General features: G+C 37.7%; 1 protein-coding gene across 5 annotated transcripts; it reads right to left on the bottom strand.

Moving 5' to 3' along the window:
* Window positions 1–24,808: 24,808 nt before the first annotated feature.
* Window positions 24,809–109,231, bottom strand: PPP2R2A (protein phosphatase 2 regulatory subunit Balpha). Of its 5 annotated transcripts, none has more exons than XM_027088040.1 (11): window positions 108,397–108,519; window positions 106,987–107,061; window positions 70,114–70,252; window positions 54,224–54,321; window positions 41,163–41,328; window positions 35,101–35,213; window positions 34,196–34,373; window positions 32,030–32,194; window positions 30,934–31,103; window positions 28,330–28,421; window positions 24,809–25,807 (listed from the first exon to the last, which is right to left on the bottom strand). In XM_027088040.1, the coding sequence occupies exons 3-11, from the start codon at window positions 70,127–70,129 to the stop codon at window positions 25,528–25,530; spliced, it is 1,278 nt and encodes a 425-aa protein (XP_026943841.1). In that variant the 5' UTR covers window positions 70,130–70,252; window positions 106,987–107,061; window positions 108,397–108,519; the 3' UTR covers window positions 24,809–25,527. The 5 variants fall into 5 exon arrangements, with proteins under 5 accessions (XP_026943841.1, XP_026943842.1, XP_026943840.1 ...); XM_027088041.1 differs by lacking the exon at window positions 108,397–108,519 and adding an exon at window positions 108,269–108,286; XM_027088039.1 differs by lacking the exons at window positions 70,114–70,252; window positions 108,397–108,519 and adding an exon at window positions 108,904–109,231.
* Between the last annotated feature and the right edge of the window lie 6,879 nt (window positions 109,232–116,110).

Genomic DNA, 116,110 nt, shown 5'->3' with positions numbered 1-116,110 from the left:
TACCTTTATTTCTTATGTTGTGTTATTTGGACTTTATTTTCTCATGATTATATTACCTAATGGTTAATCTATTTTATTGGCTCTTTTAAACCCAGTTCCTTCTTCCTAATTGTATGATTCTTAAATCCTTTTTTATCAGCTTGAGATATAATTCACATACTATACAGTTAATCCATTTAAAGTTCACAGTTCACTGTTTTTTGTTATATTCAGAGTTGTGCAGCCATCACTACAGTCTAATTTTGGACTTTTGTCGCCCCCAAAAGAAACCCTATGCTTATTAGTTATGTCTCATTTTTCCTAACTTCTTACATTTGATGCTTATTTCATTCCTTCTTTCTTTATTTGGGTATTTAAGAATTTTTCCCTGGTCAGAGTATGTTTTTGTACTATTTTTAGTTTGGAGATTTTTCTTAGGTTTTCTTTGAAGCGTAATACATCGTTCCTTTTGGGGAATGTTCCATGAGTATTTGAAAAGAAGGTATGGTTTCTGTGTTCAGGGCAGCAGGTCTGATGTATCTGTTGTACTACCTTAGTAATAATGTCATTTAAGCTTTTTATATTTCCTCCCTCTCTATGTCTTATGGATTTCAAGAGGTCAATTAATATTTCCCACTCCTGATATATTTCTATTTCTTCTATCTCTTTTGTCGTTGAGGCTTCATTATTTGATGCATAGATGCTCATAACTGTGTCTTTATCATTATGAATTGGTCGTAATTGTGTCCTCAGGCCAACCTTGTCTGTTATTGAAATCATAATTCTGGTTTTTATTATTGTTATTATTGTTGTTTTTGTTCAGTTGCAACATTTTGATGTACTTCTACCCACTCTTTTAATTTCCTACTTTTCTGAATCACTTTCTATTAGGTGTGTCACCTGTTAACTGCAGAAAAGCAGTCTTTGCATTAGGATGTAATCAGAATTTCTTTTTCTTTTAATAGGGCAGTTTAACACATTTACATTTATTGATAGTTTACATGTAATTGGATTTAATATTGTTATTTTACATCGTGCTTTCCAGTTAATATCTTAAAATATCTTTCACTATGGCCCTATTTGTTTTCCAATGTATTTCATCATATAACCTAGAAATTTTAATTTTTGTTCAATTAGTAGCCTTTATAACTGCATATTTATATAATTCGGTCATTTCTTTATATGGTTTCATTTAATGCTCAGAAAGGAACAATAGTGAAATTAGTATAATGCCCCTTCTTCCTCCTTTCCCTCTCCTACCCACTTTTTTAGAAGATCATGTTCTCTCTTAATATTTACCTGCATGTCCATAGCCTAACTTTATGAGTTAAGGAACTGAAAAATGACCAAACTAAACCAAAGGCTAGCAGAAGGAAATAAATAATAAATATTATAGCAGAGATAAACATAATAGGCAAATAGTAAAACGACAGAGAGAATCAACAAAACCAAAAGTTGGCTCTTTGAAAATATCAACAGAATTGACCAGCCTTTAGCTAGACTGACAAGAAAAAGAGAAGAAGCAAATAGCTAGAATCAAAAGTGAAAGTGGGGACCTTACTACCAACTTGACAGAACTATGAATAAGAGAATACTGTGAAGAATTATGTGGCAACAAATTATAATTTCTCAGTGGTTACCATGAAGTTTACATTTAGCATCCTAAGTTTATAGCAATGTACAGTTGACCCTTGAATAACATGGGATTGAACTGCATGGGTCCATTTGTATGTGTTTTTTTTTTTTTCAATAAGCACGACTATAATAATACACGATCCGTGGTTGGTTGAATCCGCAGGTGTGGAACCTCAGATACAGAGGGCCCACTGTAAAGTTATACATGGATTTTCAACTGTGCCCATAACCCCCATGTTGTTGAAGGGTCAAGTGAAGTTGGAATTGTTACCAATATAGCTTCACTGACATAGAAAAACTCTGTTCCTGTATAGCTTCGCTCCCTTTTATGTTGTTATTGCTGCAAATTATGTCTTGATACATTGTATGCCCTTTAACCTAGACTTATAATTACTATTTTATGCATTATTCTTTTAAATCATATAGGAAACAAAAAGAGGAGTTAACAGACCAGAACCACGGTAACAGTGGTTTTATGTTTACCTATGTACTTACCTTTACTGGGGTTCATAAGTCTTTGAGTTACCTTTCATTTCAGCCTGAGGATTTATTTATTTATTTTTAAGCATTTCATGTACTGAAAGTCTACTAGTGATGAACTCCCTCATTCCTTAGCTGGGAATATCTTAATTCCATCTTCATTTTTGAAGGATAGTTTTGCCAGATATAGAATTCTTGGTTGGTAGTTCTTTCTTTCAGCACTTTTTTCAGTATTTTCCTACTATCTTCTTACCTCTGTAGTTTCTGATGAGAAATCAGCTCTTCAGAAATTCATTTGTTTTATCTTTTAGATTCCACATATAAGTGATAACATACAGTAACATAACATACAGTATTTGTCTTTCTCTGTCTGACTTATTTCACTAAGCATAAATACTCTCTAGGTCTATCCACACTGTTGCGAATGGCAGAATTTCATTCTTTTTTATGGCTGAGTAATATATGTGTGTACATTACATATTCTTTATCCATTCATCTATTGATGAACACTTAGGATGCTTCCATATCTTGGCTATTGTAAGTAATTCTACTGTGAACATTGGGGTCATGTATCTTTGCAAATTAGTGTTTTCGTTTTCTTCAGATACATACCCAGGAGTAGAATTACCGGATCATATGGTATTTCTATTTTCTGTTTTTTGAGGAACCTTCATATTGTTTTCAGTAGTGGCTGCACCAATTTACAATCCCACTGACAGTGTACTAGGGTTCCCTTTTCTCTACATCCTTGCCAACATTTGTTCTTTGTAGACTTTTTGATGACAGCCATTTTGATAGGTGTGAGGTGATATCTCACTGTGGTTTTGATTTGCACTTCTCTGATGATTAGCAATGTTGAACATTTTTTCACGTGCCTGTTGGCCGTCTGTATATCTTCTTTGGAAAAAATGTCTATTCAGGTCTTCTGCCCATTTTTTAATTAGGTTGTTTGGTTTTTTGCTTGTTTTCTGATGCTAAGTTGTATGAGCTGTTTATGTATTTTGGATATTAACCCCTTATTGGTCATATCATTTGCAAATATTTTCTCCCATTCAGGAGGTTGTCTTTTTGTTTTGTCTATGATTTCCTTTGCTGTGAAAAAGCTTTTAAGCTTAATTAGGTACCATTTGTTTAATTTGCTTTGTTTCTTTTGCCTTAGGAGACAGGTCCAAAACAATATTGCTACCATTTATGTCAAATAGTGTTCTGCCTGTGTTTTCTTCTAGGAGTTGTATGATTTCTAGTCTTACATCTAGGTCTTTAATCCATTTGGGGTTTTTTTTTGAATTTTATTTATTTTTTTATACAGCAGGTTCTTATCAGTCATCCATTTTATACACATCAGTGTATACATGTCAATCCCAATCTCCCAATTCATCACACCACCCCCACCCCCCTGCCGCTTTCCCCCCTTGGTGTCCATACGTTTGTTCTCTACATCTGTGTCTCAATTTCTGCCCTGCAAACTGGTTCATCTGTACCATTTTTCTAGGTTCCACATATATGCATTAATATGTGATATTTGTTTTTCTCTTTCTGACTTACTTCACTCTGTATGACAATCTCTAGATTCATCCATGTTTCTACAAATGACCCAATTTCATTTCTTTTTATGGCTGAGTAATATTCCATTGTATATATGTACCACATCTTCTTTATCCATTCGTCTGTCTATGGGCATTTAGGTTGCTTCCATGACCTGGCTATTGTAAATAGTGCTGCAATGAACATTGGGGTGCATGTGTCTTTTTTTTTTTTTTTTTTTTTTCTGTACGCGGGCCTCTCACTGTTGTGGCCTCTCCCGTTGCGGAGCACAGGCTCCAGACGCGCAGGCTCAGCAGCCATGGCTCACGGGCCCAGCCGCTCCGTGGCATGTGGGATCTTCCTGGACCGGGGCACGAACCCATGTCCACTGCATCGGCAGGCGGACTCTCAACTGCTGCACCACCAGGGAAGCCCCCTCATGTCTCTTTTTGAATTACGGTTTTCTCTGGGTATATGCCCAGTAGTGGGATTGCTGGGTCATATGGTAATTCTATTTTTAGTTTTTAAGGAACCTCCATACTGTTCTCCATAGTGGCTGTATCAATTTACATTCCCACCAACAGTGCATGAGGGTTCCCTTTTCTCCACACCCTTGCCAGCATTTGTTGTTTGTAGATTTTCTGATGAGGTCTATTCTAACTGGCATGAGGTGATACCTCATTGTAGTTTTGATTTGCATTTCTCTAATAATTAGTGACGTTGAGCAGCTTTTCATGTGCTTCTTGGCCACCTGTATGTCTTCTTTGGAGAAATGTCTATTTAGGTCTTCTGCCCATTTTTTGATTGGGTTGTTTGTTTTTTTAATATCGAGCTGCATGAGCTGTTTATATATTTTGGAGGTTAATCCTTTGTCCATAGCTTCATTTGCAAATATTTTCTCCCATTCTGAGGGTTGTCTTTTCGTCTTGTTTGTAGTTTCCTTTGCTTTGCAAAAGCTCTTAAGCTTCATTAGGTCCCATTTGTTTATTTTTGTTTTTATTTCCATTACTCTAGGAGGTGGATCAAAAAATATCTTGCTGTGATTTATATCATAGAGTGTTCTTCCTATGTTTTCCTCTAAGAGTTTTATAGTGTCTGGTCTTACATTTAGGTCTCTAATCCATTTTGAGTTTATTTTTGTGTATGGTGTTAGGGAGTGTCCTAATTTCATTCTTTTGCATGTAGCTGTCCAGTTTTCCCAGCACCACTTATTGAAGAGACTGTCTTTTCTGCATTGTATATCCTTGCCTCCTCTGTCATAGATTAGTTGACCATAGGTGCATGGGTTTATCTCTGGGCTTTCTGTCCTGTTTCATTGATCTATATTTATGTTTTTGTGCCAGTACCATATTGTCTTGATTAAGGTACCTTTGTAGTATAATCTGAAGTCAGGGAATCTGATTCCTCTAGCTCCGTTTTTTCCCCTCAAGACTGCTTTGGCTATTTGGAGTCTTTTGTGTCTCCATACAAATTTTAAGATTTTTTGTTTTAGTTCTGTAGAAAATGCCATTGGTAATCTGATAGGGATTGCATTGAATCTGTAGATTACTTTGGGTAGTATAGTCATTTTCACAATATTGATTTTCCAATCCAAGAACATGGTATATCTCTACATCTGTTGATATCATCTTTAATTTCTTCTAATTTCTTATAATTAAGTGTCTTATAGTTTTCTGCATACAGGTCTTTTGTCTGCTTAGGTAGGTCTTATAGTTTTCTGCATACAGGTCTTTTGTCTGCTTAGGTAGGTTTATTCCTAGGTATTTTGTTCTTTTTGTTGCAATGGTAAATGGGAGTGTTTCCTTAATTTCTCTTTCAGATTTTTCATCATTACTATATAGATATGCAGGAGATTTCTGTGCCTTAATTTTGTGTCCTGCAACTTTACCAAATTCATTGATTACCTCTAGTAGTTTTCTGGTGGCATCTTTAGGATTCTCTATGCATAGTATCATGTCATCTGCAAACAATGACAGTTTTACTTCTTCTTTTACAATTTTTATTCCTTTTATTTCTTTTTCTTCTCTGATTGCTGTGGCTAGGACTTCCAAAACTATGTTGAATAATAGTGGTGAGAGTGGACATCCTTGTCTTGCTCCTGATCTTAGAGGAAATGCTTTCAGTTTTTCACCATTGAGAATGATGTTGGCTGTGGGTTTGTCATATATGGCCTTTATTATGTTGAGGTAGTTTCCCTCTATGCCCACTTTCTGGAGAGTTTTTATCATAAACGGTGTTGAATTTTGTCAAAAGCTTTTTCTGCATCTATTGAGATGATCATATGGTTTTTATTCCTTAATTTGTTAATGTGTTGTATCACATTGATTGATTTGCATATACTGAAGAATCCTTGCATTTCTGGGGTAAATACCACTTGATCATGGTGTATGATCCTTTTAATGTGCTGTTGGATTCTGTTTGCTAGTATTTTGTTCAGGATTTTTGCATCTATGTTCATCAGTGATATTGGTCTGTAATTTTCTTTTTTTATAGTATCTTTGTCTGGTTTTGGTATCAGGATGATGGTGGCCTCATAGAATGAGTTTGGGAGTGTTCCTCATCTGCAATTTTTTGGAACAGTTTGAGAAGAATGGGTGTTAGCTCTTCTCTAAATGTTTGATAGAATTCACCTGTGAAGCCATCTGGTCCTGGACTTTTGTTTGTTAGAAGATGTTTAATCACAGTTTCAATTTCATTACTTGTGATTGGTCTGTTCATATTTTCTGTTTCATCGTGGTTCAGTCTTGGAAGGTTATACCTTCTAAGAATTTGTCCATTTCTTCCAGGTTGTCCATTTTATTGGCATAGAGTTGCTTGTAGTAGTCTCTTAGGATGCTTTGTATTTCTGTGGTGTCTGTTGTAACTTCTTCTTTTTCATTTCTAATTTTATTGATTTGAGTCTTCTCCCTCTTTTTCTTGATGAGTCTGGCTAATGGTTTATCAATTTTGTTTATCTTCTCAAAGAACCAGATTTTAGTTTTATTGATCTTTGCTATTGTTTTCTTTGTTTCTATTTCATTTATTTCTGCTCGATCTTTATGATTTGTTTCCTTCTGCTAACTTTGGGTTTTGTTTGTTCTTCTTTCTCTAGTTCCTTTAGGTGTAAGGTTAGATTGTTTATTTGAGATTTTTCTTGTTTCTTGAGGTAGGCTTGTATAGCTATAAACTTCCCTCTTAGAACTGTTTTGGCTGCATCCCATAGGTTTTGGATCATCATGTTTTCATTATTATTTGTCTCTAGGTATTTTTTGATTTCCTCTTTGATTTCTTCAGTGATCTCTTGGTTATTTAGTAACGTATTGTTTAGCCTCCATGTGTTCGTGTTTTTTACGATTTTTTCCCTGTAATTCATTTCTAATCTCATAGCATTGTGGTCAGAGAAGATGCTTGATATGATTCCAATTTTCTTAAATTTACTGAGGCTTGATTTGTGTCCCAAGATGTGATCTGTCTTGGAGAATGTTTCGTGCACACTTGAGAAGAAAGTGTAATCTGCTGTTTTTGGATGGAATGTCCTATAAATATCAATTAAATCTATCTGGTCTATTGTGTCATTTAAAGCTTGTGTTTCCTTATTTATTTTCATTTTGGACAATCTGTCCATTGGTGTAAGTGAGGTGTTAAAGTCCCCCACTATTATTGTGTTACTGTCGATTTCCTCTTTTATAGGTGTTAGCAGTTGCCTTATGTATTGAGGTGCTCCTATGTTGCGTGCATATATATTTATAATTGTTATATCTTCTTCTTGGATTGATCCCTTGATCATTATGTAGTGTCCTTCTTTGTCTCTTGTAACATTCTTTATTTTAAAGTCTATTTTATGTGATATGAGTATTGCTACTCCAGCTTTCTTCTGATTTCCATTTGTATGGAACATCTTTTTCCATCCCCTCACTTTCAGTCTGAATGTGTCCCTAGGTCTGAAGTGGGTCTCTTGTAGACAGCATGTATATGGGTCTTGTTTTTGGATCCATTCAGCAAGCCTGTGTCTTTTGGTTGGAGGATTTATTCCATTCATGTTTAAGGTAATTATCGATATGTATGTTCCTATTACCATTTTTTTAACTGTTTTGGGTTTGTTTTTGTAGGTCCTTTTCTTCTCTTGTGTTTCGCACTTAGAGGAGTTCCTTTAGCATTTGTTGTAGAGCTGGTTTGATGGTGCTGAATTCTCTTAGCTTTTGCTTGTCTGTAAAGCTTTTGATTTCTCCATCGAATCTGAATGAGATCCTTGCGGGGTAGAGTAATCTTGGTTGTAGGTTCTTCCCTTTCATCACTTTAAGTATACCATGCCACTCCCTTCTGGCTTGTAGAGTTTCTGCTGAGAAATCAGCTGTTAACCTTACGGGAGTTCCCTTGTATGTTATTTGTCGTTTTTCTTTTGCTGCTTTCAATAATTTTTCTTTGTCTTTAAGTTTTGCCAGTTTGATTACTATGTGTCTAGGTGTGTTTGTTCTTGGGTTTATCCTGTATGGGACTTTCTGCACTTCCTGGACTTGGGTGGCTCTTTCCTTTCCCATGTTAGGGAAGTTTTCGACTATAATACTTCAAATATTTTCTCAGGTCCTTTCTCTCTCTCTTCTCCTTTTGGGACCCCTATAATGCAAACGTTGTTGCATTTAATGTTGTCCCAGAGGTCTCTTAGGCTGTCTTCATTTCTTTTCATTCTTTTTTCTTTATTCTGTTCTGCAGCAGTGAATTCCAGCATTCTGTCTTCCAGGTCACTTATCTGTTCTTCTGCCTCAGTTATTCTGCTATTGATTCCTTCTAGTGTAGTTTTCATTTCAGTTATTGTGTTGTTCATCTGTGTTTGTTCTTTAATTCTTCTAGATCTTTGTTAAACATTTCTTGAGTCTTCTTGATCTTTACCTCCATTCTTTTTCCAAGGTCCTGGATCATCTTCACTATCATTCTTCTGAATTCTTTTTCTGGAAGGTTTCCTATCTCCACTTCATTTAGTTGTTTTTCTGGGGTTTTATCGTGTTCCTTCATCTGGTGCATAGCCCTCTGCCTTTTCATCTTGTCTATCTTTCTGTGAATGTGGTTTTTGTTCCACAGGCTGCAGGATTGTAGTTCTTCCTGCTTCTGCTGTCTGCCTTCTGGTGGATGAGGCTGTCTAAGAGGCTTGTGCAAGTTTCCTGATGGGAGGCACTGGTGGTGAGTAGAGCTGGTTGTTGCTTTCTTGGGCAGAGCTCAGTAAAACTTTAATCCACTTGTCTGCTGATGGGTGGGGCTGGGTTCCCTCCCTGTTGGTTGTTTGGCCTGCCTCGACCCAACACTGGAGCCTACCTGGGCTCTTTGGTGGGGCTAATGGCGGTCTCTGGGAGGGCTCACACCAAGGAGTACTTCCCAGAACTTCTGCTGCCAGTGTCCTTGTCTTCACAGTGAGACACAGCCACCCCCTGCCTTTGCAGGAGACCCTCCAACACTAGCAGGCAGATGTGGTTCAGTCTCCTATGGCGTCACTGCTCCTTCCCCTGGGTCCCAGTGCACACACTACTTTGTGTGTGCCCTCCAAGAGTGGAGTCTCTGTTTCCCTGAGTTCTGTCGAAGTCCTGCAATCAAACCCCGCTAGCCTTCAAGTCTGATTCTTTAGGAATTCTTCTTCCCGTTGCCAGACCCCCAGATTGGGGAACCTGATGTGGGGCTCAGAACCTTCACTCCAGTGGGTGGACTTCTGTGGTATAAGCGTTCTCCAGTTTGTGTGTCACCCACCTACCAGTTATGGGATTTGATTTTATTGTGTTTGTGCCCCTCCTACCATCTCATTGTGGCTTCTCCTTTGTCTTTGGGTGTGGGGTATCTTTTTTGATGAGTTCCAGTTTCTTCCTGTCGATGATTGTTCAGCAGTTAGTTGTGATTCTGGTGTTCTTGCAGGAGGGAGTGAGAGCATGTCCTTCTACTCCGCCATCTTGAACCAATCCCCTCCAGTTTTTTTGTTTTTTATATATGATGTGAGGAAATGTACTAATTCCATTCTTTTACATATAGCTGTCCTGTTTTCCTGGCACCACTTATTGAAGATACTGTGTTTTCTCAATTTTATATTCTTGCCTTCTTTGTCGTAGATTAATTGAGCATAAGTATGTGGGTTTATTTCTGGGCTCTCTGTTCTGTTCCTTTCATCTATGTGTCTCTTTTTATGCCAGTACCATGATGGTTTGATTACTGTAGCTTTGTAGTATAGTCTGAAGTCAGGGAGCATGATAACTCCAGCTTTGTTCTTTTCTTCTTAAGATTGTTTTGGCAATTTAGGGTCTTTCGTGGTTCCATATAAATTTTAGGATTAGTTGTTCTAGGTCTGTGAAAAATGTCATGGGTATTTTGATAGGGATTGCATTAAATCTGCAGATTGCTTTAGGTAGTATGGACATTTAAAAAATATTAATTATTTTAATCCGAGAACACAGGATATCTTTCCATCTTTGTACCATCTTCAGTTTCCTTCATCAGTATTTTATGGTTTTCTGAGTATAGCTCCTTCACCTCCATAGTTAAGTTTATTCCTAGTTATTTTATTTTTTATGAGATTTAAATAGGATTATTTTCTTGCTTTCTCTTTCTGATAGTTATTAGTGTACAAAAAAGCAACAGATTTCTGTATATTAAGCTTGTATCCTGCAACTTTGTGAATTCATTTATTACTTCTCCAATAGCTTTTTGGTGGAGATTTTAGCTTTTTCTCCGTGCAATGTCTGTCATTTGCAAATAGTGACAGTTTACTTCTTTTTATAAGTTCTTTGGGAAGGTATCTGTTAAGGTCTTTGGCCCATTTTTAAAAAATTAGATCATTTGTTTTCTTTGTTGAATTTTAAAAGTTCTTTGTATATTTTGCAGAACAGTCCTTTATGAGATATGTCTTTTACAAATATCTTTTCCCAGTCTGTAAATTGTCTTTTCTTTCTCTTGTCAGTGTCTTTCAAAGAGCTGAAGTTTTTTATTTTAATGAAATTCAGCTTATCAATTATTTCTTTCACAGATCGTGCCCTTGGTGTTGCAATGAAAAGGTCATTGCCAAAAGCAAGGTCTTCTAGATTTTTTTCCTATGTCATCTAACAGTTTTATAGTTTTATGTTTTACATTTAGATCTGTGATCTGTTTTGAGCTAATTTTTGTGAAGGATGTAAAGTCTGTGTCTAGATTCATTTTTCTTCTTTAGCCTATTGATGTGATGGTTTACATTAATTGATTTTCTATTAATGTAATGGCCTTGTAATGAACTGGCCTTGCATACCTGGGATAAGTCCCACTTATTTGTGGTATATACTTTTTTTAATACATTGTTGGATTTGATTTGCTAATAACTTTTGAGGATTTTTAAGTTTATGTTCATGGGAGATATTGGTTTGCAGTTTTCTTACAATGTCTTAGTCTGGTTTTGGTATTTGATACCCCAAGTTTGGTATTTGGTATTATGGTATGCTGGCCTCATGGAATGCATTAAGAAGAATCCTCTCTGCTTCTATCCTCTGAAACAGATTCTAGAGAATTAATATGATTTCTTTATTAAATGGTTGTTATAATTCACCAGTGAACCCATCGTGGCCTAGTGCTTTATGTTTTGGAAGATTTTTAATTATTAATTCAATTTCATTAATAGATATAGGCCTATTTAAATGGCCTGTCTCTTCTCGTGTGAATTTTTGCACATCTTTTTTTTTTTTTTTTTGCGGTACGCGGGCCTCTCACCGTTGTGGCCTCTCCCGCTGCGGAGCACAGGCTCCGGACGCGCAGGCCTAGCGGCCATGGCTCACGGGCCCAGCCGCTCCGCGGCATGTGGGATCCTCCTGGACCAGGGCATGAACCCGTGTCCCCTGCGTCGGCAGGAGGACTCCCAACCACTGCGCCACCAGGGAAGCCCCTGCACATCTTATCTTTCAAGAAATTCATCCGTTTCGTGTAGACTGTCAAATTTGTAAGTAGAGAGTTATTCATAGCATTCCTTTATTTTCCTTTTAATGTTCATGGGATCTGTATTGATGTTCCCCGTTCATTTCTTATATTAATAATTTGTGTCCTTTCTCTTTTATTCTTAATTAGCCTAATGAGTGGTTGATTGATTTCATTGATCTTTGAAAAGAACTAGCTATTTGTTTCTTTTATTTTTCTATCAATTTTCTGTTTTCTATTTCATTGATTTTTCTTTTAGTTTTTATTAATTTTCTTCTGTGTAGTTTTGACTTAATTTGTTCTTCTTTTTCTAGTTTCCTAAGATGGGACCTTACATTATTTATTTTAGATCTTTCTTCTTATTTTAATACATGCATTCAATAGTATAAATGTCTCTAAAGCACTGCTTTCACTGCCTTCCACCGATTGTGATTACTTATGCTTTAATTTTCATTTAGGTCAAATATTTTTATATTTCTCTTGAAATTTATTTGTTGACCCGTGTGTTATTTAGAAGTTTGTTGTTTAATCTCTGAGTCTTTTGTGATTTTCCGGCTTCTTTCTGTTATTGAATGCTATTTAATTCCACTGTGGACTGAGAGCAGTTATTATATGACTTCTATTCTTTTAAATTTGTAAAGGTATGTTTTAGGGCCAGAATGTAATCTAGCTTCGTGAATGTTTCATGTGAATTTGAGAAAAATGTGTATTCTGTGGTTTTGCATGAAGCAGTTTATATCCAGTTGAACAATGGTGCTGTTGATTTCCACTATGTCTTTAATGGTTTTCTGCCAGTCTAATCTGTCCATTTCTTACAGAGGTGTGTTGACATCTCTGACCATAATAATAGATTCATCTATTTCTCCTTGCAGTTCTAGCTGTAAAGTAAAAAGCTTTTTTTAAAATTAATTAATTAATTTATTTTTTATTTTTGGCTGTGTTGGGTCTTTGTTGCTGCACACGGGCTTTCTTTAGTTGCAACGAGCGGGGGCTACTCTTCATTGCAGTGAACAGGTTTCTCATTGCGGTGGCTTCTCCTGTTGCGGAACATGGGCTCTAGGAGAGTGGGCTCAGTAGTTGTGGCGCACGGGCTTAGTTGCTGCACGGCATGTGGGATCTTCCTGGACCAGGGCTCGAACCCACGTCCCCTGCATTGGCAGGCAGATTCTTAGCCTCTGTGCCACCAGGGAAGTCACCATTCCTTTACTTTTAATCTATGTTTGTTTTTCTGTTTAAAATAAACTTTTTTGTAGGTAACATGTAGGTGGGTACTGTTTTTTGATTCACTCTGACAATCTCTGTCTTTTATTTGGCACATTTAGGCCATTTGTGTTCAAAGTGATTATTAACATAGTTGGATTAATATTTACCACATTTATCACCATTTTCTTTTCTTTTTATTCAGTTTATTTAAACTAAAGAAATAAAAACAGTTTACCCATTTCTCCTACCCCTGTATTGTGCCTCTGGTGACCACCAGTCTCTTCTCTGTATCTATGAGCTTGGTTTTATTTATTTATTTATTTATTTGATTCTACATAAAAGAGAGATCATATGGTAATTGTCTTTCTCTGTCTGACTTATTTCAGTTAGCATAATGCCTTCAAGATACATCCATATTGTGGCAAATGGCATGATTTCATTCTTTATTATTGCTGTTGCTTGTTACTGTTTTCTGTTTTTTGCCCAGGTTCTTCCTATTTTTGTCTTCCACTCTTTTCCTGTCTTATGTAATTTTTTTTTTTTAAGTAATGTGTAAATACCTGAATAACTCTTTTTCCAAATGTATTTATTTATTTATTTATTTATGGCTGTGTTGGGTCTTCGTTTCTGTGCATGGGCTTTCTCTAGTTGTGGCAAGCAGGGGTCACTCTTCATCGCGGTGCACAGGCCTGTCACTATCGCGGCCTCTGTTGTTGCGGAGCACAGGCTCCAGACGCGCAGGCTCCCAGACCAGGGCTCAAACCCGTTTCCCCTGCATTGGCAGGCAGATTCTCAACCACTGCGCCACCAGGGAAGCCCTGTCTTATGTAATTTTATTGGACAGTTTATATGATTCCATTTTGTCTTCTTTCTTAGCATATCATTTATACCTTTTTCCCTCTTTTTTCAGTGGTTGCCCTAGAGTTTGCAATATACATTTACAATTAATTCAGATCTACTTTCAAATAACACTGTACTGCTTCCCAGGTAGTATGAGCAACTTATAATAACAAAATAATCCTAATTCCTCCATCCCTTCTCTAGTATTATTTATTTATTTATCTATCTATTTATTTATTTAGGGCTGTGTCGGGTCTTTGTTGCTGCACGTGGGCTTTCTCTAGTTATAGCGAATGGGGGCTGCTCTTTGTTGCAGTGCATGAGCTTCTCATTGCGGTGGCTTCTTTTGTTGCAGAGCACGGGCTCTAGAGTGCAGGCTCAGTAGTTGTGGCGCACGGGCCTAGTTGCTCTGCGGCATGTGGGATCTACCCGGAACAGGGCTCGAACCCATGTCCCCTGCATTGGCAGGCGGATTCTTAACCACTGTGCAACCAGGGAAGTCCCTTCTCTAGTATTATTGTTGTCATTTATTTCACTTACACATGAGCATATATACATCGTTGATATTATTATTATTTTGAACAAACTGTTATCTGTTAAGTCAGTTAAGAATAAGAAAAATACCTTTTTATTTCACCTTCAGTTATTCCTTCTCCAATGCTTTTCCTGTCTTTCTGTAGATCTGAGTTTCTGACCTATATCATTTTCTTTCTCAAGAAAAACCCTTCTTGCAAGGCAGGTCTACTGGAACAAATTTCCTCAATTTTTGTTTGAGAAAATCTTTATTTCTCTTTCATTTTTGAAGAATAATTTCACAGTATACAGAATTCTAGATTTTTTTTCCTCTCAACATTTTAAATATTTTACTCTCTTCTTGCTTTCATGATTTCAGAGGAGAGGTCACTTGTAATTCTTATCTTTGTTCCTCTATAGATAAGGTGTTTTTTTCTTTAGCTTAAGAATTTTTTTCTTTATCTTTGATTTTCTGTACTTTGAAAACAATATGCCTTGGTGTCATTTTATTTTGTTTTGTTTTGCTTTTTAAATTTTATTCAATTTTATTTATTTTTGGCTGCATTGGGTCTTTGTTGTGGCAAGGATCTTTCGTTGTGGCCTGCGAGCTTCTCTCTAGTTGCGGCGCGCAGGCTCCAGAGTGCGTGGTCTTTGTAGTTGCAGCACGCGGGCTTAGTTGCACCGTGGCATGTGGGATCTTAGTTCCCTGACCAGGGATCAAACCCCTGTCCCCTGCATTGGAAGGCAGATTCTTACCACTAGACTACCAGGGAAGTCCCTGTTTTGTTTTGCTTTTTTTTTGCGGTACGCGGGCCTCTCACTGCTGTGGCCTCTCCCGTTGCGGAGCACAGGCTCCGGACACGCAGGCTCAGCGGCCATGGCTCACGGGCCCAGCCGCCCCGCAGCACGTGGGATCTTCCCAGACCAGGGCACGAACCCGCGTCCCCTGCATCGGCAGACGGACTCTCAACCACTGCGCCACCAGGGAAGCCCTTGTTTTGCTTTTATCCTGCTTGGTGTTCTGCGTTTTTTGTATCAGTGATTTGGTATTTGACGTTAATTTAGGGGAAAACTCTTCGTCATTATTTTTTTCAAATATCTTCTTTCCTTTTTCTCCTTTTTTCTCCTTCTGTTATAAACTGTGTATGTTACACCTTTTGTAGTTGTCCTACAGTTCTTTTGTAGGTTCCCTAAACGGGAAAACGATGAAGGAAATCATAGCAAGGCACATCCTAATTATGTGGCCAAAAAAAAAAAGTGATAAAGAGAAAATCTTAAAAGTGATAGCTAAGAAATGACACACGACTTACAGAGAGACAAAGATAAGAAAACAGCAAACTCCTCATTGAAAACTATGGAAGGCAGAAAGTATTGGAATTTCTTAAAAGTGCTGAAAGCAAAAAGTCTACCTAGAATCTATATCCAATGAAAATTTCCTTTAATAAATACATTACAAGATATCACATCATCATTAAATATGCCAACATCATAATAGCTACTGTTTAAACGCCAGGAAGTTTGCCACGTAAATTACTTCAGTTGATCCTCACCACACCCTGTGAGTTTAAGTATCGTTATCAGTATCATTTTACCAGTGAGGAATCTGAAGCTTAGACACATTGAGTAGCTTCAGCAAGGTTATAGAGGACTAATCAAAAAGCCAGGATGTATTCACTCAATCATTCAATAAAATATTCTTTGAGCACTTCTCAAGTGCCAGGCATGTTTTGGCATCCCGATCACTGCAGTTAAGAAGGCCTCTTTATTGTAGCTTCCTATCTCAGTAGCGAGACAGGTAATTATCAAGTGTGTGATTGAAATAACTTCAGATAGTAACAAGCACCAAGACGTAAATAGAAGGTCAGCGGTTGGTGATTAAGACTAACTGAAGGATGTGGACTAGATTTAGTCTGCAGAAAACTTTCTGAGGAGTAGACATTTGAACGAAGACATAAAGGAGCAGCCTTGTGATGACCAGAAACTTGGCATGCTCAGAGCACAGGCAGGAGGCCTGAGAATGGCAGCAGAAGGCCCAGACGGGAGCCCTAGAAGAGGAAAAGGGGGCTAGAGACAACGGCCTGTTCTTTAGCACTTGGTAAACTGCATTAGGGTTTCCTTGATGTTGGGAAGCAGATTTCAGTGAAGGCAAAGTACATTACTGAGGAAAGCCTGAATCACTCCCAACTGCCCTGGTAAATGTCCCTTTCCCATATTTATTATGATGAGAAAAGCCACATGCAAGTGAGTTCCTAGTTAGGGGGGCAGGACATGTGGTCTAGCCGGGGCCACTTTGGGGGAAGGCCTGAAGATGAGTCTGTACCATAAAACGTTATTTACCATGAGGGGACATTTGTGAATTACGTGTGAGTTAAGCTGGGTCTAGATGCCAAAGAGTTTGTAGATACAAATGTGGATGTATACACATTGCCTTCATCCAAACCCAGTTAGCTAATACATCAGGTAGAAGGTGGTGTCACACATTTACAATAGCAGCTAAAGTTATTGTGTACTTAATATGAGCCAGGCTTTATAGGTACCTCATATAGATAATTTTCTATTTAGTTCTCTCAACAATCTTACAAGTTAGGTATTATTACTATTTTACAAATGAGAAAACTGAGACACTTGCGAAGTACCATACACAAGATGACAGTGATAGAACTAGTACTCGAACCCAGAACCATTTGACTGCAAAGTACAAACTCACCGCTACTATGCTCCCTTTTCATTTTCACACATATGTGAATGAAGTGGCCAGTGTATTCTGGTTGTTATCTAGTTTCTTGGCCTCCAAGGCACTGTCTAGAAAAATGGCTCCAGTTGGGCCAGATTCTTCTTTCCCCGGATTTACAGAGATCCCACCTGGACACACCAGCTGCACTGCCAGGCATCCTTTCTTCAGAACTTTTTACTAATCACAGAGTTCCTACTTATTAGTTATGGGGTTATGCGAAGTTTAGTCTATGAGGTGTAATTATTTAGCATTTGACTTGTAGGAAAGGATTGGTTTCCTTTCAAATGCTCAAAAAAAAAAAAAAAAAAAAAAAAGCTGGCTGCCCGTGCATTCATCCGGGGAATGATTTCTCTGAAATTATAGTTTTACTTTCCTGTCAAGAGAAAGAGCCACAGTTGTTATCATGCAGAAAATATTTTGCCTTGATCCCTGAAGTTTCATCGAGTTTGAGAACTCTGCAGTGTTATTGCTTTTGGAAAAATAAGGACCAAATGATATAAATCAGTCAGGAAATGGACGTACTGATCCACAATTTTGGGAACTGCTTTGGCACCTGTAATATTGATATCTAAATTAGGATCTTAAGGGAATTCCCTGGAGGTCCAGTGGTTAAGAATCCGAGCTTTCACTGCTAAGGGCCTGGGTTCGATCCCTGGTGGGGGAACTAAGATCCCACAAGCCATGTGGTGCAGGGCCAAAAGAAACAAACAAAAATAAATTAGGATCTTAAGCTTGTGGCACTAACAAAGCTTTGTCTACACCCTTTCTGGTGGATACTGTGTATTCAAATTTTAAATGTAGTCTATTGATCTAGAACTTTCACTTTCAGGAAATTGGCCTAACAAAATAATCAAAGAGTCTGTACATGGATAGTCATTGCAGCATTATTAGCAACAAAAAATTTAGAAAAAAAAAACTAGATGCGGCCAATAAAGTCAGTTTAATATGCGATGGTAGATCCTTGTAATACAGTCATTAAAGATGAAAATGTGTATCAGTGATGGGAAAATGGGGGCCATAATGTGAAAATAGTTTACAGAACAGTATGAATAGCGCTCCATGTTTTGTATATGTGAAAGCAAAACAAATGATCTCTGAGAGGTAGAACTGTGGATGGACTTTTTTTTCTCTTTACTGGCAGTCTAAAGTAGTGGTAAGACTGTGGGCTCTGGAGATGACCAACTGGGCAGTATTTACTAGCTGTGTAGCTCTAGGCAGGTTACTTTGAGAAAATTAATTTATGTAAAATCCTTAGTACAGTGCAATTATCATCATCGTCATTACCATTATAAAATGGAAATTAAGTAAAAATACAGATGTCTTTAACCTCAGAGAGGCATTGTGTGTAATGTAGCGCAAAAAACCATGGGACCTGGAGTAAGAAAAACTGGGTCCCATGTCCAGGCTTACCTGTGGTGAGACACTGGGCGAGTTACATCCTCTCTGAGCCTAATCAAGGGTCGAACAGGGATAGTAACCCTCTCTCACTATCTCAGGGATATAGTAGGGATCAAATGGAATGTTTCTAAGAGCGCTACATAAACCATGATGTACTCTGCAAACTATTTGATAATTATTAATTATATTGAGTATGAATTCCATATCATACCCAATTACAAATAATTTTGCCTTGTTTTGGCCCTAAGTCTAAAGCAGAGGTGTAAACTTAGTAGTTTCAGAAGGAAGAGAAGTAAGTAAACATGGTAGAATAAATTGAAGAATGAGCTGTTGAGAGGCCTTCTCATCCAGTGACCAAATCAACTTTTCTGCAAGATCGGTCATCATTTGCTGCCAGTTGAGAGTGAAGGGAGGCTAAGAGGAGGAAAGAACTTTATAATATTTTCTTAGACTGGCAGGGTTCCAGGTGTGGCATTACACCACATCCTAACCACCTTGTTCTTTGCCACTTAAGGTAACAACTACATAACCTGATCAGTGGATTCTTTCAGGCGTTACTAAGTAAACTGTGGGCAGCAAGAGTTTGATCTAGGTTGGGGCTAATAAATTAACATTTTCAAAGATACTGTGAGGAAGCAAAATGTCACTTGGAAAACTTCAAATTATGGTGCTTCATTCCGCGGACTCTGCTGAGAGATTCAGAGAATAATAAAATAATACATTTCAGTTCTCAAAAGGGACATATATTACAGTTCTCTTTGTAGAGTGACTCACAGCTAATGTGACCCTTGACAGAACAATTTTATATTGTGTCATCTTTCAAATGAGGAGTTTGGTTTAATGACATTTGAGTTCCCTTTAAGCAATAATTATTGATGTATATAGATCAAGATTAATTAATGCTAATGGGGCACATTATTTGATATTTTGGACTGAATACTTCACCTATAACAATTTTTCCCTCTTATAACCTTAATGGAGTTCAGAATTAGAACACCACTAATAGAAATGAGAATGCAATGAAGGAATAAAATGATTCATAATAAAACCATCAAACATAAAAATGAACATAAAATAAGTTTTTCTCATTTTAAGTTGGAGAAGGACTTTCTAACTATAAATAACTCTTTGGTTTGACTATGAAATAATAAATGAAAACCCAGTTTATGGTATTTTGTTAAAGTAGTCTGAGCAGACTAAGACAAAAGATAAGAGAATGTTATGAATAACTGTGCTCATAAATGTGACAGCTTAGGTGAAATGGACAATTTCCTTGAAGGGCAAACTGCCAAAACTCATTTAAGAAATGATAGATAATTTGTGTAATTTTATGTCTTCAAAACAATTGACTTCAGATAACAACCTTTCAATAAGGAGGCCCAAGTGGCATCACTGGTGAATTCTACCCAACATTTAAGGAAGAAATTATATGAATTCTATCTACAATCTTCAATAATATAGGTGAGGAGAGAAACATTTTATGAGGCATTACACTGACCAATGACATTAAAAAGTAAGGAAACTAGAGATCAATATCTCTCATGAAACTTGAAGCAAAAATACTGGTTCCACAATTAAAAATCAGTGTAATTCACCATGTCAACCTTACGAAGAATGATCATTTTAATAGATGCAGAAAAAACATCTGACAAAATCCAACATCCATTCATAATTAAGAACTCTCAGAAAACTAGGAGTAAAAGGGAATTTCCTCAACCTGATAAAGACCATCTACAAAAATCTACACCTGATACACTTAATGGTAAAAGACTGCATGCTTGCCCCCTAATACTGGTGACAAGGCAAGGATGTGTCTGATATCACCACTCCTTTCACCATCATACTGGAAGGTCTAACCAGTGCAGCAAGACAAGAAAAAGAAATAAAAGGCGTTGGAAAGGAAAACTGGAAAGACTGGAAAAAAATAAAACATTTATTATAAATAATAATCTGCAGACATGACTACGTAGAAAACTTTTAAAAAATCTACATAAGTGAATCTGGCAAGGTGTCAGGATACAAGGTCAAAATACAAAAATCAATCGTATATCTAGATATTAGCAATGAACATTTTGGAAATTGAAAATTTTTAAAGTACCATTTACAAAAGCACACACAAAAAAACCGATAAAGTACTAACAATATATGTGCAAGATCTGTATGCTAAAATCTAAAAACACTGATAAAAGAAATCAAAGACCTATATAAATGGAGCAACATGCTGCATTCATGGATTGGAGGACGAATATTAAGAGGTTCACTCTCCCTGAACTGGTCTATGGATTCAATGCAATCATTATCAAAATCCAAGCAGGTGGTTTTGTTCTTGTCAGCAGGCTGATTCTAAAATGTACATAGCAAGGCAAAGGAACTAAAATTAGCAAAGCAGTTTTCAAAAAGAACATAGTTGCATTACTTATGCAAAGCTACAGTGATCACGCAGTGTAGTATGGGTGAAAGCTCAGACGTATAAACTAATGGAATAGTTCAGAAATAGGCTAATGCTGTGTCAACTGATTTTCAACAAAGGTGCAAAGAAAAATGAACCTCAATCTATATATGGTACATATATAATTTTTATATGTAAACATATACAAAAACCAACTCAAATCAATCAGACGTAAATATAAAAACTGAAAACTATTAAACTTCTAAAAATATTAAAAATTTTGTCACCTTAAGTTAGGCAGATTTCTTAGATATGACACCAAAAGCATAACCCATTAAAGAAAAAGTTGAAAAAGTGGACTTCTGTGAAAATTAAGAATTTCTGCTCTTCAAAAAGCTCTGTGCAAAGACAAACCTCATACTGGGAGAAAATATTTATAAAGCATATGTGATAAAGTCTGGTATCCAGATTATAGAAAATAATATCTGACTAGAAACATGTAAACACAAATTGGGTTACCATTTTTGACTTTTTCTGATTGACCAAGATAAAACACGAGGTTTTTGTCCATTATTGAGAGTGTGAAGATAGGGGTGTATTTGTGATGGAACTTCCATTTTTGGAACAGAAATTTGACAATATGTACCAAATCTTAAATACACCCATATCCTTTAATACAGTAATTACAGTTCTAGGAGTGTATCCTAAAAATCTTACACACCAAGGCTGGTATGTATGGTCACTATTCCAATATTTCCACTTGCGAAAATGAAAATAAACATCAATCTTGGTAACAGGCACTAGTTAAATAAATAAAGGATCAGCCACAGATTATGAGGCTATTCAGAGGGGAAATCTGGCTTAAAGTATGCCCAGAAGAGAGAGAACAAAAGAATTCATACAAATGTGAATGGGAGTTTTCTCTGCATGATTAACTGCTGGGGTATTTTTTCTTTTTTTGGTCTATCTGAAGAACATGTATTCAGAAGGCAGAAGTTACTTTTTTTTTTAAAGGAATTTAGACATTCCAGAGTTAAATCAGCATAAGCGTGCAACATGAAAGTCCTGGTCTCCTTGTTAAGGAGAAAGTGAACATGGTACATAAGGATCTGATTTTGCAAGGGGAAGGGGGCAGACTGAGTTATCTATGACTGAAAGGGCAGTTCATAATTCTCTTCCAGTTTCATTTTTGCTACTTCTCCCGTAAGGTATGACCATGACAGCATAGTTGATATTTGGGTTCCCCCTCCATCACTCACTCCAGGATCATGTTGAATAGCGGTTTTATTTGGGCATAAATACACTTCGGACTTTCCCTTTATCTGGTTCCCAAATTTGGTTTTTAATAATGAAGCTCTTTCAATATAGAAACAGAATCTCATTTATGCATTCTCAAAAATACAAAAATTGTGTTGGTCAAGGCTTAACTGGTGTCCCCTAGTGGGAAAGTCCTCAAATAACTGGCTGCTGTTCATGTAAGTGCAGAACATTTTTAAAAGGTAAATAAATACTAGCTTTCTCCCTTTAGGCCAGTTTAATTATTTTTGTTTGCCAAATTGCTCCTTTTGCAGGAAACTAAATTTTGTAGTGCCTTCCTTTTTATAGGTAGGTGCTAAGGTGGGCCTTTTCATACGTATTATTAACTTTAAGCCTGCAAGGTGGGCGTTCATTTCTTACACAGTAGGTCACAAAGTTCAATACCATTATGCAATAACATGTCAAGGAGACAAAACTCAATTTATCATTACACTTAAAACCAGCATCTGAGAACCTCAAGACTTTGTAAATTCTCTAAGCTTTTGATTAACACCAAAGAGTGAGACATAATGTCTTGACCTTATATGCAGTTACAAGATGAAGCGGAACAAGTTTCCAAGGCTTTCTGGAGAGGAGGGGTGTGTAAAAAACCTCTTTTAACCATGGTGTCTCTCTCACACACACACAAAGCTTTAATTATCAACCGTCTGAACAGATAAGTATCTAAAATAGTAATGCTCTCAAATACTACAGTAAAATTGACTCGATTCTTTATTACCTAGCATAAACCTGTCTTTTCTTTCTTTTTTAGGGGTAGGGGTTGGGCTTGGCTTTGTTCTTCCAGAAGTGCACATTACTATCCCCCCTTGAATTTTTATGCGGTAGAAAGAAGATGCTGAAGCAGTGTTCCCCAACAAGGTAATGGTTTAAATTTCACTAAAATACTTCTATCAGTAACTGTTTAGCTTTCACAAATAATTTTCCAAGAACCAACATGTTACTTGTATAAATACTGTTACAAACTAAAAGAACCTCAGTTTTATTATTTTTAGTTTTCCTTAGGAATGTCTGTGAACAGAATAATCCTCACATTGAAGGTTGTTTTTTAAATCCTCACTTAATTTGAAAGGAAAAAGAGTGTGTGCATGTACTTTTCTATTCCAAAGTCTCAGGGCTTCACAGAAGAAAGCTTAATATCCAGTAGTTAAGTTATATAAACATGAATTTATACAGATACAGATTTATATAACTATTGCCCAGCCACTAAATCAAGATCAAGAGATTAACAGAATGAAAGGTTTTTTTCCTACCATAACTTTTCAAAAAGGTTAAGACAGAGGGATAGAATATGTATATATTTGTAGGTGTCAAGAGAATAGGAGAATACAAGCAACTTGACAAGACTAAGTGTATTCTATAAAAGATTAACCACGACCATGAGTGGCTGGGCTTATAGTTTGCTACACCAAAGAAATTAAAAATTGATACTTGAGAATATTGTTATAATAATTTATAATAGCATTCCTTTATAGAGGCATTTTAATTTAAGCAATGTTTCTCTCTTAAATATATAAAACTAACCCTTAGTGTCATGGATGAGAATCGTCATAGCTACTGCTAAATGAAAGAACAATTCCCAAGAGCTGTTTGATGGTGTTATTTTAATACCTACACCCAAACTTTAGGGAAGCAATCTCCCAAGAAGATCTTCTGGAAAACTGCCTGATCTGCTCATGGCAGGGGAATAGCCCACTTCCAAGTCAAGCATGAAGAAAAACACAAGTTATGAATGTACCCAAGATCCCCAAATAAATTAGTAAAAGTGCCATTATTTTAAGAATTATCAGACATATAATCAAAGTGTTTAAACACAAATTCAAATTTGTTCAGTCCAAAAGATACAGTAATTTTATTACATATAATTTCTCCTGTGTGCTAAAAATGTTGACTTACAAGACATAGTATCTGTATAAGTGTAGAGGGAATTACGGTGGAATTCTTTAATCATTTTTCATTGGTGAGAAGAGAACAATAAGGTAGTGGACAAATAATAAGAAGCACTCAGAGTCCTCTAAAATTCAAGGTTGTATATTACTGCTCAACCAAAACATACTACCATTCTCTAATATAAATGCCTACTCATTTATCTTTGAAAAATAAAGGTCATTCTTTCTCCATTAAAGCTTCTGCAAGATTGACACAAAGGTTCATTCTACCTATTAAAAATAGGGGTACTCTTCATCTTTGGATAAGGTATCACCATTTAGGGAAAATGTAGTCATATACATATTACTAAATTTTTATTTGAGGCAGCTGTTGGAATCCATTAAGCACTTTTGGAACACTGTACCTTTAAAGTTTGTCTTTAACATTAATAGCTTTGGAAAACCAAAAATAAAAGAAAAACATCTATGACAAAGTACATTTCATTCAGATTTGATAGCAGTAAAATACAAAAAGAAAAATTTAGTGCAGTGTCCATTTTATCTATGTAAATCACTTGAGGATAGTTTTATGTTATAGTTTTATGACTGACTGATAAAAAAAGTTTTAACTTGTTTAAAAACTTTAAGACTTTGACTTAGTATTTAGTAACACAAAAATGAAATTAAGCACTGTAAAGTCTTTAAAAATGAAGTTCTACAAATTTGGTTCCCATTTACAACAGTTTCATTAACAGATAATGAATTAAGTGTAGATACAATGTATCCAATACCCTTATAACTACAGTAAAAAAAAAAAAATCTAGTAGCATGTATAGATCATGATATCCTTAGTAATATCAATATATAGTCAAAACATGTTCATACAGAACCAATACCTCTCCTCCATGTAAAAGAACACTTGTTAAAAATAATTAACAAAAATACCCATAAAACAATGGAACCTCATTTCATTTCACTGCACCCAAAGCTATGACACAAAATATTGGCTTAAAGGGGTAGATTAAAAAGAAAAAGAAAACCAGATTCTCCATTCTTTGTCACGTTTATTCAGTAGTAGTTTTTTTTTTTCCTTATTTTCAGTGCCAGACATGGCAAGGAGTGATTACAGCCAACTGTTATTAAAACATTTGTTCGCAACATATACCCCCTTTACCACTGACCCCAAACTGACTCGTTTTGTGTGCTTTCGTTCTTTCCTTTTTTATACCACCACCAAGACTGGGTGGAGGGGCAAGGGTAAGAGAGATGAAGGGGAAGAGTCCAGGAGGCCAGAAGAGGAGGAATGCTACAAGCCACAGTAAGAATGAGCTGTATTTAATTTAAAAAAGGGGGGAGGGGTGTACCCCACAAATGATACAGTAATGAGGATACACAATTAAATCCCATAAGCATGACTGAAGGCTTTCACTTGTGTTTGACGTCATCACAATGGAAGGCATAAAAAGTGGAGTAAATCAATGTTGATACAGTCCAATCTAGTCCATTAGGCAAGATGGTGCAAGAAGTCATTTAAATTAAAAGTGCCCTACCCTTACCTAAATGGCTAGCAGACATGGAGAACACCACAGTGAGGAATCCACAGAGCTTTCTCCATGTAGCTATTAAAAATGTGTTGTCGAATGGCACATTGTCAAACACTGGAAAAGGGGCGCCACAATGGACCTCTCTTTTTTAAGTATGAATGCTAGATTCAACTATCTCAACTAAGCAGGAAGTGGGCTCTTCTGCTAGGAATGCCAACCCTAATTCACTTTGTCTTGAAATATATACAGATTGTTTGTAGTAGCTACAGCAATGATATTTTCCTTGGGGTGCCAGGCTGTATGAAGTATTTTCTTGTTGAAGTCTAGGCTGTCAACGCTTATTTCATCTTTCTTTCGCTTGCCACTTGCACACACTTTGCGTGGCTTCAGAACTGTGCGAGGTTTATTGTTTTCCCGTGATGCTTCTAGGGTTATGTCTCGCTTTGTGTTCCGGTCAAACATTCTGAAGAAATTATTGTAAGATCCAGTCATGACAACACTGTAAAAGTAGACAGAGCACTCAGTCAAATAATGAACATTAGTTTTCAATGGTGAAACCTTGCCTAGTACTCCAAAGAAAGAGCTACTTCAAGCAGATTTGGATTTAAGGAGGGGGCGGCTGACACCAACCCAGGGAACAATCACTGGAATAAACTAGGAATATAGTATTAGTAAACTTGATTTTCTATTAATGACTCCTTTTCATGACTACCAAAACTGTCAGCAAAGTTGAAAGCATCCTCAAGTAAAGCTTGTTAGTAGTACTGAATTATCAGTTGAATATTTTTGCAACTTCAGTCTATGCAACCAACTAGACCAGCCAGCTTCTACCAACCAACAACAAAAAAACCAAAACAATGGTATACAGCTTTCTGTAAGAAACCAATGCTTTATTTTATGATTTACATTATAAGCTATTTATGTCCCCAGGACACTGTCTGGTTCAGACAATAACATCTTATGTATGCTTATAAGAAATCTGCTTCAGAGTATATAAAGAAAGTAGCATATACAACTATTATTAACAGAAAATCGTTTAACCTGTAACACTAAATATATTTTAAGCATTTTTTGACAAATATTTTTAATAGTATCATTTTACAGGGGCACCACATTCTTGCCTATTAACCCTAAGACGATTTCTCTGTCAGTCCTACTCGCCATCCATCACGGCTCAACATCTGCTAAGCAGCCCAATGAGCAAAACTTCACATGTTTGAAACCATTAATAAATTACTTACATCCTTCCCACATGGTTTAAATTATTATTGTAAATAAGATTATAGGACACCGGGAACTGTTTAAGGTAATGCTTGAAAACATCTCTGAATACTTACAAATATTATATATTATACAGGGTCACATATTAAATACAAATGATCATGACCTATTCATTAATGTCAATTCTCCCGAAGGACACTTCACAACATTTTAACCAAACTCAGGTCGGTGCATATTCCTGAAGGTAATAAAACTGTATTTCTTTTAAAATAATTTCTGTAGTTTAGACTGGCATCCCCATGTTAGCTGAACTTGTGAGGTTTTAATGGATTAGGGCACCTAGTCTATGCTATTTTAAAAGGTGTTGTTAGCCAGCATTTCTGTGGTATTCTTGCCAAAAATGTGTAACTGGAATCTAAACACGAGAGAATATTAGACAACACTCAAATTAAGGAAAATTCTACAAAATAAATTGCCTGTGGTTTTCAAAAAAGCAAGGTCATGAAAGACAAGGGAAGAATGAAGAACTTTTCCAGATTAAAGGAGACTAATGAGATGTGAAAATTAAATGAAACATATACTTTTGGACTGGATACCAGATTTTTTTTCTCTGCTAGAAAGGACATCATTGAGAGAACTCGTGTTATTTATGGGGATCTGTGGATTAGACAGCAGTACTGCATCAATGCAAATTTTTCTGCTTTAGATGCCTATACTGTCATTATATAGGAGAGTCTTTCAAAAAAAATTTTTTTATGTTAAGGGAAATAAACAATTTTTCCTGACAATGGAACACGACATTTAAACACTATGAGGACGAGCTGGCCGTAGCACTGCGCCATATCCTGCTCCACCAGTGTCGCCTTCCCTTTCCTGTCTCCTTGACGCCTCGGGTGAGCAGTGGCATTCAGATTCGAAGCCTGCTTGCTCCTACTCCAGGTGTGCTGTGGCCAGCCTACAGGGCCTCATATTATAATCAGATAAAAACAATTTTAAAAATCAGACAAAAGATAAATTATCCAAGTTCTATTATATTCAAAAGCACCATGAAACCTGACTCTTATTAAGCTTCGGCAATAAAACCATTGTTGAATACTCATTAATGAGTACCTTGAAAGCAAGTTAATAATTCCAGAATTATGTTTTCTTTTACTATTGTCTGTTCTATTGGAACATAATAAATAAATACTGACATTTAAAAACGGAATGATTAAGACTTATTTATCCTTCGAAATAATGGTACACATTTTGATGAAGTTGTGGATTATAAAAAGCTTAATTACTCATGGTAATATGGTTAAAATAATACATGGTAATTACCTCTTCTCTTCTATGAGGTATTAATGTAGTACCTGGAAAAACCAGTGTGTAACGCTGCAAATGAAGTATCTACTGCCTAAATATTTCTAAAAACAATTTAATAGCAAAGTAACAACCAAACTGAAATTTCACCATTTTAACCACTGGCATGTCAAAAATGTGATTGATCTGGTTCATAAAAGGTAAAGTTTAAAATTTATATCGTAATATATTATATCTAGAATTTTTTGGGATACTTTCACATTTACTAGTGAAACATAATGTTTAATTTTTATCTGCCAATACTGCTGTAAGATTACTAAATTTATTTCAAGGAAACCCTAGGGAAAATGAAGTTGGTAAATGTAATTTATGTCAGTTTAAAGACAGGTTGGCCGTTAGTAAATGTAGCAACCATACTAGGAGTGAAATAGTAAATTTCTCTCCTCTAATGAAATTCAATTTGAATAAGGGGTTCAGTTCAAATTAAAATCAATTTACCTGTCAGATCCATTCCAACAACATTCAAATTTGTCAAATATGCAGTCATTTTCATATAGTGAACAAAGTTTACTTCTGAGGTATTCATGCACCTGGGGAAAAAATAAATATATATGTATACTTAGCTTACACCTTAAGATCTGCTGCTCTTGAAATTAGAAAATGGTTTAACAAATCTATATATTTTTAAGGCATATACAAACATGTATACATACCTTTTAGTCTCATTAAAACTCAATTCTCAAAACAAACAAACAAAAAAACTCAGTTCTCTGAGAAACAGTAAAGGTATTTTATCCTTTCACAGACATCTGATCCGCCTTCCATGAACACACATTTTCCTCTCATACAATAGAGAAAAATACCCTTCTGGGCATAGCACATGTACTCTTTACAAGCTCGACTGAAATATTTAGGCCAGAAAACATTTAAAACTGGCACAGATAAGAGACTAATTAAAGAATATTATAGCAATATTTGAATTTGCTAACACTTGATTTTCAGCCCATTAATTGTTGATAAAAAACATGCAATACTGTGGCTTTACTTCCTTTTTCACTACCATTTTTGGGGCATAAATAACTGAAGCCTACAATACCTTATTAAGTGCATACGTTATGCATTGCATGACCCTGCCCTAGTTTGGTGATAAATTATATGGTTATTCCAGGTATGTGTTATGGAAATATTTGATATACTTGTTATTACTTATACAATATCCAAAGATAATGAAAATGTAGCTCTGTTTTTTGAAGTATAATTCTATGTTTACTCACTAGTATTTCACAAAGGGATCAACTAGAAAATAAATTAGTTACATAAAAAGTATTCTGAGAAATGATACAATTCTATATTAATATTACTAAATTACAAAGGACAGTTCCAAAGTATTTGTTGTGATCATAAGGAAAAAGAACAAGTTTCTGTCTCACTATTCTTTTTTACTTAAAGGGAACCTTAAAAAGAAGTAATGATAGAAAAGAGTAGGTACCTTGGGACTTCCCTGATGGCACAGTGGTTAAGAATCCGCCTGCCAATGCAGGGGACACGGGTTCAAGCCCTGGTCCAGGAAGATCCCACATGCCGCGGAGCAACTAAGCCCATGAGCCACAACTACGGAGCCTGCACTCTAGAGCCCACAAGCCACAACTACTGAGCCCACGTGCCACAACTACTGAAGCCCGCACGCCTAGAGCCCATGCTCCGCAACAAGAGAAGCCACCGCAATGAGAAGCCCACGCACCGCAACAAAGAGTAGCCCCCTCTCGCCGCAACTATAGAAAACCCACGTGCAGCAACGAAGACCCAATGCAGCCATAAATAAATAAATAAATAAATAAATAAATTTTTTAAAGAGTAGGTACCTTCTCAATGCTTAGAATTCTCTATGAAACAACCTAAAGTCATTTTAACTGTCCATTTCAATTACACATATTCAATAATAGCTGAATCTGCATATGCTACATTTGAGCATGATGTGACTCTACTCCCAATCACTAATCTAGTACAGCATAGGTAGAAAACTGCAAATCAGGTAAAACAGGTAAATCATGATAATTCAGCCAAGTTTTAGAGTGCACATACAGGGTTTCTCACCAAACAATGTAAGAGAATGAAGTTAAGGTTCAGACCAATTATTCTCAGTGGGAATGGGGTGGTGGTGGTGACAGTGATGGTGGTGCGGATCACTAGGAGATAGATCAGAATCTCGGCAGTTACACAAATGTAATTTAAAAACAAAGCAGTATTGTATCCCTTTGTTGTTTCAATGTAGCATTTATTTTGAAATTTCAAATACCATTAAGGAGACTCTTAAGTGGTTCATGTTTGTCAAAGAGGATTAAAAAGTTTGAGAAACATCCTTCTAATTTTACTGAGAACATACAATGTAAAGAAGGTACCATTTATAAATTCTGTGTTCCTAAAGCAGTGTTAAATGTTTTCTACACTGCAGCTTAGGGCATAACACAGGTTTCTACTGGCCCCCCAACCCTGTTCCCAGCTGTGCACATCTTCATTCTCTTCTCCAGAAGAAAGGGATCCACGGTAGTGGCTTGGCTGACAAGAAGAGAATCCAAACTGACATCCTACAACAGAAAGGCAGCTCCTAAAGCTGTCTGCTGGGTTCTCACAAGTCCTTCTCCTTTAGGTTAAGACAACAGTTATTAGCCAAAAGGAGAATGCCAGTTCACTTGACTGGGCACACCAAAGCTAAGCTCTAGTTCAACTAGCACGATCCAGACTCCATCCAGGACACCTCGACTAGGACTGACCATTCTCCCCAATCCTCTTCCCCCAGACCTTGATAGAGACCGTAATTCCATCCTCACTTTAAATGTAGATAACAGGGGAAAAAAGTTATTACCGAACCAAATTGGTAGCTTTACACTTTAAAACTGAATACACAAACACAACCTATAAAAATATATATAAATTTAACATAAGCAAAGGCAGTGTACTCATGGATCTCTGAAGGAAAAAGCCTAATGGTGAACACGCACTGCACTGTACTGGGATTAACACATAGTACAAAATCCTTCTCTATGAACACTTAAAAGTAAGTAAACAGGTTATATACTCACTGAAAGAAAAAATTGCAAATACCTGGTATGTTTCCACAGGCCTGTTTTCCATATTTAAGTCCCAAATTTTGACTGACAAATAGTCTCTAGTCATCATATATCGACCACTATGGCTGAATTTTACATCAGAAATTGAAGAGATGATTTCAGAAAAAAAAGACCTGTTACTCGGATCTTCAGGTTCTTCAAACACTAAAAACAAGCAAAATAGGAGGGCTGAGGGCAATTTGTAAATATTCTGGCTTGGACAAAGCATTTACTCAAAACACCATTCATCAACTTCCTAAGAGTGAGCTAAAAATGGCAGAGTAAATAAAGAACCGAAAAACATCTCTCTGGCTGTAAGAACATACCCTCCCTGAGAGTTTCTTAAGAGAATGAGAGTGACTTAGTACTGAAGTTGAAGATGCAAAAGGACGTATGTAGCACAGCACCTTCCAGAGTCATTTGGCTAATTCAGCAGAACCAGACCCACTCAAGATGTCTGACTTCAGTGCACCAATCTGAGGTCCTGCATATACCTCACTGACTTTGCCTGTACTGTCACCATGAGAAACACACCATCCTCACCATTCCAACTCATACCCGCATTTTATTTTTTTAGTGGCCTGGTAAAATTATTTTGATAAGCAGCATGTACCAATCTTCATGAGTTTTTAAAATCTTCAACAACTTGAAGATAAGAATAATGCAATCCTTTAATTTTTTTAACCTGGTACTTTTCAAACTTGTTTAAGCCAAAGAAACCTCATCTCAGAAGAAATCTTCCTAGGAAGCTCAAAACATAAAGGAAGAAAGGAAGGGAGAGAACAAAAGAGAGAAGGGAGGCAGGGAAGAAAGGAACTGCTCTACTTGAATACACGACTGGAGAACCCAACTCAAGTTCCCAAGGAATAGCATTCCATTAAAAATACATCCACTGGGACTCAACAGACATGCCCCCAAGACAGCCTTCTATGCTCTTCCAGTAGAATAACCTATAATCCCTCATGTTGAGTCAGACAGCTTACCAAAGGGAACAGGAGGTTTAAGACTTGTAAACCTATGTAAATGTAGTTACCATGTCTGAAGACAAACAGAAAATGTTATCATTTGAAAACAAGATGCAATAAACTTACGTTTAGAATGCCTATCACAGAGGGCGGATGCCCTCATGTCACATAACCGAATAGTTCCTTTACTGCTGCTGTATACAAATGTGTTACAACTGTTTGGATGGAATTCTGCTGCTGTAATCACCTCTGTCAGCTCCTCCATATTGGCAGGCTTGATATCCACAATATCTGGACAGCATTTTATTAAGGAATTTCCACTTAGAAAAAAGGTCAAGCATAATTTTATGTTTTTCAAATCTAAAATTCATTCATAGACTTAAGCACAACTATTAATTCTAAACTGCATATTACTACTTACATGGGTATAAATCCCAGAGGGATCAAAACTCTTAATGCTTGAAAAAAAGTCTGAGACGAAAACACGGGCGAATTTTAAATCACCTTAGCATGTAGAGGTCTTTTTTTTCTGAGTATGATAAGCCATAAGAAAAAGACTGACACACCATCTTCCTAAATATTAAGAACTTAGTGTACACTCCAAACAAAACAAAAGGAAAAATCTGTACGGCGGCAAAAAAGGGAAACTGTTCACACACAAACAATGGAGCTGATTTACTTGATGTCGAAAAGGTGCTTTAAAAACAAAGAAATTCCAATAAGAATATAGGCAAATCCAACGAAAAAATATGGAAAAGAACAAAAGAAATATAAATGGTTGATAAATACGAAAACATGCTCAAATCTACTCAGGATGAAAGAAGCGAATCAAAACGAGAAGTTTTCACTAACTAGACTGCTAAAGGTATAGGAAAACAGGCTCTTTTATACACTATAAACATACCTCATTTCATTGTGCTTCGCTTTTATTGAGCTTCACAGATACTGCATTTTTTTATAAATTGAAGTTTTGTAGCAACCCTGCATCTAGCAAGTCTATCAGCGCCGTTTTTCCAACTGCATTTGCTCACTTTGTGTCTGTCACATTTTGGTTATTATCACAATATTTCAAACTTTTACATTATTATTACATTTGTTATGGTGATCTGTGATCTTTGATGTCACTATTGTAATTGTTTTGGGGTGCCATGAACTGTGCCCACAAGATGGTGAATTTAGTCAATTGTGGAAAGGACAACCAAGGGCTTAGAACATTACATAAACTTAGTTGATAAAGCAGCGGCAAGGTTTGAGGGTACTGACTCCAGTTCTGAAGGGAAGTTCTACTGTGGGTGAAATGCTGTCAAACAGCACTGCAGACTACAGAGAAATCATTCATGAAAGGAAGAGTCAAAACTGACGTGGCAAACTTCGCTGTTGTCTTATTTCAAAGAAGTTGCCACAGCTCCTCCACCCTTCAGCAGCCACCACTACAGGTATGCCTGTATTGGTAGAGTATGAATAATAGTAGTGTGTTAATTTTTCAAATGATACCTATTTGGAAAGACATACATTAATACCAGTTATAATAACTAACATTTATCAAGAAATTAAAAACATATATACGTTTCTATATTTATATGTATATAGTATATGTGTGTGTATATATCTGATATATCACACACTTGTATATGCACAGAAAAATTTCAGGAGGATAACATAAACAATGAAAATGAGGTTTGGGAAAGTATTTATACTGCCATGCATCATGACTTGTATGAATTTCTTTTTCCAATCTTATTTTTATAATTAAAAACATTTTTTAAGAATAATACTCCAGGGCTTCCCTGGTGGCGCAGTGGTTGAGAGTCTGCCTGCCGATGCAGGGGACACGGGTTTGTGCCCCGGTCCGGGAAGATCCCACATGCCACGGAGCGGCTGGGCCCATGAGCCATGGCCGCTGAGCCTGCGCGTCCGGAGCCTGTGCTCCGCAACGGGAGAGGCCACAACAGTGAGAGGCCCACGTACTGCAAAAAAAAAAAAAAAGAATATACTCCACATATTTGTTTCTGTTACAAGAAACAGCTATTTAAAAAATTTTCTATTTTCATAGGTACAAACAGATGAATTCCTTAAAATTCTAAGAATCTAATTTTTAAATTGATACGTTATGCTTTTTATCAAATAACTTCAGCCAGTGTTTAATCACTTAAACACAAAGAAAAAATGGTATAAAATAAGAAGCTACTGTAAAAAGAATCAAAACACACTAAGGAGAGATGAAAATAAATCCAGTATGGGCACAACATGCGTTCTTTACCAAACACCAAAAAAAAGAAACCAAATGGATACTAAAACTCCTGTCTGTAATTTCCAGGTGCCAAAGATTAATCCGCAAATCATCTGCAGATAAATACGTTTCGTAATCACTATTAATAGAAATTGAGTTGATGTGATATGTATGAGCATTGGCAAATATTCGTCGTGGACTGGCCTCAACCATTAGATCCATGGGCCTAAAGACCGGCACCTGTCAACAAGACACATGAAAAACCGTTGATTACAAAATGTTTATTGTTTACAAAAGCACTGAAGGTCCAGAATACTTCATTACTCCAGTTTTTGAGGGAACATAAAACAGTATAATATTACACAGATTTAGTTTTATAAAGCAACTGATGTTTGACTGCTTATTTAAAGTGTTAAAATGGGAAGAAAAATGAAAAATCTGGAAAATTTACCTTCTTTTACAGAGAGCAGTACTATGAGAATTTGCAGTTTCTCCCAGTTTCAATCTTTTGCTTGAAAGACTTGCAAAGCTAATAAATGTTTATAATTTAAAGTGGCTAAAAAGGAAATTAGCCCAAAGCATCTAATTCTTGGTATTTTTTTAATTGCAACTAAAAGATTTAGTCCATTTCTACTTTTTTTGATCTCCAAAGAAAGTTAACCTTGAAACTTAACCTTCTAACAGCTGACAATCAAACCATGAGAGCAAAAGAGAGTATGGTGGCACAGTATAAAACACAGGCTTGTGCTGAGTCCTGGTTCAGCCCCTGACCACAGTGAAACCTCTCTGTAGATCAGGGTCTGTTTAATATTTGAGTTATTAATGTTCTATCTGGTTACCGAATCTTGGGAAAGAGCAGACTGTAATTATTCCTACTGATGTTCTGCTGACTATCTATAATATATAACAGGAATACAAAATGTAATTCATCAGAATTAGAACCTTTTTTTTTTTTTAATGTACTTACACGTAGTGTAGTGACTGTAGTAGGATCTCTATACCTTCCATCTTCCTCTTTCAAGTTATACCCTTCTGGTCTTTTGTCCCTTTCACTGATTTTCCATAATTTTATTGTTTTATCTGGGGAGAAAATAAAGAAAGTCCTCAAAAAAAAGATTAAAACTGATAGAAGAAGAACACTTTAAGATATATTTAAACACACCATTTCGTATCCCAAGAATAAAATCCGTGATCTGACTTAATAGAAAACAAATTTCCTACTACCAGATGAATAAAAACATCCATACACAGAAAAACAGTACAGAAATCGCATATTTATGTTACTGGCACTTGTAAAATTCCATTTGATATTAAAATCAAGTCACAGCCAGGTCCTTATCCTTCAAAAATAATTAAACCTAAAGGGAAAAAATTGTATATTTATGTACATATAAACACATATATGTCTATACATATATACAAACATATACATATATAATGCTTAATATTTAATTTTGCCAGGAGATGGAAATAACCTAAGTGTCCATCATCGGATGAATGGATAAAGAAGATGTGGCACATATATACAATGGAATATTACTCAGCCATAAACAAACGAAATTGAGCTATTTGTAATGAAGTGGATGGACCTAGAGTCTGTCATACAGAGTGAAGTAAGTCATAAAGAGAAAGACAGGGGCCTCCCTGGTGGCGCAGTGGTTGAGAGTCTGCCTGCTGATGCAGGCTCAGTGGCCATGGCTCACGGGCCCAGCTGCTCCGCGGCATGTGGGATCTTCCCAGACCAGGGCACGAACCTGTGTCCCCTGCATCGGCAGGTGGACTCTTAACCACTGTGCCACCAGGGAAGCCCAATAAGCTTTAATTCTGAAGTAAGTTTAGAGTTACAGAGAAGTTGCAGAGTGTTTCCATATACCCTTCACCCAGTTTTTTCTAATGTCAGCATCTTATGCAACCTCAGTACATTTGTTAAAACTAAGAAATTAACATTCTACATTACGATTAACTAAACTCCAGACTTGACTCTGATTTCACCAGGTTTTCCACTAATGCCTCTTTTCTGTTCCAGGATCCAAGTAACACTGTATTAGCTGTCAAGCTTCCTTAGTCTCTCTGACTTTACCAATTTCTCAGACTTTCCTTAGTTTTCTTCACCCTGACAGTTCTGAGAAGCAGTGGCGAGGTATTGTGTAGAATGTCCCTGAACTGGGTATGTCTGCTCTTTCCTCATGATCAGACTGGGATCATGGGTTTTTAGGAGCCCAGAGGCGAAGCGAGTGTATACATAGCACCAACGTGACTTTTCCACTGGTGATGTTAGATTTGATCACTTGGTTAAGGCAGTAACTGCCAGGTTTCACTACTTCCCCATTGCCATACTCTATTCTTTGGAAGTGAGTCACTAAGTCCAGTCTACACTTAAAAGGACAATTAAGTTACAGTCCCTGCACGGAGGAATATCTGTCCACATATTATTTGTAATTCTCCTTTGTAACAAGCGTTCCTTCTCCCCACTTATTTATTTATTCAATCAACCATTTATATCACTATGGACTCAAGCACGTTTATTTAATATTATACTTTGTGTTACAATCCTGAAACTACACTTATAAAGGTATCACATTCTTAATGGCCCTTCATAAGCAAATGGGTATAACACAATTTGAAAAAGCAGTGCATAAAGGTACCGTAGAACTCTGTCATAGAGAGGTAGCAGGGACTCCTCCAGCCTGGCCACCCCGCTCTGCCTGGTGCAGAAGAGCATGCTATGCTGCCCCTGTGGGTGCCCTTGGCAGAGATGAAGTGTACACAGAGAAAAACTGCTAAGTTTACTAACTTGTAACCTAGTATTTCATCTGAACCCTCTGTGATCTTGTTTTTCAGTTATATTGCAGTTAAGTTATATGTGTTTTCTGTGTGCTATTTAGTTTATATATATTTATATAATTTAGGTAAAGAATGATATATTTTAGAATATTTAACCTGTCCCCAAATCTGTAATATAAATGAGCCAAGGCCTGAATTCTACATTTTGGGAGAAATTATCACCTAAATATGATAAGGATGACACACACACACCCCCGGGCACATACACGTCCCCATGATTATCTTATGGCCTGTTCAAATTCTTCATCCTTACTAAAGATCCAAATAAATCACGATATACTTATCAAACATTTGAAATAAGACATAATTAGTGTTTGTGGTTCCTAGTAGTGTTATAAGAAGAAAATTCTAAAAAAAAAAAAAAGAAAAATGAAAGAACTTGGGTAAACAGATTTTTAAAGCAAATTAAACTTCAAAACAAAAATTTTAAAGTGATAAAATTTGTAACTTAAGAGACTTTTTACAACCTTTAATGGCATAAACAAAGGATCCAGAAGTACTACACAATTTTAGTGCAGTGCCTGGGAACAAGGCAGGTCCGGAATTTAAAAGAAATCAAAATTCTTATGCTCTACAGTAGTGACCTTTTTATCTGGAGTTTTTGGTCCACAGTTAGAGGTACATGAGAATAATCAAACTCCATAAAACTGCGTGCAAGATTATGTGAATATACTCATTTTCTGAAGGGGATTATTAGATTCCTCAAAGAGAACTGTTGCTTCCAAAAAGTTAAGAACCACTGCTCTGCAGTGTTTCCCTGCACTGTGAACACTGATAACTAAAGAAGTCCACAACCCCAGCACCCCCCTCACCAGAGGGTCAGACCAGGGAGAACCATGCCACCAACTCTCCTCTGTGGGTGTGCAGCTTTTACATAAAATCCAAAAAGCTTCTTAATAATAAGCTGTTAAAACACAACCTGTTTATGAGTGAACTTTGTATTATTCATATATTCAAGGACCCGGGTCAACAGATTAGAGCTGGATGTTTTTGCAATGTAGAGAAACTGAAGAGAATTCAGAGAAAGGCAAAAGAAGGCGAAAGAGAAAGAGACCACTTGAAGAAACATTGTGAATAAGTTATAAGAAGGTGACTATTAAGTTATTTAAGTAAAAACAATCTGGGAGGGCTTCCCTGGTGGTGCAGTGGTTGAGAGTCCGCCTGCCGAGGCAGGGGACACGAGTTCGTGCCCCGGTCTGGGAAGATCCCACATGCCATGGAGTAGCTGGGCACGTGCGCCATGGCCACTGAGCCTGCGCGTGCGGAGCCTGTGCTCCACAACGGGAGAGGCCCGCATACCAAAAAAAAAAAAAAAAAAAGAAAAAAAGAAAGAAAACAATCTGGGAAACACTGAACAGTTTGTGATGATCATGGAAAGCCAATACAAAGATGAAAGTAAGATTAATTTGGGTTATTCAAAGCTGGAACGTTTGGTCCTATTTTCCACTGCTCTCCCCAGTGGTTTCTAATCTTTTTGTGAGTATAAGACCCACTACCTGTGGGGGGAAAAGGTACTATTATGCTATATCTCACAGAGAAAACTATACGAAATAACAGAAAGATACTGCTCAGATTTAACAGAAGTTGACATTTTTCCATATTTGCTTTCTCTCTTTTCAAAGAATAAAGCTTTTCAGATACAGATTTTTAAGTCCTACTCCTCTCATCCTTTTTCCTCTCACCATACCCAGACACAGCAGTTTGTAAAATGTCCATACTTGTTCTAGCCTTCCACAATGGACTCTACTTTTAGCACAAAAAATACAGCCCCCACCCCCAAATTTGTATTTTACTTAGTATTCATTAACAACAAAAAGACAAAAACCTACAATGCATTGTGTAGTGTCCTTTAAAATAATTTGTATTATTAATCAATGATTTTTCAAATTTACACAGGAATCCTATTTGGGAAACACTGTTGATTCTGTCCACAGAAAAATATTACATAGATTCACATAACCCGACCCAACCACTGCAATTTCCAATGGTTTCTCCTTCCACTGAGCTTTTGTAGGGTTTAGTGTCTAGAAAGGCTCGCCTGGTTAAATGATGCCTTATCTCAAATCACAGAGGAGCACATGGAAACCTGCATGGAAGACACGTGTGGATATAAATAAGAACTGAAAGAGATTTAAGATTTAATCCATAAGTGAACTGAAGTGGGATTTGCTTCCAAATAATACTGAGAAGGAGGGGGAGGAGAAGTACCTGAGAAACAGCTGGTGATGAACTGAGAACTACTGAAGCTGGGTGTTGGGTATATGGGGCTTCATTATTCTGCTTCAGCTTGTACTTTAAAAATTCCCCTCTAGGGCTTCCCTGGTGGCGCAGTGGTTGAGAGTCCGCCTGCTGATGCAGGGGACACGGGTTCGTGCCCTGGTCTGGGAAGATCCCACATGCCACGGAGCAATTAAGCCCGTGCGCCACAACTACTGAGCCTGTGAGCCACAACTACTGAGTCCGCGTGTCTACAGCCCGTGCTCTGCAACAAGAGAAGCCACCGCAATGAGAAGCCCGCACACTGCAACGAAGAGTAGCCCCTGCTTGCCGCAACTAGAGAAAGCCCACATACAGCAACGAAGACCCTACGCGGCCAAAAATTAATTAATCAGTTCATTTTTTTAAAAAAGTGAACCGCCAAAATTACTAAGAGCAAACACACTTCCTGGAACATTTACTTCCAAAGAAGAAACTACGTAAATGGTATAATTACATATTATTTGTGTCAAAGAGCAGTATCTGAAGTGCTATTTGAAATAACTTAGTTACCTATGTAAATTAAAACTGAACCAAGATTAGAAGCCAACATGCGACATGAGTAAACATATAACCTCCATCTAGGATGCTCTAAGTTACAAGCTTTAAATCATTATTTCTATTTATTTTTCTTTTAGTAAGAAGAGAGGGGAATGCAATTTATGTGAAAAGAGAGGGGGTAGATGGTACAGATTTCAATGGACTTGTTAGGGAGAGCTTTGACAATCAGAAAAATTGGCATCTAAGAGGAAGCGAACATTTATGTTGTCAGCTAGTGGCATCATTCTGGGGAATGCATTTCCAATAATTGGATACAATGGGTGATAAGGACTAAGGTGGATGAGGGCAGCACTTAATGCTGTCTACCGGGTCACCCCCGAAGTCACTTGAGTTTACATTCTGCAAGTGCTAAAGAATGGTGAGGTCTAGGTGCTAAAATCTGATTTTATTAACACCGAGGGGATGAGAAAATGAGAGGTTTTCCCCAATCCTTGTGCCAGCCTCAAAAAACTTTTAATCTAAATTTTTACAGACTATAGCTACCCAGAACACCTGGACGTAACCCTCAATCACTCTAATGCTTCTCTTTAGACTCAAATCCACAGGGATAAACCAGGTCACAACAACTCATATGAAAAAAATTTAGAAGAACAAAAGAAATGACCCACTTCTTAACCTGTCATAAAGGACTTTAAATCCTGGTAGAGTCATTATATAATTCTAACCCTCACTTAATAACGTTTCCTGAACAAACAAAACAGTATTAAGAAGCATCTTCTTACAGCCATAAGGCTCGCTGGGAAGAAGGCAATGAGTCAACTCCGGTTTGTGTCCTTCTTGGATGGGGATCAAGTAAGAAGAGCGTTCTCCTAGAGAGTATCCTGGAATGGGGGCCGTCCTTTGACAGAGTGTTTTGTATTTACAGTTTGAAATACTCTTTGGAGAGTTAGGCACACTTAAAAAGGAAGAGGAAACGCAATTAATATTTACTGAGCACTCACTATGGACACTAGGAGTCACCACATCTGCTCCTCACAGCCGTACTGTAACACAGATATTACCATCTCCAGTTTGCAGATGAGAGAAACTTGATTCAGTGTTAGTAACCTGCCCAAGGCGACTAAGCCAAGAAGTGGCAGAAACAGGATCTGACCCAAACCAAATGGTAAAGCTCATTCTTCTCACTACAAACTGTGTGGACTAAAAGAAGTGGACGCCTGAGGATCTCTTTCATAGAATTTAAAAACTAAAAGACAATAAAAAAGGGAAGACAAAAAAGAAGAGTTTACATTCTATATAGGGAAAAAATATTTCCAAATGTCTATTTGCGGAGATCTCTTAACAACTACTCCTCTTTGAAAAGGGGAAAGCATCCTACAGGCTTATGTGTACATACTGGGCATATGAAAAGAAAAAATTTACACTTACCATTGGTAGACAATAAAAACTGAGCAGCATTTTTCTGGGGTAACCACCTAATTTTGTTGATCTTTTCTTCTATTTCTAAACTTTTCAAGTAGTCAAACTCTGGTTCATGGCTCTGAAAGGTGCTGTAAACATTATATTCTCCTCTGCTATGAGACTGGATTTTGTTCTAAAATGGAAACAAAAATATTTGGACCAGTTGAGAAATATTTCAAATTAATCAAACATATATATCAATTCCAACAGACCCTGAATCTTATATACATTATATTGTTTTTTATATTTAAAGGCTTTCAAGGAATAAATACAAATGCTTAAAAGAAAAAAAAGGAAAAGCTAAATAAAGCCTAATAATTAGGCCCAATTCATGAGGAAAAGTGTTATTAAAATACAGATCATTTTGCTGATTACTTTACCTTTGTATATGACATAGTACAGAGGACTACTGAGCATACATGACAAAAAGTAAAGATTAAATAAGAAAAGCTCATCAGGAACAGCTGGCTGAGGCACACCTTCTTTCTCTGCCCACTGTTTTAAGGATCAATTCTCTATCTGTTACTTAACATGATGTATTGTCCTCTTCCTTTCCCTTTCTCATGCCTGCCTTTAGGTCAATTCACTGCTGAAAAACTCTTTAAGAGAAGAGCTCTCATAAATGCAACAGCACATCTGACCCCAACCCCCCCACACCCAAGACCAGAGTTACAGGGCTCTATTACCCACTGAGCCCACATTCAGCAATACCCAGCAGGCCTCACCCCATCAACAACTGCGTACCCTCCTTGAATTATCTTTCTTATATTATGAGCCTAGCACGCACCAACGATTTATTTCACTTAGTATCAGTGTGAGTGAATATAATTTAAGCTATTGGATAAAGAGACTACCTGTGAACTTCTTCAGTTAACACTACCTTAGCAAAAATGAGAATTATAACCATGTTCAGAATTTTACCTTTTAATCCATCATCACATAATCAAAAACCTTTCCACCAAAAACATTAAATGTCTAGTTCAAAAAACCAATGGAAAAATAGTTTAAAAGATATTATTTATAATGAACTGTTTTAAGTAAAAGTGAATTAGCAAATGAAACGTTTAAGATTACTTGATAATAAGAATGACCTGTTAGTCACTATTATTATTTCTCCTTATAAAAAGAAAACTTTATTGAATCATCATCTTGTAAGTGTATGTTTTGGGTTGTTTTTTTCCAGTAGCTTGATTAATCTGGATCGATCATTCATGGTTACAGTTGTATGTGGGTCCTCTGACAGTAGTATCAATTATTACTGAGTGGGTTTGCCAATACTGAGAATGCAGAGCATACCACAGAACATAATCCACACTGGGGATATGGAAAGGGTAAAAATCAAACTCAGAACCTTGGTCTCATTACCATACTCTTACACCAAATCTGATAACCTGATCCATTTAATATGTACATGCTAATATCTCACCAGAAGAAATTCTGTAAGTCTTCCATTGAAAGTTACTCAGTCTCTAAACGTTTGTCATGTTACTCTCCAAAAAAAGCTACAATATAATGCAGTGTTTTTAACTTAAGCTAGAGACTACAGTACTATGTACACTAGGGCCCAGAGGTACAGAGAAATTTAATAACAGAATCTCTAATTTCTTGTAACTTGTGTGTGTGAAACTTTAGTCAAAAGTAGAAACTAAGGTCCATATAATTCAGGTAAGCAAAACAAAGAGCCAAGGTAAGCAAGGCCAAGGTATATGCAGAAACTAGGTTTATCAGGGTCTGTATTTGATGATAAGGAAAAGAAAAGCACAACCATATAAAAATATTTTCTACAACAGAAAAATAACATCATCCTTAAGACTCAGGAATAACCAAATGGGTCTAAACATGATCTATTACATGATTCAGAAACAAAATCATTGGAGGTGTTTGGCCGTCTCAATGGATTGCAAGAAGCACTGTTTCTTTCCGACAGGAAAAAAAAAAAAAAAAAAAAATATATATATATATACACACACGTATATATATATACACACACACACCACACAAGGAGAAAGTTACAGCTGACAAGTTAAAGATACATGACGCATGTGCACTCTCTCCTGAAACTATGCTAAAATTACAGTGAATTTTTAAAGACAATGGATAAGAACAAAAAATAACAGGAGAGATGACAGCAGCAGTAACAAATGAAAGATGTCATAAAACAGATGCCATAAAACAATGACTGACTTAACGAACTGCAGAGCCAGACCCTAGCAGACAGTGGGATTTTCCCTAAAACGTGGGGAGGGATGTTTACATTATAATGGTTACCACAGCACTGTTCTCTGCATGAACTAAGTACACTGAGCAAACAAAAAAAAGGAACATAATCCCATGTCCTCCAACACTGTGCCACTCGAACAAGAATGCATCAAAGTCAAAGAAGGCTATTTTATTTTTGTTTTAAAAACTCTCCTACAATCAGAGAGAATCATGATACATTCTAGAATGCTTCAATATTTGGGTTTTTCTTGCACAGCTTTCCAGAGTCTATTTTCTTAACCCCACAATCTATCTATGTGAAATCTTCTTAATGAATTTAGAAACGCTTCATCCCAACACCTGTAATAGTATCTGGCATATAACAGGCATTCAATAAAAATTTTCTAAATGAACAAAAATAAAAGCAAAAAGTATGAATAAAAGGTGGCACTAGTATGGTAAAGGGAAGCTGGAATTAACCTGGCAAATGGAGTATGGTGCAGAAATTACGAAGAATGGGTTAGATGCACACACAGCAAGACAGAAGGTTCTCGGAAACACAGCTCTTAGTGATAAAGTAGGACACAGAATGAGGTGCAAGACAGAGTATTCTTCACATACATTAAAAAAACACAGTCCACAAAAACAAAATCACATACTTCAACATGGACAGAAACAGAAGCCACAAATACATAAAGGATACTATATCATGATCAAGTTTTAAAGCCACAATGAAGACAGTGTGGTGCTCACATGAGAACTGACAAATATACCAATGGAATAGAACAGATGGCCCAGAAACAGGCCTGAATTTGGACAAAAGTGGCACTGCTGAGCCAGGATGGTCTTCTCACTAAATAGTGTTTGGTTAATTGGCTATTCATATATAATAAAACAAACCCTGACCCCTACTACACCACAAGCCACTCATGTAAACTGATTCCAGGTGAATCAGAAATATAAATGTGAATATGTCTAGTACAACACTGTCCAAGAGAGCTTTCGGCAAATAGCCTGTATCTGTGCTGTCCAATATGGTAGCCACCAGCCGCACGTGGTTACTGAGCACCTGAAATGTAGCTACTGTGACTAAGGAAGTGAACTTTAAATTTTACTTCATTTTAATTAATTAAAATTTAAATAGCCACAGGGATCTACTAACTACCATACTAGAGAGCACAGATCTAAAAGATAACAGAAATGTAGATCTTCCTGGACCTTGGGGTAGAGAAGTATTTCTTATACAGGACAGAAAAAGCAGTTAAGTCTAGAGAAAACATTGATAAACTGAATTATATTAATATTAATAACCTCTATTTGTCAAAAGATACCATTCAGAAAGAATGAACAGGTAAGTCACAGAATGGAAGATACTTCCAACAAATACAACTGACAAAGGGTTCATATATTCAAAAAGTGCAAATAGCCTACAAATCAATAAGAAAAATGACAAACAACCCAGCAGAAAACAAGTGCAAGAGATTTCAGTAGGCACTTCACAAAAGATGATATCCAATGGCCAATAAACACATAAAAAGATGCTGAACCTTGGCGTTAATCAAGAAAGGTACAAATTAAAACCACCATAAGATACCCTCATAACCTCCCAATATTTAAATTTTAAAATTACTGACAATACAAAGCATTGGCAAAGATGTGGAACAGCCAGAATTTTCATATATTGTTCATGAGAATAAAATTGGCAGAACCACTTTTTACTGTGTTGTCTACTAAAACTAAATGCCTACCCCCCCATGACATGATAATTTCATGCATGGCAACGTGCACCAAAAAATCTGCTCAAGAGTGTTCGCAGCAGCATTATTAAGCCATGAACTGAAACAACCACAATGTCTGCATCTATTTGTAACAGAATGGACAAATTGTACAGTTTTACAAAAGAACATTATATAGCAACGAAAGTGAGCAAATTATTACACAAACATAAACTGAGCAAAAAGGCCAGACATAAAATACTTACTGTAGATTCCATTTATAAAAAGTTCTATAACTACAAGCCAAACTAAGTGTTAGAAGACAGGTTTACAAGGGGAGGAAAGAGAAAGGAATGACTGGGAAGGGGAATGAGAAAGGTTAAAGGAAGGATGGGAAGTTCTGTGTGTGATAATCCACTAGTGTTTTGTGCACTTTTCTGTGTATATTTCAATACAGCTTTTAAAAAAATACAGCATAGAAACTGTGCAGCCACTTTGAAAACTGTATGGGCGTTCCTCAAAAAAATAAAAAAATAGTGTTTCTCTGGTGACACAGTGGTTAAGAATCCGCCTGCCAATGCAGGGGACACAGGTTCGAGCCCTGGTCCGGGAAGATCCCACCTGCCACGGAGCAACTAAGCCCGTGCACCACAACTACTGAAGCCCGTGTGCCCAGAGCCCGTGCTCCGCAAGAAGAGAAGCCACCACAATGAGACGCCTGCACAATGCAACAAAGAGTAGCCCCCGCTCACCGCAAGTAGAGAAAGCCCACACACAGCAACAAAGACCCAGCGCAGCCAAAAATAAATAAATTTATTAAAAAAAAAAAAAGTACTTCCCTAGCGTTCCAGTGGTTAAGACTCCACGTTTCCACTACAGGGGGCACAGGTTCGATCCCCTGTCAGGGAACTAAGATCCTGCATGCCACAAGGCACAGATGGGGGAAAAAAAAAACAAACAACTACCATATGATCCAGCAATCTGGTATATATCCAAAATAATTGAAAACAGAATCTCAAATGAGATTATTCACAATAGCTAAGAAGTGGAAACAACCTAAATGTCCATCAACTGATAAATGAATAAAGAAAATGTGGTGTGTGTGTGTATAATATACATTTAATGGAATATTATTCATCCTTAAAAAAAAAAAGGAACTCCTGTCATAGGCTACAACATGGATGAACCTTAAGGACATTATGCCAAGTGAAATAAGCCAGTCAAAAATGACAAGTACTGCATAATTCCACTTATACGGGGTATCTAAAGTAGTCAACCTCATAGAAACAGAAAGAATGGTGACTGCCAGGGACTGGAGGGAGGAAGAAGGAAGTTGCTGTTCGGTGGGTACAGAGTTTCAGTTATGCAGAACTGGGGGTTCTGTTGCATAACAATGTATATGTGGTTGGCAAAATTGTACACATGGATATTTTGCCACAATTAAATAACAAACAGCACTCAAAAACAAAATACAAATTATAAGAACACATTCAAATGGTTATCTATGAAGGGAGAGGTGCATGGGAGAATGGGAGCACATTATGCAAATAAGTTAACGTACGTGTGACTACACACATGCGTGCACGTGTTTGTTTACTTAAAGAAAGGGCCTCGCCATGATCTATAATGGTAGTGTCATGACCTCAAGTATGCCTCTGAGGTTCAGACAAGCCAAAACAGAATATAAAACAGCAGTAAAATCCAATGATGTTTGAGCCAAACAAACATTTGGAAAGAGAATTAGAACTTCATTTCTTACACAAAAATAAATTCCAGAGGGAATAATTAAAAGTAAATAAAAGCAGCCAAAAGAAAGTACAATGGCAAATTTCTATATAATTCTGAAGTGAAAAAGAGCTTCTAAGTATAAAAATGAAAGCAAAGAGCAGAGAAAGGTGGACGTCTGTCCGACTAGGAAGAATATTTAAAGGTTAAAAAAAGTATACTGGGGGAAAAGTGCATCTTAAGACAACAGGTTACTACCTTTCATGTGTAAAAGGTCCTTAAAAATAAGTAGGAAAAATATTAACACCCTCCTCTGAAAGATGAAAAGGTCATTTACCTAAAAAATGATCAGTAAATAAATATATGTGTAACTACTCATCATCATTAGTATTCAAAATTAAGGAATAATGTTTTGCCTTTAAACTGATGAAGAATAAAAAAACATGATAATGACCACTGTTTTAATGATGAGAATATGGACAAAGTCATACACTACTGAGAGAAGTATAAATTTACACAGCTTTTCTGGAGGATAATTTGTCCATACTTATTGAAAGCCTTAAAAAGGTACTGAACAATTCCACTTCAAAGTATAACCTAATGAAAAACAATGATGCAAAGATGTATGAACAACTTAATGCATAAACAACCTAAGTCAAGTAAATTATGAAATGCTATAGAGCCAATTAAATTCATACAGAGATCAATGTTTCTCAACCATGTTAATTTATGCGCAATGCTTCCTTGCTAATTAATACCTTCTGCAGATTCCACAAGCTACATGTTTGTTAAACTGTGTCATTTAAGTTATAAAGACAGACTATGATTCTTCCAAATGACACATGCACTTGTTTCCACTCAGGGTTTGCAATAGTCTCTTCACTTCCCTGACTGAGACTGAGATTAATGCAAGAAAACATTAGAAGTTACAGAATGATACATACAACATGATACTTTTTCTACAAAACAAAGTAGAGCCCCAGAATAAACACAGATACATAAATTGATCTCTATTCATGTGATGGGATGATTTTGGATTTTTATCTTATTCTTTGTGGAAATGATACAGTTTTCATATTTTCCACGATAAACATATTAAGAATAATCAAGAGTTAAAAATGACTTCTTTGAAGGAACATCACTTGATGTTCTATAACAGCTAATTCTAAATATATAAAAAACTGCCTTGTGTTTTTACTAACTTCCTCTGCTTTAAATGAAACTCTGTGAAAATACAGAAAATATTTACTTTGCTCCTAGACCAAAACATAAAAAATTTTAGGAAACATTAAATGTATTTTCCTTTGATCACATAAAAATGAGAAAAAAAAAGGACTTTTTTTTTTTTTTTTTTTTTTTGCGGTACGCGGGCCTCACTGTTGTGGCCTCTCCTGTTGCGGAGCACAGGCTTCAGACGCGCAGGCTCAGCAGCCATGGCTCATGGGCCCAGCCGCCCCACGGCATGTGGCATCTTCCCGGACAGGGGCACGAACCCGTGTCCCCTGCATCAGCAGGCGGACTCTCAACCACTGCGCCACCAGGGAAACCCCAAAAAAAGGACATTTTTAAGCTTCCAAATAGAGCACTAAGAAAACTTAGTTACTGTTTTTTAATGCTCCTTTAATTCTATTACTTGTTAGAGACAACCATTTGTTTTATATTTCAAAATGTAGTTGACCCTTGAACAACATGGGGGTTATGGGTGCCAAAATCTAAAATAGTCAATGTGCTATTATTCAGATTATCTAACTACCCAGGACAATTTATTTCTAAAGCATGACACAGAATAAGAGCAGGGCATAGGGCAAAAAATTTTAATTACTGGGAATATTACGAGGTAAACTGAGACTAGCAATCTGGATAACAGATGGCTGAACAAGAGGGGTGGCTGGCTGGATGAGTAAATACAAATGAGGACTAGAACCCAGGTCTTTAAACGTGCAGGTCTTTCAAACTCGTTCCAACTTTTCCTTCTCTAAGCCTCTATAGAGAAAACATCATACCTTAATGGCTACTATTAAAAAGTCTGATAAGTACTTTTCTCATTACTATAAAGTTAATGAAACTGATTTTCTTGTGTGATTTATACCACTTAGGCTCATTACTTAGAGGAGTAAGATTTTTTTTTCATTGTGGATGTTCATCCCAATTTATACAGAATTAGCTTTTTTTTTTACCTACTTGACTAGCTGTGTGATCTTAGAGAAGACATTTATCTTCGCTAAATCTCAATTCATTTATAAATCTGTAATAAATTGAGACATACTAAGTGTGCGTAACATCTTCGTTATTTTACTATGAAGATTAATAAGATTTAGGGAGCTTGGCAGAGGGTCTGGCATATAAACTGTTGTTGCTATACCCATGTCAGAATGGGAAAAGCAATGGACAGGGAATTGGGATATAAGGGTTCTAGAGCAAGGGTTCACTTCTTTGTTAACTGTACAACTTTCCACGAGTAAACCTGCTGTCTGAGCCCCCCAGTTTCTTTATTGGTAAAAAGAGATTGCATTACCAGAGGTTACAAATTTGGGGCCCACAGACTACTCAACTCCCAAGGGTCCATGGGATTTTATAAACTCGGATGTGGTAGAAATTTACATGTTACTTTTACTAATCTCTAGCTGAAATTCAGCATTTCTTTCAATTATGGATGTAGCAGCAGGCCACAGTATTAGCAATACCATGACTTTGTCACTATAGAAATGACATGTTTTAAAATCACACTTCAGCTGTTAGTCACAAAAAAACACATATTGCTCAAAAATAAGTATTTTTAATAAATTGAAAAATATATTTCAATAGTTTCCTTCACAATCCTATGTATTTTATGCAATTAAAACATTCTTGAGAAGTCCACAGACTTTACCAGGCTACTGAAGGAAGCTACGGCACAGAAAGGATTAAGAACCCCTGCAAACCCTATAAATTTTAGCTCTTAATTTCTATGAACACACCATATACATATAAAGTTCAAAACAGGCAAAACAAATTCACGGTTAGTTCGGGATAGGGGCTAGTAGTGACAGGATAGAGAGGCTTCTGGAGTGCCAGTAATATCCCATTTCTTCACCCAGATGATAGTTACACTAATGTATTTGTTGTGAAAATCCATAGAACTGTACACATATAATTCTATGCATTTTTCTATATGCATGATCTATCTTGGAAAAACAGTTTAAACATATTTTTAGAAAAGATAGACTTGAAGCTGTATTTTGGAGCTTCATTATCCTGGTATTGGAATGCAGTCAATTTTAATTTTAATTTTCTAACAGGTTAAGTCCCCAAAGGAGTTTATTAAAAGTAAGTAAGTAAATGAATGAATAAATAAATAAATAAATAAAAAGAGGAAAAGTGATGGTGTCTCTCTGGCTTCCAGAAATTCTGACTTAGTGGTTTTGAAGTACAATCTAGGAATCTGCATTTTAACATTCTGGTTAAAATTTTTAGGTGGTTAGCTGCACTTTTAGGTGATTCTAACATTTTGTACTCTGAAAGCACAACCTTAGATTAAAAAATTGAATGAAAAATGAAGACAGGTAAAGCCCGGTAGCTTAGAAAAGGAAGCTTATTTTATAGATATTTTGATTTGGAAGAAACCACAGTGGTAGTATTTTCTTGAACTTCTCATATTCTTTCCACAATATTCCTGACAGACGGGCATCCAATTCTTGTGTACTTATTTCCATACACAAAATAAACTAATCTCTTCTTCCACATGAACCCCTAAGTTACAAGACTCTTCGTAGTCTCTTCTTCTCCTGGCTTTACAGCCTTAGTCCCTTCAACCATTACTCTCCAATGTCTCTAAATCTGCTATTCTGCTTGGCGCACGGGAAGTACTATGTTAAGTGAACAGTGCCACATCACTCTAAAACAGTAGGATCTGTCCCTTCACTTAAACAACTGACTAAACCAAGCCCTTTCTATAAACGATATTGAATTCTGTTACACCACATCTTGATTTTGAGTCCCATTCCAGTCTTTCTAAATAATTCAGAAAGGGAATACAAACATATTAACAATACTATCCATCTTTTGAGATAAGCACACTAAGCTTTCTTCTGTACTCTGTTAAGGAGTTTTGGGAATACCACATTAAGAACAAAAAAATGAGAAAGAAATCCTAGAAAGTAACCAGCAGTCACAGAAAACAGAAAACAAATGCTGCATAACGATCCAGAAAGAAATCAGAAAGGAACCACCTCTCTGCTCACTTTTATCCTTAACTGTCCCTTAAAAATATCAACCCTCCCCCAACACTTTAGCTTATCATGTATATCAAAAAGCCTCAGAGGAACGAGAAGAAGTTCTGAGCAATCCAAAGCCAACAGGAAATCAACTACCTCAACAACTACTGATCACCTAATATGAGCACCCACAGAAACAAAGATCCCTTAAAAACTACGGAACACCACAACGTAACAGCTGCATGGAATCTCCCTCCAAATTATCATTATCAGAAGGAATGTATCCCACCATCCACTTTGTTGTCAAAAGCCATTATATACAAGCTGTGAAAATTAGTAAGATGGGTCAGTTATTTCAGGACATGCTATAAAGAACACTGGATTAGACTCAAAATTTTGGACTCTGACCATGTGATGCACATGATGCCTAAAATCGATTTACCCTTGTGCCTCAATTTCCCTACACACCCTGCTTCTATCACAGAGATTCTGTCAAATAGAAAACTATTCAAACGTGTTAGTTATAAAAATACTATTAAATAACAGCAGAAAATGTTACAGGAACACCAGGCTGAAATATACTCGAACTGAATGAAGACCCTGTTTATTGACCACCCAGTTTCTCTGCCTGGGAAACAGATGGACAGGCAGCAAAGTGTGCCTGACAGGATGACAGGAAGGGGACCTGCCACACCTGAAGGGTAAAAGTGAGACAGAAAGGTGGGTTAAAGATGTCAAAGTTTGATGTGCAAGGTTCACTGCTGCTACAGTATGATCTTTTCTTCTTAATTAAGGGCAATAAAAAGAGTGAGTGGAAATACGTAAATCTCCAGTCAAGTGAGTTTTAGCCAGGAACGCTGACACTGCAGACGCGATGGTTCAAGCATCATTGTGCTTTGCAAAGAGAGCTAGCATCATCATCAGGGTCTAAGAAATGCTCACTTGTTAAGCGCCAGTGTACCTTGGAATGGATGTATAATAGCTGTGGTTGTTAGAAAAGGCTGGATTAAAATTTAGAGATCCAAGTTCTAATCCCAGAGCTTTGCTATTAAACTAAGCAATATAACTTTGTTATGTAAACTTTTGCTAGGATTTACCTAAATATTAGGAAAAGACTATCTCTAGGCTTTCTTCCAGTTTTTAAACTGTAACACTATTTTACAGACGTATAGCTATGAACTCATAAAATCTAACCTAAATATATTAGGTATTGATATAAATGTAAGGTACACACATTTATAACCAATGACATAGACGCTGAATGTCCTGAAGACAGCATTATATTAGAAGCTCCAGTATAAGACGGGGCTTAAAAATGTGGAAAATATATTAGGTAAAGTGCATCAGATTAATATTAACAAGATCAAGTTTCAAGAGGGAAAGCCAATAATTACCATCTTTGTTATTTAATCTATCCCTTAAAAAATACACTGATATTTACATTAAATAATTTTCAAAAGACACGCTACTAATCTGAGTTTCCAGATAATTAATTTTTGTCTTTAACTCTTAAATGCAGTTAAGAATGACAGACAACTTACACTTTTAAATAACACAAAGCCCCCATTTGAAATGTAGGCTCTCTCAGAAACCCTCAATGTAAAGCCCTTCAAGATGGAAGTGCCTAGGAAGCAAACTTAATTTTAAATGCTTTTCTCCAAACACCCTTCTTTAAAACAAAAGTGTAGACTGCCATTAATTTTCAGTTAAAAAAAAAAAAATACACGGAAGGGCAGAAAATGCCTACGGGAAAGCCAGCTCTAAATTCTGCATAACAAAATTAACACTCACATTTTGGTTACCTAACATGAAAGACATTAGAGCGCACTGAGAGATAACATGTTGGAAGTTCTGGGTTCTGGTTGTTAGCTCTGCCACGAAGAAATCAAGTGATCTCTTAATAGCCTGGCTTTCTCATTTGTAAATAAAGGGAAATGGTAATGACCTGTAAGGTTCCATTTCGACTCTTAAGTATTTCAAAATTCTTATGGTCACATTTTTTAGCTGCTTGAAAACAGGAACAGAAAACTGATTTTGCCCCCCTTCCCACATGATCATTCTCTGTCAAGAAAAGCTTGAGTCTTATTTTCATATTTTCTTCCAACCAAAAAAAAATAATAAATAAAAGGAGACATATTTAGTGTTTGTGCATCTTCGAATCAGACACTATTAATCATTTCTTTTAAAATTAAATTACCTACCTCACTGGGTGTTGTGAGGATTAATTCATTAGTGTTTGTAAAGCACTTTGAGATCCTCAGGTCAAAGGCGCTATAGAAGTGCAAAGTAGTAGTATTATTACTAGATTCTTGCTTATTTAAGGAATTTCACAATCCTTTAAAAGCTAACTCTGTGTTATGATTTAGACATCTATTTGTAAAACCCTGCATTTTATCCACATTACTTTTAACTCTTCTTGAATATCTTATAGATAGACAGGGGCAGAATGTTTGGAAACAAATGATAAAGGTTTAACTTTGATCTACAAATGGAGGGAGAGACTAAGGGAAAATCCATTGTGACAAATTTTGTTCAGCATAAAATTTTAGTGAGAAATCTTGTCAATCAGATTTAGAAGTGTGCCTAAGTTGTACCCAAAACAAAATCAAACCCTACTTTAATCGCAGATTCTGTAATGAGAAATTCCTTTCTTCAAAGAGAAAGGGAAACAATTTTCAAATCAACTCCACTTTAAGAGGGGTACTGAGCTTATAAATTACGTTACATGCGTATACATGCACCTGTCATTTAAAACCTTTATATTTAAATCACAGTAATAGTATTAGTATAAACTGATGTCAAAATAATTAAGCAGCTTTTTCTTTAAACTACGCTCCCACCCCCAATTACACAAAGCAAACTATGCACTGAAAAGAGGTCAAAGCAATTTTGCTTTTATGGAATTTTAAGAGGAAAAACAAAAGAGGGCCAAGGCTTTAAAACCAGTTAAAATCTTTTATTCCACACTTCCCACCCCTTTCTCTAACCAAATCTTCTCACAATTAAATCAAAACAACACACACACGTACACATACACACACACAGAGCTAAGAGAATCAGAGCCATCTATACATTGGATACTCTGCTCGATAAACACACTTTACAAATCTGCCAACATCCTCTGATGAGATTCTCCAGCATAAGCTCCAGTCCCAAGAGCAAACTGAAATTTAGATATTAAACTTTAAATACTTACCTCCTGCTCCTGTTGAAAGATGACGACTCTACCACCTTTATCTCCGGTTGCTAGTAATTCTCCAGAATGATTAAATTCTACTGTAGAAATTATATCTGCTGTATAAGTGAAACAAAAATGAAAAAGACATTAGTTCTTTCTCAACTCACTATAGAGTTTCTTAATGAGAACTTAGCATGTTTTTCCTAATATATTCCAAGTCTATATATCAACCTGCCATCAGAAATAAAGTAAATCTAAAGTTCTTTCATGAATATTTTGCTTCACCCAGAAGAAAAAAAACTCCCCAGAGTAAACCAGTGACACTATTTTAACAAACAGGAACACGACAAATAATAAACACAAGCACTTTATTAATATTTCACTAAATTCATGAATGTAAGGAAATCAACAATTTGTGAAACATTCTATGACAGCACCATTAAACATTAATATCGATAATTATTGTGCTAATTTTCTTTCTGATATACTTTTGATAAGCTTCTTTATGCAAACCCAAAAATGGTCTATAAAATTAAGACAGATATAAATAAAATGGGAAAATTTTTTAAATGTAAAAATAATTGCAGGTGGAAATTTAACAATCATAAATATATAAATTAAAATTATGGCTTCTTAAACAAATGTTTGCAAATAGAACACACTTATACCAGCAATGCTTTGTGCTATGCACCTTCAACATGCACAGCTCTTCTTGTGGCTCCCAAACACAGCAGGGGCTACTAGAATCAGTCATGTTACACCCAAAGTCGGTGCTAACTTCACAGTCAAGTTCAAATAAAATTATCAGGGTTTTTTTCCTTGCTTTTTGACACCAGAGCCATTTTCCTAAAGAAAAAAATCTAAGTTACAGAATTGGGCATTAAGATAAAGCAATTACACTAAACAATTCACCATTTTCACAAGCATTATGCCATATTAGGAAAGACCCTATCATACGCATGTTACATAAACAATCAAACTTTTACCATAAGAGAAGGGTCATTTTCTTGCCTATATTAGCTAACCGTAAGAATTTTAAAATGTAACTTTATATAGTAAAGAACACTGTATACTTTAAATTTTAAAACTTACTGACCAATGTATTGTATCATATCAATAACCTGTCCAGCACAGCATTCTACCATTTTTTCATTTTAGTGATTTTTCCAAGTTCAGCTTGATTTTAGAAAGCTTTCTTTGCTTCCTCCATTGTCTAGGTCCAAGGCACCTTACCTTTTTGGAACACTCTGAGAACCTACTGAAAGTTCACATGCTCTCCCAAGAAACTGTACATATTTAAGTACACACAAAAATTTGCATATAATTTCAAAAGGTTTGGACAGCATCCCACCTCCAGGTTAAAACCTTTAGCCCAGACAACTCACCGTGGCCGGTGGTATCAGGAGGAAAGAATAAATCTAGTGTTTACACTACATGCAAATGCAACACCACGGTGTAAAACTGAATATACTGTACTATTCTGTAAAGCCCAACATCTAAATACTTAAAAGCCATTCTATTAGGTGCTCTGTACTGTATTTACCTCTGTAGTAAATATAATAAAGGATTAAAAACATACATAGTCCCTGCACTTAAAGCACATTATAGTATAGTTACAGAGAGAAAGTAAGTAGGAGCTAACAATATCAGAACAAATAGTTACATCTTATTTGAAGGTTAGATTCTAAAATCAGGGAATAAGGTAAAAGCCATACATAGTAAAAATTATCTTTAAATTCAAATCCCTCAGACAGACACCACTTTGGAAATGTAAACTCTTTCTCTTGTTCTTTTAAGTCCAACTCAGCCAATTTTCCCTACAGCATTGATAGCTTGTGGTTTCTTTGGCTAACTCATCAAATGAACTAGTTAATTTGAATATAAAGTCATGCTTCACCAAAAACACCTTATCTCTCGACTGTAGTGTATGCTCTTGGCTTGGTGAAATGCTCACACCCGATACCAACTCCAGATTCATTCTCCTTTTCACTCCATGGAATAACAGGAAGAGTAGGCTCAGTATTTAAATTATTTCCTCTTTCCCCAGGTCCAAATTGTTGCAACCACCTAAATTAATTCCTTGTTAGGTAGATGAACTATTACAGATAAGACTTAACAGGGCATATGTCAGTGATCACGGTATGACCAGCCTGGCTGGCCTCTCTGTTGGGCAGTAGTAAAAAGCAGGGAGGACAGAATGCTGCAGGATGGGCTCCATTTCTAATGGGGAGAAATGTCGATCTTCCTTAGGTGAACTGGACAGGGGGAAATCTAGAGGTGATTAAGTCAGTAAGGAGATCATTATAATAAGAGGATTGAGGAGATCTGGGATGGGGGTGGTGGCAGTAGGGATTCCACACCTGTATTATTCTTAGAGACAGAACAAGAATCAAGGAATAAAACAGCAGGCACAATACCCCCAAGTACTGAAGACGTTACTGACTCACATAGCTGGTTATAATGAGGTCACTGAACATCGGATGGGGAAGGGAAGGAGACGTGTGTGCACGTGCATGGGGGGAGCACATGCATGGGGTGTGGAGGGGAGGAAGGAGAAGAGGAAAAGACCAATAATTTAGTGCAGGACGCAACAGGAATAGTAAGACATCTGCCCTTACAATGTGTCACTTCTTATGCTAAGAATGGTTATTTTACAACAAGAACTGCAGAGTAAAGTGAAATGATACGTGTTTAGTACCAAACCAGCTTTGCAGCAAGGGTACAAAACTCTAAGAGGTACACTTGAGACAGACTGAGGAACCCTAGAAACAAATGGCCTACACAGTGAGAGGCTGAACGTCAGGAAACGACAAGAAACAAAGATCTATACCATAAAAGTCAACCCACTTTAAATCCTTGAGGGAGAGAAATATTGAGTGAAAGGCATACAATTTTCTCATTTTAGATATTTTTAAGACACTACTGTTTGTGACTATCTTGCCAAAAGCCAATGAACAAACAGAAAATTTTAGAAATAGCTAACCAAGCCACTGACGCTTAGTGAGTAGTGTAGAGGAATTTTATTTGGGGGAGGGGTGGGCAGGCAGACTCATGGCCTCCTTGCTGTGATTTTTATACTGCATATATTTAATATAGCCATATTTCAGATAAGTAAATTATTTTCCTGCCTTGTATGATGAAGTTAAATAGGTACCACGCCATGGTGTTCCCTCCTCCTTCCCCACAATAAAAGAAAGGGGAGAAAAGAAACACCATGATTTCTGGATGCCTGGCCATCCACACATGTGTGAGAGAGCCACCATATACACAAGCACCTATTAAATCTCCAAGTGTACGACTGCTTTTAAAGTGTTTTTGAGTTGTAAAATGCCTAGATCTCACAAGGTCTCACTGAGAATATGACATATAAAAATGATGAATAAAAGGGAGAATAAGATCAAATTCTGCTTTGTAGACCAAGAAAAATATCCAGGAATCCGTTATGGAGTATGCTATGAAACTGAGCTTTGAGCTGTATGTGCTTCTACACCCTGGCGTGCCAAGAAGGGGATATGGGTTTGCCTGGATACGGCAAGCACCCAAACCTGTAACCTCCAGTTCTGAGAAAGCTCTTTACCTCAGTTTACCTCAGTGTGCCATACAAACATTTCTGTTTTCAAGTGTGCCAGGATGTGTAAAAGATGAGGAAGCATGGCTCTAAAAATAGTGCTCCCACATCATGTGCACTGATACCCAAATGAGGTTGGTCAAACACTGCTATCTATGTATTTGAAAGTAACAGTAATTCTGCTCCTAGAAAATATTCTTCTAATGTTCTGATTCCTATGCCATTGAAAAATATTACAGAGTAGATGACTGCAGGAAGTCTACAACAGCACTGTTCGACAGAACTCTCTCGTTCCCATGGAGGTGTCCTATATCTGCGCTGTTCAATACAGTAATCGCTAGCCACATGTGGCTCCTGAATTTTTAACTTTAGCCATGTGTCTAGGGGCTATCATACTGGACAGCCTAGGTCTAAAACATTACAGAGTGGACACTGACTTCTACTGCAAAGCCAAGAATGCTGGAACTAGGAGAATTTTGAACCTTTAAACAGTGCACTATGGGTAAAACAGAACTACTGTGCACACACACACCCAGATTGTTACCTCAAGGAGCAGGCTGAAAATATAAATGCATTTCATGAAAATTTAGATTCCTGGATACTATTTTTAAAACAAACTGTTAATGAAAGCCTCAAAAACTTGAGAACACTTTACTCTTGAGATTAAAGTCACTATCATATACTTTAAAAAGGCAAAGACATTAACCTCACTGTTAGAGTCATATTACTGAACTCAAGGCAGGGTCCGGTATAACACATCAACTAGGTCTGTTCTCATAAACCAACAAAAAACTTCCTCTTCTAAAGAGAAAAATAAGAATCTTTCCTATGACCAATAAAAATGTTATTTCACAATGGAAAAAAACACCTGTGTTAATCATCTAAAGAACATTCTAATACAGTTAATAAAAAGGAAGGACTCTATCAGAACATCAGACAACGGTCCTACTGTGCCTTAAGTCAACACACAGCCATTTTAGGCACACACTAAAGCAAGATTTAAAAGGCACAATCTGATTTTTGGTAAGAAAACTTAACACAATGTTTTTGACCTTTGTTATGATATTCTATATACTATTAATAAAAACCAAGGAATTTATAATGTGTTACACAAAATGGAACTCTAATTTCTTCCAACCTCTTCGTTCTAGACTGTCAGCGCCCAGGTTTCCTCCTAAGAAGGTGAAATAATCACTTTCTTTTGGGGGTGGAACGGTAATTGGTGGTGGTGGGAATGACAACAGCAGTGTTACTGGTCTTTTTTCACTTCATCAGGCACACCACACCATCCCCTTGTTACCTACCTTCTCTATTTCTTATGTACTCTAATAAACAGAATAGGACACAATCAATCAGACAACCGAAGGTTCAAAAGTATAACACGCTCAGCATAAAAATCAGATGAGGGAAAATTAATAGATAGTATCTATAAATGGTAGTAATTAACAATAATGACTAAATATTAAGTGATCAAATTATTATTAGCTCTGACATTCTCTAAATACTTCAACTCCTGCACTGTAAGACACTTTATGGGGTTACTCATTGATTTTATAATTCCATTTCAGGACTACAGTCCAAATAAATAATTTGAAAGAAACCAATTAAAATTAGTACCAACACGGTTATAGGTGAATTATTTACATACAGGCATACTTCATTTTATTGCACTTCCCTTTACCATTCTTCGCAGGTACTGCGTTTTTTTACAAATTGGAGGTTTGTGGCAGCCCTGCAAGGACGAAGTCTATCAGCACTATTTTTCCAACAGCATTTGCTCACTTCCTTTCTGTGTCACATTTTGGTTATTCTCTCAATATGCCAAACTTTTTCATTATTATTATTATTTTATTTTTAACAGTGATCTGTGATCAGTGATCTTTGATATTACTATTGCAAAAAAGATTATGACAGCAGTTTTTTTAAATAAAGTGTTTTTTCAATTAAGGTATGTACATTGTTTTTTTAGACATAAATGCTATCGCACACTTAACAGTGTAGTGCAAACAACTTTTATATGCGTTGGGAAACCAAAAAATTTCATGTGACTCTATTTACTGCAGTCATCTGGAGCCAAACCCTCAATATCTGAGATGTGCCTGTTATGAAATAAGCTGAACGTATTTCAAACATCCGATAATGAGGAAATATAAAAGTAACCTCTAGTACACAGGTTGGAAAATTATGGCCCACCAGCTGTTTATGTAAATAATGTTTTACTGGAACCCAGCCATGACCATTTGTTTATATATTGTCTTTGGCTGCTTTCACTTGACAACAGCAGGGTTGAACAGTAGAGACAGACTGAAAATATTTACTATCTGGCCCTTTACAAAAAATGCTCCTCAACCCCTGCTCTAGAATATTAATATAATTGGATATTAACATTAAATGAACAAATATGACTTATGTGGGTACAGAGACACAACAAACTAATGTCAAAGCACACACTGTCTACAGACAGGTACAACTATAATGTGCCAAGCACTATACTAAGTGAGCATTTACATATATCCTTATTTTATCCTTCTAATACCACTATGATATAGACATCATCTTCAATTAATAGGAGTGTACGAAAGCACGGAGAGATTAAGTAACTTGCCTATCACACCTCTGTCAAGTGTCAGAGCCAAGATTCAAATTTAGCAGGTGTGAACAATCATATGGATAAGGTGGCAGCACAGAATCCTATAAATCACTGGATGATGAATAAAGAAATAATACATGTGTTCAGTTTACTCCTTCTTTTTCATTGCCAAAATGTCCGTGTTCAATAAAACATTTAGAGTCAAACTACATCACCTTTATACTATTTACTAATGACCACATTACAGTTACTTGTAGCCCTACCATAAAACTGAGCATTTTTTTCAGCACCTGCTATATTCAAGGGGCTGGGTGATCCAGTCGAAATTCTACCGTCTAAAGGGGCTTAAAGCAGAATGTAATCACAACAGATAAACAGTTAACCAAGAAAAGATTTAGTAAATGTTTAAGAGAACCAAAGAAGGAATATTGTAAGGCAAAATAAACAATTATAAAATGAATTCTAAGCATAAAGACTGAGTAAATATATAAAGAGGCTCCCTTCATTTTAAAAATAAATGGGGAGGAATCAACTAGAATAAGCTGCTTACATATTTTTACCCATCTGGATTATAGATTCCCAAAAGTTTCACTTGAAACAGTTAACATAGCATCCACTGAATGCTGACAAACCTGATGCTGTATTTTTCTCAATATGATTAGTCTTTATTTAAAAAAAATTTTTTTACTGACCTAAGAGAACTTTCATTGTTAAATACAGATACACTTTTTAATGAAACAAGAATGTGCAGTATTTTTTCAATAAAATTATGTCAGATCACAAACATTTTTACTTAATCCTAAATTTAACTTAACCTGGTCCAACCTGTTATTTATTCTTATTCCGCCCAGAAAAAAATGCATATACTTTAACCCGTGTCGCAAATTCACTTGCTCACAAAAACATTACTGAGCACTTACTGTGCTATCACTGAGACATCAGTATTAAGAGCCCCCCCATAAGAGCAGCTCACACTTACACAGTGCTGGGTACTGTGCTAAGTACCCCTCAATATGATTAGTCTTTAAAGCTAAGTAACATAGAAGAAAATTTTAAAGGTTAAAATTCATAAAATACTATAAACATTGCTGCAGCAAATAATTCTAAAAAATTCCGGCCTAGCTACTTTATGCATCACAAGATAGCATAAATCTCATGACAAGAGGTTCACAAAAATTGTATGAATAACCACTGTTTCTTAAAATTCTACATTTTTGATATTATCTCAAAAGGGACCGCTCTGACGAAAAAAGCAAGCGTCTGCGAAGACTTGCTGCAAGAGCACCTGCCAGCGTGGCCTTCTAGGTATCAAATGAAACTTTCACACCTGGAAGAAAATGAGCTTATTAGCAAGTTGACTATACTGAATCTTGCCTTTTTGCAAATAATATTTAATTTCCCACAAAACTCTACTAGGTAATCAGTCTCCTTTCCTTTTTGTTACATTTCAGTAAAAACAAAGGTTAACAAAGAACACTACAGCTAACTGCATAAACGAAGATGTCCCAAAAAAGTACCAATAAAAATGTGAAGTTAACTTTGCACTTCCTCTTTCAAAAGGCTGAAGTGAAAGACAGAAGTCAAAATTAAAAATCTGTAATTGGTCTTCCGCTTCTGGCCATGCGGGAGTAAGACAATCTGGATTCAACCTCTAGCTATGAATGACTAGAAAACGGAACAAAATATATGAAACTGTTTTCAGACAATGGACAACATGGAGTTTAGGACTGTGAACCCTTAGAGAAGAGTAAGTGAGCCCTGTATTTGCCCTAACTTACCACCTGGACAGTGCAGTGAGTCAGGAAGAATCCAAACATAGGCCAGCAACCTCACCGAGTTGTGGAGTCAGAAACTGGGGGTTAGGGAAAGCCAAAGCAGCTAGATTTTTGTGGATAGAGTACAAAGAGAAAGTTCAAGGGATCTACAGAGATCACTAAAAATCTTTGGTTTAGTACTGATCTGAAGACATGTGGTGTGCCACTCCACAAGGCCTAGAAAAGAACCATCAGAAAGTTTACAAGTGTTCAGAATAAAGAGGTCTCCCACTCAGTCAGAGTAAAGAAACCTCATAATTAATAAGGCATGAGGTAGAGTCCTCAGAAGGGTATCACCTTAGTGGCGAGACTAAGTCAGCACCATATTGAATTTGTCCTGACAAAGCTTAAAAGCAAACATTGAAAAACTGATCTCAAGTAACTTAAACACGTGCAAGGACGGAATCCGACAACAACGTAAATTCATGTCTGGCATCTAAAATCACCAGGAATGTAAGGAAGCAGGAAAATACGACCTATAACCAGAAGAAAAACAAACCAATAGAAACAGAACCAGAAATGACAAAAATGATGGAAGAATCATTTTTAGAAGACAAGGGCCTTAAAATAGCTGTTGTAAAAAAAAAAAAAAATAGCTGTTGTAAATATGCTCCATGTGCTCAAGACAAAGAAGGAACATGTGAAAATGAAAAGTACACAATTTGAAATGAAAGATACACCAGATAGGATTAACAGATTAGATGCTGCAGTAGAAAAGGTCAAGAACTTGAAGGCCTAGTAACAGAATCAAAACAAAATGACGCAGAGTGGGGGGAGAAAGAGAACAAAGTCTTGATTTGTAGGACAATATCAAGTGTTCTAACATACCTATCACTGCAGTCCCAGGAAAAAAGGTGGGGAATATTTGGAAAAATGACCAGTGCTCAAGCATGATGACAGTATATGTAGAATAATCCAACCAAGGGATAAATGCAGACTTACAAAGGTATACAGTAGTGGCAACTCAATAAACTTCATTAGTTTTTTGTTAGTGATGTGACTGCAAAATCATGAAGAATTCCAACATTTCAAAGCATAATCTTCCCCTGATTTACAAAGTAAACTTTAGTATACACATTAAACACATACTAAAAGTACCAAATAGAGTTGGGTTTTAGGCTTAGAAAATAAAGTCTTTTTCAGCACCAAGAACATTTGGCAGAATATTCTAAATCATGCAGACCATGGAACAACTTCTTCCTGTTCAAGACTGTCCTGCAAACTGCAGAATAGCTAGCATACTCAGCCCATGCCTAGTAAGTGCCAATAATGCCTTTAATCATTGGTAAAATTAGGTAAAAAAAAGAATTCAATAGGACTAGAGTCTACTAATATGTATATATTTGATAAAAGGTATGGTGAAGATATAATGGTCATAAATCTTCATACTCAAAGATTTTTACTTTATACTTCATATACTTCAGAGTTATTAGGAATAGAAGAGTTGACAATAATTAGAGAAGGTGGACAAATCCTTTTCCACACCTGACAGATTAAAAATAGGTAGGGAGGGCTTCCCTGGCGGCGCAGTGGTTGAGAGTCTGCCTGCCGATGCAGGGGACACGGGTTCGTGCCCCGGTCCGGGAAGATCCCACATGCCACGGAGCGGCTGGGCCCGTGAACCGTGGCTGCTGAGCCTGTGTGTCCGGAGCCTGTGCTCCGCAACGGGAGAGGCTACAACAGTGAGAGGCCCGCATACCGCAAAAAAAAAAATAAAAAAATAAGTAGGGAGGCAGGGAAGGGAGAAAGGACAGACACTTGAAAAATATAATTGATACACACACACACACACACACACACACACACACACACACACACACACACCCCTTCATACCAATATAAAAATACGTATTTCTTCCAAAGAGCTTTGCAATTTAAAAAACTCAGGTGCAGCAACAGAGCCCCTTAAAAAATTTTACTTATAAAGACCACATTCTCAATCACAATAAAATTAGCTAAAGATTAATAACCACTGGTTCTAATCAACCACTTAGTAACCTTAAAACTCTAAGGGCAAAGATAAAAATCAGTACTGCAATAAAAATATTTTAAAAGATTTATAGGAACATAAGTATATAAATATTTAAGATAGTATTGTTCTTTTTTAAAAAAAGAGATACAACGATCACTATAAAACAAACCAACTTATAAAAACTGAAAGAATAAAAAACCTGAAATCCCACCACAAGGGATAACCATAGGTAATGAATGAACAATCTTTTAAGCAAACTCATGCAAATTGCAAAATTTGTATGAGATGTATTGATATTTATATATGTTATGACTTCTGTAAGACCAATTTCAGTAATGGAATTAAAATTAACTTTACTCTTTTTTTTTGATCACACAAATAACTACTTTGTAAAAAACTATAGTCATCTACTCTTAACCCCTCTTTTGAGAGAATTTCAGTATAGTATATCCTTCCATAGTTTGTCCACATGTACTTCCCATGCTCAGTACAAAAAAATATCTATTGTGCTGAGAAAGAATGTTATCTACATTATATCGCTGAGTTAAAAAAAAGTTACAAATCATATTTGATCCTACTGAACAGAAACAAAACGATCAGAGCATTACGGAATTGGTGACCAGAGCGTAGACAGGGAGACCTGTAACAGATACACGAATGACAGACGAATCTCTACAAAGTAAAAAAAAGTAATGAGGTAGCACTACACACCACTCAAATGACTAAACTTTTATCTAAAAATTGACAATGGCTGGTGCTGGTATTGAGCAACTGGAGCCCTCACATACAGTTGGTAGGAAGGCAACCCACTTTGGGGGAAAAATTTGGCAGTTTCTCATAAAGCTAAAAACAAACACCATGCAACCCAACAACCACATTACTAGATGTTTACCCAAGTCAAATGAAAACTTATATTCACACAAAAATCTGAATGCAAATGTTTATAGCAGCTTTATTTGTAATCACCAAAAACTGGACACAAACCAAATGATCCTCAACTGGTGAATGAATAAACAAAATGAGGTATATATCCATGCAATGAAGCACCACTCAGCAAAAAAGAAAAAGGAACAAACTACCAATAGAAGCAGTAACATGGATAAAATTCAAAACGCATTATGCTAAGCGATAGAAGCCAGATTCAAAAGGCTACACACTACATGATTCCATTTATCTGACATTCTGGAAAAGGTATAACTACAGGGATAGGCGTGGGGTAGAGGTTGACTACAAGGGGACATGAAACTTTTTGGAGTGACAGACCTGCTTTTTATGTTGACTATGGTAGTGACTGTACGGTTTTTATCAAAGCTTGAAGAACTATACATAAAAGGAGAAATTTCACTGTATGTAAATTATACCATAAGAAAACAAGAACAAAATCCAACTACTGGAATCTCATCTCAGACATGCCAAAATCTGTCTCTTACGTTTTACTTACTGGTTACAAGATGCTTTCCTGCTCTAAAACCTTCAAGGTCCTCTAAGGATTACAGAAGATTTTTGAAGTACTGCCTGGCATTCAATCTCCTCCACAGTATGAAGACCTCCCTTAGGTATACCATCCTACTTCCTAGTACCATAGCACTCACCAAATTCTCTAGTGAAACTGAGGTTTTTACACCTCCCACATACATACTTTTGCCCACCCTCAACTACTCCTTCTTTAGCTTGGATATATTGTCTACCTTGCCTGAAATACCTTTTTTCCTCTCCCCCTTCCTTCAGCCCTTCTGTATGTGCTCCATCAGGGGAAAAAAACAAACAAACAGAATTAATTCATATAAGATTTCTGGAGAGGTAGAACTACACCAGAAGATTAAAATCTATAGATGTAATAAAATAAAAATGTGATTTTTACACAATAACTAAATAGAAGACAAGTGGACTAGGAAAAATACTTGTATTTCTAGAAACAGTTCATATAACATAGGAGAACAATTCACAGAAGGGGAAATACTAGTAAAACATAAGGAAAGAGCCAGTCAAATCAAATTAAATAAAATTTTTAACAAGACACCATTTTCTATCTCCTAAACTAGAGGGAAAATACTAATTGTTCATAAGGCTGGTATTTGCCTACACTGTATATAGAAGTATATATTATTACTGTAGAAAACTACTTCATAATTTATATCAGAAGCCACAAAGCATTCATTCCCTTGGAACTTCACGTCACTTCATGTCATAAGTCATCATACTGAAATAATCCAAAAAAAATTTTAATGCATAAAGATACTAGTGTCTTTAAAATATCTAAAATGTTAGAGAATATAAGAGAAACATCAATGTGCTTATCCTGCCAATATCCTTTCACATTCTGCTCTCATTTTCCCTGAAATCCTCCTCTCTTTTCACCCTTTCCCTACAAGCCCTGGCTCTTCATTAACCATTAGGGAAGAGCAACAAGACAACTGGGCAAACAGCCTCAGCTCTGCTATTAAGTAATAATTTGACAGTGAGTAAGTCGATTAATCTTCATGAACTTCAAATTCCTCATCTGCAAAGAAACACTGACAGATGATCTCTTCAGAGGATTTGTCTTGCACAGAGCATGTACACAACATATACTCAGACACTTAAACTCAACACATCTAAGGGAGGAAGAAAACAGAATAATGGCTGGAGAAAATTAACATGCTTTTGTTAGGATGCATAAACTTCTAATATGCAAAAATTGAAGACTTAAAAGAACAACACATCTGCAACAGTTGCATAACTCTACCCGTGACCACGGATCTCTGCGAGAGATCTCACTCTGACAAAAATGGATCCCAGATTTATTTCTTAACATGGAACTCATCAACAATAGTGATTTAATGAAAGTTACTTCCAGTTAGTTTTAAGCTAATCAGTGATGAAATAGGAATGGAACCCAGACAATGAGGCTGCTCTGCTCAACTTCAGCCACTGCTGCAGCAAAGCACCAGAGATCCTCATGTCATCTGTCGTTAACTCGCACACCTTCATGAGATGGTATCTTCCTCGCTTTTATACACAAGTCAGAAACTACTTAATACATGTACACATAACAGAAAAGTTCCCCATTTTTCAAGCGTCATGGAACAAAATCTACATAACACAAGAGTTAACTGAGCTGGATCTTTTCGTCTTCTATAAGTTTATTTTATCATAATTTTGGACTTACAGAAGAGTTACAAGGACAGTACAGAGAGTTCCCATCTACACTCACCTAGATTCTCCTATTGTTTACATCTTACATTACTATGGTACATTTGTCACAACTAAGGGATTAACACTTGAATATGATTACTAACTAAACTCCACAGTTTTGTTCAGATTTCACTAGTTTTTCCCTACTGTTCTTTTTCAGTTCCAGGATACCACATTAGCTTCCTATGGTCTGTGACAATTTCTCAGGCTTTTCTCGTTTCTGATGACCTTGACAGCTTTGAAGAGTACTGGTCAGGTACTTTGCAGCATGTCTCTCCATTTGGGACTGTGTTTTCCTCACAGCCAGTCTGCAATTATGGGTTACCGGCAGGAAGATCACAGAGAGGAGGTGCCATTCTTTTCACATCACATCAAGGGTACATCCTACCAGTATGACTTATTGATGACAACTGGATGACCTGGCCAAGGTACTGTCTGCCAAGTTCCTCCAGTCACTCCACCCCCCTAGAATGTACTCCGGAAGAAATCACTAAAGGGACAGAGAGAGAGAGGGAGAGGGAGTGCGTGTATGTTAAGCTCCATCCCTTTGAGGGGGAATAGCTAGTTAACTTATTTGGAATTCTTCTGTATAGGAAATTTGTCTCTTCTCCCTCATTTGTTTATCCAGTCAATCATTTATCAGTAGGAACTCACAGGCATTAATGTCATACTTTGGGTTATAATCTAATAATATGTAATTATTGTATTGCTCAAACTGTTCCTGATTTGGCCACTGAGAACTCTTTCAGACTGGCTCCCGGGTCCTTCTGACATATTCCCATCCTTCTGGTTTTTTTGAGCACTTCTGGAATATTTTTTTTAATGTGTAACTTTCAGGTATTAATATTACCACAAATTAAAGATGACTTCTAACTCATTCTATAGTTACATACTAAGTTTTAAGAACTGAATTCTCTCAGTTCTGAAGAGAAGTATAAATATACTGAGAACAAAAGGAATAACAGAGCACCGTAACTAACTCTCATCCTTGGATTATCTGACCATGACTGAAATTTCTATCCTGGAATAGATTCTCATTTGGTCAGCTGAGGTTCTAACAGTTAAGAAACTGTGTGTGTTAGCCTTCTTAGAAGTCTTAGCACATGCCTACAACTTGGATTTCATAATTCTAATCTTCCTGTACTCACTGCTTTTTTTTCTTTTCAGATGTTGGGGAAGTGGGGTGAGAACACAGCAGGCAAACTACTCTCCGTTATAGTCAAGGGACTGCTGTCAAACCATCCTGGCACATAACAGCACAGAAATTAATTCTCATTTTGATCCAGTTTGTTTCAACACTTAAGAGTTCTCATTAAGAAGCCTGTTATCTTGTAAAGCAAATAACGTCTAATAAAGACATTAAAAAATAAAATAAATGTAAAAAAAAAAAGCAGCATGTTACCCTTGTTCAGACACATGACCATTTTCACAGTCTTTTCTCCTCTCTTAATTTAGTATACCCTATGCGGAGAACACTGAACTTCAGGATTGCCCCACACAGCTAAGCAGAATATGATTCACCCAAATTTCTTCTCAAAGGTAACTAATTACTCCCTAGCATAGAAAATACTTTGCTGGATAATGTAGCTATAAAATGCTAGTTTTTTGATAAAGGGTAGGCAAGCTGAAGGTATAGTTATTTCCCTGCAGACCGCTATGATGTTCCTTTGTCACTGTTGACCTCTAGAGGGAGCTCAAAGTTCTTGTTACTTCTTCCCAAAGGTCAGGACACTCCTCCCACAAGTTTGCTGTGGTCAAAACTTAAGAACATTTTATTTCGGCACCCCAAAAAGGAAGTTAAGTGTGTGCCATCCCTTTAGCAATTTCTTGCCCAGCAGAAGTGAGTAAGACGTGACCTGCTCACCTGCTCCTACGGTGAGCAGGCCCCAACCACTTCTGCCTCTCTCCCTTCCCGACTCCTCTTTCCTACTTTGCATTGGCTAGGGCAGATCACTGTAGCCTGAAAGGCTGCAGGGAGGGCGGCACTCCTGCTGATAGTAGCAGCCAGTGCACCTCCACCTTCCTCCCGCCAGGGCACATTGGCATGGAGGTGAGGGAAGGCTGCTCGCGTCTGCTCCAAGGACTGAGGGATCATTACCTTAGCACACCTCTACCACATTCTTGGGGCAGGGAACTTGTGCAGGAAATGACCAGAAGTCAGACTGGTCATTTCCCCACTGTCAAATTGCCATTTCTTCTGTCTGTATGACCCTAAAGAAGTAACTCAGCCCCCTGAAGACTTAATTTCCTCATCTTTAAATACCTACCTCAGAGTTGCTTTTAGGGCTAAACAAGCCATAAATGCAAAGAAATGATCCCTGAATGAGGCACACAGTAGGCACACTGGTTAAAAGAAGATATGGGCTGGGGTTTGGGCTCTGTTGCACAAAGCAGAAACAACCAGTTTCCCTTGTTTCTAGACTATTCCAGTGAATCAACCTAGCCTAGGTAAAAAAAAGTTCCCCAAATGGTCCAGCTGAGCTCCCAGGAGCCTGAGGCTAAAGCCCAAACTAGGAACAAAGTATTGCAGCTGCCAGGCTTGCTGCTTCTTTGTAGATACACTCAAGAGGCCTCAGGTTGAAATGAAGCACAACTGGTTGAGGATAGGATCCTGTACTTCTGTCTCTTGGTCAAAATATCACCTCGATTTTACCATGATTTCCAAGAACAAAGTAAGTGCTCACAGCCTTCATCATAACCTTTTCTCAACCTCTAACTCAGTGACCGGGAACACATTATGAGATAAGCTCAACAAAGACCGCTGGCTATTGATGCTCATACAGAACCTACATTGTAATGTTGCCATGAGAGTCAGGGTCCATAAGGTGATTTCCAGAGATGTGTTCTGGAACCAGCCTCCCTTCTTTTTTACTTGTTCCTGGATAATCTGATATCATGTTTGGATAAAATGGAATGGAACAATACCCTCCTGCAACAAAGAACAGAAAGATAAACAGTTGCTAATACATTTAGTCTACAGGGGTGATTTAACAAACAAGGCTTGGTGTATTAATGTTATATGTAATGTTAGAAAGTAGAGTTCTAAATTGACCATTCTAAGCCTAGTTAGCATCTTCATTAGATGTTCACCAACTTTTAACGGACCCATAATTAAGTCCACTAAACAAATCATCTCATTAGGTTGCCTTATCGAAATAAAATGCAAATAGTTTCTCGTGGAGATTATACAAACAAGCAGTACTGCACAAAGCTCCTGCATCTATGCATGCCTTATTAAAATATTTTTATAACCAGATGGGTATCTGGTTATTACTATCTACCTAAAATCTTTCAAACTAGGATTATTATGGCCACGCTATAAGAACCTGAAAGCACTTCACTGACCAACCAGTGCAAATTTATTTTCTGATAGAATTCCTTCAGCTCACCTACAAACTGGGTACAAAGAGGCAGAATACTTAGAAAAAGAGGTTAGAGGACTTTACGATACGATACAAATAATGTTATCGAATTTATTCTGATGACAAAAGGAAGCCCACTGGGGAGTTTTAAATATGAGTAATCCAATTAGACATGTACCTTAGATTACTCAGGCTGAAGTGGACTGGGAATTGGGAGAAGGTTAAGTAAAGAGAAGTCTGGAGACAAACCTAGAGTTACTCCAGAAATCCTGCTAAGCAATGAAAGTGACCTGAGTGAATCAGTATTAGTGTAGTAACAATATTATAAGTAGCCAACATTTAAAATTCACTTACAGTATGTTAGGGATTTAATCTTCATAACAAATCTATGAAGCTGGTGGTATTAATATATCCATGTAACAGATGAAGAAACTAAAGCATGGAAGCAAAAGAGGGAACAGAAGTGTACAGACTTTAAAATTCATGTATGAAGTATATAAAGCAAGGCTTGATAATTAATAAGCTGTGGAGAGCTGAAGATGAAAGCAAGAATAATGTCCAGGTTCTCATGCTGGCTGAATGTACTTATTACCATCAATGGACAGATATTTTACCTTACTTTAGGTATTCTTTAATAGCATCTAAATGGCAGGTCCAACTTCAGGTAAAAGAAAAAAGCTAAGCACCATTGGCTAAGTTCAAAAGAGCATGTCATGAATGATTTCACCAAAACTCTTAACCAAAAGGAATACATCATACATTACTATAAAAAAAGTAATTTCGTTCAGAACATTCTTTTTCCTCATCTTTTCCTTTTTTATCCTTTTCTTCTCGGTTCTGGTAGGTTAGTTTGCTCTAGGTGATAGTTCTCTGACCTTGTTTCAATTGTATTTACACTGCAACTCATTGTTTCTGTTATACTTTTTAAACAATTATAATCGTATTTTTCAAATAATTTGAAATTAATTTCACGATTCCAGTTTCAAAGATGCAATTTCCTTCATGAATCTTACTCAAAAAGAATTAAAGTTTTTCTCCACTTACTTGAACTAAAAGTTCATTCCTCTGACAACTGATCTTATTTTTTATAAATCCTGCATATTTTTGTTGTTTTGCTCATTCCTTCAACAAATTCTTAAGAGAGTCATTCCTTTAACAAATATTTTACTGAGCATCTAATACATGTTAAGACACTCCAGGTTATGCCAGCATTTCTAGGTGCTAGGGATATGGGAGTTCATAAGACAGACCAAAAAATCCCTGCCCTCATGGATCATACATTCTAGTGATGAGGGCATATGATAAACAAATGAATGATAAATATAAAATGTACCGGGTAGTGCTAATAAGTACTATACAAATACAGTAGGGTAGTCAAAGAAAGCCTCCCTGAGGAGACGACTTAGGCAGAAACCAAAATGAACAGGGAATTAGTCATCCAAGCAGAGGACCTAAGTAGAAATGAGTTTGCCAAACTTGATAAGATGAATGCAGGATAACGTGCTAGAAAAGATGGAGCATTTAACAGAGGCCAAACCATATTCAGCCTTGTAAGCCATGGTAGGACTGTGGATTTGTCATAAGTGATAAGAAGCCATTGGAGAGTTTTTAATTTATGTTTTCAAGTGCTCATCTAGTTCATAAGTTATTGCAGTAGCCTGAGTAAGAGATGATGATGGTCTGAACTCAGGTGGCAGCCAGAGAAATGGATGAATTCAGAATACAATCTGAAGACAGCACTGCAGAACTTGCTGAGGTTTCAAAAGAGGTGTCACAGGAGGTGTCAAAGGATGATTCCAAGGTTTTAGAACCACGTCCAATGGAGGAAAGTCAGTGCCATTTACTGAGGAGAGACACACCAAGAAAGAGCAGGTTTGGGGTAAGAAAAGAGCCAAAAATTCCATTTTCACATCTTTGGTGTTGATTTCGACCAGACACACATGTAGAAATGTCATCCAGGCAGCTAGACAGATTTGACAGCTTACGGGAGGAAGAGAAGATATAAATTAGAGTGTCATCAATTAGTAGAGGCATTTAAGGACTAAATGTGATTTCCTAGTGAGCAAGCACAGATAAGAAAACAAGGTCTGGTCTGAGGACTGAGCCTTCAGGCTCTCCCACCATTAGCTGAATAGGAAAGGAGATTGCACCGGTACTACTGGTGAGGTAAGAAGAGCTTTTCTGGAAGCCAGGCAAAGACAGTCTTTCTAAAAAGAGGCAGTGATGGGGAATTCCCTGGTGGTCCAGTGGTTAGGACTCCGCGCTGCCACTGCAGGGGGCAGGGGTTCGATCCCTGGTCGGGGAACTAAGATCCCACATGCCACGCAGCGCATCCAGAAAAAAATAAAATAAATAAATGAATAAATAAAAGGTGGCAGTGATGAACTGTGTCCGAAAGTGTAGAGAAATCAAGGGAATGCTGAGAATTAAACTTGGATCTGGTGACATGCAGATTTTGGGGGTGATTTTGACAAAAGTGGTTTCAGGGGGTTGGTGTCCTTAAAATAAAAGTTATTTTCTGTGGCTTTATTTTACAGTTATCAGGAGAAGCAGCTCTGGCACTGAGCTGTCTAGGTTGAAATCACTGCTCTGGCAGTTGGAAATTTGGCTTGTGAAGGGCATCCTCTTTACGTCTGACACTGATGAAGATTTTCCCTTACTTTTATATGTCTTGGATTATTCTGGGAAGCAGAGGGTTAAGCAAACACTGAAGCTGATTCATCATGCTCCAGAGTTGTTGACTTCTCAGGGGGCTGGGTATACTGAGTGTAGTGTTTTTTCAAGGAAAGCACTTGACTGATACGCTGGGTCATTCCAAGCCTGAAAAATGCTATTCTATTGCCCTATGTGAAGGATAGTTTCACCAATTTAAGATTCTCAGTTTACACAGTTTTTTCCTCAAAGTTTTCTACATGGCACTCCACTCACTGTCTTTTAGCACAGCATGGTTCAACAAAACCTTCTGTGATCACAGAAATGTTCTATTCTGCACTGTTCAATACGGTAGCCACTAGCCACATGTAGCTATTTACTGAGCACTTGAACGGCCAGCAGTGAGAGGACGAATTTATTTTAATTAAGTTTAACAGCTATACATGGCTAGTGGCTACCACTAACTGGACAGCTCTAGCATACAGAAGACAAACACAATGTCTACTTGATATACCTTCCTTTGCCAGTAACCTGTTTCTTGTCTCAATACTTGTACTACTTATTTCCACATCTTAAAATTTAGAAATCCACTAGGCTATTTCTAGGTGTGGATCCCATTTATTTTGCTTGGTATGCACTTAAGTTATCTGTAAAAGAAGAGTATTAACAGACCCTTCCACATGGAAGTTGTATAGAGGTTTTTAAATGAGTTTCAACTTGCCAAACACGTGGCACATAGTAAGTGCTCAATAAATGTTAAATATATTCCCTGAGCCCTTTTGATCTGTTCTCTCTGACCTCTCACTCTGAACTTTTACTCTACATGGAATCTATTATTTGTATTTCTTGTATTTTTGTCTATAATATTCACCTTATATTTTCCTCTGAATTGCAGGAGTATTTCTACAGCCCTGCTGCTTCCTGCCTCCAAAGAGTCAATAGTTAAGAATCACATATTTCGGGCTTCCCTGGTGGCGCAGTGGTTGAGAGTCCACCTGCCGATGCAGGGGACACGGGTTCGTGCCCTGGTCCGGGAAGATCCCACATGCCGCGGAGCGGCTGGGCCCGTGAGCCATGGCCACTGGGCCTGCGCGTCTGGAGCCTGTGCTCCGTGATGGGAGAGACCGCAGCAGTGAGAGGCCCGCGTACCGCAAAAAAAAAAAAAAAAAAAGAATCACATATTTCACTTAAGAATTCCTTTTTCTGCTCTCTGATACTTTTTCTTCAAATGCTCAAGAGTCTCCTTGAGAATATTAATTAGTTCTTTAAATTTCAATGTCTTCTCTTGTTTCTTGCAGTAAGTCTGTCACCTTCTCTTAGACTGCATCTGTGTCTATCTTTTTGTGTATTCAACTTTAAAGAGAAAGGTCTATGTTTATGCAATATTGGGAACTGTGTTGGGTTCAATCAAAAAACATTTAGAACCAAGTTCAAATCTTTGGGGATAGGGAGATGTTTACATTGTTACTTCCTGTATTAGTTCTCAACTGCTGCCTAACAAATTACCCCAAATTTAGCAGCTTAAAACAGTGAACAAGTATTATCTCACAGTTCCCGTGGATCAGGAATCTGAGTGTGGCTTAGCTGGGTGCATCTCACTCAGGATCTCTCAAAAGGCAGCAATGTGTCAGACAGGGCACCTGCCATCTCCAAACTTGATGAGGGCTGGTGGGGGAGGGTTTGCTTGCAAACCAAGCTCACGCACACGGCTGCTGGCAGGCATCGGGTCTTCAAGGGCTGCTGGCCCACATGAGCTCCACAGGGAAGCTCACAAAGTGGGAGATGGCTTCCCTCAGAGCAAATGACAGGGCCGCCCAAAAGGCTTTGGTGGAAGCCAAAGCTTTGTTGTAACCTAACCTTGAAAGTGACATCCCATCACTTTTGCCACACTTGTGGAAGCAAGTCACTAGGTCCGGCCATACTCAAGGGGAGGGACATGAGTACACAAGGACATGAGTGGGGGGCAGGGGTCACTGGGGACCATCTTAGAGGCTGTCTGCCACACATTACCCTTAGTCAGCTTATCAATTCAGCAATATGTGGTCAGGAAGCAGGACTACAAGGCCAGAGAAGGAAGCTTTAGAGCAGGGAGTTTTAACATTGTGCTTCATGGTTAGTCTCTCTCCTACAACCTTGGGTAGCCAGTCCTTCTCAACTGGTCACATTCCCCTTGGTAAGAACCACGCTGAGTCATTCAGCGTTTAACCCTGCTTCAAAGCACCAGATACCTTACCAATGAACTGCCCCATGAACCACCTTCAATTCTAGCTCTGGCTGCTCAAGGTAGGTTCCTTTAGTCACACCCCAGGAGGGATTCTCAACCACATAAATGAATCCAAGTCAGCTAATAAGGACTTCCCTCACTATGTTTCTCATCTGTACCGTCTCCTGCCAAAATTCTTTTTAGTTTTGTTACGGCACTCTTCCAGGGTTTCCAAGGAAACTGAACTCTCCCCATTATGCTTCTTGGTCATTTCAGTGTGTTTGTCTGTTTGTTTTAACACATGGGCTTAGATCATCATCCTCCACTGGAAGTCAACACAGCGATTTGTTTAAGTAAAGCACTTTACACACTCCTTCAAAGACTCTGTTTTGATAAATATGACAGGAAATACTTGTTGGTTTTCTTAGTCATATAATTCAATCCTGTTGTTGGATAAAACAAAGACGTTTCAATCTACACCAGTTCCCAAGATATATTCTACTATGGTAATTTAAATAACTAAATTTTGATGATTTCTAAAAAATGCAGTGTCACCAAACTTAGTTCAGTTTAAGATGTGACTAATTAGAAAACTTAACACAGAAACGTTTTAACATTATCTTTAGAGGAATCACACACACAGCTGCTCAGCAGGATGAACTAATCAGAGCGTTGTAAAGAAGCCTCTACCACTATGTGTCCAGCAGGGGGCACCTGGCACTATGAGATGGACATAACACTTAAAAGACAAATCTGAAGTAAAAAACACCAACAGCATCCTCACTCACAAACGAAAATATCCATTTTTGGTTTAACAATAAAAAAATATTTTCCTATACTGTATTATTCCTATACCCCACCCTCATTCCCAGGAAGATAATTTATTCACCCTATTTCCTTAGCATACTAATAAAGTGGGTAGGAAGAGAATCAACAAAAACTCAATCAGATGTCAACAAATTTTCTGATGCGATACTCTGGTACTGAATAATCGGAATTCAGGTTCTTTGTCTTCTGCTGATGAATATGTGGAAAACAGAATTAAGAAATACCTTAAGTAGACACAAGGCCACCACATACTGCTGCACAGGATCTAACCTACACAAGCAACCATCCTGTACAGACACAAAAGGCACAGTGTCTGAGGCATAACCCTGTATCTGATCTCAACAGATTTCTAGGTGATATATTCTGAATCAAACGGCATTTTCAAACATTTTAGCACTTCATTTAAGGAATAAAATTACTTGTTAGCAAAGTTGTAGGATACAAAACCAATGCACAAAAATCGGTGGCATTTCTATATATTAAAAACGAGCAATACAAAAAGGAAATTCCTTTTACAATAGTATCAAAAAGAATAAAATATTTAAGAATAAACTTAATAAATGAGGTGAAAGACTTACACAAGGAAAACTACAAAACGTTACTGAAAGAAATTAAAAACATAACTGGAAAGACATCCCATGTTCATGGATTGGGAGAGTTAATAGTTAATATTGTTCAATATTACCCAAAGCGTTCTACAGACTCGATGTAATCCCTATCAATATCCTGATGATGTTTTTTGCAGAAATAAAAAAATTCATCCTAAAATTCATGTGAAATGTCAAGGGACCTGAAAAGCCAGACCAATCTTGAAAAAGAACAAAGTTGGAAGTCTTACACTTCCTGATTTCAAAAGTTACTATGAAGCTAAGAAATCAACAGTATGGGACTGGCATAAATGCAGACATATAGTCCAATGGAATAGAGAGCCCAGAAATAAACACTATTCTACTCCACATCTGATCACACGTGACCCTTCCACACATGGTGAAATGCTTTCTGACAAGGTCTTTTCAACACATGGTGTTGGAAAAATTGGGTATCCTCGTGTAAAAGAATGAAGTTGGACTCATACCTTATACCATTTACAAAAACTGACTTAAAATGGATCAAAGACCTCAATGTAAGACCTAAAACTAGGACTTCCCTGGTGGCGCAGTGGTTAAGAATCTGCCTGCCAATGCAGGGAACACGGATTCGAGCCCTGGTCCGGGAAGATCCCACGTGCCACGGAGCAACGAAGCCCATGCACCACAACTACTGAGCCTGCGCTCTAGAGCCCGTGGGCCACAACTACAGAGCCCACATGCCACAACTACTGAAGCCTGCGGGCCTAGAGCCCGTGCTCTGCAACAAGAGAAACCACCGCAGTGAGAAGCCCAGGCACCGCCACAAAGAGTAGCCCCCACTCGCCGCAACTAGAAAAAGCCCGCGCGCAGCAAGGAAGACCCAACACAACCAAAAATAAATTAAATAAATAAATTTTTCAAAACACCTAAAACTATAAAACTCTTAGAAGAAACACAGGGGAAAAAGCATCATGGCACTGGATTTGGCAATGATTTCTTGAATATGACACTGAAAAACAGGCAAAAAAAGAAAAAATAAATTGAAGTTCACCAAAATTAAAACCTTTGGTGCAAAGGACACAAGTAACAGAGTGAAAAGGCAACACATGGAATGAGAGAAAAACGTGCAAATCATAATCATATAAGGGATTAATATCCAGCATATATTAAGAATTCCTACAGATAAACAACAAAAAAAATCCCCAATTTTAAGACAGGCAAAGGACCTGAAAAGACATTTCTCTAAAGATATACAAGTGGTCAATAAACACATGAAGATTTGCTCGGTATAAGTAATCATCATGGACATGTAAATCAAAACCACAGTGTAAATAAAATCCACTTGACATCCATGAGGATGGCTATTATTATCAAAAACAAAAACAGAAAATCACTAGTGTAAGTAAGGATATGGAGAAATTGAAACCCTGTACAACATTGCTGGTGGGAATTAAAATGGTGCAGCCACTATGGAAAACAGTACGGTAATTCCTCAAAAGTTAAAAACAGAATTATCTTATGATCCAGCAATTGCAATTCTGGGTATATACTCGAACGAATTCAAAGCACAGACTTGAACAGATATTTGAACACCAGTGCGCAAAGCAGTGCTATTTACAAGAGCCAAAAGGTAGAAACAACCCAAACGTGCATGACAGATGAACTGGATAAACAAAATGGTATATACATACAATGACTATTCACCCTTTAAAAAGGAAAGAAATTCTGACACATGCGACATACAACATGGATGAGCTCTGAGGACCGTTATAGATGGAACGTTTCTGTCCCCCCAGCCCCCAAAATTCGTATGTTGAAATCCTAACCCTCAGTGTGATGATCACTAGGAGATGAGATCTCTGGGAGGTGATTAGGTCATGAGAGTAGGGCCTTCATGGATGGGATTAGTGTGCCCTTATAAAAGAGGCCCCAAAGAGCTCTCTCTCCCCTTGTGCCATGTGAGGACACAGTGAGAAGACAGCAATCTGTGAACCAGACACAGAATCTGCTGGTGCCTTCATCTTGGACTTCTAAGAACTGTGAGAAATAAATTGTTATTTAAGCCACCCAGTCTCTGGTAGTTTGTTACAGCAGCCTGAATAGACAAAGAAGAGGGGCATGTTAAGTGAAATAAGCCAGTCACAAAAGAACAAACACTGTATAATTCCACTCTTATTAGGTACCTAGAGTAGTCAGATTCATAGAGACAGAAAGTAGAATGGGAGTTACCAGGGGCTGGGAAAGGAGAGAACTGGGGAGTTACCATTTAATAGGTATGGAGTTTCAGTCTGGTAAGATGAAAAAAAGTTCTGGAGATGGATGGTGGCGAAGGTTGCACCATAATGTGTCATGTACTTAATGCCACTGAACTCTATACAGAAAAATGGTTAAAACAGTAAACTTATGTATATTTTATCACAATAAATTAGTTATCTCCCATAAGAAATTCCAAGGTAGGGCAATTAAATCCAATGTTAGTTAATTCACCAGCTTATTTAATTAAAGATCCAGGTTCTTTTCATCTTTACATTCTGACAAAAGATAGCTACAGGGTTGGGATCTAGAGTTCTCAGTGTGGGAGAAAAAAGATATAAATACGGAATGGGAGAGGTAAGGAAGAACTCTGTGGTAGTCCATCGAAATTGGCCGATCAGTATAAACTGGTATTTTAAAAATCTTATGAGAGTATTTCAATCATATATGAAAGTACGTAGAGGAGCATAGTATAACAAATTCCCACGTACCCAGCTTCAGCAATCACAAACTCATGGCCAATCTTGTTTCATCCATAAAGTCATCCCATATTATTTTTTGCACATCCCAGATATCAAATTATTTCACCCTTAAATATTTCAGAAGTTATCTCTAAAAGATAAGACCACCACTTTGAATATAGCCATACACCATACCTGAAAAAAATCAATAATACTTTATCACACCTAAAAATAATCAGTATTACAAATATCAAATATCCAGTATATGTTCAAATTTCCAATTGTCTTGCGTCAAAAAAAAAAGTTTAACTACCTGAATTATGATCCAATACGGTTTTCAAACTACAATGGATTGATACATCCTTTAAGTTTTTTTAATCTATAGGTTCTCCCTCTATTTTTTTTCTTGCAGTTTATCTCTTGATAAAACAACGTACTGTAGTTCATCCTATATGAACTCACGATTTAAAAACAAAACCCAGGACTTCCCTGGAGGTCCAGTGGTTAAGACTCCGCACTCCCAACGCAGGGGGCACGGGTTTGATCCCTGGTTGGGGAACTAAGATCTCGAATGCCTCACAGTGTGGCCAAAACAAATACGCCTTTTAATTTCCTAGTTCTGTCTAGAAAAAAAATGACAGGGCCTAGGAATAAAGATATTCCAGCAGTAAAGAATACACTTAGTACATATGATGGTTTCCAAATACCATTCTCTACTAAAAGAACACAAAATTTCTTAGAAAAATAATTCCTAGTATGGTGGGGGAAAAAGTACAACTGGAAACATCTTGTGTCAAAAGAATAGGGAATATTAAAAGACTGACTGGGACACGTAAAGGGAAGAGACTTGATGGGTCTCTCACTGGCCAAATTTAGGACAATTTGAGCATCAAAAGAAATGGTGGCATTAGCAGATTGGGTGGCATTAATAGGTTGTTAATACATGGAACAAAAAAGAACCTACAAGTCCACATTGACACTAAAAAGGAAAAGAGTTGGGAAATTAGAAGATCACCATTCTGCATCCACCAATGTAATAACTGCCTCAGGCAAGGACCATCAGTGATGCACTTATTAATTACAAAGGAGGGAAAAGGTCCTTTTTTGAGAGATCTAGTATATACTACATGACCAAGAGATCAATCATCAATAACAGGACAAATTTATTACATGATGTGATGCACCAGGAAGCACACTCTATGTACTCTTATGTAATATGTCTTGTCAAAAATGTTTAACATGGATTTAATTATGAGGAAACAACTGGTGAAATCCAGAAAGTGAGATATTTTATAACAAGCTTTGACTCTTCAAAATTAACAGAATGCTTTGGTTGGATCCTGAATTGAAAAATATATATATATATATATTTTTTTAAGGACAGTTTTTGTGTCAGTTGGGGAAGTTTAAAAATGGACAGTGTAATAGAGAACATTTCTGAATTAATGCTAAATTACTTGGGTATCATAATGGTACTGTGGCTGTGTAAGAGAATATTCTTGTTCTTAAGAGATAAAAGCTGAGTTATTTAGGAGTAAAGCATCATGCTGCTTCCAATTTACTTTCAAAAAATTTAGAGGCCGGAGTACAGGTATAGATAAAGCAAATGTGGCAAAATGTTTACAACTGGTGAATATAAGTGAAATAAAGAATGGTCATCATCATATTTATTTTTCAATTTCTTTGTGGGCTTAAAATTTTTCAAAATAGAAGTTGGAAAAGGAAGGGATAGAGGGAATATAGCAATCCAGATACATTCTTGTACAATGGCAACAAAAAAGGAAGCTCTCTCCTCTCTGGGTTTCTTTTCAAATGGGTTGCAAAGCCTTTCAGGGAACCACCCCTCTGGTTCCTGCCCCCAGCAGAGAGCTCATCATATTTCATTGTATAGATCTAATATTATCTGTCTGACCTCATTTCACATTTAGCTTAGTCCTACAACTATGAAGCCACCTATAATGGAAAAAAAAAAAAAAAGCCAGACTGGCCTTTTCCTATCTAACCAGTGTGAAAACCAAGATCTAAGCTGGCATGTTTCCCCCAAATCATCACTAAAACAGATAATCTCCCCTATTCTAACCAAGCTATCTATATAGGGCACCGATGACTGGGGGAGAGGGATTCATGCCTCTTACAAAGGAGATGTAGGCCTACTCCACCCCACTTCAAACAAGACACAATCAAATTTGAAGATTTTAACTGTTACTACTCTAGAACCTACTCCATTCTGCATTAACCAACATTTTATCTGACAATGAAAGTTACAGTAGCATTTTTTATTTTTTAATTTCTTGAAGAAGATATCTAATGTTAGGTGCAGATGAGGTACGAAGAGCACTGAACTAAGGAATCATCAGGCCTGAGTAAAAAGTTCTAAGACTGACCCTGCAAGTGGCCATTTCCGCCTTTCTCCTTTTAGTAACAAAACACCCTGATACTCCCCACCGGGGGGCCCTCCATCCGCACCCCCAGCAAAACCACGCACACAGTTTTAACAGGAAAGCAGAGGTTACATTTCTTGGGCTCTTCTAAGGCCATGTGACCAAGTTCTGAACAACGGGGATACGAGTGTAAAGTTTCCACGGCACATCCTTAAAAAGCAGCTCCTTGTCCTCCTCTCTTTGTCTCCCTCCCAAGGGCTGAACACAGATGTGAACCAGATCTGGCCATGCAGATAAGAGCAATATGCTACGGAAGAGTAAAGACGAAGACATAAAAAACCTGGGGTGCTGGATAATCCCAGGAAAAAAGCAGCTTATCCATTTCCGACTCCTCTCTACCACTGGTGGCTTACGTGAGAGAAATAAGCTTCCAATTTGGGGAACCACAGGGTATTTGGATCTTTTACAGCAGCTTGGTCTATAATAGCTTGTGTGACTCAGGGTACTTTTCTGGGCCTCATTTTACTGGTTCACAAAACTGAGAAGAATGATATGAACGCTATTAGCTTCTTTAGCTGGCTGTTATTTTCTTTTGTTTTAAAAAACTAGTATATACATTTAGTAAAATAAAACACTGAAGTTTTATATATGTTTAAATAAATGGGATGACGTGAAAACACGCTGCACAATTTATTTATTTATTGGGTTTTTTTTTTTTTTTTGGCTGTACGTGGGCCTCTCACTGTTGTGGCCTCTCCCGTTGTGGACCACAGGCTCCGGACGCGCAGGCTTAGCGGCCGTGGCTCACAGGCCCAGCTGCTCCGCGGCATGTGGGATCTTCCCAGACCGGGGCACGAACCCGTGTCCCCTGCATCGGCAGGCGGACTCAACCACTGCGCCACCAGGGAAGCCCAACGCTGCACAATTTATATACCCTTTCAACAAATAATTACAAAATGCCCACTGAGTGTGCCAAATACTGTTACGTGCCTGAGATTATTCAAGATGCTAAGAATAAAGTGGTAGAAATAGAGTTCAATGCCTCATGCGTGAAAACTTTAAACTTGAGAGAAAGCCTGTAATAAGCAAGCAAACAATAAATAAGATTATTTCAAATAATAATGCGGGTGAAAAAGAGGAATAAAAGCAGATAACACTGAGTGTACTTTGGGGTTGGGAGGGGACTTGAGTTAACTTACACTGGTAGTAAGGCCATGCGAAAATTTGGGTAATGTACATTCCAGGTTAAAAAGGCAAGTTGAAAGCCTTCAACAAGAACAAGACTGTGTATGTGTATGTTCATGGAACACAAAGAGGAGACGACAGAAAAGATCTCAGAGGTAGGCAGAGGCAGCCTGGTAACTAAGTATACAAATGGTATAGTACTAATATCAGGGGATGAGTGCTCCTGATAAAAAGAGAGAAAAATTATTACTCCCTTAATTCTGTCTTGGTTTCAGGAATAAGTGATGTTCCCAGTAGAAAATTATGAACTTAGTTGCCCTGCAATCAGTAACTGACTATAATCTTATTTTATTCACTTTGGGACAAACATTTCAACTAATTAAAAGTGATTTTAGAAGTAGAAAAAAACCCTTAAAAGTCATTAATATTTAATAAAGCTCAAGCTTTCTCCTGACATTTTAAAGATGTGAACAATTTCACATATGCATTCAGTCAACAAATATCTCATGAGCTTCTACTATGTATGCAGACACTGCTGCAGATGCTGAAGGTAGCACAGTAAAGACCTGGTCCTTGCAGAGTTTAATGTATCAAAATACACTTCAAAGTTTAAAAATTATAATAGTAAATTTTTTAAAAACTCACTCCTTTTGGCTGATTCCTTAATGTCTAAAATTTGGTTTGAAAATAGTGTCTTTTACTTTAATTTATCTCATTTCTTGTTCTAATTGAGGGAAAGATTCCACAATTTTCCAAGGTTTATAGTATATGGAGAATAATAGTAACAACGTTAGAATTTAAATATGAGAAAACAATTAAGTCTACCTTTACATTAAAAGAATTAGAAATATGAATTCTGTGAATTCTCCTGTTCCATGGCAGAGTGATTACCAAGTGTCCTGCCACATGAAGGAAACAGAACTATATTTATTGATCTACCTGTTAAACATGGAGATTCCAAACACTTCATTTAACTCTTCCCTTTAGATCCCACTAAAATGACAATAAATGAATAAAAACAGTTTAAGACAATAAGAACAAAGGAACATGTAGGGAAACAGCAGAGGACAATAACAAATGTGCTGGAAAATGGAAAGCAGGTAACTTAGCAAAATAAAGGAAACTGAAAACTAAAAGCTCGTGGAGGGGGTTGCCAAGGAGAGACGAGGAGATTCACCCCGCAGACCAGAAGATTCACCCCGCAGACCGCAGACCATGCAAGGGGCCAGCACAGGACAACAGTGAGACATGGGGCTCAAAACAAGGCTACCGGTTGAAACATCTACATAAGATGCAGAGAAGTCCTACTCTTGAGGAGAGAGCTATTTAGTTTCTGAAGAAACTGAGCCAGAGAAGATATCGGTTGGAGCTGAAGGCAAAGTACCAAACTGAAAACGAGATCAAGTGAAAGGATGCATACTCAGCAATGAGCTGACCTTCCTGGCTCTCAGGATGCCAGCAGCCAGGCTTAAGATATGACACCCCACACACACACCTGCCTCTGAAAGTGTTCCTTCTGTTGAGACGCTGAGAATCCCCGGCTCATCACCTTACAGTGAGCCCACCAGCTGATTCGCTGTCAAAGGAACTCAAAGGAAATGGAATGCCAAGATTAGATTGATCTTCTCAAAGATACTCCATCTACAAAACAGAGGTTGCTGAAAAAGGAATACTCCACAAAAAGCTTTTAAAAATATAATAACTGAAATTGGAAAAATCAGTGAAAGAGTTGGAAACAAAATTGAGGAACTCTCCCAGAAAGAACAAAATGTAAAGATGATGGAAAATAGAAGGGAAAACACCCCCACAAAAACTAGAGGATCAATGCAGAAAGTCCAAGATTCACATATTAGGGGTTCCAGAAACAAACAGAGAAGAAAAAAACTAAAGGAAATGAATCTGCAAGTTTAAAGGGGCCAACGAGTATTGGCCCAACTAACGAAAAAGACTCACACCATAGCACATCGTCCAGAGAGGAAAATAAAATAGTGTGCTACAGAAGAGCAACAGGCTTCTCAAATGCAACACTGGACAGTAGCAGACAGAAGAAATGCCTTCCAAATTCTGAGGAAAAATGATTTCTAATAACCAGCCAAACCCAAAAGTGTGAAGGCAGAATAAAGACATCTTTTCCAAGCAGGTAAGATCTCAAAAACTACCACCCATGAAATCTTTCTCATGACATACCAGATGCTGTACACCACTAAAATGAGGGAGTAAACCAAGAAAGAAAAAAACATGGCATGCAGGAACAAGGAGATCCAACACAGGAAGGGCAAAAGGAGTTCCCACGATGGTGATGTGAAAATGATAAGAACAAAGGAAAATCCCAAGGCTAAGCAATAAACTTAGAAAACACCCAGAGTATCAGAGGGACAGAGCTCAAGGCAAAAGTGAAACTGGTAGAACATCCAATGTGCTTCAAAACACTGTCAGGAGAGCTAGTCTCCTGTCAGAGGATTTGAGGGTGATTCAGTGATAGATTCACAGAAAATGAAGCAAATCACTTCAGACTGAAACAGCATGATGGAGAACTCCAGGGGTCGAGGGGAGAGAAAATAATTGATTACCTGATTCTTTTGACCATGTAGAAAACTATACTGAAAGGCTACTGAAAGGTGTAGAAAGAAAACAGTGATGGTAGATTAAAACAAAAAAACAACAACAGATGGAAAAACACGGTAATTATTATCCCTAGAAAAAACAATGTTATAGCAGAAAGGATATAATCATAATTCATTACCTGGCAGTGTGAACAGTATTTATATGGACATAATAATGTCTACTTTTGTATTTGTTTCCTATGACCGCTGTAACAAATTACCATAAATTTGGTGGCTTAACACAACAAAAATGTATTTGCTTACAGTTCTGGAAGCCAGAAGTCCAAAATCAGTTTCACTGGACTAAAGGTATTGGCTAGGCTAGCTCCTTCTAGAGACTCTACGAAAGAATATGGTTTCTTGCCTTTTTTGAGCTTCTGGAGGCCACCTGCATTCCTTGGCTTGTAATCCTTTCCTTGCTTCACTTCAACCTCTTGCTTCTGGTGTCACATCTACTCCTTCCTCCTCAGATCTTCTTATCTCCTCCTCTTTTCCTTACAAGTACCCTTGTGATTACATTTAAGGCCTAGGAGGATAAGCCCAAATAACCTCCCTGTCTCAAAAAAATCCTTAATTTAATCACATCTCAAATCCCTTCGTCATATAATATTCACTCATTCCCAGGGTTACAAAGTGGGTATCTTCTTTTGGGAGGGGGAGGGAGGCATTATTCAGCCTGTTTAAACTCACTCTAACATTGGTTTAAACAATAATAATGATACAACCATCCTGAGGAAACAGAGCAGGAGCAGTAAGAGGGGCAGAATAGAGCTCAATTCGTAGCTACTATTTATACCTGAGGATGTCTAAAATTGATAAAGAGCTGTATGAGCATCTCCCTAGAAATAGGAAAACAAATACCAGAAGAAACTGCAAGAAGAGTTTGAAGGGGAGTCAAGGTGAGGATAGGTGAGGAGAGACAGAAAACTATTAATCTTCCTCAAAAGCATTTTGAAACTAATGACTTGTTAAATTATGTACATGAGCTATATGGATAAAATGAAAATCAGCCTAAAACAAAACTAAGATTAGGTGGCCGGGGAGGGAGAAAGCCTTACTGGAGACTGAAAAGGTCACTCAAGGCTAATGAAACAAACAGAAGAATCACAAACATAAAAATTAAAAGGTTAGTCATTTATACTTATTGAAACCTGTGTTAGAGATTATGAAACAACCAATTAAGGAGTTAAGATTTCACTTCTTAAACTCATCCTTTTCACAGCACTGGGGGACAATCTACTTATAAAAGCAAATTAGCAAAAGCAAGCCTATAAGTATAGCAAGATCTTGGCCTGCGCTAAACTGAACTTGCAAACATGGATTTAACCTAACAATTAGGGATGGCTAAAGTGTAGTGTACTATGATGCAAGCTGTTCTTTTAATAGCTAGTACAAAGCTTCCCAGGAGGTGTTTATTCATTTATTGAACAACTGTTAACTGATGTGAGAAGAGCACAATGGATCTATTCAGTATGTCAGAAATGCTGAGTAAAAGAATTAAGAGACTACCGTACCTGTTCCCCTTCCCCTAAAAAAGGCTATAAACTGCCTTGGCGCTCAAAGTGTGGACCACAGACCACCAGAGCAGCAGCAGCAGCAACAACACGGCCGTCACTGGAGCTGGTTAGAAGTGCAAAATCATAGGCTCCACCCGAGATCTACATGCAGAATCATAATCTCCATTTTAACAAGATTCCCAGGAAATTCGTAAGCACATAAAGCTTGAGAAGTACCTGTATTGCGCTAACACCAACCCTCTGACAACAAAACAGCACACCTCTGAATAAGGAATGGAGGAGAGAAATAGGGTGCTCACTGGTACAATAAAACTTGCTTTCTCTTCAGACGCCTTTTTTATGAGCTATCCATATACTCGTCAGCCTACTCAAGGTTTGGTAAAGCATTCAGATCATCACAGAAACAGCTGAGAAGTGGAGGAAAGAAGAGTGGGAAAATACTTATAATATAAAAGAATAATGTACTTATAATGTTGCCTTAGATTGGGGCGGGGGGTACCCGATAGGGCTTTTTTAGAGCCTCAGTAATTAGGGGTCAATACCTGTAATGGGATTTTCCTGATATCACACCTTCAGGTGTCCCAAACTCCACTCTTACCTGCTCAGGGAAAATGAAACTAATGGTGAAGGATGCTTTGGGCTCTACTGCCTGTTCCAAGTTCCCCCTCACTCCCGAATTATATTATTCCTGAGAGAAGATGTAGAGTATACAATCACAGGGAAGAACAAAACACTGGAGGAACTTGAGAAAAATGGGAAGATGCAAAAAATTAAAAATTTTTAAAAAAAAGCTTGAAATTTTGTTGCCCCACATTTTTTTTTAAACTTCTTTACTGGAGTATAATTGCTTTACATTGTTGTGTTAGTTTCTGCTGTACAACAAAGTGAATCAGCTATATGTATACATATATCCTTATATCCCCTCCCTCTTGCATCTCCCTCCTACCCTCCCTATCCCACCCTCTCTAGGTGGTCACAAAGCACCAAGCTCATCTCCCTGTTCTATGTGGCTGCTTCCCACTAGCTATCTATTTTACATTTGGTAGTGCATACATGTCCATGCCACTCTCTTACTTCGTCCCAGCTTACCCTTCTCCCTCCCCGTATCCTCAAGTCCATTCTCTACGTCTGCATCTTTATTTCCTGTCCTGCTGCTAGGATCTTCAGAACCTTTTTTTTTTTTTTTAGATTCCATATATATGTCTTAGCATATGGTATTTGTTTTTCTCTTTCTGACTTACTTCACTCTGTATGACAGACCCTAGGTCCATCCACCTCACTACAAATAACTCAATTTCATTTCTTTTTATGGCTGAGTAATATTCCATTGTATATATGGGCCACATCTTCTTTATCCATTCATCTGTTGATGGACATTTAGGTTGCTTCCGTGTCCTGGCTATTGGAAATAGTGCTGCAATGAACATTGTGGTACATGACTCTTTTTGAATTATGGTTTTCTCAGGGTATATGCCCAGTAGTGGGATTGCTGGGTCATATGGTAGTTCTATTTTTAGTTTTTTTGAGGAACCTCCATACTGTTCTCCATAGTGGCTGTATCAATTTACATTCCCACCAACAGTGCAAGAGGGTTCCCTTTTCTCCACAACCTCTCCAGCATTTACCGTTTGTAGATTTTTTGATGATGGCCATTCTGACCGGTGTGAGGTGATACCTCATTGTAGTTTTGATTTGCATTTCTCTAATGATTAGTGATGTTGAGCATCCTTTCATGTGTTTGTTGGCCATCTGTATATCTTCTTTGGAGAAATGTCTATTGAGGTCTTCTGCCCATTTTTGGATTGGGTTGTTTGTTTTTTGATATTGAGCTGCATGAGCTGCTTGTATATTTTGGAGATTAAGCCTTTGTCAGTTGCTTCGTTTGTAAATATTTTCTCCCATTCTGAGGGTTGTCTTTTCGTCTTGTTTATGGTTTCCTTGGCTGTGCAAAAGCTTTTAAGTTTCATTAGGTCCCATTTGTTTATTTTTGTTTTTATTTCCATTTCTCTAGGAGGTGCGTCAAAAAGGATCTTGCTGTGATGTATGTCATAGAGTATTCTGCCTATGTTTTCCTCTAAGAGTTTTATAGTATCTGGTCTTACATTTAGGTCTTTAATCCATTTTGAGTTTATTTAGGTCTTTAATCCATTTTGAGTTTATTTTGCCACACATTAATTTTAAATTCGTCAAATGAATGGGCAAAGTGCCAAACCCCAGCCTGACCCCAATCCTGATGAAATTAATCTTCCCACTTCTGTCTTTGGATTTCCCAAATTCCTAACCCAAGCAAACTACAGTTGTAGTCATTAATGCAACATATACTTACTGAAAGTGCCTGTAACCTGCCCCAAATTTCAAAACCAACTAGATTTTTTTTAATTTAACGGGCTCATATAGGCTTTTATTCTTCTGTTGTTAATCTGCTAGCATTACATAACTAAATAACTGCACCTACTAAATCTTCTGAGCACTTATTATGTGTCAAAACTGAGCACGCACATACATTTAATCCTCTGAATAACAAGGCAAGTCTATTAATTACCCCCATTTACAGATAAGAAAACACACAGTAGTTCTCAAATGTTTGTTTCCTTACCCTTTGGCCTTCCTTTGCCTGTCAAAAACAAACAAACAAAAATCACTTCTTTTACAAAGTTTTCCCCATCTACTCTTGACCCAAATTATTTCTTCTTTGTGCTTCCATACAACCTCTCTCAGGTACAATATGATGGGGGGGGTGCTAATACATATGAATAAGAAAGACAAGCACCCCCAAAGAACAACAGACAAAGGACAGGGCCAGAATCTACACACTTAAACCCACACAAACAAGTAAGTGGAAAAGATTTTTCTGAATGGTAGTATTGTGCCAGACATTGTCAACAGGTCAGGAAATGGGCACTCCCATTTACTGGTGGAGGAAGGGAAACCCAACACCACCTTTCTATGGCAATTTGGTAATACATACCATTAGCCTTAAAAAAAAAGATCACACCTTTTGACTATTATGTTCTACTGCTAGAAATATACCCTAAAGTAACGATAAAATTCTCACAAGGATGTTCATCATAATTTATAATAGCAAAAATCATAAACAAATGAAATGTCCAAATTAAATATACCAGACATCCAATTAAATAACATACAGCCATTTATCTTCTGAAATGTTAACTGGGAAGAAGGCATAATACAAAACTATACGTGTAATGCCAGCTTTGAAAATATACATTCACAGCAGAAAAAGGACTGTACACTGGAAAGATCTATGCCAAAATGTTAATAGACGTTATTTTTAAATGGTGAGGTTATATGTGGTTTTATTTTTTTCACTTACTTATGATGTTTTGAAGTCAGAAGAAACCAAGGTTCATCCCCTGGCTCCCCCACTTACCAATTGTGTGACCTTGGTCAATTTGCTTTATCTAATCCTTGATTTTCTCATCTATAAAATGAAAGTGGTAATACCTATCCTCAGAGATTAAATGAGATAATGCATGCAAAATGCTTACACTAGTAGGCAATCAGCTAAGTTTTGTGAGCACTTTTTTTTTTTTTTTTTTTTTTGCGGTACGCGGGCCTCTCACTGTTGTGGCCTACTCCCGTTGCAGAGCACAGGCTCCGGACGCACAGGCTCAGCGGCCATGGCTCACGGGCCCAGCCGCTCCGCGGCATGTGGGATCTTCCCAGACTGGGGCACGAACCCGTGTCCCCTGCATTGGCAGGTGGACTCTTAACCACTGCGCCACCAGGGAAGCCCAATGAGCACTTTTTAAAAATATATCAACATTTTATGTTTATATTCAGAAAGTTATTTTTCCTTAAAGAATAAAAATCTGTGACATTAGCAAATTACCACATAGCAAGAATCTGATAAAGCTGTATTCTCATCAACTGAGCAGTATACAAATCAGGACATTTTAGCATTTTAAACAATGTTAACCAAATTCCCAAGAAATTCATCTGAGAATTAGAGATGGTGGATATGTGAACAAAGGGACCTATGTATTTATTGAACAGTCAGAAAGACACAGTAGAAAAAAAAATTAGGTCCTTGGGATCTAGCCTACTCTATAACATCTACTATAATCTTAATTAAATAATCACCAAAAAGACCAGGTCACTTCAGACTCTACCAGGAACAGTAAGATTCAATTCCAGAAAGCTCAAGATCTAATTTAATAAGGGGTAAGACACAGATCCCAGGTATCAATGAACCCAAACTGTTATTTTTAAAGACTTTGATATCTTAGACATTAATAATTATAAATTTTACTTAGCTTTATTGCACACTAATTGCACACCTAGATGCACATCCCAAACATATACAACCTTCTCAGCAACTCTTCAGGCTGAAGATATAGAAATCACAGACCAGTTAAAAGAAATTGGTAGCTAAGGGGGCCTACAGACCTTTCCTATCATGGATTTCTGGAATATATTTTCCTCTTTTAAATCTAAAATGATGAACATGCTCCATTAAGTTAAAAACATGCAAATATGCAATACTTCCGGAATAACATATAAGAAATTTGTGACAGTATCTCTGGGGACACAGAACCTGGGAGAATGGGGTAAGAGGGAGACATGCTTTCTAGGTATACCTCTTGTACTGTTTGTCTTTACCACTGTATATGTCTGTGTGTGTGTGTTTACATTAAATTCTCGTTAGTAAAATACAAAAATAATTGCCTTATGTTTGGTTTGTAAAAAAGATATGCAGACTAGATTTGCTTACTACAGTGGAGAAAGTCATATGTAGATGTCGTCTGTATGAGAAGTACTACAAAATGAAAGTTTTTTCTTTTGTAAATGGGAGTTTTTAATTGGCTCTAGAAATTTTTTTAAGAAACAGAATCCTACCTTGTCTCTCCTGTTTATTTTTTAGTTTATTAACTATTATTATTTTTTCAAATTCAGTGTACAAGTCAGCAGTTTTTACTGTATTCACAGAATTTTGTGACCATCACCCCTATCTAGTTCCAGAACATTTTCATCACCCCTTAGAGAAACGCTGTACCTGTTGGCAGCCACTCTCCTTACTCCCACCCTTCACGAGCCCTAGCAACCACTAATTTACTTTCTGTCTCAATATATTTGCCTATTCTGGACATTTCATATATATGGAATCATGCAGTATGTGGATTCTGTGACTGGCTTCTTCACTTAGCATGCTTTCAAAGTTCATCCACGTTGCAGCAGGTATCAGTACTTCGTTCTTTTCTGTGGCTGTTTAATATTCTACCGTATGGCTACATCACCAGGTGACAGACATTTGGTTTGTTTCTACTTCTGGGCTATTACAAATAATGTTGCTATAAACATTCGTGTTCAAGTTTTTGTAGACACAGGTTTTCAATTCTCTTAGATATATACCTAGGAGTAGAATTGCTGAGTTACACAGCAAATCGGTGTTTAACTTTTTAAGGAACTGCCAAATTTCAAATGAAGGTTTTGAAACACAGGATACAAAGGAAAGGGACAAAAGGGCTTGTAAACTACCACAATCATTTGCCTGGAGAAATCTCCAGTTATAATCATTAGTAAATTCAACTCATGACCATCTGAAAACACTGAAAGACGTATTTATGTCTTAAAAAGACTTGAGACATGCTTAACAAGTATGTGTTAATAACAGAATGCTCCCAGAGTAGAACTGAGCATTCCCAACTTAAAGGACTATAATTCTAACAGTAAAGAAACTTCCAAATAACTTCAATTAGCTCTCACTTTATTTCCATGAGTCCTTGGGCATCAGTTACATAAATAAAATACAACACTTCAAAGTTATAGTGGGGTTTTCTTTCTAGTTGGTATTGGATTTTCTTACCATCATAGCTATAAATAACATATACAAACATCTCCATATGCCTTCAACCTACACTCGTGACAACTGTCATCTACTTTCACAGAATAAAGGCCCTCCAACTGATAACAGCTTATTTGCAGTTAACTCTTTCAAAAATGTGGAAAATGCTCATGTTATGAGCCCTCAGAATTAACACTACTACTTAATGTTATACACTACTAGTTTCTCTAAAGCATAAATATAGACATCTCATAAAAGAAAAAAAGAGACTTGAGATAAATGTGATTCTTTGAGCAACCAAGTAGGTGTACTACAACACCATCTCAATATCAAGCAAAGTCAAGTCAACTTGGAAAAGGGGAAATGATTTACTACTCATATCCCAGCATTACCTATAAAAGTTTTACATACGATTAGTCAAGGATCTCCTGGTGACATGAACTGGTTAATACCAAAGGCAACAATGTGTTATGGAGAATGCTTATTGTAATAAAACTGACCTTCCTTAATATACCTAAGTGATGGACTCATGTCTTCTATTTCTCTCACATTCTCCAAAATATTGGGCACTCAAAAAGTACTTGTTGACTTGTAGATGAATACCTAAGGTCTCACCCTAGCACCATTCCCTATGAGAACCAGAGATTTAGATTTAATCAAATAGTATTTTTTTTTAAGCTGAACCACACAGAAGCAACGTGGGAGCCTAAAAAATAGAACAGTTTTACTAACTCATAATCTTAGATTAACATTGCTCAACTTCTTGGAGCTTCAGTGCCCTTGTGTACAAAATGACAATAATGTCTACCTCAAAGGCTATTGTTAAGAAACGCAACCTTGGTCATTCCTTATCTACGATTTCATTATAAAGAAATGCAATGCAGTTATCAAATTTTCCTATTATGGTGAAGACTTTGCCTAATTAAAGTACACACAAAACAACATACTGACTGTCTTTACTGTTAGTTTTACAGTAATGAAATGTGACTTACAAAATCTATGGGATTTTCTATTTTTAACCAGAAACTGCAAATGAGGTGAAACTTTGGTCAAAAATTTAGATTTTGCCTAACCTTTTCCTGAAATAGCCTACAAAATAAAGTAACCCAGTTCTTGTCCTCAAACTGTTAATCTGGGATAACAGACTTGTATCACAGCAGTACCGATCTGTATTCTTTAATATCCTCTAATCTGATACTTTCATGTTCTGCTTAGGGTTCTTCCTGTCCACCTCCAATCACTTACAGAAAGTACTTATAGGATGTTCCTCCCCACAGAACCCCAGCTATATATAAAAAGGCTAGAAGTACACAATAGCTAAGAGGTGGAAACAAACTAAGTGTCTGTCAAAAGATGAATGGAAAAACAAAATGTGGTATATACATAAAATGAAATCAACCTTAAAAAGGAAGGAAATCCTGTCACATGCTACAACATGGATGAACCTTGAGGATATGAAATAAGCCAGTCACAAAAAGGCAAATACTGTATGATTCCACGTGTATGAGGTATTTGAACTAGTCAAATTCACAGAAACAGAAGGCACAGTGGTGGATACCAGGGCAGAGGAGAGAATGGGGAGTTGTTGTTTAATGGGTCCAGTATCAGTTTTGCAAGATGAAGTTCTGGAGACCTGTTTCACAGTAATTTGAATACAGTTAGCACAACTGAACTGTACACTTAAAAATGGTCAAGATGGTAAACTTTATGTTTTTGTGTTTTTTTACAATGAAAAAAACATAAAAACATTAGGGAGCTAAAAAGTACTTCACTTACCTGCTGCTAGACAAAAATAATTCTTGTCAAGGGGAAAAAAGAAGACTATGAGCAGTCCCTTCCCCACTACCAATTCTTATAACCATTTCTAATGTTGCATCCCTACATAAGGAATCTGACAAGAGTTACTGATTGCCTACAACAGCTTGTTTTCTTGAAATACAGCCTTCCCAATCTATTAGCCAACAGAAAATATTAAAGATTCCTCTTATGCTATCTTAAAAACACATCTACTCCAGGCCCACAAGACTCTCACCTTGTGGTAAACTGGGAAAGAAAAAAAAAAACAGACGTGGGGAAACACCAAAAAGGTTGTTTCCACTTTCATAGGCAGCTGACCTGAAACTACAATGGCAAGTTCTAAAAAGTAACATTGTTCCAGATTTTCAAATAATTTAAAAAATGTTCCCACCAATCCCTTTTACCAACTTCGGTTTCTCTCTTAATACAGACTACTGAAGAAGAATTTAGATTCCTTCTGAATGAAGTATAAACAAGCAATCAGATAAAAATCCAATATACACTGTAATATTTTTACCCATGGTTAAGGAGACAGCAGTTTTTTAATTAAAAAAAAAAAAATCAAGATGGGAATACACTAAAGCTGTCAGGTCCAGTTAGAAGATTCATCCCTCTAATATTATATCAGTAACAGTAAGTACTAACAAGATTCCTAAGAAAGAATACCCTTTTAATAGTCTAAAAACTATCGTTACCATATAAAATATCCTTGACTCCTCCAACTTAACCATATAGGCATATAATCACAGACAAATTTTTAGATTAAAGCAGAGGTTCTTAAACAGGGTCATTGTTCCATGAACCCCCTTGAACTGGATAAAAGAGATCACTCAAGGACTTCAGAAAAGAAAATTCCAGTTGATATCTGAACATTCAGAGAGAAAGTCAACCTATAGAAACTAAAATTACAAGAGCCTGACCCTTGGTATAGTGGCACACAGAAGCACTCAATAATGAATTGCCAGGAATTCCACATATGCCACAGGCAAAGATCTAGATGACATTTTAATCAGCTACAGCTAACATTAACTAAAAATGTCCATATTAATAAAAAATTAGCTATTTTTAAAATAAACTCAATGTTTATTTAAAAATGTTTAAATGTTTAAACATGGATGGAAAATTGGTAAAGCTAGTTTTAAAAGTCCTACATACTTTGACAATTTTTTTAAAAGGGTAGAAAAGTAGCCACAAAAAAACCCTGAAAATACTAAGCAATAAATAGTTGATACTGCATTCTTCAAATGGGAAACTCAGCAACTATTTAAATATAGAATTATGCTGCATTTTAAAGTAGAATTTAAAGAAAAACACTGTTCCTTCTCCTTTCCTCCCTTTAGTGGTTAAGAGTTGAAAATAGTTACCATGCCAATTCTGTGACTTTCTTACAAGAAAAAAGTAACACATCAAACCACTACATGTCGGGTTCAAAATAAAACACAATGTCAAGGGCACCAACTCATTTCTAATGACCAGGCAGCCAACCCAGAAATGGCACTAGACTAGGCTTTAAGGAATTTAGTATTCCTACATTAAGTATTAATGATAGCTGGACCTCAGCAGAGATAGTGGGAAAAGCCCTGAAAAACTGAAGGCAGATTTAATTTGGTACCTAAAGAACAGCAAGGGAGTAAGTAGGCTGAAACAATCTGAAGTCATAGGAAAGCTTTAAATACACATGCACAAAAGCAGCACTTTATGATTCTTTCTGATCACTTATAGTTCATGATTTTTGTTTGTTTGTTTGCGGTACGCGGGCCTCTCACTGCTGTGACCTCTCCCGTTGCGGAACACAGGCTCCGGACGCACAGGCTCATCGGCCATGGTTCACGGTCCTAGCCGCTTCGCGGCATGTGGGATCTTCCCAGACCGAGGCACGAACCTGCGTCCCCTGCGTTGGCAGGCAGACTCCCAACCACTGCGCCACCAGGGAAGCCCCCATGAGATTCTTTTAAAGCAATAGAACAATGAAATTAACAGACTAAGCCCACAGTTGTGAGGTATTTCTGGATGGCAGGATTTCCTTATACTATTAAAATCTGAAGACCTCAAAGATATTTTAAATTTTCAAATACTTATTTAAAAATGTAATAAGCGGGGACTTCCCTGGTGGCACAGGGGTTGAGAAGCTGCCTGCCAATGCAGGGGACACGGGTTCGATCCCTGGTTCGGGAGGATCCCACATGCCCCAAAGCAACTAAGCCCATGCGCCACAACTACTGAAGCCTGGGCGCCCTAGAGCCCACGTGTGGCAACTACTGAAGCCCGCATGCCTAGAGCCCATGCTCCACAACAAGAGAAGCCACTGCAGTGAGAAGCCCATGCACCACAACGAAGAGTAGCCCCCCACTCGCCGCAACTAGAGAAAAGCCCACGTGCAGCAACGAAGACCCAAAGCAGCCAAAAAATAAGAATGTAATAAAAAGCCCTACACATTAACAAAAAAGTTATAAAAAGAAAAAAAGAGACTATTGCCCCCCCCCAAAAAAAACAGTGAGAAGAACGGCATTGTTTTACATTGCTGCAAATCTTTTTAATGTCTGACTTAACAGAAGATGCTGAGGTTCTCTTAATTGCTTCTGCATCCAACATACTACACTATGTTGTGTAGGTTAAATATATGAAGAAATCCAGTCTTAGGTATGTAGTTGGGAAGGGAGGAATAGTTTCCTTTTTTTTTTTAAATAGATGTTGACTCTTTTTTTAAGCTTTATTTATTAAATTTTATTTATTTTTGGCTGTGTCGGGGCTTAGTTGCAGCATGTGGGATCTTCCGTTGCAGCACACAGCCTTCTCTATAGTTGTGGCGTCCGGGTTTTCTCTTCTCTAGTTGAGGCGCACAGGCACCAGGGCGCGTGGGCTCTGTAGTTTGCAGCACACAGGCTCTAGTTGAGGCTCGCTAGCTCAGTAGTTCTGGCGCAAGGGCTTAGTTGCCCCGAGGCATGTGGGATCTTAGTTCCCTGACCAGGGATCAACCTGTGTCCCCGGCATTGTAAGGCAGATTCTTTACCACTGGACCACCAGGGAAGTCCTGGGAGGAATAGTTTAATAGGCTTTTCAGGTACTACGGATATCTCTTTGATACTACAGCAAAACTCAACACGTGATAGTTTCTTAAAGGTTTGTGGAGTCTGAAACCATACCAGTTGTCTGTTATATTAGAATCCATTGCTCTATCTTGCACTTTTACTTATGCATAACTTTTTAGCATCACAAGCATTGGCCATTCAGTTATGCAGATTTTCCAAATGTTGACACATTTCATTACACAGTATTAAAAATCACAATCATTAATATTACTACTGATCTCATCTGAAATATCTGTAAGTATTCAGAAGTTATCAAGCTCAGGAGATACACGTTTTCCAAAACTTTGAGTTTTGCTTGAAAGCTCAGATTTTATCACGGGCAACAAATACTGTCCATTGAGGTAACAGATTCACCGTTCATTTGAGAAAATGTCTGCCAAATATACAAGTCTGAGCAGTTTGTCAGTAGCTCCTTCTAGTAAAAATAATGTTCCACGAAAAGAGCAACTACTTCAGCTTGAAACAAATAATTGCACCCATACTTTTCCTTCAACCACTGTACTCTGTCTGGTCTATAACAGAATGGTATAAGTGTACTTTCCATTCTGTCAAACAGAATGTTCAACACACATGTACTCAAGAGTCAAGACTTTCAATAGCAGAGACTTGACAAAATTAATTTTTACTGTTTCATCAAAGACATTACGTAAAACTGGCATTTTAAAACTGCTGGTACATGGCAATGAAGATTACCATGACTACTGGTACCATTTGGTGCCAAGGCCTTGATACATGCTAAGTTGCCTGCAGATTTACCAACCCTTACTTTTGTACCATTGGTGCAAATGTCAACACAGTGAAAAAGGCAAATATTATCATGAAAATAGTTTCAACTTCAGAGACGTTCTGACACAGTTGAGGGGTTGCCAGACCACACGTCAAAATGGAATAAATGATCGCTGTTTTGACAGTGGTTACAGACCCCCTGTGACCAGAAAAATGCACCTACGTACAAGCACACAGATTACAACTTTACATACAACATCAGAAGGTTCAAAAACCCCTTATCGAATGTCCTAGCTTAAGAATTCCATTAGCAGAAGATTCAGTAAATCTCCAAGTTGGATTTAATTACTTCAAAACAACAATAATCTGCTTGGCATTACAAATAAACTCTAAACAAGTCACATTCCAACAACCTCAAACACCTTCACCTAAACTAAAAGAAGCAGCTCAAGTTTTTAAGTTAATAAAATTACATTAGGGAAATTTAAAGGTTTGAGGTAAGAATCCCAGCTCTACCACCTGCTCAAGGATACAGTTAGTAAACTAGCCTTCCTAGCCAAGTTTCCTGTCTCCATGGAAAAACAACAGCATCTATTTATTTCAAAGATTAATAACAATATCAATAAAGCACCTAAAACAGTACCTGGCACATAATTGAGAAATCTAATTTATATATTACCAGACTTTACTTCTCTTTCCTTCTACTAAGGAAGCAACTTGCAGACCTTTGATTACTCAATTTTAATTTCCATTATCACCTAAGAGAAGGGAAAAGAGACTGTAATTGAGAATATTAGCTAAAACATCTATCTCCAACCCTTTAATTTTCCTATTTAACAGCATAAGAAGCTTAAAATAAAGTTTACCTTTCTTCCTGCAACTCAACTAGGCAAATATAGATGTATAAATACGTAATATATGGTAATCTTTTTACTGATTTAATAAAATTCTTTCCTTCAGTCTCTCATCATTCTGCTTATTCCACAATCTTCAAAAATTTTAAAATATAGTTCACTAAAAGAGAGTACTAAAAAATACCTAAGTGTAATTTTTGGTTTATTTTAGTAACCTGAGACAAAATGCCATTATCTCTTGTAATTTTTTTTTTTTTTTACCAATAAAGGGGTAAGAAAAAATTTTTAGCATCTTAAAAGAAAACAAGGATACTGCCTAATACTAGATAAATATGATCATTCATGTTATTTAATGGGCGAAGTTACACTACTTTAAGTGATGGTACTGCATTAGTACCAGACTTCTGTCAGCAGTAATGCTAGTGCTGAGAGAAAGATGTGTGACATGTGAAACAAGGTAAGAATGTTAACTAATACCTCTGCTATGAGTCATTACGTTCTGGAATACAGCTGATGTGCCAATATTCTGAAATTTGCAAAAAATGGGGTTCTACTATTTTCTTCTACAAATTGACCCTAGTGCCTAAATCGAACATGCATACTACTCTAAGAAACACAGAACACAAATGATCTTAAAATCTATTTACATTGTAGCATAAAACATACTGAATGGATTTAAAACCCTCAAATTTTGTGTGATACCCCAAAGATTATTTGCTTCTCAAATTTTATTTATGTCCTTATTCGGGGAGTATTTAGACTCTCCAATGAAAGTTTTTTTTCCAAGAACCAGTCCACAAGTCTAAGTCCAAAAATAAACAGGAAGCAGTGTTGAAAAAGATGCAATACATCTGGATCCAAGTTTCACTGACTTCATGTAATAAAATCATACCCTAAAATAATATCCTATAAAAGAAAGTTTAAGAATATCAAATATGGAGATGAGGAAAAGTATACTTACATTAATTAATGAAAATAATAAAAATTTATTATTTAATACTTAATATTAAATAGTGAAAATTTGCATTAAAATAATTAAAATAACCAATATTGGTTAATTTTTCCTTATCTTTCACCCAAAATTACACACTTCAGATTATCCAAGTGTATTTGAATTTTTAATAATTTTATTTTCACAAGTAAAATTTGAATTAACAAATTATCAGAATTGCTATTGCAAAAAATCATGAGGAAAAATTCCTTACTGTTTCACATTAAAATGATGAACTTGGTTTTCTAGTTTGTTGAATCTAGATTTTAAAAACAAAACCAATAATATCTCTATTAGTAAATAACAAAGAACTGGGAAGGAGTCAAGTCATGCCAAGTTATAAATGGGACAGCACTGGCCACATGTTGATGTTGGGTGATGGGAGTTCATTATACTATTCCATCTTCTTCCTGTAATGTTCAAAATCTCCATAATGAAGTTTTTTTAAAAATTCAAAAGAACTAGGCAAATTAAAAAACAGGCAACTATTAGCTTCAGGGAAAATGAAGGGATGCACAAGAAATGAGCAACACTACAGTGTAGTACAGCTCAGTAGAGAACATCTGCATCCTCGTAACAATGTAAGCACTGACTTCTTTTTTTTTTTTTTTTAACATCTTTATTGGAGTATAATTGCTTTACAATGGTATGTTAGTTTCAGCTTCACAACAAAATGAATCAGTTATATATATACATATATTCCCATATCTCTTCCCGCTTGCGTCTCCCTCCCTCCCACCCTCCCTATCCCACCCCTCCAGGCGGTCACAAAGCACCGAGCTGATCTCCCTGTGCTATGCGGCTGCTTCCCACTAGCTATCTACCTTACGTTTGGTAGTGTATATATGTCCATGCCTCTTTATCGCTTTGTCACCGTTTACACTTCCCCCTCCCCATAGCCTCAAGTCCATTCTCTAGTAAGTCTGTGTCTTTATTCCTGTTTCACCCCTAGGTTTTTCATGACATTTTTTTTTTTAAATTCCATATATATGTGTTAGCATACGGTATTTGTCTCTCTCTTTCTGACTTACTTCACTCTGTATGACAGACTCTAGGTCTATCCACCTCATTACAAATAGCTCAATTTCGTCTCTTTTTATGGCTGAGTAATATTCCATTGTATATATGTGCCACATCTTCTTTATCCATTCATCCGATGATGGACACTTAGGTTGTTTCCATCTCTGGGCTATTGTAAATAGAGCTGCAATGAACATTTTGGTACATGACTCTTTTTGAATTATGGTTTTCTCAGGGTATATGCCCAGTAGTGGGATTGCTGGGTCATATGGTAGTTCTATTTGTAGCTTTTTAAGGAACCTCCATACTGTTCTCCACAGTGGCTGTATCAATTTACATTCCCACCAACAGTGTAAGAGGGTTCCCTTTTCTCCACACCCTCTCCAGCATTTATTGTTTCTAGATTTTTTGATGATAGCCATTCTGACTGGTGAGCACTGACTTCTAATTTAACCACAACATGTGATGTAACGCTGGGGCAAACGCACAAAAATGTCAACAGCTTAATCTTCATCTACCATGGAAGGAAGTCAATTGAAAATGTCTAAAATTGAAAGAAATAGAAATATAATTTTATTCACAAAAAATGTAATTAAGCCCAAGGGAAACAGCTAGAAGAAGGGTTCAACATAATTGCCTTTAGGAGAAGGGCTAAGGAGGATTAGGGAGTGAGTGTGGAAGGGATTGCCATTTTTCATTCTAAACCCTTTAGTATAGTATGGGATTTTTTAAAAACCTTTTTCATTGTGAAGTCTAACAAATACAGAAAATCAAAATCAAAACAACAATCTTCAGGTTAATCAGTTATTACAAACATTTGTACAACCACCATCCAGGTCAATTTGCCACCCCATGAGCCTTCCCAGAACCCCTGGCAATCACAACTGCCTATCACTGCTTAACGATAACCACTATCCTGGCTTTTACAGTTAATTACTTTGTAGCTATTCTTTATAGAGTTTTACCAGCTTCATATGTGTCTCTAAATCTATGGTTTAATTCTAAATGTTTTTGAACTTTGTATCTGTGGAATCAGAGAATATGTATAAAACATACACATACCATTTTCCTCACTTTGGCTGATGAGAAGTTTTTAATAGCCTTTAAAGACAATTGCCCAGTTTCCTCATTCTCCTACTCTCCCTTACTCATCATAAATATTCAAGTAATAACAATAGCTAAACCCTTATTATGTGCTGGGTTTCTGTTTTAGGAATATTAACTCATTTAATCATCAAAACAAAATCCTAAGACAAGTTTTACTGTCATCCTCATTTTACAGAGGGGGAAAACAGGCACAAAGAGGTTGAGTTAACTTGCCCAAGATCACACAGCTAGTAGGTGACTGGGCAGGATTCAAACCATGGACTTTGTGCTCTGACCTACCTTCTCATGGGAGAATAGCTATCAATAAAGGAAAAACTAAAAGTACAGGATATGATAAAATGTTATTACTGTTAACTATGAAGGTTAAAATAAAAACTACATGAGAATGATTTTAGTGCCTCATCCTTCTCCCAAACAATCAGCTACATCAAAGGTAAACTACTTAAAGTGCCTGAAGAGCCGTGTGTGCACAGAATAAGTACCCCAACACACGCTGTAACTGTCCTGAAGGGCTTACATGGGCCAAAAGACAATGAGAGTATCTGATCAAATGTCAAAATTCTGTCTTAGTTCTGTAATGTTATTTAAGGAAAAATTCTGAGCCTTGAGTAACTAAGTCCACTGTCTTATTTTTAAATTAAGGCCCCCAGAAAGTCTAACATCTCAAACAATTTAACTTACCAGTAATAATAATGTGGGGCTGTCTCTTTTCTAAGACATCTTTGAGAGTTAACAAGATTAAGAGTACAAGAACAACCGAAATCACCTAATCCAGTTCTGTTTTCTTAAGGCTAAGCATACTGGAACTCAGAGGAGTACTTACCACAAGTGACATATACTAGTCTGTCGCTAGGATAGAAACCCAAGGCCTCCTCGCTTCTTTCTACTACACGGCTATATACCATCAGTCCACTTACAAAGCTGCCAAGTAAATAAACTCATGATTGCCAAAAGTATGTCTCAGTCATGCTACCTTTCACCCATACTTGTCCCCCTTCATAACCTCATTATAGTAAATTTTCTTCCTCCATTCAATAAATACTGGATACCTACTGTGTTCCAGGCTTTCTCTTAAGCATAGCAGTTTATATATAGAATGTCCCACATACAGCTTACAGTACAACAGTAGAGGTTTGGGGTACTAATATTATAAATACAAAGTGCTACGAAGGTAGATTCTTAAAATACTCCCAAAAAAGGGAGATGAGTAGTAAAAGGGTTACAGGCATGACCTGAAGGATAAGTATGATTCTGATAAGAGAACTGTGGCAGGAGTATCAGGCCTTCCAAGGTAGGAACAGCAAAAAAAAAAAAAAAAATCACGAAGTCCCCAAAGTAAGAGTGTACAGGACTTGTGTGAAGAACTGTATCCATTTAGCTGGATCGTAAACCACACTAGCAAATAAACTTAGAGAAGTAGGGGCCATACCAGTGAGAAGTCTCACATTCTATACTAAAATATCTGAATGTAATTCATAAGCCTGTGGATACACTGACCACTAAAGATTTCTGAGGAAAATAAAACTGGGACGGCATTTAAGATTAACTTAGAAGCAAAACATGACAAGAAGCAGGGAATCATTTAGGAAGTTAGAGCAATCCTGATGAGAGATACTGAGAACCTTAACCAAGGTAAAAGTGGGTATGGAAAGAAGATTAAAGCATTACAGAAGTAAAAAGAGTATGCCATGACAGCTGAATACATGTAGGAGGGGAAAGACAATTTGGTGCCTTTGATGGAAAAGAACTTAGGATGTACTGTTAACAGAAAACAGGCAAGCTAAACTAAAGGTTGAGCCAGATGTAACCCATTTAGAGATTATAATCTAAACCAAGGGGGAAATGTATTAATCTTACTTTATTTCAGAAAAGTAAACCTTCTCTTAGTAAAATAAACATAATAGACTATGATGTGCAAACTACAGTATGCAAAAAACCCAAATTAAAGCTGCATAATTTGAAAATTGGGTGCTTTTTATACTTATTGCATTTGTATAGACATAGGTACTAGAATAAATCATGTTTCTATTAAAATATACATACCAAGCTTCAGGATAAGATACTAGGAATGCACTGTATGTTAAAAGTAATATTTAACAACCACAGATGAAAATTATTTAATGAATCAGTTGCAAAATGCAGTTACTAAATATTAGCAGAAGAAAGTTACCACTGATCCATCATACATGTCACAAACTATCATTTGGTTCAGTTAAGTTTGGAATCATCAATTTCTTCTGATTAAATCAAATGCATGTGGTCTTTGCCTGTTTAACAGTGAACTACGCACAGGGTTTGTATTCTAAACATCTTGGAGCCCTAGTGCTCAGCATTTAGGAGGCCCCTAGAAGATCTTTGATAAAGGGAATAAATGGACAACAACAAAGGAATGTTTTTCAAGTATACAGCACTTTCGTAACTTGGCGAGTATTACACAACAGCACAGAACTAATGATCCAATATCTGAGTGCCTACTGTTCAATAGGTAATGGAATTACAAAATGAGTAACACATGACTCCTCCCTTCAACTTAGGATTTATTTCTCTGAACAAGCCAAACACCACAGGCTTCATCAGAAGACCCTGATTTACACTATTTGTATGACCATCAGTGAGTCTCTTAACTGCTTTAAGCTTCCAGTTTCTCATCTGAAAAACAGATGAGGATTCAATAGAAAGAAATGTGAGAGTGCTCTGTATCAGAAGTACAATGTATGCCAGTTGGCTCCCCACACAATTCAGCAAACTGATCAGGTACTTAATTAAGAATGACATTGAAAAAAAAAAAAGAATGACATTGAGGACTTCCCTGGTGGCACAGTGGTGAAGAATCAGCCTGCCAATGTAGGAGACACGGGTTCGAGCCCTGGTCCAGAAAGACCCCACATGCCGCGGGGCAACTATGCCCGTGCGCTACAACTACTGAGCCTGCGCTCTAGAGCCTGCGAGTCACAACTACTGAGCCCGCGTGCCACAACTACTGAAGCCTGCGGGCCTAGAGCCCGTGCTCCACAACAAGAGAAGCCACCGCAATGAGAAGCCTGCGCACCGCAACGAAGAGTAGCCCCCGCTCGCCGCAACTAGAGAAAACCCGTGCGCAGCAACGAAGACCCAACGCAGCCAAAATTTTAAAAATATAAATAAATTTTAAAATTAAAAAAAAAACCAAAAACGAGTAACACGGACACAAGCAAATCCAAGCATTCAACTGGCTCAACACAAGGCCATCATCCTACCGTGGCCTTGGAAAAACCCTCAAAACAAACAGTACATTGACCGTAAGTCAGAAATAGGATCTTATTATGAGGACAACACAATCTAGAGACAGATAATTTATAAATTTTCACTAGACAAATTTTTGAAAATTAAAAGTACATATTTTAATTATCTGAGTATTAGAAAATTCCTACTGTAATTCAAACACACAATACTATTAAAATTCAAACTTTAATATTTCTGAACAATGAAATAATAAAACTAGTTTATTGAATATAATGTCTCCTCCATCTCAAGACTTCCTCCATCTAAGACCATCTCAAATGAATGTAAAATCCTAGAGTTTCAAAACTAGAATTTTGAAATACACTAATAAACAAATCTGGGGGAAAACTAAAGCCCTTCCACTGATCAAATCCAGCTTCAAAATACACAACAATAAGCTCTCCAGAAGACATGCTATATATCTATAACACCGTTATTTTCTTATCCACCTAAGTTAATCTTTATAAGACAATTAAATGCATCATTTGAGCCAGCATTTCTTCACAGAATATGCCAATCAACACCACACTCTCATAGTAGGCAAGTCCAAAAAAACTAAAAATCTCCCCTCAAAATGGAAGATGCTATCAAGAATATTTCTGAGCTAAATATTGATGGCACCTAGTTCAACTAAATTATCTAAAAGCAGTGTACAACCATGAAAATTCATCACCATTTATTTGTACGTGAAATTTACACAGCAAGGACACCTTTACCGCGTGGACCTTAGATTTTTCTTGTGACGGTTTTATATATATCATCATCTAGTGCTCCTTATTTTATTCAGGAAAAAATAATAATAAAACACGGCATAAGTAATAAAAGATTTAAGATTATCTTCCAGAAAGGTGACTTTTAAAACTGTTCTTTCCCTGCTTGGACAACAAACATAAAATGTTCTTAAACTAGAACAGACTCAGCTGAAAGGAAATCCTTCAGCAACAGAGATTTTGGAAAGATTCTATATCCAAATTCTGCATTATTAAATGCTTTCTTACCTTCTGCTACATCATCATCTACTGCTCCTTTCACCTGAGAAAAACACCACTGAATATCATTCCCTCCTCCAGCTCCTGGAAAAAGAAAACATACCAATTAAAACTGAGTCCTACTCATGTTTACTCTCATAAACAGAGATGGCATCCATAGTTGGCATGATACTAACAGCCTGGTACTGCCCACACATACAACCACCACCCCACAGCACTAATTTGGAAAAAGGTTAGTCCCCAATAGTTGGTACTGCATTAAAAAAGAGAGAGAGATTCCAGGTCTGAAATACTTAAAGGCCATGTACTATCGTTACCACTGTACATCAGTTCAAAAGTTCCCTTCCATTTTCCCTTCCCCTCAAACACAGTAAAAGCCTTACTTCAAGCAAGACCTACCAGAAAAAAGTAAATACCGAAAGTTAAAGAGTTTTCCTTTAAGGCTACAAAAGGCGGCAGGAGAGTTAATAAGGTTAAGCTACCATAAAACACGGAACGAAGAGAAAACTTCAGGAACATTACTGCCTGGGTGAGGAGCGATGATTCATATGAACCCTATCACCACAGCGCACATACAGCAAACACATCACCACCCATTTCTTTGCAGTTCATTACCAGCAAATCACTGGCTCCAGAGAGGAAAAGAAACTGAATTGAATGTTGGTGAAGAGATTGCCAAAAGGAAGCTTGGTTTGCCTCCCTTCACCTAATCCGTCAGAATCCAAAGGACCTGGCAAAGAATTAATTTCGCTCATTTGTCATCATCTTGTGCAGAACAATTTTAATTTCACTTAATCATTCAACAAGGCCAAAAAGCAACTTATGCATAGCAAACCCTAAGTCAATCCAATATGTTAACTTTTTTACAGGTTTAATTATCTATCTAAATATTGATAAAAGCACGGAAAACTGGTTTAGTCCCTGAATGTTTCCATTTCACTGCCAAGCAGGGAGGGGGCAATGTCCTGGATCTATGGAGAAAGAAACTGAATCTAGATCTAGGACTGATTCTACTAGATGAAGGAAGATATTCAGCAACACCAAAATACACAAAAATAATCCTCGAAGCAATTACCTTTCTCTTCCTTCACCTCCATTCCTTGCTAAATATTCCAACCTGGTTTTCTCTCTGCATCTCCCCCCCTCCGCCCCAAGCTTTTACCTAAATCTCTCTCCTCTTGGCTATTTATATCTCTGAGCTCCACAACTATTTTAACTAACTCCATGAAACCCTTTTGGGAAAAGGACATCTGCACAAAAGCTAACATGCAAAACGGAAAGTTAAAATTACATTTTTCACGCAACTCGCTGTATTAGAGGCCTTGCACTCTTTGGACCTAAAGGGTAAAAAAAAACGAAAGGGAGATGGTTCCAAACAAAAAAAAAAATTCAGGCTTACAGTCTCAAAAATATACGTACCCACAGTGGAAAGAAATTCACGTTATGTCCCCATTGTATTTCAACTTATAAAGCACTCTTCCTTCTCAGTGCAAAATATATTTGTAGGAACACCCAAAAAGGCTTGCAGCAGAGAGAAACATAGGAACTAAAAGGAAGGAAGAGCCGCAGAAAAGCCCCCTGGGGGGGCGGGGGCGGAGGTTCCACCGGGCTCCCAAGCGCAGGGACGAATCGGCACTCGCCCCTACCCCGCCCCACCCACGCCTTACCCCTCAGCTCGCCGGCACACACCCCACCCCCACCCATGCCCAGGCTCCAGCCCTCCAGTTCAAAGCCATTTCGATACCACAGCGACCACTCGCCTCTCCAGAACCCGCCCCACCCCCACCCCAGCCCACTTGACCAATTCCCTGAAATCCCAGGGGTGCCCCGTGGCTCTCCAAGAGGCGCAAGCAGTCGCTAGGCGGTGATGGAGGGAGGAGGAAGGAAGCGGTGCCTTGTCAGTGGAGAGGGTGATTTCTCCTTTACCTGCCATGTTGCGCTGCAAATGGTGACCCTGCTGGGTTCCTCGGGGTCTCCGCTTCCTGAACTCACCCCCCTCACCTGGGGATGGGGGGGTAGAGAGGGCGGATGGCGGCGGATGGCACCTGTGGGGGGAGGGGGCGGGGGTCGGGGGAGAAGGAAGGAGGGGCTGGCAAACCAGCCGGCGGGATGGTGGATTTCACTCTTGGTCTTCCCCACTCTTGTTCTTTCTCCAGCGGCGGCGGCGGCGGCTACGACAGCGACGGCGGCGGCGGCAGCGGCAGGGCAGGCGACTCCACTTTCAAAATGGCGCCGGCTGGCCTGGCCAGTGACGTCACCAGGAGGGCGGAGCCGCAGGCCTGGGCCGGAGGGGCGGGGCGGGGCGAGGGCTGGAGCGAGGAGCGGAGGGGGAGGGGCGGGGAGCGGCCCGGCGGGCTCCTGGCCCCGCCCCTTCCCGCCTCGCCCCGCCCCTTCCCGCCTCGCCCCGCCTGCTGCGTCCCCTCCGGCCTGGCCCGCGCGCTCCCTGTCTCAGGCGGTTCCCCCTCTGCCCGCCCTGCCAGTCCCAGTCCGAGGTCCTGCTGCACATCGGCGCCCACACCGTCGCGCCAGTGCCTGGACTCTGGGGCCGGCTCAGTGGTCCAGTTAACGGGGTCGCTCGTAGAGATTGGTGGGGTCTTGTGTCTTTGCAGAGAATACCCGTACCGTATTGCTACTTAAAATAATGACACTGCGGGGCAGCCCCGCGGCCAGTGAAATACAGGGACGGTAGCGCTGACTCGTTGCTCAGCCAAGGTGAAAGTTCGCGGATCTGAGGAGGACGTAGCTGGGCTGGTGCCATCTGGGTGAATTAAATTACCTTCTCATGGGCCCTGGAACTGAGGCGAGAGCCCTTGGCAAAGGAAGGCAGTTAAGAATGGTTTCAAAAAAGAAAACTCAGTTTGCTAGCAGCAGAATATGCCCGAAAGGGTGGCCCAGGTCTGTCCGGCCAAAAGTGTAGAAATAGTAGTTAAGATAGGCTCTGAAGCCAGGATGCCAAATGCTGACTCCACGCACGAGATGAGGGTAACAATCCTACCTTATAGAATTGTTTCGAAGATTAAATGACTTAATTTGAGTACATGATAAACGTTAGCTGCAGTTATTATTAGATTTGTATTGAAAGCATCTTCAGTGGAGTTAAAGGGTATAAGGAAAAAAATAAACTGGAAACACCAGTCATCAGTCAAGAGGGGATGTGTACTTCTTTCAAAGACGCACTAAAGATGCAGTCACTATATACTGTACACTTTACATATCTCACTTAATCTCCACAATATTCCTGTAAGATAGAGAACCACAATTTCCACATGAAAACTGTGAAAACATCCAGGATTTAACCTTCAGGCAGAAAGGAGTGATAAGGCATTCAGAGATCAAGGAGAAGTTTATGATTATTTACACTTCCTCTCCATTATCTCCACTTTCTGCCTTATTCTGTTTTTTTTTTTGTTTGTTTTTTTTGTTTTTTTCTGGTACGCGGGCCTGTCACTGTTGTGGCCTCTCCCGTTGCGGAGCGCAGGCTCAGTGGCCATGGCTCACGGGCCCAGCTGCTCCGCAGCATGTGGGATCTTCCCGGACCGGGGCACAAACCCGCGTCCCCTGCATCGGCAGGCGGACTCTCAGCCACTGCGCCACCAGAGAAGCCCTCTGCCTTATTCTTGATCTGTGGAGCAGTTCGGTTTCAAAATTCCTCCACAGTGGAACAGCTGCGCCGTTGTATTATTATTCCTCCGTTTCTACGTTAATATTTTTCATCTAACCAATGAACAAACCAAAACTAAAAATCCACCCTGTATCTGTCATCTCTCAGCTACCTGAAAGATACAAAACTTTAATGCAGTGTGTGTGGTACTGACTTCTATTTTGGTTGATTTCGTAAATGTATTTCTCTGGATATGCCTTTATTCTTTGTTTTCCTTTTCATGTCTCTGTCCTTGTTCGATAGCTCAATCCTATGCTCTCTAAAAAACCTTAACCAGAAAAGAGAGAATAGATCATTAAACTAGAGGACTGGCACCCCTATACACAAGTCATTTTTCTTTTTTATGCTTCATTTTTTGCCATGTGTTAAGATTTGTGTCTTCACACTTCCTGAAAAATGATTTGGTCTACATAAATGATTTGTTCTTCTTAGGCGCCAAAGAGCTTGCCTAGAAACTGGGATAATTTTAACAAAAGTTCACATAGCACTGACTATGTGCTGTGTGCTGTTCTAAGAACATTACATAGAGTCTTGAAAGTACTACATGTCTGTGGAAGCTGAGATGAGCCTAATAAGCAAGGATCAGTGCCCTCTGGAGCCCTGGTATGAGTGACCTGGCACTTTTTGACCCTGGGCAGTCTTTTCGGTGGACCACAAACTCCCTCCCTTTTCTTTGAATGGCACTTAGGAAGAGAGGCCAGAAGACCCATTAGCCCAAAGACAAGAGTTGCTCTTGTTCATCTCTCTGTTCTTATCTTACATTCTATCTTCCATCCTCTGCACTATGGCTCTGTCCCTGCTACTTCACGGAAACAGTTTCTGTCAAGGTCATTAACGATCTTCAAGTTACCAAATGCAATGGTCACTTCCTTGGTTTTCTCTTTCTCTCCTTCCCCAAAGCATTTGAAGCTGCTGATCACCCCATGCTTAATGAGACCCTTTTTTTTCTTGACACATTATTGGTTCCCCCCAAACTTTCTAGGCACCCCTTTCAGCTTCCTTGCTGGCTCCTCCTCTCAGACCACCCTCTAAATATTAAGGCAATCCTGTCTCTCTGGGTCTTCTTCTCTAATTTCACACTCTTCTGGGCAACTTCATTCAGTATTTACAGATATTTACAGGTATAAATACCATGTATTTACCAGTGACTGCCAAATCTAGATCTCCAGCTCTGTTCTTGCCTTGGAACTGCAGATACACACCTCTACTTGCCTACGTGACATTTCTACAGATGTCCAATAAACATTTCAAACAAGGGACTTCCTTGGTGGCGCAGTGGTTAAGAATCCACCCTGCCAGTGCAGGAGATTAGGGTTCAAGCCCTGGTCCAGGAGGATCCCTTATGCTGCAGAGCAACTAAGCCCGTGTGCCACAACTTCTGAGCCTGTGCTCTAGAGCCCGTGAGCCACAGCTACTGCGCCTGCATGCCATAACTACTGAAGCCTGCGCACCTAGAGCCCGTACTCAGCAACAAAGAGAAGCCACCGCAATGAGAAGCCCGTGTACTGCAAGAAAGAGTAGCCCCCGCTCGCCGCAACTAGAGAAAGCCCGCGCACAGCAATGAAGACCCAACGCAGCCAGAATAAATAAATAAATTAATTAAATAAATTTATTTAAAAAAAAATTTCAAACAAGCACTGCCAGAATATAAGTCTGTGTCCCCTCAATACCTTGGCAGACACTGTCTCTTTCCTGGAACATCACCATCCACTCACCCCACCCCCACCCACATGCCCATCCCTCTTTCCTTCCTCAGCCAACGAAACGCTTTCTGATTATTTTAAAACCAATGTAGAGACTTCCCTCGTGGTCCAGCAGTTAAGACTCTGCGCTCCCACTGCTGGGGGCCTGGGTTCAATCCCTCGTCAGGGAACTAGATCCTGCATTTCACAACTAAGAGTCCACATGCCGCAACTAAAAGGATACCAAACGCCCACAACTAAATGATCCTGCGTGGGGACTTCCCTGGTGGTCCAGTGGTTAAGAATCCACCTTCCAACACAGGGGACGTGGGTTTGATCCCTGGTCAGGGAACTAAGATCCCACATGCCATGGGGCAACTGAGCCTGCACGCCACAACTAGAGAGTCCGAGTGCCACAACTAGAGAGAAGCCCGCACGCCGCAACGAAAGATCCCGCGTGCCGCAACTAAGACCCAGTGCAGCCAAAATAAATAAATAAATATTAAAAACAAACAAAAAAATGTAGATGTAACTATCTCTAGGAAGCCTTCCCTGATATTTTCCCCATTCCCTACCCACCTTAAGCTGTGTTAGATGCGCTTCCAAAATATTCTCATAAAATCTAATGCACTGGGGCTTCCCTGGTGGCACAGTGGCTAGGAATCCGCCTGCCAGTGCAGGGGACACGGGTTCGAGCCCTGGTCCGGGAAGATCCCACATGCTGCGGAGCAACTAAGTCCGTGCACCACAGCTACTGAGCCTGTGCTCTAGAGCCCACGGGCCACAACTACGGAAGCCCGTGTACCTAGAGCCCGTGCTCCGCAACGAAGAGTAGCCCCTGCTGGCCGCAACTAGAGAAAGCCGGTGTGTGGCAACAAAGACCCAATACAGCCAAAAATAACCAAATAAATTAAAAAATAATAAATTTATTTAAAAAAATCTAATGCACTTCTCTCTTACTAGATCATGTTAGAATTATCTAAATATGTGTCTGTTACTAGACTGAGTTCTGTGAGGGTAGGAAGTATGTCATATTCACCTCCATATCATAAGCCACATAATTTGTTGGATTGATGGCTGAGTGAATAAATCTCTCTGGCTTGGGAAGAAAACCACTGACATGTTGGCTCCTTATCACTTACCGTATCATAAGTGTTTTCCCTCACCCTTCTTAATCCTGGAAGAAAGAGACATTTTACAAATTATCTTGGCCACGCTGATCTATATTTGTTAGGCAATAGTTGGCTAAAGATGTAAGTTGCTTATACGCAGAGTCATCCACACTACTTCCAACTGGTCCTTTGTCCCCGAATACATATTATCTAAGAGAATCCCATAGGACACCATTCCCTCACCAACATGAACCACGTGCTATTATGCAAGCATTTTTCCATATGAGCCTGAGCCAGAACTTCAACAACTGACCACGTGTCAGATGCACAAAGTAATAGTTCCTAGCAGAGATGGGTTCAGCTTAGGCACACCAAGAGGAAAACTCCCTCTGGGTTTTCCTGATGACATCCTTCAGTCTGTAAGGCCTGGAGGTGTTTTGCTTCCAATCTGAGCTGAAAGGCACTAAAGGACACCCACAATCTCACCAGCAGAACGGAGTTAACGGGACTCACCCGTGGGTTTTTGCAAGAAGGCTTTTTAAAGAATGTTATATGATGAGAGGAGAATCACTTGAAAGTTGTTCTTTTCCTTGGAGTTAAGATGAACACAAACCTCCTCCACAGTAAGTAGAAGTGGCACTTAGATTCTCCTCTAGGCAGTTAGAACTTGGGGTGTCTAGGAAAAACCATCAACTCAAAGGTAAAAGGCGAGGTCCCTGGGACTTCCCTGGCAGTCCAGTGGCTAGGACTCTGCACTTCCTCTGCAGTGGGCACAGGTTCAATCCCTGGTCGGGGAACTAATATCCTGCATGCCATGTGGCGAGGCCAAAAAATAAATAAATAAAATAAAAATAAAAGAGAGAGGTCCCTGATTAGAAAACGATATCGTTTAGGAACTATATTCAATATCCTGTGATAAACCATAATGGAAAAGAATATGAAAAAGAATACATATATATGCATAGCTGAATCACTTTGCTGTATATCAGAAATTAACACATTATAAATCAACTATACTTGAATAAAATAAATTTTCAAAAGAGAAAATGATATGGTTTAAAACACTGGCAAACCCGTCAGAGCCATGTTTTCTGATATGGAACAGGTTCAAGGGCTTTACAGGGAATATTATAAGCAGATGTCAGCTTTTTACATAATTTCTTAATATCTATAAATTCGGCCTGGAAGACAGTTTCCCAAGACTCTGCAGAGTCTAGACTATAATGACAATTCACCCCACAATGTTCAAGGTGTAGAACTCACTGAAATGAAATCACCAAAATATCCTACACTAGCAGGTGTTTAAGAAAAACAATGGTGAATCCACCAGGAGGATTATTATGTCATCAAACGTTTGGGAAAACAGAGGAAATTGCTTGTGCTTTAGGAAAAGGATACAAAATACTGATACAATATGATCAAAGTAGTACAACAAACATACACGAGATATGCAGAGTCGAAAATACAAAGGAAATGCACAAGGGGCTCACAGAAATGTCTCTGGGCAGTGGCACAATGAGTAATTTTTTCTCCTTTGACATTTGCATTTCTCCAAATATTCTATAATCTGTATACATTAGGGAAAAGAATAAACTTAATTTTAAGATCCATTCTAATGCTGGTAGTAGAGCATGATGATAAAGTCTATGTTCCAGATTTCCCACATTAAAGTAAAGGTTGTAGTCCATTATAACTGTATACACAGATGTGATTTAATCCACGGCTTTACCCTAAAACCGAGAAATTTCTGTTTTGGTCTTTTAACATCATGTATATTTAAAGATGAAGGAAAGATTAGTCAATTCATGCCATTACCTTCTGTTTATAAACTGCAACCGAAAATCTTGTCTTATGCTTTCATGGGAGGTACGGTCTATAAATATACAGCCTGAAATCTCCTTGGTGTAAAATGTAAACTTTATGAAATTAAACATTATCTCTGAAATCTACTTTCAGTGTTGTTTATTAAACGATCATAAATGCTCTGTAACATAGACAAAGTATTATTCAAAAGGCCTATTTGCCTGAAGTATCTCTATTTCCATGCTATAGATCTTCAAGGTGGCATCTGAGTTTAGCTATGGCACCAGTACACGTTTTACACTTAAATAACGGAAACGTATAGGCTGAAAGTCGAAAGGAAATTCACACTAACTAGCCCAGTTCTCACAACGGATACTTGAATTTCCTATTCAAGATGCCCTCCAGTGTTCATTCAGCCTTTGCTTAAAAACTTCCAACTAACCAAGGACTAAAATCTATTCTATTCTTAGATGGCTATAATCACTAAGTCATTCTTCCCTGTATTGTACAGAAATGTACCTCACTGCAGCTGTATTCTGCAGAGTCTGGCTCTCCCATCTGGGACCTCTTCAACTTGAACACAAAAGTGGTTTAGATATTGGAATATAATCATGTCTTCCAAATTTTCTCTTCTCCACAGTAATTAACTTAGCTTCTTCAAAGCTTCCTTCCTTGATCCAGCTTTGATCTATGTATCAGTGTATTATCTCAGTCAATATCCTCTGCATATAGTCTAACTGTTCCAAACTGTCATATAATGACAGCCTGACAATTACCCATCTGAGTGAAACTGTTACCTGCCCTCTTCTGCAAACCATATTTCCATTAGCCAAGAGTCCACTGGATTTGACAATCACATACTGTGATCTGGGCCC

Source organism: Aethalodelphis obliquidens, unplaced genomic scaffold, assembly GCF_003676395.1.
Source record: "Aethalodelphis obliquidens isolate GAN/ISIS:26980383/991018 unplaced genomic scaffold, ASM367639v1 scaffold61, whole genome shotgun sequence".
In the NCBI taxonomy this organism is placed as follows: Eukaryota; Metazoa; Chordata; class Mammalia; order Artiodactyla; family Delphinidae; genus Aethalodelphis; species Aethalodelphis obliquidens.
This window is presented reverse-complemented; position numbering and strand designations above follow the sequence as displayed.

Excerpts from the sequence above, each read along its gene's own strand:
- PPP2R2A (XM_027088039.1), bottom strand. Across the intron at positions 54,322-106,986 it reads AGATGATGATGTAGCAGAAG|CAGATATAATTTCTACAGTA; the intron begins GTAAGAAAGCAT and ends TCACTTATACAG. Across the intron at positions 25,808-28,329 it reads TGTTGGAATGGATCTGACAG|TGTTGTCATGACTGGATCTT; the intron begins GTAAATTGATTT and ends CTACTTTTACAG.